This window comes from Parasteatoda tepidariorum, chromosome 2 (genome assembly GCF_982258835.1).
Source record: "Parasteatoda tepidariorum strain Cologne lab strain chromosome 2, Ptep-v5.0, whole genome shotgun sequence".
Taxonomy (NCBI): Eukaryota; Metazoa; Arthropoda; class Arachnida; order Araneae; family Theridiidae; genus Parasteatoda; species Parasteatoda tepidariorum.
The window spans coordinates 98,025,244-98,169,422 of record NC_141756.1 but is presented as its reverse complement, the minus strand read 5'-3'; the positions used below and the strand labels follow the sequence as shown (position 1 = coordinate 98,169,422).

Genomic DNA, 144,179 nt, shown 5'->3' with positions numbered 1-144,179 from the left:
TCCCGGAGATCCTGGGTTCGATTCCCTACGAGGGTCGACATTTAAATGCTCTTAATTTTTTTATATAATTTTTTAAATATATTTTTCGATATTTCAACGTGAATAAAGTGCTCTGTGTTTAAAAAAAATATTTTTTCTTTGGAAAACAGCGAATAGTAGCTAATAACGGATAAATTTAGGATAATTTTATTTAATGTTACTATTTCTACTTCTTTTTCAATATTTTAAATTGAATAAAATTTTCTATATATGAAAAGAATTATTTTTCTTTGCTGTAGAACGAATAATGGCTGAAAAAGGGACAAAAGTCATATCAGGAGGCACGCACAAATCACACCCCGCAACTCCCTTTAATATTAAACTATAAACTTCAAATTCAGCATAAACTTAGAGTTTAATGTAACAAACAATTGTACCAAAGAAATTTTTTTATAGACCAGTTAGTGGGCCCACAATGATCCAAAATATGTTTTATTGACTAACCGGGAGGAGGTGTTTTTAGCTAAATATTCGTGGGAACGGCATGTGGAGCGTGGCGAAGTTGGTAACGCTTTGGGCAAGTTAGATTTGCTGTCCCGGAGACCCTGGGTTCGATTCCCTGCAAGGGTCGACATTTAAATTCTCTTAATTTTTTTATATAATTTTTTAAATATATTTTTCGATATTTTAACGTGAATAAAGTGCTCTGTATATAAAAATAAGTATTTATTCTTTGGAAAACAGCGAATAGTAGCTAATAAACGGATAAATTTAGGATAATTTTATTTATTTATTTTACTTAATGTTATTATTTCTACTTCTTTTTCAATATTTTAAATTGAATAAAATGTTCTATATATGAAAAGAATTATTTTTCTTTGCTGAAGAACGAATAATGGCTGAAAAAGGGACAAAAGTCATATCAGGAGGCACGCACAAATCACACCCCGCAACTCCCTTTAATATTAACCTATAATCTTCAAACTCAGCATGAATTTAGAGTTTAATGTAACAAACAATTATGCTAAAGCGATTTTTTATAGACTAATTAGTGGGCCCACAATGAAACAAAATATGTTTTGTTGACGAACCGGGAGGAGGTGTTTTGAGCTAAACATTCGTGGTGATGGCATGTGAAGCGTGGCGATGTTGGTAACGCTATGGGCAAGTTAGATTTGCTGTCCCGGAGACCCTGGGTTCGAATCCCTGCGAGGGTCGACTTTTAAATGCTTTTAATTTTTTTTTATATAATTTTCTAAATATAATTTTCGATATTTTAACGTGAATAAAGTGTTCTGTATATAAAAATAACTATTTTTTCTTTGGAAAACAGCGAATGGTAGCTAATAAACGGATAAATTTGGGATAAATTTTATTTATTTATTTTATTTAATGTTAATATTTTAACTTCTTTTTCAATATTTTAAATTGAATAAAGTGTTCTATATAAAAAAAGAATTATTTTTCTCTGCTGAAGAGCGAATAATGGCTGAAAATGGGACAAAATTCATATCAGGAGGCACGCACACATCAAACCCCGTAACTCCCTATAACATTAACCTATAAACTTCAAACTCCGCATGAACTTAGAGTTTAATGTAACAAACAATTATTCTAAAGCAATTTTTTATAGACTAATTAATGGGCCCACAATGACCCAAAATATGTTTTGTTGACTAACCGGGAGGGGGTGTTTTAAGTTAAATATTCGTGGTGATGGCATGTGAAGCGTGGCGAAGTTGGTTACTCTTTGGGCAAGTTAGATTTGCTGTCTCGGAGACCCGGGTTCGAATCCCTGCGAGGGTCGACTTTTAAATGCTTTTAATTTTTTTTATATAATTTTTTAAATATATTTTTCGATATTTTAACGTGAATAAAGTGTTCTGTATATAAAAATAACTATTTTTTCTTTGGAAAACAGCGAATGGTAGCTAATAAACGGATAAATTTGGGATAATTTTTATTTATTTATTTTATTTAATGTTAATATTTTAACTTCTTTTTCAATATTTTAAATTGAATAAAGTGTTTTATATAAAAAAAGAATTATTTTTCTCTGCTGAAGAGCGAATAATGGCTGAAAATGGGACAAAATTCATATCAGGAGGCACGCACACATCAAACCCCGTAACTCCCTATAACATTAACCTATAAACTTCAAACTCCGCATGAACTTAGAGTTTAATGTAACAAACAATTATTCTAAAGCAATTTTCTATAGACTAATTAATGGGCCCACAATGACCCAAAATATGTTTCGTTGACTAACCGGGAGGAGGTGTTTTAAGTTAAATATTCGTGGTGATGGCATGTGAAGCGTGGCGAAGTTGGTTACTCTTTGGGCAAGTTAGATTTGCTGTCTCGGAGACCCTAGGTTCGAATCCCTGCGAGGGTCGACTTTTAAATGCTTTTAATTTTTTTCATATAATTTTTTAAATATATTTTTCGATATTTTAACGTGAATAAAGTGTTCTGTATGTAAAAATAACTATTTTTTCTTTGGAAAACAGCGAATGGTAGCTAATAAACGGATAAATTTGGGATAATTTTTATTTATTTATTTTATTTAATGTTAATATTTTAACTTCTTTTTCAATATTTTAAATTGAATAAAGTGTTTTATATAAAAAAAGAATTATTTTTCTCTGCTGAAGAGCGAATAATGGCTGAAAATGGGACAAAATTCATATCAGGAGGCACGCACACATCAAACCCCGTAACTCCCTATAACATTAACCTATAAACTTCAAACTCCGCATGAACTTAGAGTTTAATGTAACAAACAATTATTCTAAAGCAATTTTTTATAGACTAATTAATGGGCCCACAATGACCCAAAATATGTTTTGTTGACTATCCGGGAGGAGGTGTTTTAAGTTAAATATTCGAGGTGATGGCATGTGAAGCGTGGCGAAGTTGGTTACTCTTTGGGCAAGTTAGATTTGCTGTCTCGGAGACCCTGGGTTCGCATCCCTGCGAGGGTCGACTTTTAAATGCTTTTAATTTTTTTTATATAATTTTTTAAATATACTTTTCGATATTTTAACGTGAATAAAGTGTTCTGTATATAAAAATAACTATTTTTTCTTTGGAAAAATGCGAATCGTAGCTAATAAACGGGTAAATTTGGGATAATTTTTATTTATTTATTTTATTTAATGTTAATATTTTAACTTCTTTTTCAATATTTCAAATTGAATAAAGTGTTCAATATAAGAAAAGAATTATTTTTCTCTTTTGAAGAGCGAATAATGGCTGAAAAAGGGACAAAATTCATATCAGGAGGAACGCACACATCAAACCCCGTAACTCCCTATAACATTAACCTATAAGCTTCAAATTCAGCATGAACTTAGAGTATAATGTAACAAACAATTATGCTAAAGCAATTTTTTATAGACTAATTAGTGGGCCCTCAATGACCCAAAATATGTTTTGTTGACGAACCGGGAGGAGGTGTTTTAAGCTAAATATTCGTGGTGATGGCATGTGAAGCGTGGCGAAGTTGGTTACTCTTTGGGCAAGTTAGATTTGCTCTCCCGGAGATCCTGGGTTCGATTCCCTACGAGGGTCGACATTTAAATGCTCTTAATTTTTTTATATAATTTTTTAAATATATTTTTCGATATTTCAACGTGAATAAAGTGCTCTGTGTTTAAAAAAAAATATTTTTTCTTTGGAAAACAGCGAATAGTAGCTAATAACGGATAAATTTAGGATAATTTTATTTAATGTTACTATTTCTACTTCTTTTTCAATATTTTAAATTGAATAAAATTTTCTATATATGAAAAGAATTATTTTTCTTTGCTGTAGAACGAATAATGGCTGAAAAAGGGACAAAAGTCATATCAGGAGGCACGCACAAATCACACCCCGCAACTCCCTTTAATATTAAACTATAAACTTCAAATTCAGCATAAACTTAGAGTTTAATGTAACAAACAATTGTACCAAAGAAATTTTTTTATAGACCAGTTAGTGGGCCCACAATGATCCAAAATATGTTTTATTGACTAACCGGGAGGAGGTGTTTTTAGCTAAATATTCGTGGGAACGGCATGTGGAGCGTGGCGAAGTTGGTAACGCTTTGGGCAAGTTAGATTTGCTGTCCCGGAGACCCTGGGTTCGATTCCCTGCAAGGGTCGACATTTAAATTCTCTTAATTTTTTTATATAATTTTTTAAATATATTTTTCGATATTTTAACGTGAATAAAGTGCTCTGTATATAAAAATAAGTATTTATTCTTTGGAAAACAGCGAATAGTAGCTAATAAACGGATAAATTTAGGATAATTTTATTTATTTATTTTACTTAATGTTATTATTTCTACTTCTTTTTCAATATTTTAAATTGAATAAAATTTTCTATATATGAAAAGAATTATTTTTCTTTGCTGAAGAACGAATAATGGCTGAAAAAGGGACAAAAGTCATATCAGGAGGCACGCACAAATCACACCCCGCAACTCCCTTTAATATTAACCTATAATCTTCAAACTCAGCATGAATTTAGAGTTTAATGTAACAAACAATTATGCTAAAGCGATTTTTTATAGACTAATTAGTGGGCCCACAATGAAACAAAATATGTTTTGTTGACGAACCGGGAGGAGGTGTTTTGAGCTAAACATTCGTGGTGATGGCATGTGAAGCGTGGCGATGTTGGTAACGCTATGGGCAAGTTAGATTTGCTGTCCCGGAGACCCTGGGTTCGAATCCCTGCGAGGGTCGACTTTTAAATGCTTTTAATTTTTTTTTATATAATTTTCTAAATATAATTTTCGATATTTTAACGTGAATAAAGTGTTCTGTATATAAAAATAACTATTTTTTCTTTGGAAAACAGCGAATGGTAGCTAATAAACGGATAAATTTGGGATAAATTTTATTTATTTATTTTATTTAATGTTAATATTTTAACTTCTTTTTCAATATTTTAAATTGAATAAAGTGTTCTATATAAAAAAAGAATTATTTTTCTCTGCTGAAGAGCGAATAATGGCTGAAAATGGGACAAAATTCATATCAGGAGGCACGCACACATCAAACCCCGTAACTCCCTATAACATTAACCTATAAACTTCAAACTCCGCATGAACTTAGAGTTTAATGTAACAAACAATTATTCTAAAGCAATTTTTTATAGACTAATTAATGGGCCCACAATGACCCAAAATATGTTTTGTTGACTAACCGGGAGGGGGTGTTTTAAGTTAAATATTCGTGGTGATGGCATGTGAAGCGTGGCGAAGTTGGTTACTCTTTGGGCAAGTTAGATTTGCTGTCTCGGAGACCCGGGTTCGAATCCCTGCGAGGGTCCACTTTTAAATGCTTTTAATTTTTTTTATATAATTTTTTAAATATATTTTTCGATATTTTAACGTGAATAAAGTGTTCTGTATATAAAAATAACTATTTTTTCTTTGGAAAACAGCGAATGGTAGCTAATAAACGGATAAATTTGGGATAATTTTTATTTATTTATTTTATTTAATGTTAATATTTTAACTTCTTTTTCAATATTTTAAATTGAATAAAGTGTTTTATATAAAAAAAGAATTATTTTTCTCTGCTGAAGAGCGAATAATGGCTGAAAATGGGACAAAATTCATATCAGGAGGCACGCACACATCAAACCCCGTAACTCCCTATAACATTAACCTATAAACTTCAAACTCCGCATGAACTTAGAGTTTAATGTAACAAACAATTATTCTAAAGCAATTTTTTATAGACTAATTAATGGGCCCACAATGACCCAAAATATGTTTTGTTGACTATCCGGGAGGAGGTGTTTTAAGTTAAATATTCGTGGTGATGGCATGTGAAGCGTGGCGAAGTTGGTTACTCTTTGGGCAAGTTAGATTTGCTGTCTCGGAGACCCTGGGTTCGCATCCCTGCGAGGGTCGACTTTTAAATGCTTTTAATTTTTTTTATATAATTTTTTAAATATATTTTTCGATATTTTAACGTGAATAAAGTGTTCTGTATATAAAAATAACTATTTTTTCTTTGGAAAAATGCGAATCGTAGCTAATAAACGGGTAAATTTGGGATAATTTTTATTTATTTATTTTATTTAATGTTAATATTTTAACTTCTTTTTCAATATTTCAAATTGAATAAAGTGTTCAATATAAGAAAAGAATTATTTTTCTCTTTTGAAGAGCGAATAATGGCTGAAAAAGGGACAAAATTCATATCAGGAGGCACGCACACATCAAACCCCGTAACTCCCTATAACATTAACCTATAAACTTCAAACTCAGCATGAACTTAGAGTATAATGTAACAAACAATTATGCTAAAGCAATTTTTTATAGACTAATTAGTGGGCCCTCAATGACCCAAAATATGTTTTGTTGACGAACCGGGAGGAGGTGTTTTAAGCTAAATATTCGTGGTGATGGCATGTGAAGCATGGCGAAGTTGGTAACTCTTTGGGCAAGTAAGATTTGCTGTCCCGGAGACCCTGGGTTCAAATCAGTGCGAGGGTCGACTTTTAAATGCTTTAATTTTTTTTATATAATTTTTTAATATATTTTTCGATATTTTAACGTGAATAAAGTGTTCTGTATATAAAAATAACTATTTTTTCTTTTGAATACTGCGAATAGTAGCTAATAAACGGATAAATTTAGTACGGTTAATAGTAGCTAATAAACGGATCTGCTTGAATAAAACGTTTTGCCATATTAAGCAGTCAAATAAAATATTTTTATAATTCTTATTATCACTAAAGATGATCCTAATGTATTGATAAATAGATACTTGATAATTAAAGTCATAAAATTAATAATTAGATTAAGGTATCGAGCTGGCAAAGACCATGTAACTACATGACTAATATTACTAAACTAATTGTGTAAATTGATAGTTTTAGATATCAATAAGAAATGCGTATCCTGAGTACGGAGAAAAAAGCTGTGAGTGTACTTATATGCGCAATTTCGTCCCTGAGCGATTTAGGGGTTTTAGCCGTTGCTCTTCTGAAACTCTTAAGCATCGCTTTCAGAAAATAACAATTGAAAAAGAAATTAGACTAGCCCCATTGAGGAATATCTGCCTTTTCGAAAAGTTATTAAAAAAATAAGTAGCAAAAGATAAGCTCGAATAGATATAACAAATTAGCAGCGTGCTCTGAGCAAATTTATGTGGATGATAATTTCATATAATAAGGATACTTATGTTATGCATTAGAGTAAAACCTGTGTAAGTTGATTGCTTGTGGATCAACAACTTGGTGATTTTTTAGACAAGTGGTCAACTTATGAAAGAGAAATTTTTTTTTCTGCTTTGTAATTGATCATTAAGATGAGCTTAGACAGGTGATCAACTCAAGGTGTAGTCAACTTTACAGGTTTTGCTCTGTTTCATACTCTCTAACAATTAAGGTTTCAACATAATATTATTTCGTGTGGTAATTAGATAAACCAAAAGAAAAATTTAAACAAACCAAATTATTCTTGATTTCTTAACGGATCATTTGATCATCACCATTTGTTCACTTTACCTTTTATATATTCGTTTAAATTATTTATTTGCAGTGATGGACAAAAATCTTAATTTATTATCTTAATTATCTTAATTTAAAAATTTAAATTTATTAAAACCTCATATTAATATAACATTTGTTACCACTATAAAAAACGTTTCTGAATTCCGTAGTTATTCGAGGGTATGCTGTATTATGAAGACGAATTAAACTGCTTGAGTTGATTATTTAGTAAAAGTTGTATTGTAATTATTAGTCATTTTTCTTTCCTTTCTCGTGGCAGTTAACTCTTCAACAACTGGCTGGCTATGACTGCTGGTATGCAAGTTTCTACTGATCTTATTTGAAATGATATGTATGTTGAGGTAATTGAAAAAAGAAAACATTCAAATGTATTACGCTAACTATCCATGTGTTAAATCCTGGAATAATATATTCGAAATAAAACGTATTTTTTATGATTAAGTGATGACTTGTAAATAAGACACATGTTTTCTTACACTAAATATAAATAAAAGACACTTTAATCTTGCCGAATATTATATTTTCTGCGAAAGATAATTTACAGATATTACATAATCACAGCAATATAATTATTTAAAAGTCATTTTCAGTAAAAACAATTTACATGCTTCCAAGTATCACAATAATATGATTATATGAATGTCACATTTTGTTGGAAAAAGCATGTGCAAGTTTTTGAAGATGGTAAAGGATGTGACATCAGATTGATCTCTTTTATTGTTTTTTAAACAATCTGCTGAAAATTCTTGAGAAAAAATTGAAGCATCCTTTTTTCTTTATTTTCTTTTCAGCATGTTCGGTGATGTTAAGATCAATATCACTGATGTCATAATAATCCCTTATGTCTCTTATGAAGAAACCATCATGTTTTTCCAATCTAAAATTTAAAAAAAAATCTTTACTTTATAAAGAAGCTAGTCAAAAATTTTGTTGTTGAAATAAGTTTGCAGTTGAAATGCAATTAATTGTTGAAATACAATGAATTAATTCAGTTAAATATCTGAAACACGTAATTCTAAACGATTGTAAATGAAAATGTCAATTTCAATTACTAAAACTTAGGTGCATTAGAAATTTATATTTCAAAGTTTGATTTCTTTTTATAGTTGATTTATTTAAATGTCAAGTAATTGTTATATTCTTCTTTAATTTTCTAATGTTTTCAAAATTGATATATTGATTTCTATTTAAATTATGAGATATTTAAATTTTTCTTATAAGTAGAATTGTTAGTTGGTTTACGCACCAATACTTATTTGAAATGTTATTCTGTTAATTTTAAACTAATTTGTCCTTTTAATTTAGATTTATTTCATTTTTTAATTTGTCAGTTCTTTGAATTGCAACTGATCACTCCTTTGAAACGGAATTACGATAATTTTTTATATCTAGAGCATATTTAGGAAGAAGTATTCATTAAATATATCGAAAATTCAACCATCAGATAAATTTTCAATGTTAAATTTAAGGAGGCAGCTATTAAATGTTAAATATAATTTCTTTTACTAGGGAAATAGGACAGATTTATAATTTTTTGCAAAATATTGCAAAATACAAAACATGTTTTGCCTACTAATATGGATAGTAAAAATGAGCTTGAATTCTCAGTGAGGACATTTTTTGAGGAAAACAAATTTGATTTAATGGATTTTAAAATTGAATTGATTTCTCATGCAACTAACAAAAATATATTTCTCGCTGTTTGTCCATACCTATAACTGTTCTTTTATGTATATATACTTAATTCTATGTTAATTTTACGTTTCTAATTAAGACTGTCGAAAAGTTCTCTCAAATAGGTCCCAAAAAAAACTTCTCATCATAATTTAATAATACAGGGAATAACATGTTAAAATCACAAAGTTGGTCATTAAAACATTAAAATACGACAAAACACCCGTTTCTGTGTTTATTTGATTACAATTTTTAGTATAATTACAACAAAACATAAATTTAACATAAAATTTAGACAAAATTGCCCTTTCAAATGCATATTTGCAACCCATTCATAAAAAGAAGGCACCATTCGCTGTGGCATCTTTGAGTATGGGTCGCAATGCAATTCTCAATAATAATATGTTTTTTAAGTTTGTAAGTAATTTGATTCTGTTCTGAATCACACTGTATAATCAAAATTTTTGAATAAAAAAGAATACCTTTTATCCGGAATACCATATGCGATGGAATCCTTTTCATGCACTGTATCCAACTTGTACAATCTCGCTATCATTTCCTCAGTGAATAAATAAGTTGGATAAACACATGCATCACTAAAGGTAAAAAAGAAGGAAAAAAACAAATTATATTTACTAGTAAAATAAAATGTTTTCGTTAAATAAATTAGTAGCTTAAGTTAGTGTCCCCACTAAGGATAATCTGAAGATTCTCTAAAAATTCTGAAGGTTAAGAATGAAAAAATTCTGAAGAAAATATGAAGGAATTTTACTCACTCTTTAAACCCGCTTTTTCCTTGTTTGCTACTGTAAATCTTCTAAAAGAATTCTCTAAATATTTTAAAAAATTTTTTAACTGTTGTGTTTGTGATTCTTATGGTATTAACACTTATAATTTCCTTATTGAACAAAGTATAGTTATGTTAACATCCTGTTAATAATTTAATCATCCATTTTTTTCTGCCAAAGAAGGAACATATATCGCATACTTTATATACCGCATGCATTTATTCTCTGCATGTGTAATAAGATCATGTTTGTTAGTCTGCACCGTTGATTCAACATACATGAAATTATAAGCTACATTTTTGTATAAAGCATAATTATATTCATTTAAATATTTATACTAAACTTTAATTCTAAAGTAGCAACGAAAGTACTATTAGAGATACGTTGAAAAATAACTCAATCACTAAAGTTCATTTCTACAGATATTAAATTAACTTGAAAAAAATTATTTAATTAATATACCTTGTGAAGTCATCTTCAACTTTTTCATCAACTACTGTATCACTTACGACTTCACAATCAAACACTTCATCCACTTTATCTACAACTTCCTTCTCAACAAATTGAACCTCATCATCGTCAAATCCACCAACACCCACTTCATCATCACTTTCATCTTCCTCATCAAACATAGGCAATTCAGCCTTCAACTCCATCATACATTCGTCGTCACTAAAATAAGAAACGAAAAATATTCTCTCAAATTTTAACTGCACGTAAAAATTTCTCAGAATCGTTGAATTTTATTCAAACGTGTCAATGTGCGCTCAGTGTTACGTGTTGAAAGTGCATTATAGTGTGTTCATTGACAGCACGAAGAAACTTTCGAGGGAGTTGAGCAACATGGCACGTAATACTGGTTTTACACTCAGGTAGTGTCTTACATTTCTCCACCTTAAACACTGCCCTAAAACGTAAGATTATCTGTAGGGATAAGAATCCCTACAGCCAAAAATCACAAGGATTTAAGTCAAGTGAACGAGGAGGCCAGACAGATGAAAAAATTCTGTATATTAAACGATCCTCGCCAAAGTTAACACGAAACAGTTCATTGACTTGGCTGCCAATGTGGAGAGTAGCTCCATCTTGCATAAAGACAGTGGTTTGCTAACCGTTCCGTGCCGTTACCGCAAACATTTCCGTGAATGATCTGCCATCGAAAGAGCTCACAGTACCATGCACTTATAACAGAGCACGTTTTGTTTTAGGATCTTGAGAAGAGGGTTTTCAAAGATAAACGGTCCAAGTATAAGTAAGCCCACACCATGCAGTAAAGCAATCAGAATTCGTGTTCTGAATAGGGTGAATTTAATTTAAACCAAATTCTATGTAAAAAGTATATTTCTTATTACAGAAGTTAGTTTTTGAAACTAATAATCAGAGTTTCTTTTAGTTTACAGACAAAATAGAACGGAATACTTGAACAATGTTTGATCTTATGGCTAGATCTTCTCGTGTCATATATAGTTTTTAAGGTTTGCAGGGTTGGCATGAAATAGGCTGAGCATTTATTTTCGTAGACAATATTTTAAGCTATAAAATTAGACAGAAAAACGTACATTCTCTTAAAAGCATGTTTTTTTTCTCAAAGAATTCCTAACCCCCAGAGTATGAGGTGGTGAACAGCACACTCAAAAATAGGGTCTCAATAATTTTTCCAGAAGAGCGGCTGAAACTTTGGATCACTTGATGTCAATTTAATTTTTTGTTTTGCATATTTGTCTACCTTTCAAGTTATTTACGCGAATCGAAAAATTACACAGATTTGTAAAACTGATTTAATCAAAGCTATTTTCTGAAATTTAATTGCATTAATTATTGTTTTTTTAGTTCTATAAGAGTCCAAAAAAGTATTGAATATCAAGATGTGCAAATTTTTGCTGATGTTAAACAATAATGGCAAGATCTAAAATTGAAACAAAATCATGCAAATAATTTCTTTAAAAAAAGCTTAGGAACTGGCTAACTGGCTAACTTAGCTGAACTGGACTTTTCATAATTTCAAAATTCAAATTCAGGTGCATAGAAAATTATATTAAATATTTAAAATAACTATTATCAAAATATTTATTCACAAATCAAATGATTATACCTTTCTGACTCATCGTCATCATCATCATCATCAAACAAATCATTAGCTGCCACTGTCAGCTTATTCCCATCATACTCACTATCAAAGCTAAAGTTTGTAAAAGAAAAATGTTTACTTATATAAATTTTTGTAAGATCAGTTTATTCTAAAAGTTATACAGAAAAATTTCGAAAATTTTCTACTTAATTTAAGATATATTTTCTAAAACAAATACGAAATATTTACGAGTAGTACATTTTTCTTAAAATATCTATATATAAGTTCTAAAAATGCTTACTGAATTTTTTTTTTTTTGTTCTGATTTTAGGGGACACTTTCTATAAGGAAGTATTATAATTATAAAAGTTTCCTATATATTAAGTACCTGTATATTAAGAACCTTACCTGTACCTGTATATTAAGCTCCTGCATATTAGAATCTTTCCAATATATTAATAACTTTATGTATAAATTTACCATGTTTCATATAAGGTCCTAAATAATATTTAAAGTGCTTAAAAACATATCTAAAACTAGTTAATCAAAACATTTTTACGCGCTATGAAATATAAATTTCTTGGCTTCAACTAATCGGCATGGAGAACAATGAGGATAGTTAATATAAAGAACTTATAAAAAATGATGATATTTCTCTAAATGCAGTCGATAGTATGTAAGAAATGTACTCTTTTTAAAATTCATAATTGTATAATTTTAAAATTATTATAATTTTATTATATTTAGGGTGAATATTAAGGTTGAATTGAAGGCAAATTGTTCAGGACTTGAATTTTCTCTATATTAGTTACTCATACATATGGTAAGTCTACGATAAGAACTCCCCCCGCCACAAAGTCTGAGGTCGTCTGCTGCTATGAAAACAAGAATAGCTCATTTCAGGGAGGATAGCTTTTCTTCACTCTGGGTCTAACACAATAGACCGAAGAAATAAATTTCGTTTCAGTCGCCGACCAGAAACAAACCTTGTCAAAAATAGTAACCCCACACCCCTACTTGAAATAGTTATGCCTCGTTACCATAGTCACCATCACGGGTCCAGACGAATGGCTAGAGGAGTTTTCACTTTAGGCAAACTATACAGATTTCATTGTACGAGGGTTATCTGGAACAAGATTTCGAAAATAACTATACTTACACTTGGTCAATACTAGTCTCATCTAATTCAAAATCATCCTCACTGAATTCGAATTCATCCTCATCGAATTCATCATCGAATTCGCTCCCATCCTCATAAGCTAAAATATTAATCAATATAAAATGTATATATGTAGTTTAAATTAATGATGTATCAATTGATTCATAAAAGAAAATATTAGTATAATAATACCACACTTAGATATGCATTAGTTTTGCTTCTTATATTAAAAATGACTTAACATACAAGATCTGCTTTCAAATTAAAAAAAAAACAGAACAAACTCATCTCCGTAAACTTTGATTTCATTAAAGAAATAAAAACCTAGTTTCGAAAAACAAACAGGGTTATACCTATTTCTTATTTATTTCTGTAGTTTCCTTCATATGGTATATTTTATTTCTGTTTCAGAAGCCTCTATTTTTATTTCCAAAAACCATTGCATAACTCTCAAGAGAGTTTGTCTAATGAAATCTTGGATACACAGGTGATGGTCTCTTGGAAGACAACCTGATTATCATTTGACTGTTCTAAGTTATGTATTTGGTCAAATGAATAACAAGAATGGAATGCACAAGAAAAATAAAGGATGAAATATTCTGAACAAATTGCTTAACTGTCATGTCATATTATTCATTTTAAATGATATTTATCTGTTCCAGGTTGTTGTAAAACTTCTATTACTACAGTAACTAGATTACGTTTCCTGTATTAGTCTATTAAATAACTACTGCACCAGAAACACTTATAACTACAGTTAATTAAGTCTCTTTTATATCAATAACGGTTCGGCGATTTTTGCTGCTCCTGAAATAGATAAGTACCCGTTTAATTACTAAAAGTTGTATTTAATATTTTTGAGATATACCACGGTTTAGCTTTACTCAATTTCTTTCTATAAATTTTGATTTCCAGTTTATCCCGTGATTAGCATTATCTCTTAGCCAAAAGAGTAATGCAATTTCAGTGACAATGAAATCGCCAAAATAATAAGTGTTTTCATTCTGTGGTGTTTCATTTCCTGTTTATCCTGTGACTTACATTACCTCTTAGCCAAAGGAGCAATACAACTGAAGTGCCAATGGAATCGCCAAAACAATTAGTTGTTTCATTCTGTACTGTTTCATTTCCTGTTTATCCTGTGACTTACATTACCTCTTAGCCAAAAAAGTAATACAACTGAAGTGCCAATGGAATCGCCAAAACAATTAGTTGTTTCATTCTGTACTGTTTCATTTCCTGTTTATCCTGTGACTTACATTACCTCTTAGCCAAAAAAGTAATACAACTGAAGTGCCAATGGAATCGCCAAAACAATTAGTTGTTTCATTCTGTACTGTTTCATTTCCTGTTTATCCTGTGACTTACCTCTTAGCCAAAAAAGTAATACAACTGAAGTGCCAATGGAATCGCCAAAACAATTAGTTGTTTCATTCTGTACTGTTTCATTTCCTGTTTATCCTGTGACTTACATTACCTCTTAGCCAAAAAAGTAATACAACTGAAGTGCCAATGGAATCGACAAAACAATTAGTTGTTTCATTCTGTACTGTTTCATTTCCTGTTTATCCTGTGACTTACATTACCTCTTAGCCAAAAAAGTAATACAACTGAAGTGCCAATGGAATCGACAAAACAATTAGTTGTTTCATTCTGTACTGTTTCACCTCCTGTTTATCCTGTGACTTACATTACCTCTTAGCCAAAAAAGTAATACAACTGAAGTGCCAATGGAATCGCCAAAACAATTAGTTGTTTCATTCTGCACTGTTTCATTTCCTGTTTATCCTGTGACTTACATTACCTCTTAGCCAAAAAAGTAATATAACTGAAGTGCCAATGAAATCGCCAAAACAATTGTGGAGAAAAATTTTGTAACGAAATATTTTTTGTAATATATAAATTTTTTTTAGTTAATGTTAACGATTTCTCTATTTTTTTTTAAAATCTAAATTTAAGTTTCCATAAAATATGCTGATTACTGTACATAAGTTTTAGATTGCTTTTAGCAGTATTCTATTCAGATGTCTAACTATAGTTAAAATTACAAAAAGTACGCTTTATGCTTACGATTAGGTCTGGGATATTTTTCCCGTCCCTTCCGCCAGTTATTCAACACAGCAAAACGATATAAGTCGCTTCGATTCATAATTATCACTCAATAGGGTTTTTTTAAATAGCAAAACACAAACCACATTTGAGAAAGCTCAAACAAGAATGAGTTTTTAATGCATTGTAATCAGATACTTACATTTTTGCAACAATGTCTTAAAGAAAAGCATTGATTGTTAAAATAACGTCCAAGACATAATTTTTTTTATATTTCTGTAATAGTTTATTATTGTTGTAAACGTTTCATGTGAAGTATTGTTGTAAATACTTAAGAGTTTAAAGTATAGATTTATTTAAAATTTAAAATTAAAAAAATTGATTTCTTCTCCAGAATCTTATTTGATCTAAATTTACAATGCGCTGATAAAAAAAAACTTTTAATTTTGCTTTAGGAAAAACATTTAAAAATTGAGCTGAAGTTTGTTTTTTAAGAAGAAAAGAATTATTTAAATATATTAATTACATAAAATTATTTTTTTGATTTTAAGTGTCCTCAGGGTTCAACTATTTTATTTTATTACAGTCGTTAAACAGCTGACCCAACCCTGGGTTTACGACTACCAATGTTTAACTACGTAATCATGTAATTTTGGACCAAATTCGGAAGATAAGGGAATTGCTAAATTGTGTATTGGGATAAATTTGCCTTCGTGGAGGACTTTTTGAGAGAACTAACCCGCATTTGCTTGCGTTACATGGAGAGGAAAACCTCCCACGATGCGGTTAGCTTTATGACAAGAGAATTCTAACCCATGATCCGTCTAAAACTGAGGATATTTTTACATCAGCATAGGTGGTGCGAAGCGGGTGCGGTAATCGCATCAACCAGCCTTCTCTGGGATTCGAACCGGGTTCACCTCATTGGGAGATGAGCGCTCTATCCCCTGAGCCACCACGGTTCAGGGTTTATCTATTTTTTTATTTTTTATTTTATAACCGTCGTTGAACAGCCGACCCAATTTTTAGGGTTTACGACTACTAATGTTCAACTCAGTGGCCTTTGAACCCAATCCGGGAGACAAGGAAACTCTTATATCAGTATCCCCTGAGGTATGATTTGTTATGGGAACATGGAGAACTTTGTGACCCGACAGATTTAACTTGCATCAGTCACCATTTACTACACTGCGAGTCTTTGGAAGGAGGGGACCAAACCCATGACCTCTTGTACATAACCCAGAGAGCTACTAACCAGACTATTCCGGCAAGAGGTTTATTTATTAGGGTGTACACAAGAAGATTCACCAAATACACTTTTTTCCACATACTATAAAAAAAAATTCGTGCATCCTTACATCGAAAATGATACTAATTTGCAACTAATTTTCTCTAACCAAGGGTCCGTAAATTTGTTTGATCATCAACCTATAAGATTTTATATTTCACTTATTCAACTCTCTGTTAAAGAAATAATAAAAAATTCCGTGTTTGTTAAACGTTCCACATTCTATTTATTTCTCTGCTTTGTTAAAATAAAGTTAACATGTCTGAAGCCATATATGAGGAATGCAATTTTTAATATTGAGCTCTATGACAAAATCTTAAATATTTATATTCATTCAAAAATAATGAATGAAAGGTCAATTAATAATACACTTTGCAAATCACTGCCGAAAATTTGAGCAGGAAGTAGCACGATATTTCGATTCGGGGATATTTCTTCAAAGCATAATTAAAATTTAAATTCTTTGCGATTGGTATTCTTTCATTGACCCCCTAGATCAGATCGACGCCTAAAAATACAATATATCACCCTTTTATGGCCACCCTTGCACACCAAGAGCACTAAATAACCTAAATGTAGTAAAATACCAAGAAATAATTTTTGCACTACATGTAGGAGAGTAGGCGACACCATTTTCAGTATTCGTAACACTAAAATTTATAATTATAGCAAGATGCTGTACACAAAAGAATCGATACAGTTATTTTAATGATATAATATCAAAATCTTTCATTTATGCTGCACGCATGCACGAATTCCTGAATTATTAGTTTGTAAATCAAACATACACACAGCATAGAAAGGACATCGAGGTTTTTCGAGCTTGACTTCACAGAACAGATACGAATAGACAGATTACAGCTTGCAAATGAGACCCTGGTGCCAGAGGCGATCGAAAGCTTTGGCCACTTCCAGTATCAGGAGAGCAGTGGATTCTTTTTTGAAAAAACCCTGTGTAATGCTTTCAATAATTCTGACTAATTGCTTTGCGGTAGAAAGCCTTTCTCTGAAGCCAAACTACAAAGTCTTCCATATTCCCATAACAAATTATATACTGAATTGGAGGTGGATCGTTCTCTGGTTCAGGTCAAAATTACGATCTGTGACTGAATAGATGTATGAATGGTTCCGCACTATAAGCTGGTGCCTGATGGCGTATGGGCTTGGCAGAAGTCGAGAGCTTGTCCATAAAAATTCTCCACTGAAAAACAAGTACAATCGCACCCCTTGCCTTAATGGCCTACAACATCATTTGATTAACAAACAAATTTTATTTAAAAAAATATTGTATCTAAACATTCCAAATTTATAATTCTTGTTTTCCATGTAAAAGTATTTTTACTGATATCATATTTTACTCTTATAAATTTTAATGTTATCGAACACTGTGGCGGCTTCACTTCACGAGGAACTATCATTGGTCCTTGGCACCTCTTTCGTGTTAATTAGTTGCCACGATTTACAAGTGGGTACGAATTTTACATGATTTAGATTATAAAAATATCTGAGTTGGAAATACCGGGCAATGGCACTTAAGAAACAGTTTAAGAAGTTGCTGAAGACTCTTTCCTAATGACATGCTAACTTGTTGCAATACTTGCAGGCTCCCCTCTCGTTAAAATATTTGACTAGTGCAAAAATATGATTTTGGATAAAATTTTCAAAATTGATCTTATTATGAATTGGGAATTAAGATGTATTCCTAGCTTTCTAAAATACTTTACTTTTGTTTGTACTCCAATTATTTACAAAGTTATAGCAGTTTTTGTGCTAGACGATAACAATGAATAGACTAATGAGTTTAAGACTTTAAATGCGTTTATCTCAAAATCATATTTTTTCCCCGTTTCATACCATCTTTAACACGACATCTCATGCTGTTTTTCAAATAATTGTCTACAATTTTTCATGAGTGTTTATGATAATAGCAAACATGTTTTGAACTACAGACTAAGGAAAAAAAATAGAATTTCTTCCTTTTTGCATGTTTTTCCGTAAAGACAAATACGAAAATCTTAACAAATTTGCTTTTTCCTTTATCTACATTGATCCCTAACTCAGTACTATATGCACTTATTTTTAAGATAATAATTCAAAAAAAAATTAATAGTATTCTGAATAAAATCATCAAAGAAATTTTTGCTTCGAGCTATAGAATTTTTTTACAGTGTTTAACATATATGCAAAAAATTGGCCTTTATTTCACCTAAATATAGCCATTTAAAGGAATAAAATAAATCAATGAATTTTTTGCTAGTTTTTGCACTTAATTACAACAAATAAACTAGTTTTTCAAAATTTCACATTAATATTGTCGCTTGGGTGTAAGGTTTTAAATTGTCCCTTTAATGCTGTAATTTGGTCTTTCTTAAATAGGTTTTCGGTTAAAAAAGAGAGAGAGAGAGAGAAGGGATAACACAACTCTTTTTGGAGTCTTTTCTGGAGTACCGTGTTCTTAGGACAGCGTGTGCTTTTTTTTCCTTCCTCCGAATAAATCATTACCAAACTGGTTATTTTAATGTACTGTATTTAACATTTATTTGGTTTGAGGTTTTTTGCTTATTCTCAACGTTAAGCTCCTGGGATAGCTTTACCTGTAGTGCTTCTTCAAGTTCTATTTGACTTGTTTTATGCTACTATGCCGTGGTATCATAGGCACATAAAGCTGCATTATTTGGAACTGAAGTTACTGTTAAAGGACTTGTAGGGAATGCTTTTGAAGTTAGTGAGATATTTTTAACATGCTAATAGGCAATACATTAAAATTAGTTGTATAGTTCTATGTTTAAAAAAGTTGGGAAATTCTAAATTAACACAGTTTTTCTTAATTTTGTTAGTGGTATAAGACCTGCATTGTTTACATGGAACAAACTTGTGAAAGAAAGCTTTGAGAAAGAATTAAGCAATTTGCAAATTGAAAAAGTTGACTGATTAGATTTTGTTCAAAGAATATGAAATATATAATTTTCATTTCTTTTTCCGATTTTTTCAAGTCTACTTTAGTTTTCGAAGTAGTAAAAGCATTGTGATTTGTCTGAACTGATGTTTTTAAGAAAGTAGCGAAAAATTTTACAAATGAAGCAGTTTTCAGATTTTAAAAAATTCATAATTTCATATTATTAAAAAATTAATATTTAAGTGAAAAACGGGCGCAATTTGGACGAAAACAGTGGGTGGTGATTTGCAGAAAATGTTTTTAATGACATATTTAGTCGCGCCCTGAGACCTGTGGTGACTATTAATTTCACCCTATATTCAATGACGTTAAATAGTTATTACTTTTACTTTTTGCACTCTGTCAATAACATGAACTTTTAAATTTTTCGTTCAGTTAATATAATAAACTCTTAAACTCATCAAATCCAAAAATATTCTACATGATCTAAAAAAAAATACAATAAAAAATAAAAGAAATATAAATTAACCGTTTGCAGCTTTTCTATTTAGACAAACATGTTTATAGTCGCAATAAATTTTGAAATTAGATTTAAAGTTGGTCAACATATGGCTAGAAAAACTGTGTCATTACTGCATGTCAGAATATTTGCACCAGCATTCGCTAATTTGGTCCACAGTTTACACCTTATTGCTTATGTAAGTGATGGTTATTTTGAAAACACTGTTTTTGTAGTTTTTTTCTGGCAACCAACACTACCTGTTTTCGAACCTAAACAGCGCTACCTGTTTCCGAGTCTAAATAATAATAAAATATTTTGTTACCTAAGCAGAGCGCGGCAGCAAATCGCAAATTTCGAATTTTTTCCATTTTCCTACAATTGTTTTTTTAGGTCATTTTTGAAGCACTCTGCACAAACTATTATTTTACAAACTTATGTTTCATAAAATGAGAGTTCATAGTCGGAGAGAATGTGTCACAAAACTGTCTCCTTATTGGTAATTAAGTATTTAGACTCACTAAATAAAGATGAATCATTAAGTGAATTAAGTAACAAAAGCAAGTGACGATTGCGTCACTAGCAAAAAAGAAAAATCTAGTAAAACAGAATGATAACCAGATAAAAGTAAATAATGAATTTTGTATCTGTTAATAAAAACCGACGTGGCCAAAACTCTAATTTGTTAAATGTATAGATTTAAATACAGGAGTTTAATTTGAAGTATTCAAATATTATTCCAAAATTGAGCTCTTTCAGAATCGTTTGGTTAAGAAATATATTTCTTTCTTACTTTGTAATTACATCTATCAACTAAATATTTTTCTTATGTATAATAAACAAGGTATCCCGTAAATATTCTGATAAATTTCTAGGTAGGTAGATACTTTATTTACGCTACACTAGAGCTGCACAATGGGCTATTGGCGACGGCCTGGCAAGCATCTCAGAGGACGGTCGGAAGACATGCCATCGCTATTTTTATCCTCTGCAGAGTAGATTTCTCCCCTTCTTAGGTGGCTTGACTACTTGTGCTCGAAGCCGAGTATTTTACGGTAGAACAGTTTAAAGAGGTACCACGAACTCTCGGTCCCTACGTAGGCTACGGAGGTTCGCACCAGCTTACTGACCGCAGCCAGTAATGCTTGACTTCGGTGTTCGACTGGGAACCCTGTCTTCCTGCGGGGCGCAAATAGTTACAACCCAAAAATATATATCGTACTTGTTCTTTTATCTTGTACAAGACATAATAGCCCATTGTGCAGGTGTAGTGGAACGTAAATAAAGCACCTACCTCCGTTATACAAAACATTAATTAAATTTAATGTTCAAATACGAAATAACGTTTAGATTGGCTGACAACAGCACTTACAAATTGCTGTTTATTTTGATAAAATTATATGACGTCACTATAAAGAAGCAGAGCAACTCAACTCTGCGTTCGATAAATTCTTTAATATTTGTTGATACTTAAAGGCGAAAGTGCTCCAAAAATTTTGAATTTTTATTTAAAATATTCTTACCTTTTCTAATATATCATTATTAATTTAAATCGAGAATGAAGTGGATATCAAAGCTTATGTAAGTGTAAATATTTTGATTAAGAAATAAGTTATTGATTTATTACTTACTGTAAACAATTTTACTGGCTCTTTCATGATAAGTAACCAAATAAAGGCTTATTGACACAAAACAATACTGCCCGGTAGAATCTTTTATTGATGTTTTCTCATTAGGTTATTTTTTATTTATGTATCATTAGCAACCAATTTTACAACTTCGTGAAAGCATTTTCTAAATTAAGTGTAACTAATATCACCAAAATTCCTCAAATCTGATTGTTGCAGTATTCTTGGTTCTGGTAAAAATGTATTTGACACCAATCTTATAAACTGTTTTTCGAAATGACGTACAAACTTTAAAAACCTTTTATATACTAAAAAATTGGGTGATTTTTCTAAATAGAATTAATAATGCTTATTCTTGCAGAGCAGATAGGCAAGGATAGAGTTGATAGAATTTAGTTACAATTTTTGTTTAATATTCAACGTCGATTTTGGAGAAATAAATTCTATAGTATGTTAAAATTATAAGTCAAAACACAAAATTCATTAAAATTAAGACTTTAGGGAAAAAAATATAAGTAATCGGCGTCTTGGAACTTGTTATGCTGTTATGAAAATAGATTGTTGAACTGTTTTTTTTCTAAATAAAACTTTTCACGAATTCTTATCAGTTTCAAGGGTTGGTTAAAACCTATTACCTCAAAACCTATTCTGCCATGTAAAACAACCTAAATGCTTCCCGATAGATTTAGATGCTGTAGTTATAATTGATTTACATCGCAATAGAGCTGCACAATGGGCAATTGGCGACTGTCTGGGAAACATGTCTGAGACATGCCATGATACGAAGACACGTCAGCACAATATTGATCCTTTGTAGAGGGGATGGCAACCCCGCTTAGGTAGCCCGACTACCTGTGCGCGTAGTCTAGCACTTTACTTTAGAACGAGGACAACGATAGATTTAAAAAAGAAAGTTGTTTGACTATTATTTTCTTTCCATTTCTAATGCTAAAATAGAATAGCTAAAATAGAATAGAATAGAACATTAAAATAGAATTTCAAAAAAACTAATAAAACAAAATTTTCACTTTTGAAAAAAAATTTCTATTAATTGGCTAGTGATGCAAAAATGTCAATAACTTAATAATCTTGTCGATGATTTCTTTGATTTTTCTATTGCATGGCCGTATATAAGGTTCTTATTACCACTATGCCTGTAGTAGCTATTTCCACAATTAAACATCACTGGTGACAATATTAGACTTTTACAGCCCCCTTAAGCGGACGTCTTTTTATGAAATTCCTATCAATAAAATTAAATTAATTAATTTTTGTTCACTTTTATTCATAACAAAGGAATACCTCATTCCACGTTCAACTCTCGCCTTGGATGGATATTTGTTCTCTCTTTGTGCTATCTATTCGGCAATTAGAAAAACAGTTATAATCTGTCATAATAACAAAAATATAGCCTCTGTGTGCTTTTGAAGCCAAGTTAAGAAATGAGACTGATTTTTTTCTAAATGGAAATTTTTATGTGGTACTTACCTGTTTCGGGGTTTGTTTAAAACCTATTATTACAGAACCTAATATTATCAGTAGTATGCATTGTCACTATTAGTAGGCATCGTTGCTACAAATAATGAGTGAGTTTATAGCCCCTCGTAATGAATAAGTACTTTTCTATGAATGTTTCGTTAATAAACATTAAAAGCTTCTTTTGTCAGCACTATTATTTATTACAGGGCTTTTCTTAGCCAAATCCTACAGCTAAAAACTCTTGAGCGTAAAAGCAGCGAATTCGCATACCTGGATGTATATTTGTACTATTCATTTATATTCTGTGCTATTTGTTCTTTCATTTGCAAGTGTTTATAAGCCGTTCTTTGTCTAAAGCACATAAATCTGCTTGTGTTTGTGAATAAACAAATAACTATTCATGACGCAGTAGGTTTTTTTTCCATTTGTGTGTGTGTAAACAACAAAAAAAAAAAAAAAAAAAAAAAAAAAAACTGATGTAAATATATGTTTAAGCCTCGTTAATATATGTAATTTAATAACTGGGGAAATAAGTACGTAATAACTCTGTCTAGCAATGTATAATATTTAAAAATTCTTTAGATAGTTATAAACTTCTTCATTTGAGCTTATGTACTACATATAAAAAAATGCTCTTCTTATAAATTTCAAATCTGTTACACTATTAAAGAGTATATGCATAAGGTAGGTGGGTACTTTTTTTACGTCGCACTAGAACTGCACAATGGGCTATTATCGACGATCTGGGAAACATATCTGAGGATGATCTGAAGACATACCATCGCAATTTTTATCCTCTGCAGAATAGCTGGTTCTCCTGCTTTTGTAGTCCGACTACCTGCGAGCGAAGGTTAGCACTTTACGGTAGAACATGTTTAACGAGGACCGATACCGCGAACTCTCGATCCATACGCAAACTGATCAAAAGGGTCACCCACCCGCTTACTGATCGCAGTCAGTGATGCTTGACTTTGGTGTTCTACTGGGAACCGCATCTTTACGATTAGTCCACTGAGGGACGCAAAATATTATAACAAAAAAATATATCTTGTATACGTTCTTCTATCTTTAGCCCATTATGCAGGTGTAGTGGGACATAAATAAAATACTACCTACGTTATACAAAACATTAATTAAACTTACAGAATGCTCAAATAGAGTAACTTTTAGATTGGCTCACAACAGCACTTACAAATTGCTGTTTATGTTGGTAAAAACTATATGACGTCACTATAAAGAAGCAGTTAACAACTCAACTCTGCGTTCGATAAATTCTTATATATTTGTTGATACAAAAGTGATCCAAAGAGTTTGAATTTTTATTTAAAATATTTCTAACTTTTCAAATACATCATTATTAATTTAAAGCGAGAATGAAGTGGATATCAAAGCTTATGTAAGTGTACATTTTTTGCTAAAGAGATAGGTTCTTGATTTATTACTGTAAACAATTCTACTGAATCTTTCATGACATGTAATTAAATAAATCAAATCTTGACACAAAAAATAATGACTCATTTAAAATCTTTCATTGATGTTTTTTCACATTATGTCCTTTTTTATTTATTTATGTAAAATCAGCACGCATTTTTACGACCTTGTGTAAGCATTTCATAAATTAAATTGAACTTATAGCACCGAAGTACCACAGATCTGATTTTCTGTAGCAGTATTCCTGCTTCTGGTAAAATTGTATTTGCCAAAAATCCTAATATTATACTCTTTTTTGAAATGACAGACAAACTTTAAATACCGATTATATGCTAATAAAATGAGGATGGTTTTTCTAAATAGAATTAATCACAGTAAATAAAACTTCTTCTTACAGAACAGAAAATCATTTAGCAGGAGTATTTCTTTTTTAAGGCTTTTTTTTCTGGGGCAGAGATAGAGTTGGTAGAATTTAGTAAAAATTTTTCGTATATTTCACTGTATCATATATGTCTGATTCTAGCGAGCCCCATGATTACACTGATGTAATATAATCAACAGCGTAATCTCAATATCTTGCATTAATACTTATACGTACTCTCTCGTAGGCATGGGCATACTGTGAGAGTTGGGGCCTGGGGAAGCACTTTCTTCTCATAGGGAGGTTAAAGATTTACACAAATTAAAGTCGTTTACGTAGATTGCTAGTAAAAGCTAAAGAAAACTTCTGCTTATTAACACTTTAAACGAAGAACTAAACAATTTGCAAAATAAGCACTTCTTATATTTTTATTAAGCTGTATTAGTCCATTCGACAAAATGTGAAAACGCTACAGAATTAGACATAAGATGGACTTGAAAAGCTGTTAAGAGAGGATTTACGAATTAATTCGCCTTATCCATTAAAATCATTATTAATAATTCAAGAAAGAGTGAGGTCATCTATAATTTTCACTTTCTTAAAATAGGGATTACTTTCACGATTGAAATACTATTAAAATTATATATTTTTAAATATATTAATCCTTATAATTTTGTGACTCTCTTTATTTTACAAAGCGTAAAATATTTTCTTAAGTTTAAAAAGTTTACTTTCAACACTAATCCCGTGATTTTTAAAGAGGCACAAAAATTAGTAAAGTCATCAAGTTTATTAACATCTTTTTATATATTTTTATCTTTCATAAATATGAAAAGAAAATTGCTCTAAAATTAGGTGCTTTAAGTCTTGAACAATTTTAATTTTTTCATAGTATTGTTTCCTTTCCTTCTATTTAGCTTAAATATGTAGATATGCCCGAATCTTTTCTTTTCTTTAAAAAAAAAAGAAAGCAAACAAGTAGGAAAAAATTGCTTGGACTCAATTTTTTTTAATCATTGTAAATTAATTTTTTTTAGTATCATTGTAAAAGTAACTTGAAGTCTGTATGTATAATTTTTAATGAATTACAATTTAATACATGATACTTAGATTTCCAAATTTTGCTACATGAATGCTTGATTAAGCAGAATTTACAATAAAAATACTTTGCTGGGTTAAGGTCACCAACAAATTTGAATTTAAGAATGCTGATTTTTCTTCGGAATTATGATTTTTCTACGGTGTTCAAATGTGAACTTCAAATTAAAGAAAAAGTTCAACTACCTGATTTCAGTGATTGTAGCATTGTTTCTCTGAAATAATTAAATATTAGTTGAAAAAATGATTGGAATGCAATTCAAATGGTCTTTTCTTTCCTCACATTTTTTTTAATGTTAAGAATACTTATCAGCAGGTTAATTTCAAAATCCTTGTAAAGGAAAATTAAGTTTTCCTAAGGCCCTATATTCATCTTGATCAGTCTCCAGTCCCATAAATTAAAATAAAAGAAAAAGAAGTAGGTACGCGTGATTCAACTTTTCAGTCAACAAGTTCAAGTTTTTAGAAAACTCATGCGAAACATTGCTGTTGGATATTTCTGTTCGTTCAACGAATCTATTTCATTTTTAATAAATTTAAATGTATGGCATCTTTAGTCTGATTTAAATATCAGCTGGTCTTGATTCTGATTACCGAAGAAATATAATTGTTATCCTATACAAATGTCCCCGTTCATTTCAGCTTCATGACAATTCTCCTATCCTATGGAGGAAAAAAAAAAAACAGGACGTCTTGCTGTCCAGCTCTGACATAACAGCAGATTGTTATTATTTTCCCTCAGTCTTTCCTCTTTAATACCCTTCGGCGTGACGGGTCTTTAGGGAATTTAAAGATCATAATTTCAGAGAACAAATTAGAGCTTCGACGAACAGTGTGCCCAAAAGCAGAACAAAAGCCTACACTAACGAATTTTTCTCCACTGAAATGAAATAAAACAGAAAAAAAGTCAATGCAAGCGAATCTTATACCGGAAGTTAAAATCTCTGCAATACTGTCTCTTACCATACCATTGTAAACACAAAACACGGTCGAAAATGAAGTCAATAAAAGACTGATTTCCATTAAAGAGTTGTAAGTTGTGACTTCTTTTGTAAGATTAAAAGCAAAAAGTGTAGCATTACTTGTTACTTTCGAAATAAATTTCAAGAATGACGCATTATTGGTTGGACAAAAATATAATAAATTCCCATTTTTTAGTCTTTTTAAAAAATTTAGTTCATAAAATTTTATTTTAGTCTTTGCAGTTATTTGAAATTTTGGTGACATTTCATTTTCACATTTTGTTATGAAATGAATGGAAATAATAATAATGAATACTGCTGAAAAATTCCCTATTTTATTTTCAAACATACTAAACTCTTCTATCCAGTAACAATAAACAAAGTCATATAAATATGTTTAAATATTAAGCATTTTTAACTGGCTAGCAACAGCAATTAAAAACAAATGCCAATTTTATAAAAATATAACTATTAAGACGTCATTTCAAAGAAGCCACTAACAACTCAACTCTGTGTTCGATCAATTTTTTAATGCGTATTTTGATATTTGAGAAGGGAAAACTTTTTCAAAACGTTTTGAAACCTTTTTAAGTATCTAATCTTTGATTCAAATAAAATAAAATGCTGAAGTGGATCTCAAAGATTGTGTTAGTGTTAATCAAAACTTTATTTAAATTTTCTATATTTAAATGCATTTCTCCTATTGTGCTCGATAGTAAGAACTTTTGATGCACAAAAAATTTGAATATTGAGATTTTTTATGAAACAATTTAAAACATTGAATATAAAATTCAAAATATGAATTAATCATTGCTATTAAATAAGTTTTTTTGTGAGCAAATGTATTGCTTTTTTTAATGAGTTTTGCCATTTTTGATGGTACTTAATCATTTCACCGACGCAAGTAATTTCAGTTTTTTTAATAGACTTTACCAAAAAATAAAAAAATAAATTTATATTAATTCGGTGATTTTCATTGGCAGCTTTATCTCTATCACCGAAATCGTATTGTTAAATGGCAATCTTGATATGGTAACAGTAATCTTATCATTCAGGATAATAATAAAAATACATTCAACTCACGAAATATTCAGAGTTTATTAAATTTTTACTCATGATTTGATTATCATCCGATTTTTGAGGTTGACAAAATAAGGATGCAGGTACAATATCTCTAAAAACTTCACACTTGTAAAGAAATTGTGAAGATTTGCCATCCTGGAATAATGTGTAAAATCGGCAAAATCGGTAGATCTCCGACAACTTATATATTTTTTAGTTCATTTATATTTTAATAACGAAAAAATTAAGCAGAATAAAAAAAATAAATTAAATTTAAAAAATAACGAATAGTTGAATGAATTTCTTTGCATCCGGCTAACAGAAAATTTCTCTCCTCAACTAAATGTTTTCGAAATTATTCATTTTTTAAATTTTTTTTAAAGTTAATTAAATTCAAATCATTGATAATTCATGATTTTTCTTTATTTGTCTGAAGTATTGGGGCAAACCTTTTGAGATTATCAAGGTGATCATATGCACGCCCTCCCAACACTCTCTCCCAATTGTAGATGGATACCCATGATGACTGACATACTCTGTATCTAATAGGGATTAAATTTTCGAAAAGAGAATTTCTGAGGATGTAAATATATATTACGATTATATTATTCTAAGATATGATGGCTGGGTTATGATATAAAACACGGCCTGATCTTCCATTTTTTCAATTATTTTCTCAAAGGTATCGCATGATGGTGAATAACACTATATTACCATTAGCAGATTCGTCGATCCCATTACTTTCTGTATACTCTTTATTCTTTTTTTGCAGTGATATTTTAATGATGTATTTAAATGTTAAAATAAGTATAATATAGGAATGACTAATTGTTATTCCCATTAAGTTCTCATCGTTTTAGTTCTAGTTTAAAACGTTTTTAGGCCTCAGTTCTAAAAAGTATTTTTTTTCCTTCTCTTTTCAGTCGACGTGTGAAGGGATCTAGGGGTAAGAGAGTGGATTCAAAGGATACTATCAAAATTTGCCAGGTAACTGAGGACGTGGATCAGGAGCTGTTAACATGTCAGCTTCCTTATCAGGACTGCCACCTGGTTGATAAACCAGCCAAAGCGGAACCTCCAGTTCTGTGCGAAGCCTCAGATCCGTGGGAACCAGCTCTGTGTGAAGCTTCAGATCCGTGGAAACCAGTTCCGTGGGAACCAGTTCCATGCGGACCTCCAGTTCCGTGCGAAGCTTCAGATCCGTGGAATCCAGCTCCGTGCGAAGCTTCAGATCCGTGGAAACCAATTCCGTGGGAGCCTGTTCCGTGCAAACCTCCTGTTCCTTGTGAAGCTTCAAATCCGTGGAAGCCAGTTCCGTGGGAACCAGTCCCGTGCGAACCTCCAAATCCGTGCGAAGCCTCAGATCAGTGGAAACCTGTTCCGTGGGAAGCTTCAGTTCCGTGCAAAGCTTTAGATCCGTGGGAACCAGTTCGGTGCGAATCTCCAGTTCCTTGTGAAGCTTCAGATCCGTGGAAACCTGTTCCGTGCGAGCCTCCAGTTCCATGTGAACCTCCAGTTTTGTGCGAACCTGCAGTTTTGTGCGAACCTGCAGTTTTGTGCAATGTACAAGGTTTGCTGGTGTACAAGGAAATACTTTTGGAACGAACTCTGCTGATGGTCTGGAAAGAAGTCTTCCATCAGCTTTACGAGGTGAGTTAAAAAGATGTTTAAACTATCAGGTTATTTATGTCTTTCACTTATGACTTTCATCAATTATATGCATTTTTAATGGTAAAATAATGCATTTTCCTTATCTTGTTGCGATAAGCAAGATATAATGGCAAAAATTATTTTAGAATACTACTTTTTTATAGAAAAAATCAATTAACACTGACTTTTAGAATTTTAGAATTGTTTTTGCTTATCTTGACATTTCAAATTAAAAAACACCGTGTGATTAGTACTTATGAATTCTTATTTTAATGCAGCTCATCTTTTCGTCTATATATATATTGTAAAAAAAATTTTTTTTAGTTTTAACAGAAGACCTATCTGCCAGACCTATTTTTGTTTCAACCGAAAAGCTACATAATAAAAAATTTCTAACATTTTTTTAAATATTTAATATTAAATTACCTTCGGTATCGGAATGGAAATAAATAAAATGAAAAATAAATAAAATGACAAATAATTATCGACGACCTGTTCCATTTGATTCGAAATATATTGTTTAGTAGAGTTCGTGAAGATTAAATAAAAAAAGGATGAGTTGTGGTGATAATGTCTTTAATCAATTTTACTCCAATGTTTTTTTTTTTTTTTAAAAAAAAGTCATAAGCTGACGCAGCTTATAAGATTGTGTTACAAAATGCAAACAAATAATGTTACACAAATACCTATTATTATATTATTTAAATTTCTTAGCTTTCTTTAACATTGTACCGGCCGATAGCGTTTGAACAGCATACGCATGTCCGACCGGCATCAGGTCTTCCTTGCTTTGTTACGATTTAAGTGGTTGTGGAAATGCGTCAGCGCTTTTCATATGCTCACATAAATTGTCACTTTTTCTATTAATACAGGCTTTATTTTAAAAAAATAATTTAGTTTTCATTACATTAATGTTGAATCACAATTATCAGTCGATAAGCATCGGTGACAAAAAGCAGATGAATTGGTCACCAAAATGCTAAATTTGATAAGATTAATCAGTAAAAGATAAATATTTTATTCTCCCTTTTATTCTAATAATTATTCGAGACATTATTGCTTAATTTATTTTGATACCGGTGTTGAACAGCCAATCCATATCTGATAGGCATCACCGTTTATCTCCGTAGCCGTGTACTTTTGATTCCAACTAAGAAGATAAACTCTGAAGTCCAGTATTATATTTTATTGTATAACCGTCGTTGAACGAGCGACCCAATTTTTTTGGGATAACGACCAGTAATGTTCAACTCCGTAGCCTTGTAATTTTGAACCCATTCTAGAAGACAAAGGAACTCTTTTTGCAAGTATTGGGAGAAATTTGCATTCGTTTAAAACATTTTGATATAACTAACCCACAGTTGCTTTACATAGAGAGGGAAACCACGAAAACCCCCCTGGTAAGTCTGATGGCAAGTGAACTCTAATTTATGATCCGTAAACATAGAGGATATTTTACATCAGAACTGTGGTCTGTAAAGGCTAAATGTGGAATTCGCATCGACCAATCAATGCTGGGATTCGAACCCGGTGCACTAAATTGAAAAGCGAACGCTCTTAACCAATCACGACTTTTAAATCAACGATTGTGGTATTTATGGATGACTTTTTGGCGGAACATTAGCATAACGCAGAAAGGGAAAAAGTGAAGATCTTACAGCAAAGGGAGTCTAACCAAAGATCCAAAAGAGTGATAACTCAGGATATTCCAGCCAAGAGCAATGTACAAATCTACATGGGTAGCCTTTTTATATGTCTCTATCCCACCCTCAGACTTTTAATGTTTATTGAATGTTTACGAACTGTCTTAGGTGTGATTTACTTAACTCAAAATAGTTTTAATTTCTGTCTTTAGCACGATCTGGAGAGATCTCTGACCCACCCAATGGATCACAAGCTTGTTCCTTGCACTAGGATGGACAGGTTTAATCCGGGAGCTCCACCCCTTCGACGTCACTCTTTCGAGAACGTCAAGAAGGATCAGGTAATTGGGAATCCATTTGATTCATTACCTGCTAAATGTTAAGTATGAGAGAATTTTTGAGAGACTTATTCAATACATCCAATATTATCACGCAAAATGAATCTAAATCTACAGAATAAATTATCAACGCTAATTATATTGCAATTATAAGGAACAAATGTTTTAAAAATTATAAATTTTGTAACTATACATTCAGTAACTATAAATTCAGTAACTATAAGTTTAGTAACTATAAATTTGGTAACTATACATTCAGAAACTATACATTAATCATCAGTTCCTATATGTTCAGTACCTATATATTCAATAACTATTTCTTCAGTAACTAAATATTTAATTATAACTATTTATTATAATAAGGAGTAAATAATTCAGTAATATTCAAAAGACTTTACTGGAAATATATTTTTCCTGCGTTATGTCACTTTTATTTTAAAGGAGTGTATTACACGCAAGTTCCACCACGCATTGATTCCCACACGCATTGATTTGAATTTGAATGCTAATTAACTCTATGTTTCTGAAACGTGATCCAGTCAACCCCATTCTTTTGATTCTTTTTCGCTCACTTCTATATATCATTCGGAGTAGATACGACGCATCGTAAATTACAATCATACATCTTTTAATTTTTATTTAATAATCAATTGTTAAATCCAAGATAATTAATTAATACTAAGTTCAAAATAGGGGATATTTTTTTCCTTCGCAAGGGCGCCATGAATTGATCTCACCTGTAAAAATGACCCCACCAGTAAAAAAATAGTCTATGTTTTCTGTTTTATGTATCATGTGTATATTTTTATTCTTTTTACAGTAACTATTAAGAATTTATAGTACTTAATTGCATAACCTTTTTTATCAATCGTTTTTTTATTGACGTATAAATTTAAAAACTAAACTAAAATAATTATTCAGTGTGATAAAATAATGCGAACGCTAATGCAAATGTTTAAGGGGAGAATGGACGTTCAGAACTGAAAAGTAAAATTCTATTAGTTCATTTTTAATTATTATTGCTGTTTTTTTATAGTGTTATTTTTTTATATTTTTAAATGTGGACAGCTTTTTTACAAAACATAAACAGAAATTTGGGTACCAAATACACTTATTTAAGCTGTAAAAAATAACTTAAAAAATACCTGATATAACTAGATTTTTAAAATCATATAACATTAAGTCATAAAAACCGGATTTTTTAATTGCTTAATGTTAAACTTTTACTTGAGAAGAAAATTTAGTTTCTTCCTTAAATTTTTATTTAAATACTATATTTATGCGTATTTTCAATAGAAATGGACAACTTTCTGCTCTAGAAACTATTAGGAAGTGTGAAAAACTATCCAAAGAATCCAATAGGTTTAAAAATTTTGTCAACGACAACTACAATTGATAAATAAAAGTTTAAAATCTTATTACCCGTTGAAAGAAAAAAAAAATTAACACCAATTTGTCGTGAAACTGACTTAAAGGTCTCAGAAGCCAAAGCAAACTATAATTGTGGCATTTTCGAATTAACGTATTTATGTTTTAAACGTTGATGACTTGAAAAGCAACGTTTAAACGTTTTCAAAATATGAAAAACTAAAATTGAAGATCTCCATGATTTTTCTCATTCTTAATGAGCTATGTCCCCTTTATGTAAAATATTTTTAATCGCTCTACAAGATTTGGAATACGGCTCAACTTTAACTACATTTTGAACTTGTCTGAGCATTCCGGAATTCATTGAACCTCGATTACTTCAGATAATCGGAATTTTTGGGTACAATTCATTTTAGAAAGACGAGACTACCAATCAGCAACTATTCTATTTTAAAAGAAAGTAATCCATTCGTAGGGCAATTTTTTTTTTGAAATTCTATTTTGAGTATTTGAGCCGATACTGTCGTCGGATCATCGTCAAGAATAAATCTCAGACCATCGCCAATGCTCCATCAGTGTTGCTCTCAGACTTTAATTATCAAATGAACTTCACCTACCCATATCTTGATAAAAACAACACACCTAACACTCTTATAAATACTTTAAAGGTATCAGAAACTGAAACAAACAGTATTCGCATCCTTTCGAATCCACCTATTTGAGATTTTTCGCTTCAAACGTTATATAACATCATTACGCGAATTCAAGTTATACGCGTTATTAAGTAACTGTTCTCTTTTTAGGTTACATAAGGGACAAAAAACAGCTTTTCTATTCTCTCATGCGATGTTTTAATCTCATATGTTTATATCTTTATATCACAATTCGCATTCCAATATTAAAAATTTAAGAATATTGGTTCAAGTATTTGAAAAGTCGTCGTTTAATATGTTTACAAAAAATTGCATTGATAGTGTTTAATCCTTAAATTCCTGCCAGATTTTAAACTTCATAAATACTATTTGGCTCGTTATAAACAGTTAGTGCATAAAAAATACTTAAATTTAAAAAAAAAGATTCAAGTATGTTTCCATTCCCTTAAAAATTACTTCATTTTTGAAGTACAGTATTTGCAAAATATTAGCTCTATATAAAAAAGGTGAAAATTACCACTGTAACAATGCAAATGTAAATAAAAAAGCTCACAAGATATGCTTATTGAATAAGACTGTTTGATGGTTACTGCTTATTGGTTCAAAAGCAATTTCCGAAGTTACACATACCGGTTCAAATGTAATAAGCTGAAATTATACTTACCCGTTATAAACTATCCCGATTTCTAATTATATTTAAAAACGCACTAACTTCTTTAAGCATCAAAAATCCATGCGATAAAAATCGACAAACTTTAAAATAAATATAGATTGATTCATTTTTTTAAAAATAAAGCACAGCAAATAATGAAGAAAGGTCAAATTTTTAAAATTAAAATGCCCTCTAAATCCTTAAATATTGCGCTGTGTCACAGTTTTTTTTTCTTACCATAAGAATGTGATAGTATGTTTCGTCGTTTAATGAAAATGAGTTATCATTATATTGACATCATGAAAGCTAAGAAATTTTAAGATTAAATGAATCCATCGGGAAATTTTAAAGAAAAAAAGAAACTTGTAAACTAATGAATTAAAAATACCATAGATTATCATGTCCTGAAACTCAAGCAAGGTATTATTTCGTTAGAAAATTCATGTTTTTATTTAAAGATGGTGATTTTTTCCCCACTGGTTTACTTCATAAAATATATAGTACATGGTTATTTACGAAATAGCGTCATTGGTAAATGGCCTCTCTACAGTTTTGTTGGTACATATGAAATCTTTTGTCATTAACGGTTTTGCATATATAGCTGAATTTTGTTCATACAACATTCTCTTTCCTTCTGCAACATTTGAATGGTTATGGGCTTGTTAGCATAAGCTTTAAATTGAAAAAAAAAAAACACTTGTTGTACTAGATTCAATGTTCTGAGTGGCCTAATCAGATCACCAGCACACTTTCCATTTTTAAAAAGCCTTAGAAATCAGTTATTTTACTCTATCGTTTCCAACTTTTTATGGAATAACTGGGGCAAAATTCAAATTTTAAGTGGATTTCGGGATACCTTTAATCAGGATAGTTTTAGATAGTAATCTATTTACATCGCACTAGATCTGCACAACGGGCTATTGGCGACGGCCTGGGAAACTTCCTTGACGATGACCCGAAAACATGCCATTGCAATTTTCATTCTCTGTAGTGGGGATGGCACCCCTGCCTTGGTGGCCCGATGACCTGCGCTTAAAGTCGATCTCTTTATGACAGAACATTTTAACGAGGACCATTACCGAGCACTCTTGGGTCATACACAAGCTAATCAAAGTGGTCACCCATTCACTTACTGATCGCAGCCATTGATGCTTGTCTTCGGTGTTCTACTGGGAATAGAGTCTGTACAATCAGTACACTGCAGGATGATAGTTTTAGAAAATATCCAATTTAACCATCAAGCAAAACTGTTCAAGATTGGTTTTAGCATGATGGAGTCGAATGTTCAAGAATAATAGTTTGATTCGAAAGTAATTCAAACATGTCTGTTGAATCCCATCATTTTCTTCACAATATCGCAGTTATCAGATGACAAATGCTCAATAAAACCTCTAACGTACAAGTATAGTAAAACAAATGCCTATATAGAAAATAACAAATAAAAAAATGGAAATTAAAAATTTGTAGGTTATTGCTCGGGGTAAATTCAAAATCACAAACCATGAAACTTCACGATAGGCAAAAGCATCAGTTTAGAAAGTTTAGATGAAAGTAAATTATGAAAGTAAAGTATTAGTTTAGATGAAAGTAAAGTATCGCAGATATTTATTTAAATGCTGACTTTAATTTTTGGCAGACAAACTTTAAAATATTTTTTGTAGTGATGGCATCTTTATAGAAATGCAACATACGGAAGTTGTTTATGTATGCTTTTCTCAACAAAATCGGTTTATATTTTATACTTAATTCATATCTTTGAACAATGTCCCCCTCCTCACCAATTTGTTATTGTACTTTCTTTTTTTTTACACAATTAACTTACGCTTAATGATGGTAACTTCGATTTGTTACACAACTGAAATATATTTTTTTATGTTTGTCATTTCCCTTCACAGTTAATCTGAAGCAATTTTTTTCAATATTAGACGCAGTCCTTTGTATTGTGTTGGTTTTATTTAATTTTTGATAATCTCAATAAACTGTGTGTGTCTTCTTTATTATATAAGTTAAAATAACTTTTATGAGTCAATTTTTAAATCATGATGAAACTAGCACAGATCTGTATTCGTTTTGACTGGGTCACACATTAAAAGTAATTTAACAAATTATTTAAAGTATATTCACTCTTAATTTGGCCACATTACACTTAGTGGAAAGGTTATTTGATATATTATAACGCCAGTTTAAAAAGCGTTTATTATTTCCTGATGTAAAACCAGATTTTTTCTTCATATTTTCTATTAGAGGGTTTGTTAGGATATTAAAAAAGTATAGCTCGAAAATATGAGATAAAAATGAAAAGAAGCAGAACTTAAAAATGCTTTTTTCATTATTAGGCTGCAAAACATACTGAATTTCCATTGCATGGCTTGAGTTAAAAATATAATTTACGTAACTGAAATATAACAAAAATATAGGTTTGAGATTTTTAAATAAATCAAAAATTAATAAGCATGATTTAATAATTTAATGTTCAAATTATCCAGCATCTCATAATAGCCCAATTAATATCAAAGTCTCTCAAAAGGCTAGGCATCCATAAAGACATCCAAAATTAATCGACACAAAAGGCTTGGGATCCGTAAAGACACCCCTCATTAATCGACACAAAAGGCTTGGGATCCGTAAAGACACCCCACATTAATCGACACAAAAGGCTTGGGATCCGTAAAGACACCCCACATTAATCGACACCAAAGGCTTGGGATCCGTAAAGACACCCCTCATTAATCGACACAAGAGGCTTCGGATCCCTAAAGACACCCCACATTAATCGACACAAAAGGCTTGGGATCCGTAAAGACACCCCTCATTAATCGACACAAAAGGCTTGGGATCCGTAAAGACATCCCTCTTTAATCGACACCAAAGGCTTGGGATCCGTAAAGACACCCAACATTAATCGACACAAAAAGGCTTGGGATCCATAAAGACTCCCAACATAAATCATCATGGTAATCTGACGTTTTAATTTAACTTTTAAAGTTGAAATATTGAGGAATGAAGGATCAAAAAAGGAAGAAAAAAATACTACTGTATGATTCATCCACTTTTAACTAGATTGTGAAGAGGAGTGGATAAGTTTGTTCTCACGTGAGCATTTACCCTTTCGGAGTTCAGGTTCTTCCACTTGAAAGATATCACTTGGCTGCCATTTGGTTATTTCAAAATTCTTGTTACAATATTACTCATATATAGTTATTTCTATTATTATTTCTTCTTTATATTTATCGTAGTGTTTAAGCAAAATTTATATCCATTGTGCTTTGGCTTATTAGATATTAGGATTTTATGATTAATATTGACATACAATATCTAGGTTTTAATTTTTCGGCTTTGGATATCAAAATCTTTGTTTAAGGATTATTATGCATTGTGTATTGTTAAAATATCTTTCTTTACTTTGTGGAGAATTCTGAGATGCACTCTAAGAGGGGTAGATGTTTTCGTGGGATGTTTAGTCGCCACTCCTCGGGGGGTTGTCATGAAGTCAACACCTGGAACGAAAAAAGGAAATGTTTGACAATCCCTTTGGGGAACTATTTTGACTGCCAACACACTAAACATATACATAAAACACCTTTTAACGAGAATATTTAATAAAAATGTTTAAAAAAATGTTAAACCTTTCAGCTCCGGTAGACAACAGTCTGTTAATTTTGGTAGAAGTAATTTCAGGCGAGTCGTTTGTACTTCCTAAAGTTACAATTTCATTATTTGTTCAAGAAGTCCGTGAGATTTTCTTGATTATAGTCAATACAGATATTTTCTGTAAGCTCTGAAGGCGCTCAACATTTTTTTCCATTGGTACCTTAAAAGTGATCACAACTGAGGGGAATAATGGAAACATTCTATTCTGCACAGTATAGTGTTTTTATTATCATTTATTATTATCACAGTTGTTATATATTTGGTGTTTTAGCAGTCAAAGTAAAATAACCTCGCCTCCTCGTATGGCGTTCCCTGGGCAACACTGTGATCACAAACAGCTTTGGATCTCAGTGGCTGAGAGGTTATGGGTTAAAAAGTGGAGCAAACAAGTTATTTTTTAAGTTAGAGATGTATTTAAGCATCGGTAATACTACTTTTGAATTTTAAACTGTTTTGAATGTAAGGTATGAAAGTGGGTTACATTGTAACTGTCTGAATAATTGATATTGAGTTTGCTAAAACCATGACGTTTTGGGTATTAATTGATTCTCTATCTTATTACGAACCTTGTTTTTTTTAATCAATTTTCAAACCGTTGTAGATTCAAAGCAATGACGAAAAAAATTACCGTAACACAATTACATGTTCAGTTGTTGGTGACTGGTTTATATCCTGCTCATAATTAAAACTACTTATTTTAAGGGACTTTTTATAGATAAACTTACGAATCAATTTTAAAAACGTTCTTCTTTGTAAAATAAAAATATTTTTATGTATTTACGTTTACAAATATATTTCTTAATTTCATGCGTCACGTCCTCGGCTAAACGGTGAAAAAAGTATTCAATAAAAAGCAGCGGAAGGAAGTGTGTAGAGAAAGTGACGGCAGTTTAGAAACAAGAAAAGGACACCTCCGAGCTGATGCACGTTAAGCTTTTGGGGCAATCTGCTGGAAGAGTCAATCAAATTTAAAAAGAAAAAGATGTAAAAGATACATAATGAATGACTTAAAGAATAAAAATATAAGAATAGCAATGAATTTTTTTAAAAAATAATTATATTCCGTTAAAATTAAAAAAAGATAACAAAATACTTAAAAAAAAATATTAGCGAAAGAAAAATTAAACCCTAATGATGAATTATGCTGTATATCAAAGTAAAAAAAAATAAATCTAAAGAAATGAACCTAAATAAAATGAAGTGCTTGAAGATTAGTGCAAACTTAGTCGTGAAAGGCTGTGTGGATCAATATTGAATCGGTAAGCATGCACATTTGTTTGCTTTTTTTAAGTAGTTTGTGCGAAAGCAAATTAACAGAACAAAACTGTTGAAAAGAGTGAAGGAAAATATTCTACAACAGTGATTTCCAAACTGGATTCTACAGGGGACTCCTAGCCAGAGGTTTTACAAAATTATTTGATTTTTGAAAACTTCTAACTTAACTGTTCGATGCGAATTCTACCTCCGGCTCGTTCCGACCACAGTGCAGGAGTAAAATATCCTCAGTGATAGACGGATCATGGGTCTTCTTGCCGCCAGGCTAACCATGGGAGGTTTTCGTGGTATTCCTCTTTACGTAACGTAAAGGCTTATTAGTTCCATCAAAAAGTCTTATAAGAAGGCAAATTTCTCCCACTACTTGATCCAAGAGTTCCGTTGTCTTTTGGATTGGGTTGAAAATTACAAGGATACGGAGTTTTACATTAGTAGTTGTAAGCCCAAAATTCGGGCGACTGTTGAATGACTGTTATAGAGTAAAATAATTTTTTTGCTATGGTAACAAAACTAAACGCAATTAACAGTAAAAAATGCTTTTTGAGTCTTTTTCACTTTTGATAACTCAATTTGTTTCTCTTCCCATAAAGCCGTTTATAAGCAGTAAAATAAACTTTAATCCGTCTTTTAAAATACTCCAAAAGCTTTTTAAGTTTTTTACATCAAATAATTTTTTCAAATGTTCATTTTCTTAAAATTTTTATCGAAATCTTTAAAAATATATTATTTTCTAACTTACAGCAATTGATTTCTTATACAGAAAGTTAGAATTTTTAATTATGATGTTAATATGCAAGTCATGGGTCTTACACGTTTAGACGTCGAAGTTTTTTTTTTAACGGAACGTATGTTTTTATTTAAACAGAGTGTTCATTTAAAATTGCTGACTTTGGTGATGATGATTGTGAAGAAGATCAAACTTCAGATGTGTTTTGGATGTTTAGATATGAACCCTCAAAACTGCATGTCTGTTTGTTGAGAATGTCAGCATCCTTTAGTCAACCATCCACTGGTTCACACTGACGAAGTGATCTCACTGGTAAGTTTCCCTTTTTAAAATCAATCAAATCAAGTCTACTGTCAAACAACTTCACAAAAATATTTCCTAATCAACATTTATCTTATGAAGAAATCGTCACACTCACAGTTGTTTTCCAGTTAATTTCCATCTCTTGAATAAGTGTCAGGAGAATTACTACGCTGACACAGAACTATCCGTTTAATCAAAGGGGTGAAAATAAGTATGTCAATAAGTGTGGGTGAAAATAAGTATGATTGGAAGGAATTCAATTTCATACTGAGTATAGGATGCGACATTTCGCTAGAATGGGCTTATTCATTAATAAGCCTATTTATAATACAAACGCTATGAATAAGCAGTAGTATAAAATCTCTTCTCTCGATTCCAATTCACCGCTTGTACTGAATGACCAGGAATCTCATTTCCTGAGCATATAGTTTCTTCTCAGGACCTAGTGTTATTTTTAAGGTTTAAATTGAGTAATTTTTATACGTTTTTGATTTGTCTTGTTTTTTATTACAAGATCTATTCTTAATGCTGTGCTGTTCCACGGCGGGTAGCTTGATACAGTTCCGGTTTTACGGTGTGTAACAACATCGTTTATGTGTAAAACTTTGTCTAATTGAATATATTATGGAAAATGTAAATATTTTGAAGCAAGTAGTAATGAAGGAAATTTTATTACAATGTGAATATATATTCTCATGAAAAAGACTCCTTCCAAATTACTGAAAACATTTGTATTGATAAATGTTAATGAAAGATCCATTGTTCATAAATTATTACCAAAGTTTAAAGGGATGGTGAACAGAAAATCCGTCAAAAATTTAATTTTTTTAATTTTGACATCTTATAGCTGAAATGTTCCTGACTAAGAAAATGTTTCGGTTCACTAGTTTTAGATATTAAGTTATTTAGATATATAATGATGTTTAGAAATCAAGATGGTTTCTTAATGCAGTAAGAAGAATAAACAGTGATAAAAACTGAAATTAATTTCACAATTTTGCGATATAAATTTTTTTTGAAAGCAAGTCATAGTGTAATATTTTGTTAAATCATCTAATAATAACTGTATACTTAATTTTGGTCATTAGGAAACACTAAATATTCTATACCTTTCTTTAACTGTACATTTTTCTTCTCTCATTCTGTGATGGCTGTTTCTACTTCTGATCTCATTGTTCTCTTTGAACCTGGAATTCACCACATGAACAGGGAATCAACAGAATTTCTTGAATTTTAGAAGAATATTGAAAGGGTATATCAATTATTTATTTCTAAATCTATAAAAGGAGAACATTATGGTGAAATATTGGGGAATAATATTGTGAAAAATGCATATTCTAACTGTATCTCAATTATGTTTTCATTTTGTCTCATTATTTATTAATAAATGCAAAGTTAAGGCATTTTTTTGTAGAGCACCCTAAAATATACTGTAGGAATGCTTCCGCTCTCTACAGTTTTTCTTTCATAAAAAAATAAAGAATAATGTAACTTATGAATTATTCTAAACAATAGAATGAAATATTATAATTGAACAAAATTAATATAACATTATGCACAAAAACTTCTTTAAGGGCCCGTTTAAACATTCTGCAAAAATGCTCCTACTGATTGAATTTTAATTTTAAAAAAAAACAATTAATGCAAATAATAATGCAACTAATTGGTTAAATATAACATTCATTGCATTAATGAAGTTAATATGTTACTGCATAAAAACATCAATAGCACAGAAATTATTAAAAATGATTTACAGATTTGCACAGTATTTTTAGTACAGATTTAAGAACATATTTATGCAAAGTTTTTATAAATCTTAAAAATAAATTAAATATTAAAAGAAAAAAACGTTTTTCTGAAAATTGAAGTATTTATTAGATATTATGTTTGTAGGGAGTGGATGCATTTTGAAGAGTTTTGAGTCAAGTAAGAAAGATAGTATCTGAAATTAACAGCTGTATGCAGTTACCGTTCACTTGCGACCTACTTAAGAATGAGAGCTTATTGGGCAAGATTCCATCGTGTGCAGTAAGTTTCTCATTTGAAATATTTAATTTAATTAAATTTTCATGTTCAATCAAGCATTTCAAATGTTTTCTAACGTTTGAACGTTTGCTGTTGTTGAACATTTGCTCTAAAATTTATAAATATCAAAATTAATTTTAAAAGCTAAAAACTTGCTTTTACGTACACGACACAATACAAAAAGTTAATAGAAATTGAAGTAAATGTTACATGACACCTATTTATTTTGACAAACATTACTAGAACGGGTAATTTTTTTAAATGAATTATGTACTTTTTAAGTCTGAAAATATATGACATTCGTAAATGACTTTTTAAATAATAGCTTACAACAATGATTTTAAAGAAAACAATTACAGAGAATTTTTCAAAGTTAATGTTCAAGTTGATCTTGTCTTCAAAATTTAACATAATTACATAATCGAAAACCTTTCTTAAAAAAATTTAAAAGATAGGCCTATCTTGCATTCATGCACACATTAAAAATATTTCTAATTCTTATGAATATTTATGCCAGTTTCTATCATTGTATCACTAATGTCATTCCATCACACATGAGATTTTTTTTCCCAATAAGGTATTTAATGCTTTTGAGATATTTTTTTAAACATGCCATTTTATTTATTAAAAAAATGGAAGAAAGTTTCAAAGTTCATGAACACTCTTAAATTTTTTCAAAGAAATCAAGTGAAAATTTCAGAAGTTATTGATACTAATATTAAGTATTGATTATAGGGAAAGGTCTTCAGTTATTAAATGAGAGACATGCTTATTTCTGAAATAAATTTCGTTATTAACTGACCAATTAATTATGTAGAAAAACTACTTTTTTTCCTTTCTTTTTTGGGGATAGTGTTTTCTTCCTTAGCCAAAGCATGCAACAATCAGGGTTTAATATATGTATAAGCATAGGCCTTCTGATTACAGAGGAAACCTAATAAAAAATGATAACATTTAAAATTATTTATTTCATAATAAATATCTTTAATTATCTAATTTATTTCAATAATCAAGGTTGAAGTAAAATTAGGAAAATAATCAAGGATTGGGCAAATACAGCAATATGAACTATTAAGATTAAAAAAAAGCAAAATATACAATACTGAAACTGAATTAAATTAATTTAAGTCATAATTATCATACATTATTTTTAATAAAATTGATAAATAACAACAATATTAACAATAAGGTTGCTACCAAGGTGCCTAACTAATTGAAAAGTCTGCAAGTGAAGGACACAAATAAATAATTTTTACTTGAATATGAATTGAAATTTTTTCTTTTGCTTAAAAATAAAATAATATTTTTTATTTAGGAAAGTTTAAGAATATAAGAACTGGGTAATAAACAAAGATTTTACCTAAAAATTACAATGACATTAATGTATCTATAAAATTTTGAAAAAATATATTTTCTTAAACGAGAGATATAATTTATTTCTAAATAAGATTTATTTCAACAAATATTTTAGCTTGTGATGAGGAAAGTGAAGTGGATGAGAACGATGTCGATGTCGAGTAAGTAGTAATTCTCTAAAATATCAGATTTCAACTTTTATTATAGTCTTTTTTTCGTTATTTTGGAAAACTAATCTAAATTGCAAAATATCTGAATGTAAACGGAATGTAAAAACTTAAAAAAAATAATTTTTGAGTTTCAATTTACATTGCTTATGGTAAACTTAATCGAATTAAGAAACCTTATCCTGAGGGAAATATGCAAAAGAAATGGAATGAGCTTATTATAAAATAATAGTTTGTTTCAGTGTAATTACAAAAAGTCTTTTACATTAGCGTAATATTTAAAGAAAAATTCACCGTTTGAAAGAGAAACTAAGAAGATTGCAAAGCATGCATTTGGTTTCAGGGACCAAAGAGAGCATAAAATGAGCCACTTAGCAATATGAAGAAAAATATTAAGAATTTTTTGTTTTATCACATTCATTTTTATCTGAGTACAGGTGGTTGTACTTTGAAATTGAAGAGGGATAATCCATAATGACAAAATCAAATTTTAATTTAAATATTTTGGCAACCATTTTAGTTCTTAAATTTTACAATAAGCTCATTTAAATAAATACTGCGCCATTGTTATGAGAAAACAGCACATTTTCTATAAAAGTAATTCCATGGTCTTGTTACCTGTTTTATTGACACAACTTGAGGGAAGAATATCGCGATATCACGTGATATAGCAACGGAAAGTTGGAAATATAATTCAATGAAAAATGTTATCATTAATTTATTTTGTCTGTCCTTACTCTGGGAGCAACGTTGGCCCACCTAATATGTTGCCCCTGAAAGAGAGGCCAACAAATCTGCCCTGTAAATGTCTTAGGGGTTCGAATCCCAGAGTAGGCCAATTTACGGGTTTGTGGTTGTGTGACGTCAGCGACGCTGCTCCACCGCCGTGGCTCCGTCACAGGTGCCCACTGGGTAACGAGAAGACAGTAGCAGTTCTGGCATTTCTGTGACCAACGGGACAAACCCCAAGTGCCCGCCATTAAAAAAAATATATATATATATATTTTGTTCCCTTCGTACACACAAAAGAAAACATTTTTTTTATTTTAGCAACATGTCTGTATAAAAATTTGAGTCAAAAATATTAAAATATAATGCGACTTTTTAATAGACCCAGATGAATTTTTGGTTCATTTTCCAAAAAAATGAAAAATTTCAATTTTAGAAAAAAACAATAAATAAAGGATATTATTTTTTGATAGAAATTTTAGGACAACTATTTTATTGTTAAAAATATGCATAAATATTACTTTTAAATACCTTTTACATATATAATGCACAACATAAATATTGCTCTAAGTTTTACAGAAAGCTCTGCTACGTCAAGAATATGGAAATTACCGATGCCCGTGATTCGTTAAAAATGAAATCATTGTTTTAAACATAATTTGAAAACATCATAATTCTTAGCAAGCAAATGTTTTGCTGCTTAGAATGAAGTTATAAGCTGTTGTTACAAAGTCCATGTTTAAAAATGTTGAACTAAACTTATATACAACATAAATATAAGATTTAAAAAATTTGTTTTCTTAAAAATTTCTATTTTTAACTTTCGAATTAAACGAATTGTTTTCTTTTATATCTTTAGCATTGAAAGTGATGAGGATATGATTGAGATAGAGGCAGAGGTTATGTCTGAGGAAGATGAAGATGAGCTTGAGGAAAGGTATATTAAAAAGTTATTATTTTTAATAATGTTTCCAAATTATTTTAAGAAGTGAAATTAACAAAAAGTAAAACGCAATAAAAGTGTTGAAATTTCAGACAGCTCTCTTGACTAAGCTATGCAAAACCTTATTTTCAGTTACTTGTTCTTACTTTTTTGAAAGTCAAAAATCCAAATGCATTAAATGAAGCGAATGCTTATTTTATTAAGAGAGAAACCACGTTTTAGCGTCAGATTCCATAACTTAATTTATAGCTAGAGCTTAAAAAAACTCTATGAGAATTTTTTTTTTCAGAGAGAGAATGATATTGGAGTTTAAGAATGAGATGGATAATAAATTTGATGGAGATAATATGAATGACGAAGTTGAGGTGGCTGAAATGAAAAGGTAAATTAATTTGTATATCCTTCAATTACGTGGTAATGTTATTGGTAAAACTATTTGTATTGTTAACTTGATTGTAACACGTCTTGAATATTATTCGTATTACATAAAAAAAATTGTTTTAAAGATTAAAAATGGAAGAAATTTACTTTTCCGTTATATTTTTAGCTTGTATAAATTTTATTTTTATAAATGACTTAATGTTGAGAAAAACTCATGATAAATTTACCTAAAATGAAGCATAATAATTATTCGATGCGCATTATTATGGAACATGCAAGTGACTGGTGATTCGAAATTTTGAAATTATAAAACCATCTCTGTTTTATCTCAAAAAATAAAAATAATAACAAAACTGCAAAACTTAGGAACGACGCCCTTACATGGGATAGAACCAAAACATATTAAATCAGAAAGATCTAATTTGCCACTAAGCATGAATGAAGTCATGAAACAATTGATTGTGTTTCAAAAACTAAGAACAATTACAAAACACATAATTTTCAATAACAAGGCCATGTTACAAAAAAATATGCTAAATTTAATTATTCATTTTCTTTTTAGGGATAGTGATGAAAAAGTGTACTCCAGTTATTTTACTGAGGATTCTATCGAGTATTGCATTCCGGATAAAAGGTATTTAAACTGTTTCAAGATTTTATTTAAATGAGAGATTCAGTCATAAAACATATGTATTGCTTCAATTTTTTTCTGTGTGAAATTTCCATTTTCTTTTACATAGAGTAATATTTCATATTCGCATAATATCTGTTTTCATATCTTGATAAAGCTTAAAATTTTAACGACTATAAATGACTCGAAAAAGTATATGTTCTTGAGACATTAGTTTGTTTTATGCATGGGCAATAAACTTGATAATCAAGATAATTTTATTAATTTGTCAAGAGAAGTAAGAAATACAAAACAAAAAAATTGTGCATTGTATTTTTTATTACAAAAAAAACTTCAAAGCTAAGTAATAAAAATACTTTTTTCTGGAAAGGCGAGATGTTGTAGTTTTTTTCGTAATATTTATCTCTTGATAGTATCGTAAATTTTCCCGCCTTCCAACTAAAAAATATACATTTGCAATTAAATGAATCCTTAAGAGTAAGAACAGTATTTGAAAATTGATGCACTGATATACTGTGCACTGATATTTTTAAAGAAAAAACTTTTCGTCGTAAATTTCCTTTCAAACTCTAATTATGAGAATTATCGTAAACATCCTTAAAACAAGACATTAATCGCGCTTCGTAAAAATGGCATGAAACAAGACTTTCGAATTCGAAAACATTATAAAAATTTAAAGCCCTGTTTAAAAACACGATCTCAAAATTTTGCAAAATTCAAATTCGGGACGGCAGTATGATTTTGACGAAGAACAAAATGTCGACTCATAATCATATATTAAAAGAAATCAAAATTCAGATTAAAATTTTTAATGCATATAATTTCTAAAAATCAAACGTTTTTCTAATCAAATTTGAACTTAAAAAACAAGATGCAAAACTAGCACGTTATTTAACTAAATTTAAACTCAAATTACAAATTACAAAATTTAGTATTTTTAAAGCAAGATTATGTAACAAAAACACTGTTTTATTTTTAAAACACTTTATCTGAAATTTAAGACAATTTACTTTCCACCATTTTTTGTACTTTTACAACAAGCTCATGAAACAAAAGCATTGTCTTGTTGCGAAACATCTGAGAGAGCTGAATTTAAACAAAATTTACTTTCTATAAAAAAAAAGGAATTCGAATAACAAGCACATGTAAAAAATATATTGGGTTGTTAGAAAACCTGTGAGCTCGAAATAACACCCAAAATTCAACACAATTTATTATCTATAAAATTTTGCATATGAACAATAATTTTATTTAACAAGAAATACAGTCTTGAGCTTCATAGTAATGCGAGAATATTCTCTTTAAATTTTAGATATTGGAGATATGACTCTTGTGAGTCTTACTTAAGAGCTGGAAGTGATGAAGAGGAATACATGGCTATAGAAGACAGCGGAAGCGATGAAAAAGCTGGAAACAAAATAAAAAAGAAAGGCTGTTTCGCTTTCCTGTCAAGAGTGTTTAGCAGGTTGTTCAAAAAAAATTAAATTTTGAACAGACCATTTTCGAACATCTTTGAAAAAGTTTGCACCATATTTCTATCGAAATTTGCAAATTTTGATGGTGCATTGTTGCTTGTAAAAAAAAAAAAAGGCACTGTAAAAGATAACAATTTTGTAAAAGCATTATATCTGCCAATCTATGCAACTCAATTTAATAATATGTTCGGCTGAAAATATAAGAACTGTAATTTGATCTTCACAGAAACATAACAAAACGTCACAGAAGTTAAAGTGAAAGTTTTGTATCACAGAAAAATAATTAGACTTCAAAAACGCTGACATCATTGTGAAATGTTTCTATCTGCAAAAACAACTTTGACGTCATAAAAGATATAATTGCTGTGAAAGTCTTACAATTTTTCGAAATGTGCAATTCAATTTAGAACATTGTTATGATACAATAGTATTAAATATGTAAATTTAATATCACAGAAAATAAAAAAAAATAAAAAACAAAAAAAATAAAATAAGTGTCCTTTTATTTGCATATGGAATAAGTAAGTAAGCATATAATGAATTCCGGAAGTAAGCTTAAAAATAATGTACTAATTTATAATTTCTCTAAAATGTCAGGTTCAAAATATATAGAATAACAAAGAAGGCTTCAGTTATTGTTTCCAAATTTCCTTGTTCTACCTTATAGCTCAAATACAGCACTTATTTCAATGCTCGGTTATTTGGTAAAAAAAAAACATAAAACAATTTTGTTTTGTGTCCATCAATTTTTAGTTTTTCATAATTCAGCTTCAAATTAAAATAAAAAGGTATTACCACTTTTATATTCCATAGTGTAATAAATCTTCAAAGAGTTATATATAAATGAAGCTTCAAATTTAATGGATATTTTTAAGGGGCAACGAAGGAAATTTTTTTTCCTTTGTTTAGTTTTAAAATTCATTTCAAGGTTTACGTTAATTAATCTTCTCGATTAATAGTATATTCTTTTTTCTTTCTAACAAAAACTTGATCTTTCGAAAGGATTGTGCTACAGGATACACAGTTAAAGTCACTTAATGTTGTGAGAAATTTATTTTCTAAATTCCACATTGAGAAAGATTTTTGTTACCTTTTTAATCCCACATCTAAATCCAATATCAATTAATCCATCTTAGAGATTAAGTTTCGTGCTTAAGTTCATAAGAACTTGGAATTTTTAAACATATTTCTAGTATAGAGGAGCTTTTAAGTTTATTTGAATTTTTTTTTTTAAAGTTTGTAAGATTTTAATGAACTTTGAAATTTTGTATTGCATGTGTCCAAGTTATTTTTCGTCATCATAATTTATTTTTTCCTATATTTCGGCTAAAATATGCGACTGTACAAAACGTTTTTAGGCTTAAATATGCGACTTAAATGACGATCGTAATCACCGCCTGTTGTAAGTCCTTAGAGTTCATATCAAAAATAAAAAATAAAGAAGTTAAAATTAAATAAAATATTCCCGTTTTTTATTTACCCACATGACAAGTATTTGCATTATTCATCTCTAAAACATTGGTATATCACCCGACGAATCATTGAAGAAGAACGCAAGATCAGATCAAACTGATCACTTTTTGTGACTTAAGCGATGATCGTAAGCTCGATGATCGATCGATGATAAGCCCTTCGAATCCATATCAAAAATAAAAATAAAATAAAATACACCCGTTTCTGTTTTTTTTTCAAATCATTAATTATGTCTAAAATATTACTAAAAATTCTAAATGAATCATTGAAGAAGAACGCAAGATTAGTTCATTTAAACTGATTACTTTTTAGACTTCAATTTAGATAAGAACTTTAAAAATTATCTTATATGTAAAGTGGTGGGATAATTACTAAATAACTTGAGCATTTAGAAGGTGACAATCATGCGGGTAGGACAAACAAGCACAGGATTTTAAAAAGGGTCAATTAATTTTATTTACCCATCATAAATTGAGAAGGAATATCAAATACACAAAATTGAAGTGCTCCTCAATAAAATTTAGAGAAAATCTTGAAATCCATAAAAAGGTTTCGTTTCATGGAATAAGGGAAATCTTAATAATTATAATTGATCTAGTTAATTCGTCAAAGTCAAAAATAGATTAAACGACACAATGTGAATTTAAAAGTGTGAAAAGAGCGTTTTGTCAAGAATAATAAATTAGCGTATAAAGTTTTGTGAAGCTGATATCTTCTCACATGACAAAGTTTTGTTAGGCCGATTTATGCCCTTATTACAAGTTTTTGCCTGGCTGATTTCTTCCCACATGACAACGTTTCGTCTGGTTGATTTCTATCCCCGTGACAAAGCTTTGTCCGGCAGTTTTCTACCCACATAACAAGTCTTTGTCTGGCTGATTTCTGCCCACAAAATAAAGGTTTGTTCGGTTGATTTCTGAACACATGACAAATTTTTGTTCGGCTGATTTCTGTCCCTTTAACAAAGTTTTATAGGCCGATTTCTGCCCTCATGACAAAGTTTTTTTCCGGCTGATTTCTGCCTCCATTATAAAATTTTGCATGGTTGTTATCTTGACTAATGATGCCGAGACACGCATTTCTCATCCGACGTTTTATCTATGGATGAGCCGCTTTTCACTCGAGATGGTGTGCTCAGGCACCACAAAGCGCATTTATGGGCTAGCGAGAATCCTCAAGGAATAAAAACAAAATGATGCCTAACATCGCTTTTCAATGAATTTTTGGTCTGGTGAGGTCGGTGATTCTCCTTGCCGGGCTTTTTACAAGAGCTGCTACTAAGCTTATTTGATCCTTTGGCACAACATGTCAGACGTCATATGTGATTTCAATATGATGAGGAATTTCCCCAGTTTATTTTATAACCGTCACTGAACAGCAGACCCCATTTTTGGGTTTACGACTATTAATGTTAAACTCCATAGTCTTGTAATTTTGAACCCAATCCAGAAGACAAGGGAACTCCTGGATCAGTACTTCCAGAGGTATTGATTTCCTATGAGAACATGGAGGACTTTGCAACTCGACAGATTTAACTTGAATCAGTCACCAATTACTACACGAGGAGTCTTCAGCTGGCTGGGATCAAACACACGAACTCTTGGACGTGGGCCCAGTGCCCTACTAATCAGGCTATCCCTGCCAGGTATTGGGAAAAATTTACCTTCGTGGAGGATTTGCGTTACATGGTGAGGAAAACACGAAAACCTCCCATGGTAAGCCTGATGGCAAAGGCACTCTAACCCTGATCCGTCTCCCACTGAGCACAATTCATATAATAATAACAATATGCTACGGAGCAATATAAACATTTAAAAACTGTGTTTTTTAAATTACGAAAGCTAAAAAAATATTTTTTAATTCATCGAAAATCACATGTATGGTTCAGAAACCTATTTACTAAAAAAAATAAATCATTTTTTGTATTTTCTTTAGATTGCTGAAATAAGATGTACAGTTGCTTTCGCAAAATTTATGTGAATTTTAGAAACTAAAATGAAAATATTCGATAATGTTTACGGAGAAGTGGACTACTTTACGTTTCAAAAAACAAATAAAGATGCTCCTGGCTTACTTTAAACATTTGTGTACAATACAAATGTCATATATTTGAAACTTTCTTGAAACTATTTGAACAGTGTCAGTTAAACATTGCTGAAATTTAGCAATCAAAATGTATCCCCGAACTGGCTGCCCGAAATGTCCGATATTATCATTCCAGGTGTTACAATCGCCCGAGGAGTAGGGAGAATCAAGGACCCCGTGTATCCCACAATAACATATCCTTAGGGAGAATGTTTCACGTTCTTCTAGTTAAAAAGATATTTCACAAGAAATAATGCAAAGATATAATAAGAAACAATATAAAGATAATAAAATTAAAAGATTACTGAACACAAAATTTGGAAATCAAAAGTGCCAAATAAGAACTTAGATAGTTTATGTTCAACAACTGAAGATTTAAGGGCAAAAGAGAAGTTTAATAAATTGTACTTCCTCTATTTGCAGATTTAGTATAATCTGTAAATAGAGGAACAATGCTTAAAGCTACAAAGTAAAAATATCAAATGATTTTTAAAATAATTTAGTGTTGTTTGGTTGAATAACACAGAGGCCATAATGCCAGCAAATAAAGTATTTATTAAAACATAATATGAGGAAACAATATTTTGCACACACAGTGCTATACATCTGAATTAACCAAACAACAGTGGTAGCAGAGCGTGGTTCCGCTATCCAGGATCCAGCATTCGTCCACTTGTCCTTTCTGTTCATTTGAAACTAAGGCGAAATCATCTGGAATAGCACTTTCGGATACCAGTGTTTCTTGAAAATTTGGTTTTCGACGACCTTTTGCTCTACTGGTCGATGGTTTGTAGCCTCTATCTGTTCCCACTTCTAGATGCTTCGAATAACAATCCCTTGCTATATGTCCCGGTCGTCTACAGGCGTAGCAAATTTTCCTTGGTAAACCCTTCTTCTGAGTAGCATACGAAGATTCCAAATTTCTCTGTCCACGGGAATTCTGTATTAAATCTTTTTCTTCTTCCCTTAAGACTTCAAGTATTTCTCCAAGCGACTTTTCTCGTTGCGTTTTTAAAACTTGTTTTATGCGTTCGTATTTTCCAGCTAGACCTCTGACCATGTGGAACACCAATTCTCCGTCAGATATTTTCAGTCCCAAGGAAGCACACTTAGTCGATAATCCCTTAGCTCGAGCTATATAATCGTTTGCGGCTTCTGAATCCAGCATTTCTAAGCTCTTAAGTTCGGCACCCGCATCAATCTTTCTATCTTTCTCAAGCCCAGTGTAGGTAGTTTTAAGTCTTGTCCACAAAGCTTTTGCATTCTTTTCTTCTGCGTATTGCAAAGCCTGTTCGTCTGACAGCGACAACTTCAAGTATGATACGGCATCTTGGTTAGTAGTTTCCCAAACTTGCAATTTACCAGGGTCAGTTGGAGCTTTCTCTGTCAATGCCGACGTCAGTTTTTTCAGGTTCAAAACTGCTTCCATTTTCATGGCCCAAAGATGATAATTAGTTCCAGTCAACTTCGGAATTCCAAAAACTAATTCTTTTTCCATGATGAACGTAAACTACGCTCTGCTACCACTGTTGTTTGGTTGATTCAGATGTATAGCACTGTGTGTGCAAAATATTGTTTCCTCATATTATGTTTTAATAAATACTTTATTTGCCGGCATTGGCCTCTGTGTTATTCAACCAAACAACATTTAGAATATATAGGCCGCAATGATATCTTTATAATGGATGAACACTACAAACTCTATCGTGACATGATAATGTAAGACGAACGAAATCTTCGACTGTCATCTCTACTACTCCATATTTCTTTGGTAAAGTGGAAATCTTATTAACATTTCAAAAATACTGATAGATATATTAAATACAAAACAATCTTACGATTATTTTTTTAATATTTAATTCTAATAATGGCTTTTTTAACAAATTTGTTGGTATTTTTAATTTACATTATCATTATTAATTTTTTCATTTAATCTTACCATTGCTTACCTTTTATTTTTTTATTTCCAATGGCAGGCCAATTTAAAAGAACAAAAAGGATAAAATAACAAGAAAAACCAGGCAAAAAGAGATAAATAGAATAGAATGCATAGTGACATGCTTAGCCCATACGGGCCCTAGCCTCCCAGTAGCGTCCACACACAGTAGTGGAGATGAGCGCAGGACAGATGGAAATATGGGGTAGGTCCATGTCCTCCCCAAGGCGACAGAGCTTGCATTTAAGACAGTCAAAACATTTTATACTAAAAAGGTGTTTGGCTAGACAGTCATGGCCCATTACAAGTCTAAAGAGAGCAACTGCCTTAAGAGAGCAACTGCCTCTGAGAGCATGTTCCGTAATTGGTTTTGGACCAGCAATTTAGATGAGTACATAGAGATAGAGCAACGAGAATAGTACCTTATCATTATCAATCTAACCATTACAGATACGTCAAAGCTGTGTATGGCGTGACTATTGGTGAAACATGTTAGGAAGCGACAAAATAATAGACCCAGGGGTCCAGGGTTCGAACCCGGTTAAGAGTCAATATTTCTTAAATTACTATTCATAATTTTTTTTAAATTTAATTTTTTAAAAATTTATTTTACAATATTGTTACGCAAATAAGTATTAATTTTCCTTAAATTATTATTTTTCTATTTTAAAAAAGCGAATAATAGCTTAAAAATAAAGATATTGTTGCTCATATACTATGCTTATAAATGATTCCATATCTCCCCTTAATATAAATTTTTAATTTTCAAACTTTACCAGATATTATGTTATATTATATTATACAATTGTACCAAAGGAAATAATTATAGACAAATTAGAGGGCCCATTATGGGGCACAATAGGGTCCCATTGAAAAAGTGAGGCAAGTACTTAAAACTGAATTTAAAGGCCAACGCCGTGTGTGGTGTGGTCATTAGTGTTACGTGATAGGACGCAACAAGTTAGTAAACCTAAGGAACAGGGGTTCGAACCCGGTTAAGGTTCAATATTTTTAAAACTATTTTTCATAATATATTTTTTAAAATTTATTTTACAATATTGTAGCGTAAATAAGTATTTTTTTACCTTAAATTTTTATTTTTCTATTTTATAAGAGCGAATAATAGCTTAAAAAGGGAGAAGTCGCTATACTGTATATATAAATGATCTCGACCAGATATTATATTACAATGTACTATACAATTGCACCAAAGAATATAATCATATAAAAATTAGGAAGCCTAATATGGGACACAATATGGTTCGATTGAAAAGGAGCGGAAAAGTACTTATAACTGAATATGGTTTGCAAAACCGAGCGAGGCTTGGCCACAAGTGTTATGTTACAAGAGGCAAGAAATTCTTAGACCTAAGGGTCCGGAGTTTGAACCCTGTTAAAGGTCAACGTTTTCAAAAATATATTTCATTAAAACTTTTGCAAACTTATAACGTAAATAAATATTCCTTTTCCTTAATGTAATATTTTTCTATAAGAGCGAATAATAGCTTAAAAAGGGAGAAGTCGCTATACTGTATATATAAATGATCTCGATAAGATATTATATTACAATGTACTATACAATTGCACCAAAGAATATAATCATATAAAAATTAGGAAGCCTAATATGGGACACAATATGGTTCGATTGAAAAGGAGCGGAAAAGTACTTATAACAGAATATGATTTGCAAAACCGAGCGAGGCTTGGCCACAAGTGTTATGTTACAAGATGCAAGAAATTCTTAGACCTAAGGGTCCGGAGTTTGAACCCTGTTAAAGGTCAACGTTTTCAAAAATATATTTCATTAAAACTTTTGCAAACTTATAACGTAAATAAATATTCCTTTTCCTTAATGTAATATTTTTCTATAAGAGCGAATAATAGCTTAAAAATGGAGAACTTACTGCTCATATGCAATTCATATAAATGACCCCGTATCTCCCCTTAATATTAACCTGTAATTTTCAATCTCAACCAGATATTGTATTATGATACACAATATAATCGTACCAAAGAAAATAATTTTATAAAAATTAGGGAGGCACAAAATATTTGCATTGAAAAAGCGCGGGAAAGTACTTAAAGCTTCATATAAGTGGAAAAGCCGTGTGTCTCGTGGCCATTCGTGTGACGAGATAGGGAGCCACAAATTAGTTGACTCAAGGGTCCGGAGTTTGAAAGCGTTTAAGGGTCAATTTTCTTAAGATAATATTTCCTTGAAATAAATGGTTCTTTTAAAACTTATTTTACAATATTGTAATGTAAATAAATATTGCATTTCCTTAATTGTTTTCTTTTTCTTTTTTATAAGAGCGAATAATAGCTTAAAAATGGAGAACTTACTGCTCATATACTATGCCCATAAATTACCCTATATCTCCCCTTAATATTACTTCATAATTTTCAAACTCGACCAAACATTATATTATAATATATTATACAATCGTGTCACAGGAAATAATTATAGACAAATTTTGGGGACCACTGTGGGACACAATATATTTCCATTGTAAAAGTGCGGGAAAATACTTAATGCTTAATGTAAGTGGCAAAGCCGTGTGTGGCGTGTCCATAAGTGTTACGAGATAAGAAGCAACAAATAAGTAGACCCAAGGGTCCGGGGTTCGACATGTATAAGGGTCAATATTTTAAAAATTATATTTCTTAAAAATTTATGTTTTTTTTAATATTTATTTTACAATATTGTAACGTAAATAAACATTCCTTTTCCTTATATTGCTATTTTTCTTTTTTCCATGTAAGAAAAATAGTTAAATAGTAGGGGAAAAAATGGAGAAGTTTTTGCTCAGATACTATACACATAAATGGCCCCATATCTTCCTTTAATATTATTCTATACTTTTCAAACTCAATTAATATCATATTAAAATATTTTATGCTGCCATACCAAAGGAAATAGTTATAGAAAAATTTGAGGGTTCACGATAGAGCATTATATGATTCCATCGAGAATGAGCGGGTAAGTACTTAAAGCCTGTTATAATTCATCAGTTATGTGTGGTGTGGCCGTTAGTGTTAAGTGATAGTAACAGGGCCCAATTAACCTCTGAAAATAAGGGAAGCATAATAGGATTTTGGGGTCCCCCTAACTTGAGCAAAAGAAACTTTTGATATTTTTCGCCCATAAACAACACATTTTAAAGAGACAAGAACCATGTGAAAACTATTAGAACCTTAGAAAGGAATACAGAGATCTTATGCAATCATGTTGGACCCTTCTTTACGTGCTTTATAGTAGCAAAAACATGAGGGAGCAAAAACATGAGGAGAGGGAGGCTATTAACAAAATTTAAATATTTCACTATATTCAATTATAAAATCACTTGTTGTTATACAAAAGGTTCTTTGCAAGATTAGTCTCTTTTTTTACGCCAATTTGTTTGCTAGCGGCAAAACAACACAAAATTCTAATTCAGCGTAAATTATTGTTACTGCACCAGAAAAATCATACCAAATAATTTTCAAACATGAAACAAAAATATTTTTTGTACTAATAGATATTTAAAAGTCTTGTGTGCTTAGTTCAACAATAAAAAACAGAGTAAAATTAAATTGAGCACACACGATAGAGAAAAAAGATTTAAAAAAAGAAGAAAAAGAAAGAAAACTCATAGGTTACCATTACATAGGTTTTTTTCTCGCTTTCAAATTCGCAAAATCTTCAATAATATCTGCAAATTGTAGCCTATTTGTAAAATCACTCTCTATTGCTAAAAGGGCTAAACCACTTAATTTATTATTTGAAAGAGTTGATCTCAACCGATTTTTAATTCTTTTCCATGCAGAAAATGAACGTTCACTAGTGCAGTTAGTTATTGGAATTGAGAGCATTATTCTCAAAGCTGTCTCAACATTTGGAAAAGTATGTCCAATACCCAATGTTTTTATCACTTTTAAGTTTTCAACAAGTTTTAAATCATTCACAGCAAAATCATTAAATTGCAAAATTCGTCTGCGAATTCTTCTTCAATGTCATCATGATAAACACTCTGAGAAGCTTTTGCGCTTTTTTGAATGATGTTTTCAGACAAAGTTTTTGTAGACATGAATCCAAACCTGGATTCCTAAAGTAAGTACGCTGATTTTCTTTTTTCTAGTTCTGAAATGATTGAATCACAAATTACATAATGAACTTGAAAAATAAAACGTTCCCCTTCTGAAAATGTTGTTTCGGGAACTGAACTTTCATCAAGCATTTTGCTCTCAGTGGTTTTTTTTAATTCGTGAAACTGTATATTCTCTGGAGTCGACAAACATTTCTGCTTGCTTTTCAAACTCAGATAAATCATTTCTGACATGGTTTATAAAGCTAATTAAGGAGGAATACAATGGAGCAATTGCAGCAATTTCACAATTTACAGATTGAACTGAGTTGCTTACACCATTCATTCTTTGCAAAATAATGTCCCAAATTACTGTTATTAATGCCGATTCAAAAGAATTTAGTTTTAAAGATAATGAGTTTTCCTCATGTCTAGTGGAAGGAGCTACACCAGTATTGCTTGTAATATGGGATAAAATATTTAAAATGTTTCTGTAATTTTTCTTCGGTGCTTTAACTGCATCTGCGTTTGCTGACCATCTTATACCAAATAACGATTTTAAAGTTAAAGACTTTTACGCTATATTTGCAGTTAATAATTCCCACCTGTGAGTTGATGCCGGAAAAAAAGTGTATAAATGCACCCCAGAGCCCAAGGTCAAGAAAACTGAGATTGGTACAGTAGGCCTTGGCCCCCTATCCTATGGGCTGTCGCGCCACTGAGTTTAGTTTAGTTTTATTTCTTTTATTATTATTTTTTTTTTTTGCAAAAAATAAGAAATTAGGCCCTTAATTTCAGTCATTTGGGGGACCCCCTGAAATTTTACAGGGGAAGCACTTGCTTCCTGTGCCTTTTTGGTAATCAGGCCCTGGATATTAAAAAACTAATTGCAAGAACTCGGGGTTCGGGTTTTCAAATCCCGCTAAATGTCAATATTTTAAAATTATATTTCATAAAAATAAATGTTTTTTACAATAGAGTAACGTAAATAAAACGATCATTTTCTTTAAATTTTTATTATTACTTTTTCTAAGTGCGAAAGTTTGTTATAAGTCACAAAACCAGGTCTGGTGTGACCGTTAGTGTTAAGTGATAGGTAGGAAGCAAGTGCTAGATCCGAGGGTCATGGGGTCAAACGCCGTTAATGGTCAATATTTTAAAAGTGTGTTTCAAAATTAAATGCTTTTTTAATTATTATTATAATTATTTCCTTTGGTATGGTATGATGTAATACCAGACCGAGTTAGAATATAATAGGTTAATAAGTATTAAAGTATGATATTTAGCCATAAATATATACAATATATGAGCAATATTTCTACATTTTTAACGCTATTATACGTACTTAAAATGAAAAGAAAGGAAAAGTTTAAGCAAAGGAATATTTTTATTTCGTTACAATATTGCAAAATAATTTTAAAAAAAATTTCCTCTAAATTTAACTTTTAAATACTGAACATGTCTGAGGTTTGAATCTCTGATCCTTGCAACTAATGCTTACTGGCCTGTTTATTAATTCAAAACTATAGGAGAAATTGTAAGTAGGTATATTTCCCTAATTCGTTAACAGTTTTGTGGTGTGGTCTAAATTATAAGTACATAGTACATTCAACTATTGGTGGAATTTGGTTTTGTAACTATAGTTTAAAATAAAAGCAGAATTTAGGTATTTCTGTAAATAAAGAGAACACAAAAAAAGTTTGACATTGCAATTTTGTCCCCTTGAGTCCAAACTAAGCATTCTATAACTTTGCATTTAAGTATATTAAAATAATAAATGAACAAATGTTGAAAAGTATAGTTTTATATGAATGCAAAGTACAGGTCGTTATAATATAAGCAGAGCAAACACGAAATCTTCAGAAATTTTGATAAGTGAGTATTTTTAGAAAGTGGAATATTGCAGGCGATAATTTGAAATATTTTATTAAGATCATTAATTTTTCTAAAAATGTTTTTAATTCTGTAATAAAAAGAAGAAGAAAAGTTCGCCATTAATTAGCACTTTTATTTACATTCGCTTTCGTAGTCCGCCATTGTTTTCGAACTCACAGTTGTGGGATAAGCAGTTATCATATCGCACTGATTAAGGGGAATTGTATCTGCAGTGGGTTTACATTGGATGCACCCTATTATGTTCCGTTGTACAACATTTAGTTGGTCCGTAATTATGCGGCTTGATGTGGTAGTTTAGTATGTTATTGCATCGATATAAGACCAAGTTTCGAAATAATAGGCTTAAGAGACGGTTTCTCTTCAGAAAAATGATTCAGAAGCTGTATTACAAGATATTATTAATAAATATTATAATTAAATCCAAATTTAGGTGCATTAAAATTAAATTGGTTATTGGTCGAAAGAAATCACGTCATGGTATGAGAAGAAATATGTACTATCACTTTTTACTAGTAAGGAATTGTAAATTAGATGCATGTCTTACTCTATTTGTAAATAACAACACTTTGGACTTGCAAATATTATAATTTATTTGAAAATCAATCTACCGATGTTACAGAATTACAGTAGTTTATATATTTGCATTTTAAATTTTCTTGATTAACAGTTTTTAGACTTTGGAAAGGAACAGTAATATAATTTTTCAGGTGTTACAGTAAAGTCTTCATTTACTTTCAGCCAAAGCGTAATTTACTTTAGGACAAGTCATGATTTTCTTTACAACAATTCGTGATTTACTTTAAGTCACGTCTTGGTTAAATTTCAGACCAGTCGTGATTTACTTTCTCTTGAACAATCTCCTGAAGATTCGAGTGAAGCAATGAAAGCATCCTTTCTCTTCTTGTTCAGATTGTTCATTGATGGTAAGCTCAATATCACTTCGTTGCCAAAAATCTATTTCGTCCCTTAAGGGACCATCATGACTTTTCAATCTAAAATTTAAAAGTAACACTCACATTATTAAAAAGTTCAATACAGTTTTTTGTTTTGTTACAACAGCTTCATTTCGAGTTATAAGCTTTTTGTATAGAGTAAAGGGGCTTTAGGTTCAGATAAATTTTCTGAAGCACAAATTTCAAACAACTCGATTTTTACTCTACAATGATCAAAATCGTTATATGATTTACGATAATGAGAAACAATTTCGTGATGGATTTATGATTTTATTTTTCAGATTTATTGACAATATGTTTTTGGCAAATTTTTCCTGATTTAAAACTTTTACATGAATCAATTTATCCTAATTGCTTGAAAGTAGTTAAAAATATTCAAAATGATTTTTTGGTCAATTTTTTTAATCAATTTAGCTGAAGTAAAATACATCTATACAATAGTGTGAGGAGCACCAAAAAAAAAAGAAGAGAAAAAATCGTTCTAAAAATAATACTTCATAAAGCAAAAATTTCCCCCAAATTTAAGAAGAACGCAAAATAGAACAGAGATAGGAGCGTAAGGTGATAAATGAGAACAGTCGACGGTCATCTCCTTATGAACATCTTGCAAAAATGATTTAAGCATATTTTCCTAACAAATTTGCCAGATTACAAAATATGAAATTAAAGAGTAAATAAATGATAATCTGATATATTTTTAAGTTCTTACTGAAGTATAAAACCACATTTAATTTCTCGCTCTACATTGGAATGGACCGAATAGTAAACTTGAGTATGGTATTAATATATTATACTGGATATTTCAAAATTGTGAAGAAATAAAAGGTCGAAGTTCCAATAAAACATTTAAATTCGATGATTTTTTAGAGAAATTATTATCAATTGTTAAAAAATATCTATTGAATATTGGAGAAGATTAATTTTTAGTTATAAAATTTCTTAACCACAGATTTATCCGAAATGGATTTGCCCATGTTAGTTTTCTGTTTAATTTCGTTTTCATACTCTACTGTCCACTTATATATATGAAAATCATTACTTTACATATGTTCTAAGACAATGTCGATTTTTAAAATGTTTCGAAAAAGTTTAAATACCTGTCGTCCTCAATGCCGTACTCGATTGAGTCCTTATCATGCACTAAATCCATCTTATAGAGTTTAGCTATCTTTACATCGCTGAATAGGAACAATTCCTCACTAAAAGTAAAAAAAAGAAAAGAGAAAAAATATTTAACTTAAAATTCAATAAAGTTATTTTGCTCAATAAATTTTTCGTTGAAGATGAGATATATTTGTAAAGAGAGAGAATTTATTAACTTATCAACGATCACAGATGTTTTAAAAATGCTACGATGTGTAATTATTTATTTATTAAAAAAGAAAATGGCCATTATAGATTTTTGTAGGGGTGATAATTACAGTAGTATAAGTATAAGTAATAAGTATAAGTAAATTCCAAAATCATGACTTACTATTTAAAAAAAATTTTCAGTTAAAAAATTTATGTTTACTATTTAGCTATTTATCTCATTCATCTTTTATTCAAAACTGATAAAACAGAGATTTCGCTTTTTATTCAATTTATCTTGTTTTTTTTTCGGGAATCCATTAATAGACTTTGGAAAAATAACTCATGGTTATAAAGAAAATACCATAAAAAGTATAAAATAATGAAATAAAATCTACAAGACAATCAAGAAAGATTTTCTGTTGTAATTTATTTTATTATTTTAGTTTTTCAAAATAAATGTTTTTTTTTGTATAAAATTGTTTAGATCGTTTATACTTTACACTACTGAATAAAAATGTACTTATATGCGAATTATTAAATCCTTCTTAGAAAATTAGTTCATTCGAGTAATATTCCCTTTCTTCAGCATTTGCATGTTTAATTATTCTATTTTATGAAGTAAATTCTTGTAAAGTTACTGCCCTTTGAAAAAAAAAATTTTTTTTTTTTGTGAATGCAAAGATTTCAATCTTTTAAACAATTGCTCGCATTAATTCTGTTCATGCTCAATGAATTCATTTTAAATCATCTGTACCATTGATTCATAGGGATTAATAAAACTTAAAGAGCGATATGTAGTCACTTGCAATTTTATGGTAATATTTTTTTAAAAATAGTTACGAAAGTGTCACCTGAAAAGGGATGAAAAATAACTCAAACACTGAAGATCATTTTAACTAAAATATTAAACTGCCATTGGAAAACATTCTAATTAACATACCTATTCAGCTGTTCAACTTTATCCCCCTCATCATCATCATTAAACTCATCCTTAACCTCATCACCAACTTCATCACCCTCATCACCATCATCCTCAACCTCATCATCATTAACTTCATCATCAACCTCATCATCATCAGATGATGGCACTTCAGCTCTTAACTCCATCATATATTCCTCATCACTAAAATTATGAAAGAAATTTATTTTTTCAAATCTGTCTAAAGGTAATAGATTTTTATTAAAAAAAAAATGCGTGATTTCTAATGGTTTGTTTGCTCTTTGAAGGTGACTTTCAGAGTTTCTTTAGGTTTATAGTGTGGAAAATTAAACGGTGTATCTTAAGAAATTTTGATCTAAATATGTTTTCGATTGTTATTTTATTATTGGGTGAGCATTATTGAAATAGACTGTTTATTATTTTTATGTTTATATCATATCTTAGTCGATTTTTACCAGCAGTAGTGGTCTGTGACCAAAATATGTAAACAGTAAGACCACTGTTTTAACTCTTTGCGGTCGTATGTCTTCTCTCAGCCCCCAACGCTTTTTTACCATTTCACTCATCTGTCTGAGCTCTACTACCACAGCAAAGATGCTAGCCAATCGTAAAGGCAAACTACATTTATTGTGGCACTTTGAAGATGTAAAGAGTAAATATTGTTATGTATGTTCAAGCAGAAAAATTAATGACGGAAGACGCCAAACTAATCATTTTTGCGACACATGTTCTCGAAAACCTGGGCTTCATATTGGAGATTGCTTTGAAAGATACCACACGAGAACTATACAATATAATTTTTACAAAAAGTAAAACATATTATTGCGTTACATATATCTAAAGTTTAAAAAAGAGTTAATAAATTTTATTTTTCCTTCATAAGTTTGCATATTATGCATTACTGTTCGTTCAACGAAAATTAATACCGACCAGCATGTCACCCATGTATAAACTTAATTCGACCATAAAGGGTTAAATGTTTCGTTGTTTCTAATTGCGTTCTTGCTTTCTGTGTAAATTTTTCATGTACTCAAAAGGGTACCTTTTTATGGAAAAAAAAGAAAGAAAATTATGACAAAAGACATAAAATTTTTGGGATATAACTACTTACAAATCAATCGCATCCATATCAATATCATCCCCTTCGAATTCATCTTCGAATTCACTACCATCCTCATATGCTGAAATATTTATTAAAATTAAATTTGAAAATTTGAATAAAAACTAGTTTTAAAATAATCTCTGAAGTGTTTATTCTGTTCAAGAAGTGTTTATTCTGTTTTTATAAAAGAAATTTATAAAAAGGGTAGAAAATCTTCTTTGAAAAAGGTATGTATTTTTGGAAAAGGTATGTAGTTTACATTTAACTACTTGTATCAAGGTGTGTGCAAATACTCCATTCGGCATTAATTTGAAATAACATACAATATTTCATAGTTTTTGAACACATTCGGATAGGTATTTACACCAGTTTTTATTTATTGTGAATTAATAGCGCTCAAATGAGTAAATAACATTCTACCGTAATATTTTGACTTTTTTAAATGTTTGAATCAGATATAGAAAAACATAAAATCTATAACATATTTATATTTCTCAGTAAAAATGTACAATTGGTTGCCACTTTTCAAGTCTTCATTTGGATTTTTTTTTTTCTTTTTTATGTTCGTATACAAAAAACAGGGAAAACTGTTTTCAAATTGAGATTTTCTTTTGTTTCCGAGAAATTGAGCAAAGTAGGAGATAAGAAATCTGGATAGAAATAACTGGAAAGATTTAACATTCAGTATAGGCTTCAGATTGGAGTGCCCAATCCACAAGCGATACCCAATTCTATACTCTAACCTATTTTTCCTCCAAATTTCTATTTGAACATTTCTTTATTTGTTATTTAATACTGTTGTGCACCAAAAGTTAAATTGGATTACCCATTTTAAAAAGAGAAGTTTTATTAAATTATCCATAAAGTTGCTTTTTTTCTATTCAAGACAAAAGTATCATTTATTAAATATGCCCAAAAATTTTTTGTAAATTTTTTTTAATGTTTACGAAATTTCTCAATCTTCATTAAATGTAGGTTTCTGGGAAAAATTTTGATTACTGTAAGGAAGTTTCATATCTTTTTAACAATATTCTAGGTCCATATCAATAAATAATAAAAATTTTAAAAAGTATGTTTTTATGCTTACGATTAGGTCGGGGATACTTTTCCCTTTCCTTTCTCCAATGATTTAAAAGAGCAAAACGATATAAATCGCTTTTATCCATAATTCTCACTTTTTAATCTCACAAAAAGACAACCAGCATTTGAGAAATCTCAAACAAGAATGAGTAAAATAAAACTTTTTTAATCAGATGCTTCGTTTGCAACAATGTGAACAATTGTTTAAATAATATCTTGCATAAAATTTTTATACAACTCTCTGTTAGTTTATTGTTGTCAAAGTTTCATTGTTAAGTATTGTTGAAAATGTTTTTAAAAGTTGGTTACTCCTAATGTAAGAAAAAATAATATTGATGATCGATTTAAGAATTAAGTTTAAAGAAACTGATTTTTTTCATACATTTTTATTTTTTCAAAGGATACAATTGACATAGAAGAAATTATTTTAACTTTGCTTTAAGTAAAACACATAAAAACAGGGAGGAGATTATTATTTACTATATAAAAAAATTCCTTTTTTTAGGAAATCGACTCTTTAAATTTAAGCCATCTCAAGGAATTAATCTATACTTAATGCAAATATGGGTTCCACTTCCCCACTACACTATACTGATCTTAAATAATTTTACTCATTAATTTATTTTATTAGTTTATATCTATCATTAATTTTATTCAGTGTTGTGAAACGAACTAACTCACTTATTCATGTACTTACTTAGTGGTTTTGAGAAAAAAATTTAAATATTAACTTTTGTAAAAATTCTGAAAATCGATAGTAGAGTGGTTAAAGCTCTAAGTTGTCATGATGAAAGTCTGGGTTCAATCTCCGGCAGCGTTTTAAAAGTCTACCCATCTTCCAAACGATGGGTGCAAGTTTGGCTGTGAAGTGAAGGCGGTCGATGCGCATTGCTGGAAGGATTGCTACCATTTTGGTGTTTGTTTCCAAATTGTGAAGTTTCAACCTTTTTGACACTCTATAACCCATAACGGGATGTTTCTGGAATGTTTAATGTTTTTGGTAAAAATTTAAAACCCATTGTCTCTATAACATCGAAAAACATTAAATGAATACTAGTTAAAGTAGTACATCAAATATTTTTAAAATTACATAAGTGTAACATAAAAGGTACAATTGAAGCTTAAGATAAAAGTTAAATAACACATATTTTCTCTCATTGCGTGTGTTGAATGTTTTTACTTTTTGCAAATCCATAGCATTAGATATCAAACATCGGTAACAATATAGCTGAATTTGAGCATCGAAATGATCAATAATGTTTAAACGCAAGGACAAAACCAAATACGAAGAGAAAGAAGAAATTTGAAAAAATTAAAATTGCATTTAATATTAGTTATTAATTCATTATATCATTAAAAAATACATTACTTAGCATACTGTGTTTTTTAGTACAAAAAGTAATGGAAAGATTTTTATGCCGTAAACTGTTCCTTAATTAGCTGAAATTTAAATTCAGTTTAAAATTTAAAGCAAATGTTTAATTACATTGAGATCTAAAACTTATAAAAAAATCTTAAAGAACAAAAAAAATTCATCAGCTGGGAAATGATAGAGTCATGACTGATTTCACCCAAGATAACTAAACATTCGCCGAACAGAATACTAAACGAGACTGGCTCAGACTCTTTTACTGAAAAGGTATCGGGCTGAGATAGGCTCTGACTCCAGATAAAATCTTCACTAATGTTTTTACTACTTTTAAATAAACGTTGTGTTCAGTTATTAAGAGTACAAATTTAATTACGATTCAAGTTTTTAAATGAATAATTTCTTTGTTCAGACAAAAGCCTTTATCCGACGTATATCTCAGGCTCTAATGGTCTCCGGTTCCATCCTGTGTATCTCGAGCTCTGGTAAAAATTCTTCGGGCTCTGACCTACAAAAGTGAGCCCTTACTCATGTTACAGACTACTGCCAGTTTTGCGAATTACAGAAACTCTCACTACCTCACTTACAGCACCATCATAACTTGTAAAATGAGTTATGAGAGGTGGTAGCGCTGTTATACACTCGCTATTTTTAGAGATTTGTTTTAATCGTCATCGAATGTTCAGTTATAACCTGTAGAAATTTTTTTATAACCATCGTTGAACAGCCGACCCAATTTATGGGTTTACGACTTCTAATATTCTCGCCAAGTTCATATCCATAGCCTTGTAATTCGCGTTATATGGAGAGGAAGACCAAGAGAACCTCCCACGGCTACTCTGAAGACAAGGGGACTAACCCATGATCCGTCTACCACTGAGGATATTTCGCGTCAGCACTGTGGTCAGTGCGAGCCGGACACGGAATTCGTATCGCGGCATTCTTACATTGCCAGTACCATAGACAAACGGATTCTTATATTGTTTAATTTATTTATTTTATTTTATAACCGTCGTTGAACAGCCGACCCAATTTCATGGGTTTACGACTACTTACGTTCAACTCCGTAGCCTTGTAATTTTGAACCAATCCAGAAGACAAGGAAACTCCTGGATCAGTACCCCCAGAGGTATTGATTTGTTGTGGGAACATGGAGGACTTTGAGACTCGACAGATTTAACGTGCATCAGTCACCATTTACTAAACGGGGAGTCTTCGGCCGGCGAGGATCGAACCCACGACCTCTTGGATATGGGCCCAGCGTCCTACCGACCAACGAAGAGCTAAAATGAAAGTATTAAAAGTCAAAAATACTTTTATTGTTTTATATTCCGTCGTTGAACAGCCGGCCCAATTTTGGTTGCTTAATTTTGGGTTGAGACAAGGACAATCCTGAATCAAATATTGGGAGAAATTTCGCCATCGCGGAGGACTTTTTTGAAGAAACTAACCCGCACTTGCGTTACATTTACGGAAAACCTCGAAGACCTCCCATGGTTAGACTGACAGCAAGGGGACTAACCCATGATCCGTCTACCACTGAGAATATTTTACGTCAGCATTCTGGTCGGTGCGAGCCGGGTGCGGATGTCGTATCGACAAGCCATCGCTGGGATTCAAAAGGAAGGAAAACGTTTTATCCCCTGAGCCATCACGGCTCATATGTAGAAAGTGGAGTCAATGCCGTTATCTGCATTTTAAGTTTTGTCTACTTTTTATTATGCTAAATATTTTTTTATTCTGTCCATGATAGAAACGCAGAGTGTCAACATACGCCTGTTCGTGGAGAGCACTCGATAATTTTTCACATATTTTTATTTTTTTTATTGAAATATTCTACTGTTTTAAGTTTTGATAATTTCTTTGAATTCAAGGGGAAAATGTGTTTTTTTTTCCTCCGTATTAATCGAATAATAGATTAACACTGGTTTAAGTGCAGTTATCTAGGGTTAAGATCCCTGCAATTGTTCATTTCTAAAGATTTTGCAGATATTTGGTACGCAAGAACTTCTCAACAGACTCCGAAGGATTCTGTTCGGCTATGCTATTGGCATGACAAACTTCAGTAATGAGGATGAGAAGAAGAAAAAAAAGAATCAGAGTTCAGTTTAAAGACTGGTTAGTTGAAAATTTAAGAAATAAGAACATGTAATGATCACCCATTAAGAACAGATAATTTTGTGAACTTTCCGACATTCTAACTAAATCTAATTTCAGATCCCAAATGCTAAGTTTCCTGTATGTCCTCAGCTTTAACTCTTTCATTAATATGGAGTGGATGTATAGTTTACAAAGCTGCGCTATATTAAAATTTTACTCAAGGTAAAACCGAAAGAGTTAAGAAGTTAATTTAAATTAAAAAGAGGTCAGGAAGTCCTCTAGAGTTCTGGAACTTATCTTGCTTGTTTTTGAGTATGCATTTTTCAGTGTTGTTATTTAAAATCAGAGCAAATTGATACACAATAAAATCTGATGAGAATAAATAATGAGAACAAATTTATTTATCAAATAAATACACACAAAAATGTCTTGATCATTTTAAATACATGTATATGTACAGTATATGTATATGTACATACATGCATATGTACATAAAAAAAAATTATGTTTTACTAAAAACTAAAAGAAGATTCTCTTCAGGAAAAAGGGAATATATTGATAAGAATCATTTTTATCAAATCTTAAAGTAGAAAAATGTTTCTAAGAAAAAATATCTTCTAATACTTTTTGTCCACAAATATACAAATGAATGATTTTATTATAATTTTAAATACATAAACATATATGTATATATTTATACAATCTCTCTTTTTTGTTGACAAGAAACAAAAATGAAGCACATTTTCTTAATAAAGCTGTTTTTTCTTTAGCCAGCAGGAACTTTAACTACTTCTTGTAAATTTTCCAGGAAGGTTCGCCCATTCACGAGCTTTGTTGTTGCAATGATATATTCTATTGGAGCTGGAATAAAAACAACGAAAAGTCTTACTCAATGAATAGTGTATGAGATATTAATCATTTAAAGCTTGGTACGATGTCATATACAGGGTATCTGCTACATTTTAGATATTCAAATCCATGACTTTTCATGACTAATTCCAAGAATTCTTCATGACTTAACGAAGTTACTCTTTTCTCCGACAAAAACACAATAAATTTAAAAAATAATTATAACAACATTAATTGAAATGATAGGTATAACCAAAACAGCCAGACGCTACGTCTTCATATTGTTAAAGATTTTAAATTTAAAAAACAGAGTAAAGAAAGAGTTGAAGCTATAAAATAGCTGAAAAAAATACAAAAGCAAATAATTCCTTTTTCTTTTTTTCTGTAGAATTATTTCTAAAGATACTTTTTTTGTTCATTGGAAAGGAAAGAAATACTCTTGATTTTTCTGCACTTATTTCGGAATAAAAAAATTTCGCCAATGACTGGCTTGCTTCAACTAGAATTTTAAATTGATAAAATAAAAAACATAAATAATAATAAAAATTCTGAAATCACAGAAGTTTAAAAGATAATCTGCTTTAGAAATTATGGCTTCCATAATTTTTAAAGAACGTGATAAAAACATTTTACATTTTAATAAATTTTTATAAAATAATTTTGTACATAATATAATACATTTAAATAATTTTGTTAGAAATTCAGATTAGTAGGAACACTATTTGGGGAGGGAGGAATTCCATTTCAAAAATTAGATTTTTTGGCGACTTAAATCCATGACATTCCATGATTTTCTTTTGAAAAAAATAGTTAAAATCATGACACTTCATGACAAATTTTGTTCAATATCGAAATTCATGAATTTCCAGGTGCACGGATACCCTGTATATATTGGGATTGCCACACTAATTTGGAAAGAAAAAATTTCCTGTACATATTATACACAACATATTAAGAGAAAACACACAATCACTGTGCTCTTGTGTGAGCTATATTGGGCTATCTATACTAGTTTTAATTGCTGGAAAAACTTAAATATGAAACAGCTTAACATACATAAAACGAATAATGCTGGTAAATGAAATAGTTTAATACAGTACAGAACCCGTTATCCGGAAATCAGAAAACCGGAAAACCAAAAAACCGGAATGAAATTCGATAAATTTTCCCGCCATTTTCAAAAAAAAAATTTTTTTTTCCTCATAAGATTTTAGGATTTTTTTTTCTATTTTGAAAGATGTTTACCTTACCATCATTTTGGAAATAATCATTAGTGTATTACTTCATCGTTTTTTCTTCTTTTTAAGATTATTTCCAAATTATTATTTTTCTTAGTTGAGTTTAACAATAAAAAAATACGGCTTTTTGTAGCGATTCAGAAAACCGGAAAAATCAGTTATCCGGAATAGCGATGGTCCCGATCGTTCCGGATAATCGGTTCCCTACTGTATAACTGAAATATCATCCTTAAATATCCCACAGATTGCACTTTGAGTGGTCACCATTTTTTAAAATATGAAAATAACAAACTAAATTCACTTTATTTTCCCACTTTATAATGAAAAACAAAAAATTCCCTGCATTTTTCCTCTTATTTTAGGTGATTTTTAAATTCCCTGTATTTTCCTGATTTTTTTTTAGGGTGCATAGCCAAGATTTGTCAACAAAAAAAATATTTTTAATCACTTTCCAAAAAAAATAAATTATAATTAGTGCAGTAATAAAAATTATTTTCCCCCTATCATTTAAAGTTTGTAATTTATAAACATAAAAATCAATAAAATTGAGAAACATTTTCAGAAAATTTACATAATCATGATAAAATAACTAAGTTTCTGATAAGCATTGTAGAGAAAATTGTAAAAATCATGCATTTTCGTAATTTAGAGTGATAATCGATACAGCAAAGAAAAAAATTTGTTTAAAATTAAGCTAGTTTTACAAACTCCGAATAAAAAAAGCACCTCTAAAGGCTTTTTAACGATGTAAATAAAAAAAAGCACTTTTAAAAAACGCCACACACCCTGTTTTCTCTGTTCTCCTTGTGGAGTGGCAAGCCCTGTATAAAATGGATGTACTAAAATGGATGAAATATAACATACGGTAAGAAGAGAATGATGAACAAACATAATAAATGCTTACAATCATCTTGTTGTGATAAGAATCTCAGGGCAGAAATTTCAGCAACAGTACAACCTCCTAAGAAAAACACCAAAGTCACTTTTTGTTCTTCGGTACTTGACTGAATCGATGAACCTGATCCTCCTACAATATAAACAATAAAATGCAGCAAATCAAAATAAACATTATACTTTCTTTAAATAAAACTCTGGATTTGATTTAAACTATTAGTTTCAAAGTAATAATGAAGAAATGCTTTCAAGATTTAAGGGAAAATTTGTATCAAAAAATCTGTTAAGGGAAAGTTTTATTTTTTTATCAAACAGCTTTTAAGTGTTGTATTGCTGATTTTTTTAGTTATTGAAAAGCAAGTTGCTTGCAAAGGGAAACAGGAAACTTGCCTTTCAATAAGTAAAGAGGGAAAATTGTAAAGCAAACATAGCAAATTGTAAATAGATACAAAATTAAGCTCAACAATTGCTGCTACTAAATTAGAGATGCAAGATACAAATATTTGAAATTTAGCCTATACTGCTCAAAGCAGAATATTCATTTCGGAGGAACAATGGAAACAAAATCATTCACATTTTTAATGATTTCAATTGACATATTTTAAATAACACAACTTAGTTATGTATCACTTTTAATGCGTTACGAATAAAGTAAACTTAAACTATTCTTAAATTTATAATATTTTATTTAAAAAATGCCAGAAATTAATTTTTACTTTACATAATATTCTATTAATTAATTTCATGAATAAAATAAATTGATCAATTATTTATTTACAAAAAAAAATCATTTAATATCAATAAGAATGTGCACACAATGTTTGTAAATATAGAAATATTTTCTTAGAATACTACATTTGGAATTTAAATTTTTTTTTCTCCCCGGGAAGGGTCTATTCGATTAACAAAACAATAATGAAGATAAACAAATTTGTGAAGGGTCCGATTAAAAGATAAATTATTTTGTCAAGGGTCCGTTTTTATGAAAAGATATTTTGTGAAGGGTCCGTTAACGGACCCAGATTTCTTTTAAACAGACCCCTGCTTTAGGACAGTAGCTTTTTAATAATTTTACTAATGATTGTACACAGATCCAATGCAACAATAATACATAACAGCTAACAATAGTACACAAATCTCCTGTGCCAGAATTTTTTTGAGCTATCTGCAACTAAACTCTCTAGCACTAATATCATTCTGCAAGATACTTTTAATACTAACAAACACATATGTTGCTAATTTAAAAAAACAAATACGCTGTGTTTACAAAAAAAAAATAATAATAATAATTTTCTTTATTGAACATGTAATAATTTTTATTCTAATATTATGGGTGATATTCTCCCATTTTGTTGGGGAGAAAACGCACAGATTATTTACTTCTTCGCATTTTGTAAATTATCATCACAATAAAAACAAATACTAAATATCATGAAATCCGTCATGGTAATTTCCCACAAAAATAAGAAGATCTATGACGAAATCACGTAAATCAGACTTCTCAAAAGCGTGTTTCGTTTCAACATTAGGTTGCTGTAATAAATAATATTGTATAAAAAAAATATCAGATTTAAAAACTATGGAGAAATCAATAGCAATAACTTCCAAAAATTCGATAGAATTTAATGCCTTAAAAAATAAATACTCAAATGCACGATTCGAATTTTCCATATTGTTTGAAATATATCGGGATGCTTAAAAACCACGAGAAAATCAATATCAATAACAGCCGAAAATATAATCGAAACATTACATCGATTCACTATACTATCCGCGCAAATTGAGCATGTCAGAGAGTGATTATCTGAATGCATGATTCAAATATTGCGTGTAAATTTCTGTAAAAAAGAAAAGTAAAATTTTTTACTTTTCAGAAGAAAAATCTTTTTGTAAGAACTCTGTAAAGTTCTGCGACAATGTCCCCGTGTCGCTGCGATTCTACCACATGGCACAGATCCAATAATAAGATCAGGGTCCTGATTGGAATGTATTTTATAAATTTGATATAGCATGCATTTAAAATGTCTTACGTCTCTTTCTTAATCCAAGTGGAATTTTCTGAACTCCTTCAATAGTAGGACCAGGTAAAATATTTAATACATCTGGAATGGCTCTCCAACCAGGCTGAGTCAGAAATTGAGCTAGTCTAACGCTCAGAGGTGCATAACCACTGTGGACATAGGATATGTCAGATGGAGACTGAAAATGAATAAAACAATGCATTTTATACACAATTATAGCATGCAAATAAGAAGGTATTGGCCCTCATTGGGCTGTCTGGCCATCTGCGATGATCCTGATAGTATGTAAATACAGAACTTAGTTTCATGTTTGAAAGTATCATCGATTTTAATGTAATTTTAAAAGAACTTTTTGCTGGTGAATGAGGTGATTTTTGCAATTTCAATGAAATGCAAAAATGTTACAAGTATACCAAGAAGTTATTTTTTTTTAAAAAAAAAGAAAGAAAAGAAACATGTATGTTCTGAAAATTTTTATTTAATAAATTTTTTTTTCAGTTCAGCAGGTTTCAAATAAAGTATTGTTTGCAATTTTTAAAAAGTATTAAGTTTCATAATTAAACATTATGAAATAATATAAAAAATATGAGCATTTCACAATGCCTAAGTTTTGAAATATATCAAAGGTATACAATAAAAAATTAGTGAATAACACCCGATTTTAATGATTATTTAACAGGGTGCGTAGCCAAATCTTTAAACAAAAAATAAGCAAATTTCAAGTACTTTTTAAACACTAAAAATATTTTTAAGCACTCTATGCATTAACAAAATGCAAAATAATTTTCAAAGACTTTACATGATCATTATAAAATAACTAGTTTCAGACAAAGAAGTCTTTTATTGATTATACCTTCTTCTTCAGGAGCGCAACAGCCCTTTGCAGGCCTTGGCTGCCTCAACAGCACGCCTTCTCCAGCTCCCTCTGTCCATGGCAACTCCCCTCCAGTTCTTAAGTTTCAGGACTTTGAGGTCGTTTTCAGTGTCTTTGAGCCATCGAGTAGGTGGTCTACCTCTAGAGCGGGACCCCTGAGGGTTCTTGAAGGTGGCAATTTTTACAGGGCTATCTTCAGAGCCTCTCCATATATGTCCGAGCCATCTTAGTCGGTTGCTTCGGATTATCTGCATAATTTGAGGATGTTTATAGAGCCCATAAAGTTCAAAGTTGTACCGTGTTCGCCAACATCCCCCCTCTGGTATGGCACCAAAGATAGTTCTAATTGATTATACCAGCCACCATAAAAAAAGATCAAGAGATTTTCGGTCTAATTTCAGATGGTGGAAAATGAAGTCTGACATTGAGAACATCTTGCAAAATGCACCCAGAGTTGCACATGAGAGAGCAAGAATTTCACCGAACCCAGCTCAGTATGTGCACATGAAGACCCGCAAGCATTTCATCAAACATGTAAAATGATTGGCGCTTTCATACGCTACAGACCGACGGTACGCTGAAATGCAATGTGCTTGAATGAATTGTAAAAACGGTAATAGATCAATGTGAAAACTTCGCGAAAATCAACGTGGTAGAGAAAAAAAATTTCGTTTTCGAAAAGGGAAAATTAAGCACTTTTTAAAAACGCCCAATAAAAACAGCACCTTCAAGGGCTTTTAAAAATAAAAATCGAAATTAAACACCTTTACGTACTTTTTAAAAATGCTACGCACCATGTTTAAAATAAAATAATAATAATTGTCAGAAGGATTGACTGCAATTTGTTAAGTTTTATAATTAAACATTATGAAATTATATTAAAAAAAATATGAGCATTCCAACAATGACTAAGTTATGAAATATATCAAAAGTATACAATAAAAAAATTAGTGAATGACCCCCGATTTTAATGATTATTTAATATAAAATAATAATAATTCTTAGAAGGATTGACTGCAATTTGAAAATAAAGAGCAATACAGCTCTATTACTTTGTAATTCTAGATTATAAGAACTTTTAGAGAAAGCTTGGAATTTGTATTTTAAACAAAATTGGGAAAAAGCAAAATTAAAGCCACTATGGGAAAAAATTGTCGTCACTCTGAAGGAAGAGTATTACCCCTATCTCTACTCTTAGAGAGAGAAAAAAAAGATTGTCCATTACAATAACAGGAAAAATACCAGTAAAGGAAACCAAAATAACGTACAATGTTGAACCTCTTAACTTTAATCACGGATATCTTTAGTACAAAATTAAAGTTATTTATAACAGTTAATAAACTTACAATACAATAAAAAAATTAACAAATAACATAACAAGATCCTCATAGCAATATTAAACTTTTATATTGGGCACATTTTGGAGTGCAGAAAATGCGTAAGTAGACTCTTTTGTTAAAAAAATAATGAAATTGAAATGTGGAAGAAAGGTTTTATTTCTTTAAGAAATGCCTCTGCAATAGTATCCTATGTGCGAGACACCTGCATGACCTTGAAGTCAAGTGCCTGCTACTCACTTGTAAAGATATGTAAAATGACAAATTTAGTGAACGATTCTGTAAAAAGAGAATTTTTGTTCAAATACTGATTAAGCATTAATTCGTTCTTCTGAGGATAAAGAAGCGGTTCTTTACTTCTCTAGAACTCATTCATTTGAAAGATGATCTGGACATTCCTAAGTCTACTTTTTCTTAATTTTTAGTGAATAAAATTTTAAATTCAAATGATTTTTTTTAAATCCTGTGTTCCTCAAAATGGTATGTTTTTAAAAAAAAGAAAGAAAAAGGAATTTCAGAACAAAATGCTAAAAATCAGGACAAATAAGGACAGAATATTTTTTATCAGGAAAATCAGGACAGCTATGAACCTATTATATGCTAAATCAAAAGTATATTTAAAATCTTCACTTTAATAATTCTTCATGTTTGTTGATATATTAGAATGCTTAATAATTTAAAATACTTTATAACTGATATTGTAAAACTTTATTAATATTTACTCATACAACATTTGCCTATTAATGTTTTAGTAATACACTATTTGGACATGTAGAAAGAATATTGAAAATATTCAATTTGTTTATCTACTATATTTTCCATAATTTTTTCAACAAAAGGAAATTTTTTTTTTTTAAAGTTTGCGACAACTAAATATTATTAAAAAGCATTAATCATTTAATAACATATTCCCAGTGTAGAAAGAACATTTATATAAGGTTTTAATAAAAGCAAATTTCTTAAAGTCTTGGAATGAAATTTCAGAATTTGACAGAAGTGTATAAAATCTATAAGCAAAACAATGGTATTTAATATTATACTAAATATTCATACTTGTTCATTCACATCATCCACAATCAAACGAAGTGTTTTACGAATAACAGAATAAGTCCTGTTTCCTTGGACTTTCAACATCTCTGCTTTCTCCAAATTGTTTAATGTTAAGCAATGCTGATATCCATATGTCTAAGAAGATAATAAAAATAAATATTAAAACCACACTAATTTAAAACATCTACTCTCTTAAAAAAAATTAATGCATAATAACTAAGAGTTGATTAAGGTTTTTTGCTGTAGCTCACAATTACACTCTAATGTTTCATTTGATGAAGAGCATTTGACTACATTCGCCAAATTGCAAGAGCTAGAAAAGACAATTTTTGGTTCCAGAAAATCAGGCATCTGCATTAATGAAGGATTGAATTCGCCCAATTATAGTGAGAATAATGTACCTTTATTAATTAAGGAATATGTAATCTATCTTATACACTTTAAAAGTCTTTAAAATTCAATTTAACCCTAAATAAAACTTATATCATCTTTATTTAACTACACAAATTTACTTTTACAACTCATTTATTAACGTCAAATAAACTAGCACAGTTTAATTTTAAATTTTTATTAAAAAATAGGGAATTGCTAAAATTTAATGCTTACAATGTTTATTTAAGCAAGGTTAATAAAAAAATACCTAAATTATGCATTTTTTAAAGCTAATACTATTTTTGCAAAGATGTAATATGTGTTCAGTGAAATAGTTTTAATCAAAACTTCCTTCAAAAATAAACAGAAATATTAATCCATAAATCTCTTAATTACAAAGAAAAAATAATTTCACTGTTAAACAAGATGAAGAAAAAGTAAATATTGAATTGTTTTTACTAATATTCATATACAGAGCTGCTGTAAAATTGCTATTAATTTCTATACATACAGTTTTATTTTTTGTCAGTTTTTATTTACAGAGCTGTTTGACTGACACTTGCTCCTGAATGAGCAGCATTTATGTTCAGCAACAGTAAATAAGCACAGTAAAAGATAATTTCAACATAGTCATAGCACAGTAAAAAATATAACATACAGCACAATAAACGAAATCTAATTAAGATAACTAAAAAATGTAATAAAAACTAAAACAACATGTTATCTTAGCTGAGCAATGTAAAAAAATAAAGCATACCTGAATTATCTCACGTTTATAATAATCCAGTTGTTTAGGTTTCAGACCATTGTTCGTGAGAGACTGTAAACATATCAATCTAAGCACCTAAAATAATAATAGTAAAATGCATAAAACTTTTGCTTGTACAAAAGGGAGTTTCAATGTCTACAATAAAAATAACTTCAGTGTATTCATAAGTTGCATTATAAAACATTCCACAACTGCATTTGGATAAATTTGTAATTTTTTTATAAAGAAAAAATTCCGAATATTCTTAATGTATTCTGTAAGACTTCAGCTACAAAATTATGAAATTTCTTTTTAATTGAGCAAGCATTTTTTTTAAAAAAAAAACTTTTTTGTATGGAGCAACACAAAAAATATTTGAATCTTTTGTTGAAATTTTTAAGTAGTTTTCGTAATCAAATTTATGGGTTTTCAACAAAAGTATACATTTTATTATAACACTTTAAAACCATGTTTTTTTTTTTTTCAAATTGAATCATGCAATAATGAGATATAATTTCTTTTTTGTAACGTAGGAAATATTAGAGCCCAGTTTTTAAATTTCTGAATTTTCAGATAGTGAAAATATAAATAAAACGCATTTTCAACATATTTAAAGTGAGGCAGCTATTTTAAGAATATTTTTAACTGAGATGGCAATATTTTTTATTACTCTTTTTTGTAGATGATAATTAAGTTCTTTGTTTGCTAGAAAAAAATCTAAATATATTGGAATGGTCAGTAATAATTAAAACAAACATACACAATAACAATTCAGCAAATTTTGCAATTGCAGGTTTAGGCTTTTACATTTTCTTAAAGATATTCAGTTCATTTATATTGAACTAATATAATTTAAACTGCAGATTGTGCTAAAAAATTTCAATGTTTGATTTTTAAGTGCTATATTTATGAACAAATTTTAATAAACCATATTAACACTAAACATACCATAACTGGCCAAATGACCGTTTAAGAACTTTTTGCACTGAAAATGCCCTTATCATCTTATCATTTTTGCACATTTGACTTCATGACTTTTTCTAACAATTACATAAAGTTAATAATCTATTATTATTTTTTTCTTGTATTTTGTTTGCTTCGAATAATACTTGTCGTGTACCTATTTCTACCACAACCGGTCATTTGACCGCGAGAATAATTTATTGCTTTATAAGGTTATCGGATCAAAAATTATGATGTAATGTGTGTTCAACGTAATGCATTCGATTAGTTGAACATTTCTGCAAAGACTGTTGCGTAGTGAGTTCAATCAGAATAACTGTGAATTCAAATTTCAAGAAAATACCTAAAATTTTAGATTGGTATTTTTGTGTAAGAAGAAGTGACAGAAAGTAAATGTTTTGGTAAGTAGCTTATATTTTATTTTGATAGCTTTACTTCATTTCTAAGTAACTGTTAGTTTTTATCCAGAAAAATGTCGAAACCATCAAGACAGCACAAGTTCTTAGAAGAAATAATATTAATTATAAGAATTATAATTCTTATATAATCTTATAATTATAAGAATTACAGAAATAATAATAATTAGAAGAAATATGCTTGCATAAAATGTACAACGGAAACACCCTGTATACATAAAAAAAAATGCATTGGGCAATGAATTAAAAATTCTTATTCTTTGTGCTTGTAAATGCATAAAAATTGGCAATATACAATTATAATAAAGTTTTTTTATTTTATTTCCTTCCTAACATCCATATTTCATACATTCAATCAAGAAACATGAAGTCCGGTCATTTGACCGGCTATGGTAAAAATAGGTATAGATTAAGTGTTGGTATGTTTAGTGTTAATAAAACACTTGATTTATGACCAGAATTTCCAGCAATATTCTCACTTTGATAAATGGCTCTTCTCTTGCAATGCAGTCCTCTATGTGAGCATTGGTTTTGTCGGTGTCGAGGCCATTCATGAATTCTACAAACAACACACTTTTAAAATTTATTTAAAAAAATAAAGCATTAAACCACAATATATGTTTTCATGCAAAAATAAGTAATGCTACCTTGTTCTGTTTGCAAAGAATTCAAAAACATTTCTGAATCAATGATTTCTTTGATGAGCTCGGCCATTGATGTATCTACATTAATGAAGATAAATTCCTTTTTAATAACCATTTTGACATTTACAGTAAAACCTCGCAACAACAATATTTTGGGGACCAAATAAATACATTGTTATAGAGGGATATATTGTTATATCGAGGACCTACATACTTTGGGGACACGATAAGATTTTTTAAAAATTTTAATGTTATATATGTATTAACTATAAAAGTATTTATATATTACGCAAAAAATTTATTTACAGAGTGATAATTGCGGTTAAATATTAAAAACAGTTGAAATAGTTTCAGAAAATAAGACCTTAAACATACCTGAAAACCGTTTTTATTGAAAATAATCTGATATTTTTGTTTGTTTATTCATTTTTTTTAACTGGCAAGTCAACCAACAAAGTATGCATTGAGCCCAAAGCACGAAAACGATTTTCGTTTACGAATGGTGCTCTACCCACCCTCTACAGAAAGAATGCTTTTTCAGGTGTTAATGTGATGTTTGTGGTCATTTGTGACTCATGATCAGTTTTTAACATGAAGGAAATGAAATCAAACAGGAATGTTACATCTGTGACTTCTTAAGAGATAAGGGTGGCAGTTCTAAGAATGGAAGTTCTTGGGTGATCAGCATCGAGTCTTCTCTTGTCAGAAAAAAGAGGGAAAACGGCAAAAGATGATAAAATAAGATTTTTTACATTATTTGAAAACCAATAATAAATGGCGAAATTAAGGTTGAAATTTTTAAAAAAATCGTTTTACAGGGGATTATTGCTTCAGAGAATATCGTAATATTGAGAGGAGCATGACATTAATTCATATACAAGTTTGTCGAGACCACGAAACATTATCCTAATAAAGGGGGTCATTGTTGTGTTGGATATCGCAGTAGCGAGAGTTCACTGTATTAGAAAATGACAAAAGAGCAATTTCATAAAGCAATAATAATATAAATACTGTGTCAGCCACCTATTAAAATTAAAACCGTTCTGAGAACAATTTAATTTTATTAGACAGCTGATTTTATAAGCCGGAATGTTAAACTTTACAAATACACTAAAAGCTAAATTGATTATTACATTTATATTTTGATTCATTGAATCTACATTTGATATTTTAATTAAACATGAACTGCATTTTTTTTTTAATTTACAGAAGGATTTTAAGATATTATCACATTTATTTGATTAGAAAAAATTAAAATTAAAGATCCAACATGGCTTGAAAGTTTCTGTAACTTTCAATTAAGCTTTATAACTTTCGTTGATATGAAATTCATTTTAAAGTATCAAGAGCTACTTTGACATCTATTAAAGATAGGTTCAGTCTGTTGAATGAGTGTATTTTTTGTCATTGAATAATAAAAAGGTATTCTTTAATTATTTATCAGTTTTCATTTGGATTCCTTGTTTTATAATTTTCTAGCACTCACACTTTTATTTCCCTAAACTAACTAAGCAATTTAACTTTGTTCTTTTTGTTTGTTGAGGAGAAATTTGTTTTTTATATGCCTTCAACATTTGAGAAAATAATATAATTCCCACTTTTGATCTACATGTTTCTCAGCAAAACAAAGTGGTATCTCTTATACATCTTTTAGATATAACTTTGACATAAGCTTAGTTTTCAAAACAAAACAAAAAATGACGAACTTTTAAGCCATATGATACCATTGTCCAAACAACAAAAAAGATTTTCTTGTCCAAATAAATTAAAGTAACGAAAAAATTGGAGTATGACCTCAATTTAAAACATTTTGGGTTTGTGCACTGAACTTCAATTGAGTCACTGATTAAAAGGACTGAAATTGTACAATCATGTCAAATTTATAAATCTTTAAAAATCTAGTAAAATGTATGCAAAATAATATTTTTTAAGTTATTAAAAAATATTATAAAGCTGTATACATTATCAATTGTCACTTTTAATGTGTTACATAATGTGTAATATATAATTTTATGTCAAATATAAACAAAAAGTCTTTAAATGAATTACAATGCAATAACATCAAAACTTAGTAACATCTTTTTACTTGAAATAAAAACAAAACCACACCTTGATTTTTTTTTATATATATAAATTTGTCTGATTACTGAGAATTGCTTTAATAAAAAAATATATAAGTGTCGGTAATTCAAGGGGTAAGTATATCTACACGTATATTAGAATTCACTTTAAATAGTGGAGGTAATTTAGTTCTATATAAATATAATTAGTTAAGAAAGTTAATAGAGATGTTTATTAAAACTTATTTTTAATTAAGATCTCTATTAACTCAATATTAAAACCTTTTTTTATTAAAACTTGATTATTTTGTTAAAAACTTTTTTTTTCATTAAATTCTTCAACTTTAAAATTAAATGTGATTATAAGTACAAGATCACATTTATGGTACTCTTAATATAAGTAATAGAAGAAAGGTTTTGCAAATTATATGCACAAAAGATATAGATTTTATACATTTTACATAATACATATAGATTACATATACATTTTATAGATTTTACAAAATAGAAAAAAAAAGAGAGAAATTTCCTTACGAGTTGCAAGAGATTTTTTAGCAGCTTGCATGTGAGGCAATTTATCAACAAATTGTTTAATGGCATCAATAGTTTTGGCACCATGTCTTTCCTAAAAAATAAAAAATAATTTTAATTGGAAAATCTTAAGAATCCTTTCGAAATTTTCATTTATTTATTTTTCTGCAGTAAAAGAAAGATGGAAACAAAATTAACAACTAATTAATTTACTAGAGATTCAACAGTAACTCACACACAAACTATATTATGATCATTCATACTTAACTAAAAGTAACATTTGAAATAAATATGTAGTAAAATCTTTAAAAGACAAATTAGTTAGCTTTATATATTCCTACATAGTAGTTTGTTTTATAAAATCCTGAATATTTTAGAATAAATTACTTTATTTTTTTGTAGAATTTCGAAACATACACATTTGGCTTTTTTTTCAGTACTACAAATCATAATAACGTAATTATAGTACAGCTGAACAAAACGCAGACAATACAGTATAAAATGTTTCAAATCTGAATTTTTTTTTGCACCATGACATCAGGTTTTTAAGATATTGACAAAAATTAACTGTCTTGGAACACCGTTTGGTTTTCGTGGAATACAGCTTAAATTTTAGTAAATTTAATGGAATATGGTTAAAATTTCATTAATCTTAAATAAATACTGTTTAAATTTTATCAATTCTAATGAAATATTATTTAAATTTTAGTAATTTTAATGAAATTTGCTTGTATATGGTTCAATAACTACACATTTTTGTCACAGATACTTAGATATAAAAAAGTTACATATAAAAGTTAAATATAGAAAAATTAAGTTACAATATGTTACTCAATGCAGAGAAAGTTAGAGTTTGTGACTTTCTCGGCAATGAGTAACACTTTAAACTAGAACCACAAGAAAAAGTTCAGGAAGAAAGAAAAAAACACTAAATAAAAGCAAGGGATAAGTGCTTTGGAAAAGAGTATCAAAGAAAAGACTTACGTCGACAATTACATGAATTTAAGGACCTCTTTGATTTAAGATGTTCAACATGAATTCAATATATATTCAAATGAAAATTATATCTTTTAAAAACTGATTAATATGAAAAGTTTAATTTGAAACATGCAGAAACAAACTTTTGAAACATATACTGATTTTTCTTAATTGAACGAATAAGAAAAATTAGTAAGAATAGGTAAGAATTGCTAAGAATGCAGAGGAAGAAAAGTAACAAACAAAACAAAAGAGATCTAGATAACACACCAATAAAAGTTAAATCCAGAAATAACATTTAAACTCTGTTGAAAAACAATCAACTTACGTCAAACTGTGCAGATAATACTTTTGCTTTCTTGCTCAATGTTGGCCCAACAGCGTTAAAGTTTTTATCTCGTAATTCTGCAAATAACTCTTCACCAGAATTCAAGAGTAAACGCTTAGGCTCTGTTGGGATTTCTTGAAGCCCCCCTTCTCCAGGTTTGCAAAATTTTTCAGGTGGTAGTTCAATAGTATCTGCACAATAGAAGAAACATTAATAGCATAACACAAGAATTTAAATTTTAAAAAACTAATATAAACATTGAAGACATAAACAAATAAAGCTATAGCTATTAAAAACATAAATAAATTTCCAATTGGTTTTTGAAAGATAGTGGGGAATGAACTTTCGACTATGCCAATCATCATATTTTGCCATATTTACGAAAGACTCGGAGAGCTGTGTTTTTACCGAATTTTGAGCGTGTGGTGAGAGCTGTATTAAGTACACAGAGTTTTGAGCATTTGTTGTGAGAGCTGTATTAAGTTCATGGTTGTGTGTGTGGTCTCTCCTGTGTTGGTATTAGCAGTCGAGTGTGTGCAGGATCCTGTTAAAATGAATGAGACTGAGAAGCAAAAGCACAAGGAGAACAATGACGACGTCGCAAATAACAAATCAACTGTTCAGTGTGGATCATCCATCAAAGTGGGCGTTATTTTCGATGCAGGCGTGCTTAAATCACAACCGCAGGCCAACAATGTGGGGGAAGGAGCTTCAACAATGACAATCTTCATCTATCAACAGGTACCTCGAGATTTAATCAAGTTAGCATGTCTTATATACTAGTGAATTGATGTTTAATAATCATAGTGGTAGTTACAAAACAAGGCATCTAACTTTTAAAAAAATTTATTTTGACAGGTAGATATTTTAAGACAAGGAAAACATAATAATATTAATAATAAATAGAATCAACATGAAGTGAAACATTACTAGAAGTTAATATGGCATAATATAAAATTTAAAATTTTTCCTATGCTAAATATAGAAGAAAATATGAGGAATAATTTTTAATAATAGCTGTCCATAACTCCTTAGTATTTGCCAAAAATAAAATGCCAATAAGAAGTAGTATGGTAAAATACACGAATTAAAATTTTGAAAATTCATAAATGTTCACATTACAAGGAAAACCATTAAAAATAAAATAATGCACGAAATTATATATTTAGAAATAGTACATTCTACATTATATATTTAATTAGACATGACAATCATTCAATAGAAAATAATATTTTAAAGTTCACAGATATAAAATAATATGTTTTCAAAATAATTTAAAAAAAAATTTTTTTTTTTAACTATACTATTTGAACCTTTTGATACATTATCAAAAAAAAAAAAAAAAAAAATCATATTTCATACAAATGTTTTAATCTGACGGGGGGAAATGTTAACTTTAATAAATTATTTCATTTTAATTCAATTAAAATTTTGCAAAGGAAATTTAAATTAAAAAGAAAGTGTAATTAAAATAGAGACATAGGATATATTGTTTATGTTGTCTAAACATTAATGACTTATAAAGCATACTGGATGTTATGTTTTAAACAAAAATATAAAACACTTTCATACTATTATTGATGCCAAAATTTTCATCCAATAGGCCTTCATAAGTCAGTTGGGTAGCTAAGACAGAAACTAAGTCAACTGATCTATCTAACAGTAACAGGCAGTCTATTTGAGGTGTTATTTGAGGATCGTTTCCAGAAAGCTCTCTCCTCATTCTCGTCATAAGATCAAAGACGTGCTGCAAAACATAATAAACATCACTTAAAAGATTTAGAAATGAAATTCAAGGATTGCCACTGAAATCCGGGGAAAAAAATTCCCTGTTCATATTATACAGAATATATTCATATTTTATAACCATTGTTGAATAGCCGACTAAATTTTTTGGGTTTACGACTACTAATGCCCAACTCCGTAACCTTGAACCCTATCCAGAAGAAAAGGGAACTCCTGGATCAAGTATCGGGAGAAATTTACCTTTGTGGTGAACTTTTTGATCCGCATCTGCGTTACATGGAGAGGAAAACCTCTCACGGTTAGCCTGATGGCAAGGCGACTCTAACCCATGATCCATCTACCACTGAGGATATTTTTTGTCAGCACTGCGTTCGGTGCAAGGCAGATGCGGAATTCGTATCGACCAGCCATCGCCAGGATTCGAACCCGGTTCACATCATTGGAAGATGAACGCTCTATCCCCTGAGCCATTGATGCTCACACAATATATTAAGAAGAAAAACACAATCACTGTGGTTTTTTATGAGCTGTATTGGGTTAACTAACTAACAAAAGAATGAACGGCTGAACATACTTAAACAAATAATGCTATAGTAAATGAACTATTTTAATATAGATTAAATATCATCCTTAAATATCCCATAGATTGCACTTTGAGTGGTTACCATTTTCTAAAAGATGAAAATAAAACAAAATTTTCTGTATTTTCCCAGTTTCTAAAGAAAAACTCAAAATTTTGCTGCATTTTCCCTGTTATTTAAGGTGATTTTTAAATTCCCTGTATTTTCCAGGTTTTCCTTGTTCTCCCTGCGAAGAAACAACCCTGAATGGTCACTATTTTTTAAAAGACGAAAATAAGAAACACAATTCCCTGTACTTTGCCAGTTTCTTGAGAAAAATTCAAAATTTCCTGTATTTTCCAAGTTTCTAAAGAAACACTCAAAATTCCCTGCATTTCCCCTATTATTTTAGGTAATTTTTAAATTCCCTGTATTTTCCAGGTTTTTGCTTTGGAGTGTCAACCCTGAAGTAGCTTCAAAAATTAAAGTGTGAAAAAAGTTGACATGTTTTGAGTGCTTGAAACAGAATTGAACATAAACAAATTGGAGTTGAAAAGAGAATGAAATGCAAATCCTTTTTTGCAAATTTGTTTTGTAAGTCCAGAGAATTTTGACTTTTTTTACACTTTACTTTAATTTTTGAAGCTAGTAAAGTTTTTCCATTCAAAAGCATATCTTTCCATTTCAGATTCTTGAGATCATTTTTTCACAGATACATTATATGTTCGCAATTGTTAAGTGCCATACTTAAAAGGCTTCCTAGATTTTTTTTCTCCAGTTTTTTTTACTTTTATGCGAAGAGTATATTTTATAAATATAAATAATTGAGTAGATCAAAAAAACAACAACCTACTTTAGCACACTTTCCTTTGCCATAGATATTTGGAATGATTCCATAGATGGATTGTATGGTCATTAAAGATTTTGCAACATAATACATGCTCGTCATATCATTATCGATGTAACATTCCTAAAAACAAGAGACTGTAAGATACTTCATGAAATTCAAAAACAATCGTGAAACCAATCAATATACAGAAGTGAAAAAACATAATAGTTTCTCTCTAATGCCAAGTAACTATAAAGTTATAGCTTCTATGGGAGTTATGGTTGGTTGTAACAAGAAAGGGACATTTACTTAAGAGAATGACGAGTCTGATTATTGTTGTGTCAATATTAATGAACTCTTATTTTTTATTTAAAATGCCCACCCGACTTAACATTTCGTCAATTCAGGCATTTACAGGGCAGATTTTTTTAACCACTCTTTCAGTGGCAACCACTTATTTGTTGACCACTTTGCCAGTTTCCTGACCCCTACACAGTCTGGTCACACAGGACATTAACAATACATAAATGAACATTAGTTATGCTATTTACGAATTATTGCGAAATGCATGAAATATATTTCTTAAAATAAAACATTTCAATATTAATGTATGTACGTCTTTTTTAAATAAGCTTCATAATCAATAAGTTGAATAAAATCTTCAAAATTACTTTTAAAAAATTTAAAAAAATCCTTTAATTACCAGCATTTCACAAAACAATTTTTTTTTTTTTTTTTTTTTTTTTACTATGGTTTGATAAGGCTTAGGCCTCTGAGACCTGCCACATATCCTGGAAGATTTTCACACTAACACAGCTTTTCGGTTAATGAAGAGAAAAAGTTATTGACAGGATTTTAAATTCAAGAACAAATAGAAAAGTAACGGTGTGATAAAATATCATAAAAAACCCTTTTCCTTGAGTAATAAACAAAATCTTGAACATAAAAATACAATTAACTTTTGACAAAAAAAAAAAATAATAATAATAATAATTCTAATGTCATTATATAGCAAAATCTATAACAAAATTCACGCCAATACAACAAATTCAACACAAAACTATCTGGATATTCAGAGGAAAAGTTATTAGTAGGATTTTAAATTCAAGAATAAATTAGAAAGCAATGTGTGACAATTTTACTTTATTACAATAATTTTTTTATTGAATCAAAAAAAATTCTACTCCATACATAATAAATAACAAACTTAACAGGAGAAGAAAAAAAATTTCTTTACTTTAAAAGAAGTTTCCCATTCCATAGACAAAACATCACTATCAACTGGAAAAAGTTCAGCAGTGTACTCAATAATATTTGCACAAACACCTCGCTCCTACAAAGCAAAATCATTGTAATTAGAGATTATAAGATAAGGAAAATATTAATTTGCACTTGTTTATAATAACTAAAACTAAAATAACTAAAAACGAATTTCAGAATAAAATGTTTGTCTCTTTTAAGAACCTCTGGTTTTATTTGCTAAATATGGGTCCTGTCATGTCTTCAAATTTTAATTTGAGTTACTGAAAAATTAAACAAGCTATCTATTATTATTGTAGTTTGCTTCGCACATAGGTTTATTTATTTTTTTAATTTTTTGAACAAATTGGCTAATTTTTAACTAATTGAAAAATGCTTATGCATTTATCATTCAATCAAAAACATATAAATACAATAAAATAAACGCATTGGTAATATACATTGTTCAATTTTAAACCAAATCAAAAGAATGTTATTTTGTCAAGTTGTGTAATTTTAAACAACTTTATTTAAATTTGTAAAATTTTATTCAATGTAATTTCAATTAGTACTTCAGCTTTTATTAAAAAATAGTCCCAGAAATCTCCCATTAAATCTGTAAACCTTATCTAGGTCCTGTAATTTCTAGCCTCTAATTGAGTTCAGTTATAATTATAACTCCCACATGAAAAGTATGTTAAAGAATAGTATAAATTAATTTAAATTAATAATACTATTCAAATCTTAAAATATAAGGAGCTTTTCTCTTGGAAAAAAATTTGATTTACATAAATAAATTTGATTTATACAGATAAATTTGATAATTGGTACGAAGTCACAATATAAAAAAATCTATAATTCTCGATAATCGAGCATCTCTTCTAACCAATAAATCGATTTAATGAAATTAATATCACGATATTAAGTGTAAAGGTTACCAAGTTTTGAGTGTTTTATTAAGCTAAAGTTAAAAGGTTTAACAAATTAAATAATGAATAACACAAGTCACATTTCAAACAATAAAATTTAAGTGCAATACCAATAAAAAATGGAGTGCTTTTTTAAGCTCAGGCATAAAAATAAATTGTAAAATAACCGAGAAGTTTTATTAAGAATGTCACGAACACCATCCAAACTCATATTGTTAATGTATTTAGAACTAGAAAAATTTAAATATAAAAAATATAATACTTAATGATCAAATAATAGAAAAAAATCTATTTTATAAGTGAAAAAATGATTAAGAAACATACAGATAATTTCTCCTGGCAAAGTTCACTTTTCCTTGGAACAAAAAAAATATGAAATTCCTTTTTTGGTCCTCTCATGCCTTCAACTCTGAAAAAAAGTGCATTGTAATTAGAAATAGAGGTATAGAAGAGCACACAGACACATTTATTAAGATTTTAAGTTTCTGGAAACTTTTGTATTCTTATCATGGCTTAATTATTAAAAAATATCAATACATATGATTAAAAAGCTTTTCAGGCAATTATTAATCAGGGTAGAAACTAATAAAACTTAGTCTCTGGTCCAGTAATTAAAAGATGATCCTAGTTAGTAAACATTTTCACTGGTTTGTTTACAAACCTCCGTTAGATTTTCAAAAAAAGTTAATTAAGAGAATTTAAATAAAAAATAACAAAACAGAGAGTCTTCTATGTCATGATGAAATTACAATCATGATAAAATAAGTCATTTTGTGACAAAATACAGACCATAACATGAAACCTAAATTCAAAAAACCAAAACAGCATACACTGAATACAGAGGACCACCAATTATTATTTTATGGTGGTACGAGTCAAAGTTTAGAGGTCAAGGACCAATAGATCACTGCTAATTATAGATTATTTTATCTAAAAAAGACATAACTTCATAGCACAATTTGTAAAAATTTTAAAAATATAAAACTTTTAAAAAAATATTTCAGTGGACAAAAATAAAAAAAGCTGAACTTTTACAATGCAGGTCACTGGGAGGTGGGGGGGGAGAGCTCTATAAGATACTGAGATTTATAAAAGCAACTTTTAACTATGCTGGGAGATTTTTATTCAATATTTAAAGTGGCAGAAGCATTTAGACAGTTAACTTTAAACTTTTCTTAAATATAATTTTAAAATTTTGACCACTAATATATTTAAAAAAATTAAGCAATTATAGGAAGGCGCGACTATTAAATTACTTACTAATGAAAAATATATCACATCTTTACAGTAACTAATTCAAGAGAAAACTTACTTCTACTTTTTTCAAGAATCGCGAGATAGGGTTTTAAAATCACATGAATATGAATCGCGATTTTGGATTTTGAAATCGCATGAATCGAGCTGTTGGATTTTAAAAACACAAAAACACAAATTGCGATAATGAATTTTTAAATCGTGTAAATAAGAATCACGATGCATAATTTTTAGATCACGTGAATACAAATCGCAGTGAGTAATTTTTAAATAGCGGACAAACATGAAAAACGATATCTGATATTACAACTGCGTGATAACGAATAGCAAAATTGGATTTAAAAATGCGTGAATACGAATCGCAATATTGGATTTTAAACTCACGAGAATAAAAATCGCAATATTGGTTTTAAAAACGCTTAAATACAAATTGCGATATTGGAATTTTAAATTGAGTGAATAGAAATCACTCATACGATTTTTAAATCGCGTAAAAAAATTGCAACACGTAAGTTTTAAATCAGTTAAATATGAAAATCGATGATTGATATTAAAATTGTCTTATTAAAAATCGCGATTTTAGCAGATTCCGGTGCAGTTCCTAATATTTAAAATTCCGAAAATCAGCCAAACAAAAAAAAAAAAAATCAAATATCGGAGGTCGAAACGAAGCACTTAGACTCCTTTTCACTCTATAGCGGAAGTCGCAGTAATCCGACTATCGTTCGGACGGTTTGGGTTTCTCCAATAGGACTTCCAAAAAATTTTAGTTTTTGGAACATGATCGGAAATTTTCAAAACTGGGGGAAAAAAAGCGGATTTCCGCTTTTTCGCGGAAGTCTTTCATCCCTGCATTCATAATTACCTAACTACAATAAAATATGTAATAGGTGGAAATGTCAAGAAGTGAAATTATAATTCTCAAAAAGGAAAATTTTCAAAAATGAATAAATTTGTACGTGAAATACCTAAAAGTCTGGTATTTCTTACCCCCCAAAAAAAAATATGCCTTGAAACAATTTTTAAAAAAAATTTGATAATTTTCACCCCAATAGCATGTATTGCAATGTATTTCATGTTTAAGAATAAGGCATAACTTAAAAATTAATAAAATTTATGCCACAGGTTTTATAAATCAGGTAAATTTAATAAAATAAATCTGAAAAAAGCAGGAAATTTTATTATTATTTTCTACTTATTTATTTATATTTATTTTAGTTTTTGAAGCCACCCTGTAATATAAAAAAAAATTAAGAATAGAAATAAAAAGGAAAAAGAAACATTAAAATATTAGATTAGATAGAAATATTAGTTTCGATGGACCAGTGGTTAAGGCAGTGAACTGTGGTGAAGAACTGGGGTTCGATCCACAGAGGTTGCATGTCGCTCACTCAGCTTCAGATTGATAGGTACCAGCCTGGTTGGAAAATAAAGGTGGCCTGTGCACAGAGCTGACCCCATTGCCACAATTACAATGTAGGTCAAGAAATGGTGGAGCCTCAACCTCCCTGGCTCACCACAAGTTGTAGCAAGTGTACTTTTTATAAGTCAAAATTAAAATTTATTAAAAACTTTTAAAAGCATCAATATTTAAGGGAAGTCATAAACTAATAAATGCATAAATTAATTTACTTTCAATGACAACTTCCTATTATAGCAAATTTTTCTTCCTAGAAGAAAGGTTAATAATAACAGGTTAATGAAAAATTAGATAGTAATAAAACAAGCTTACTTTAAAATATAGTCAGCAATTATGTCCATCAACATCAGTTTTGGACGGACAATGAATATGATATTCTGAGCATCAACAGGTGGAAACCTGTTGGGTTGTAATTGAAACATTTTGGTGACTTCATGTTCCTAAGGAGATATTTGAATCAAATCGATGTTACATACTCATCATATCATGCTTGAGATTACAAATGGTTATAAAATATAATTTTTGTTTTTACAGAAGAAAAAAAAATACTTCAAGATCTTTAACAGTTTTTTTTCTTCTTTTTTTTTTGTAGACTAGAGGGAGGTGAGTAAAAAATTATAAATTAACATTAAGAAATTGAAAGTCAAGTTTAAAATGCACCCTGTTTGCCCTTTTCATAAAAATAAGCAGATATCTCTCAAAAACACTGTCCTTTTACTCATATTCCAATAAAAAAGTAATAAAAAAAATGAAAAAACTCACTGTTTAAATGATAATTATACACACTGGTAAAATTATTTATGTTCATAGGTTTAATTCGAATTATTATTACAAGTATTTACTTTGTTAGGATTATTTTAAATTGGCAAATTTTTTTAAGTTTCTCTTTTTTTTCATGTGAGGGGGGTGGGGGCATATATTAATGAACTTAAGTGATTTTAAATTTTAAAATTATCTATTAAATAAAGACCTTTTTTTATAACTATAGTAAAAAATTTTGCAATTTTTTATTCATTTAAATTTACTTTTTTTTTGAAAAAAAAATTTATTCTCAGAGATTGTCTATTAGCACCTTTAATTATTTTTTATAAACTACGAATTTTTCCCTTGTTTCAATAATGCGTGCTAATTAATTTTTGAAATACAATTGATTTGAATTGCGCATTTGTCGAATTTCTTTTTAATGAATTCGATTTGTGATGATTTTATTGCTTTGTTGATTACATTTTTAACAGTCTAGAATTTCCACATAGGTTTTAAAATTTTGATTTCATTTTTAATATAGTATTATTATGATCTGTTAATTTCAAATCGCGCTTTTGACTAATCACTTAATGAGCAGCTTTATTCGTGCCAATTTCATCTCAAATCTGCAATTTTTTTCTAAATGTGAAATTTTTGCTCACTCTGAAATTGAGTGAGCAAAATTATTACTTTGAAATTGAGTGAGCATTGAACTCTGAAATTCTTTTTAATGAACTCGATTTGTGATGATTTTATTGCTTTGTTGATCACATTTTTGACAGTCTAGAATTTCCACATAGGCTTTAAAATTTTGATTTCATTTTTAATATAGTATTATTATGATCTGTTAATTTCAAATCGTGCTTTTGACTAATCACTTAATGAGCAGTTTTATTCATGCCAATTTCATCTCAAATCTGCAATTTTTTTCTAAATGTGAAATTTTCGCTCACTCTGAAATTGAGTGAGCAAAATTATTACTCTGAAATTGAGTGAGCATTGAACTCTGAATTTCTTTTTAATGAACTCGATTTGTGATGATTTTATTGCTTTGTTGATCACATTTTTGACAGTCTAGAATTTCCACATAGGTTTTAAAATTTTGATTTCATTTAAATATAGTATTATTATGATCTGTTAATTTCAAATCGCGCTTTTGACTAATCACTTAATGAGCAGCTTTATTCATGCCAATTTCTTCTCAAATCTACAATTTTTTTCTAAATGTGAAATTTTTGCTCACTCTGAAATTGAGTGAGCAAAATTATTACTCTGAAATTGAGTGAGCATTGAACTCTGAATTTCTTTTTAATGAACTCGATTTGTGATGATTTTATTGCTTTGTTGATCACATTTTTGACAGTCTAGAATTTCCACATAGGTTTTAAAATTTTGATTTCATTTTTAATATAGTATTATTATGATCTGTTAATTTCAAATCGTGCTTTTGACTAATCACTTAATGAGCAGCTTTATTCACGCCAATTTCATCTCAAATCTGCAATTTTTTTCTAAATGTGAAATTTTTGCTCACTCTGAAATTGAGTGAGCAAAATTATTACTCTGAAATTGAGTGAGCATTGAACTCTGAATTTCTTTTTAATGAACTCGATTTGTGATGATTTTATTGCTTTGTTGATCACATTTTTGACAGTCTAGAATTTCCACATAGGTTTTAAAATTTTGATTTCATTTTTAATATAGTATTATTATGATCTGTTAATTTCAAATCGCGCTTTTGACTAATCACTTAATGAGCTGCTTTATTCATGCCAATTTCATCTCAAATCTGCAATTTTTTTCTAAATGTGAAATTTTTGCTCACTACTCTGAAATTGAGAATGTGATCCTTGGCGATAATAATAGCTTTATGCAAGAATGGAATTATTGTGATACCGGATTTTTTCAAGCTTCAGTGAAATGTCAGATTTTGTTTTCGTGATATCCAATTTTTTTCTTCATATTATAGCGAAAATCTGATTAAAATTAAACAAAAATCAGAAGTTGGGTAAATATCATAAACAAGTGGAAATTAGCAGAAAAGCAGATACTTTTTTTAATAAACTGCAAATGTAAAAAATAAATTAAAAAAAATTTTTTTTGAAAAGGGGAAAGAGTTTTGTTTATTTTAAAAAATGTTCAGCCTTCCAATAAAAGGACGTCAGGTATATGGGACTTTGTATCAGCATTTTAGTTTTACTATAATACAAAAATATATACAGGAATAAAAAGGAAAAAAATGAACAAATTACTTGTAGTAAAACATATTCTGCAATCAAACCAAATGGTCCACTTAATTTTTCATCCCAAAATAAAGCCTAAAAAGAAAGAAAATTCATTAGGATAGAAAACGAATTTATAAGGAATTCAATAAAGTATCTAATTAATTGTGAAATCTGATGGCATAGCAACCGTGAGCAGGTGAATTTTGCAATTAAACGCAAAAAAGCAAAATAAATTGTTTTAAAACATTTTAATTAATATTTTTTAATGTAACAATTAAATATTTATAAACAGTCACCTAATTTCTCGGTACCTAAAAGTTAGCTGGCTATCTAATTAATTTTAATTTAACAAAAAAAATTTAACTGTTTTTCATGGATATGAAAAAGAGGATAAAAAATGGAAATTTAAAATTAGTTAGAAAGTATTGCAACATTTCATTGTAGGAACACAACTAATTGATGAAAAGAAAGTTGTAAAAAAGGATTTCAAGCATGGCAATGCAAGAGCAGAAAAATTCGTTAAATGAAAGATTTTTCATAGACTTAAAAATTGTAAGAAACTAAGACATAAAAATCTAAGAATCTATATATACAAATAGAAAAATATGAAACCAGTTTAAGGTTCGAATTAGCAGTGTTTGACGGTATTTTAAATTGTTCAAGATTTAATGCTAAGTGTTAACTTTTAAACTATTGCCGATTCATCAATTTTGTTATCACTGTTAAATTTTTCAGATAGGCGATTCTGCCTACTGTGCAGAATTGTGTGCTAAATAGTTTGGGAACTATATATTAGCTTTAACTATACATAAAACCATACATTGTTCTATTATTTGAATTTCAATTAATTATTAGAAAATCTGGGGAGATTTCCATATCGTGATCTGTAGCAGAATAACAGCCAAGTCTTGGAAACTTCCGGGCAGTGGCCCACGAGAAACTTGAAAAAAACATCACAAAAAGGGACCAACTCTAAAGGTATAAATCCCGATAAGGAAATATCCCCGAAAATCTCCCTAGTAAGTCAGTTTTCCTATCATTTGTAAATGCATTAAAAATTGCTAAAATCGAGGGGCAATCCAATATAAATTTGCTCCGCAGTTGACTAATCGTGAAGACACAGTTCCCAGTAGAACACCGAAGTCAAGCATCAGTGGCTGAGGTCAGTAAGCGGGTGGGTGACCACTTTGATCAGCCTGCGTAGGGACCGGGGGTACGCAATATCGGTCCTCGTTAAACTGTTACATTAAAGTGCTTGACTTCGCGCGCAGGTCGTCAAGCTACCAAAGCAGGAGAGCCATCCCCTCTGCAGAGGATCAAAATTGCGACGGCATGTCTTTGGATCATCCTCAGGGATGTTTCTCAGATCGTCGCCAACAGCCCATTGTGCAGTTCTGTTGCAACGTAAATAAAGTACCTACCAATATAAAATATTTACCAATTTCTAAGAACCACGAGAACCCGGTATGATGAGAAAATTAAGAACATTAACAAGTCAAATTTACAAATTAATATACATCAACAATGCACTTTTAACTCTTTGCTTAAATAAAATTTTAAAAAAAAGTAGAAAACAGTAGGTGTGAACATATTTTAAACACACCTTACTACCGGGACATTTATCAAGACAATCAAGCAATAACCGTCGAGCGTCATCTCTTAATAATGAAATATTCACTCTTCCATTCGAGAGGTGAGCCATTTTACTATACAAATCCAAATTAATTATTTATCATTTCACTCATACATTCAGGTTTTCAAATCAGATCGGCCCAATGTAAACATCGGCTGCTAACACGCTCTGATGCCAGATTCTTTTAGTTCGTAGTCAAATATTTATTCTGCTGAAAAAAATTTCAATTAAAACACTTTAAAAACTAAAATTTTGAAAAAACCTCACATTTTTTTTATTTGAAAATTATTTAGGGCCAGTCATCATCAATGCTTTATAATTTTTTTTGTGATAGAATTTTATGAATGAGCAGACGAAAGGTTAATTACTTCCGTTATCCTGATGCTCCGTTACAGTTGATTTTGAGCTTGTTTTGGGTTTTTGGATTTTTAGACCGGCTTACTCTTTTCATATTATCATATGGTGGCTTTTAAATAATATTACAATGAGTGAACAAACGAATTCCGGTATAAGCATTGAAGAATACTTTGTCTACTATACATTTAAGTTAGATTTATTGGTTTAATTTGATATTTATATTCTGTTTCAGAGAAAGAATATCGAGAGAAACTTCTGAGGATGGTAAAGAAAGAGGTATCAAAGTTATTTTAATTTCATCTCAGATCTATAATCAAATTTTGTAAAATGAAATTATTAACCTAAAATAATTTTTTCCTATGAGTGTAATTCATATTGTGCCATTTAAATAATTGAAATTGCTACAAATGATTGCAAGTCTCACTTTTGCCTAACAACTGAGGACCACTAGAATTTCTGACTATATACGATAATTTTTAAGTATAGGAATCGCACATTTCGGTATTTGATTAGTCTTTTATTATTGAAAAAATATTAGTGACATTTTTTATGAACATATATTTAAATAGTCTTTTTTTCATGAAAAAGTATTAGTAAACTTAAACTATTATGATAAATTTGTTTTGAAATTATCAACAGTAAGTTATAAATTCAAAGAAAATCTTATCCTAATTTTTGGCACTACATTAATTTTGCTGTTATGAATCAAAAATGCTGATTTAGCAAAATTGATTTTGTCATTTCATCTTTTAAAATTGATATTGGGCTCTGATTATTTATTTTCTTCTGCAAGAAATAATTATCAGGCATATTTTGGAGAAATAATAGAGATTTGCTTTTTATTTTGTTTTTCATCTATACATATTTTATATTCTGATTCAAAATTTAAAGCATTAATAATAACCTTTACTTTCAAAATTTATATTCAACTATAATGTATTTTTCGATTACTATATGTTAGTCAAACATGAAGAATTACTGAAAATAAATTCATAGTTTGCTTGTACTTTCACCAACTTCACAATAATTATTATTTTATCACTGAATTTGCAATTACATAAGAATATTACCTTTCCAGGGGTCTGTCCAGAGTAAATTTAATACCGTTTAGTGGTACCTTCAGTAATGTAACTTTAGGAAAAACGGTAGTTTCGAAAAATATTTTTAAAAAAGCAAGTTTTCCTTGCAATCTATGGTAATGAGGAGTTGTGCTAACTGTCACTTTACAGGAAATCGAAATTCGAACATTATTCTAAACATTCGAACATTTTCTTAAACACTATTCTAAATTTATTCTAACAGACCTTTATTTTTTTATGAAAAATTTTTTTGATATTTAATTATAGATATTTAGATATTAGATTAATAGATATTTTTGATCAAAACATTCATTGTTAAATTCATTTTGCTACTGGCAAAATTAATATAAAATAGTAAAAGCAATGTTCAAAATTTTTAGAATAATTATCTTAAGTTGAAAATTAGCTGACTGTTACATTTTTAAAAAAATCTACATTGGTGCTAATTAGATAATTATTTATATATTAAGATAATATAATGGATTGAAATTTGATTGATTGATGATAGATAAGATAGTTTTGATAATTATGCACCTATGTACACATAAAACTGTTATACTTTATTAGAATAGAACGTAATAGTATTTTGTACCTGTATTTGGAAAAAGTCATTGACGTAATAATAGAAAAATATGAGTTTTAAAAGTAAATAACACATTAATGAATTAATTAAGGCTGGAAATAGAATCAAGATTAATTCAATGAAAGGGAATGTCATCATTAAGGAGAAGTGGTAGTACAATGCTATCCTAGGATAACAATAACCCAATAGGTTCAAAGGGTCACAAAGTGTGAGGTTTGAATAAATTGGTATCACCAAATTTTTAATAAGGTAAAAAATAAAACGAATAAAAAAAAATCAACGTAAAAGACAATGTCATGCTATATCCAAATATAAATATATCATTTAACGCAATTTAGAGATGTTTCCAAAGAGAAATAAAACATATACTGAAAACAATAGTAAGCATACTAACCTCATACCGGAGACTGAAGAAAAGGAAAGACACCAAAATAAATTTTAAAAAAAACGTTTGATTCAGCACTAATTTTCTTTAATTCTTGAATTATATTACACGCAGCCATAAATTTTACTACAAATATTTTCGTTAGGATTAAAATATTCAAACAAGAAATCAAATGTGAAATTGAGCATTTTTAAAATTCCCTGAAATGCTTCTAGAAATGGGTGACGGGAGTGAGAAATTTGCTAGAAAGCCTAGTGCCTAAAAAGTAAGATTAAAGCGAAAAAATTAATTTAAATGGTGATAATAAGATGATTACAGAAAGAATGCTTACATTTGAAAGGGTCTTTAAATGTTAAAAGCATAAAAAGTAGATATTCAATTTACAGAAATTAATTACGGTTTGAGGATTTCATTAAAATCAAAGGGGAAAAAAAAAAGAATAAATTCCCTTAACACGGACAGAAAAATGGAGGACCGGAGAAAAATAGAGGACACACCGCTTAGTGTAACCAGCAAGAAAATCTGAAAGAAAGTGTTAAATCTTAAAAAATAATTCTTCAACTGGTATAGACCAGGAAAAGCAATCGTAAATTAAATTTAAGGAGCAGAGAGTTTGAAAATTGGGTGAATCAGATTAAGTAAGCCCCCCTTAAAAAATAAATGAAGAAAATGGAACGACGGGAATAGAGGGCTATCTGTCCCCACAATGACCTCATTGACCTGCGAAGAAGGGGGAGCAGAAAGTTAATATTCATTATGAAAAGAAGGGTGAAATTTTGCCAGACAAGATATTTTTAATAAAATAATGTATGTTAAAAGTGAGAAAACAAAACACTAATTTAAGAAAATCACCTGGGAAATTTCTCATAAAATAAATTTAAATCATTATAAAAAAAAAAGGAAATTATGGTTTAAAAAAATAAAAGATAAGATTTAAATAAAAGAGTAAATTGGTACATTACACAAAGTGTAAATGTGACATTAACTATAATAAAAAGTAATAATTTGAGAAATAATTTTAAAAAAACCTTTTAATACTTGTTTTACATATGATTAAAATTCATAAATTCATATGCATTTGTTTTGGATGCCATGTCAATTTTATTAAAAATTTTCAAATAGTTTCCCATTAAATAATTTTGACATTAAATAAAATAATTGGAACAAATGACTTGGACGTAAAATGTATTTATAGATTTGTATAGAATCTATAAATAGATTTGTATTAATCTGTATGTTTTCAAAAATAATTTATTGTGTTTTTGCCTATTCAACATTTGATGTTACATTCCTATAATTTTACAAATCATATGTAATGCTTAAAAAATTTGAATTATTTCACTAATAATTATGTTTTATCATTTGCTTTTAAGACTATCAAGCATAAAAAAAAAAATTGTTTTTCAATGTAATATTTCGGGACACTTTGATAATGGTGTCAAAGACTTGTCTGATAAACAGTTCTCAAATATTGATGTAATAAATGATTTTATTATCATTTTTTGAATTAATTTTTTGTTCTAAAATCTTGAAAAAACATTAAATTTTACTTGTAGCAGAAATTTTTTAATGATTTACCATGGTATAAAAAAGTATATCAATCTCCTATATGCATAGAAAGATTTTGAAGGGTCATTGTTAAATAATGTTAATTCTAATTTAATTACAGAGTTCTTCCTAGAACTAAAAAAGGGCAGGGTGCCCTTTCACAGAAAGCATCACTGAAAAGGGCACTTTGAGTTTTGGAAGGACACTCATTTACCACCGTTAAAGTTTATCAAAATGTGTAACATTACGTAATAACTGAATTTGAACCTCAACAATTTTTAAATTGCCCTCGTATTCTATTTTATTTTTGTATTAATAATTCTCACTCTTTATCGAAATAAAAGAAAAATTTATAGTTTATAAGAAATAACTGAAAGCATTCTAAAAGACAATCACTGTGTACAAGTTTTTTTCATAAAAGTAAACAAAAAAAAGTAATAATAATAATAAATTATTAATTGATAAACAATTTTAAAATTTTTTTCTATAATTTAAACTGAAAATTCTGAGAAAATAAAGAATTAAAGTACATTTTAAAAAAAATGGTACTTATTTAAAAAAAATTAATTTAAAATTAAAAATCAGTTAAAAATGCTTTAATATACTCCCCTTTCCCCCAAAAAAAGTTAACCAGTTTAGAATAATCATAACAACAGAATTAAACCTATAAACACAGATAATTTTATTTGTGTGTAATTATTAAAACTGTGAATTAATTTTTTTTAAAAATGGAATATGAATATAAAGGCTGTGTTTTTAAGGGATGGCTGCTTATTTTTACGAGAAAGGCACAATTAAGGGCACGCTGGGCCTTTCTAAAAGCACTTATTGAGAACAGTGATAATTAACATGAATTCTTTTTCATGTACTTAAATTATTTTTACATGATTAGGTCACACAATGCTGCAACTATTATGCAGTATTTTATTTAACTTGTATTTATTGTTTTCAAATGTATTCAAAATCTGATTTTAAAAAAAATTTGTAAATTCCTAAAAAAATATGCATTTATTTTACAAGAGACTCTATACATAGCTTTACTTGCATTAAGTTATGTCAGTTAGACAATTGAGATTTAAATTTGCAAACAATATTTCTTTCAAGTCAAAATTACCATTCTTTTATATATTCTTTTATATTTTTTTATATATTCTTTTAATTAATAATGTATTCAATCAAATTATTTTATTAAATTTCTAGGTGAAGCAAATAATGGAAGAAGCAGTTACTCGGAAATTCGTTCATGAAGACAGTAGTAGTATAACTTCCTTGTGTGGTAAGCATGGATTTTGTACATCCCTCATGGATGTGCTTTATTTTTGAACTTTGAGCAATTTATAGAATTAGTATACCTAATATTATTCTAAGTTTTGGAGATTTTGGAAGTATTAAATAAATATCTAGTTCTGTTAATTACAAATAAAATGTGATTTAAATTATTAATATTTCTTTCAAAATTTTTGGTTGTTATGGGATTCAAATTTTAATTGTGTATTGTGTGTCATTGTTACGGGTGCCAGCAGGGGAGTGCAAGGAGGTGCACTTGCACCTCCCTGTTTTTTTTTTTTTTTAAACAATTAAAGAGATACAGAAAAAAAATTTGCTATAAAAATTTTTTATTAAAAATATTTTTATTCAAAAACAAATAAATTAAGTAATTATTGATACATGACATTTAAAAAATTGTTTAATCAAGCAAGAATTGTAATCCTCTTGTTTGCTGTCCAAATCTGTTTATAACTTTTTCAATGATTTCTGAGTCATTTTTAATTCTTTTCTTATGCACACTGAACATGCACAAACTACTTAATCTCTCGTGAGACATTGTAGACCGATTCCATGTTTTGATGTGTCGCATTGTACTAAAAGTGTGTTCAATAGTGCATGCAGTAGCTGGAAGAGTTAGGCCAATTTTGATTGCCTCCGCTACTGCTGGATAAAACAGTGTGGCCTCAATAACTAAATCAATGTATTCAAGGGATTCATAAGAATTTTCTCTATTCCTCCATATTTTGTTAGAGGGTTGCACCACCTTTCATGTTATTCTGCTGGTGCCCTTGGTCATTGTTTATAGTAAGCAATGCAATAAAGGGCCATGTGTATGTGTGACACTTTGAAATTTTTTTTCCTCTATGATGTTCAATAGTTGTTTCACCATGAAACTCTTTTGTATGTAATCATGTTCCATTTTCAAAGATGAACTTATGATTTTTTTTAATCGTAAAAATATGATAGTAGATTTTAATGAGTGAAATTTCAATCTATTACTTGTACTTATCGGCTATAGTGACCATGTGTTGGTGATTGTTTTGCGAGTAGACGCCAACGCGAATAGTAGCTCCGTATGTTTGAATTTCGGTATCGGTTCGGTTGTATTGACCCAAAATATTGTTATTCAATGATTTGCAATATTTTACCAATTGAACTAATTTATATTATTTTTACATTGATCAATATTTCTGTTACTGGAAGAGAATTTAATACTCAAAACAATATTGAACTCAATAATTATTGTTGTAAAATATTAGTCACAATTTGTTTTTTTGCTATGTTATAAATACTAATCACAATATTATTGTATAAAATAATGACAGTAATTAATAATGGATCAGATATTCTCATGTTCAAAATGCTTCGTTATTATTAATGGTAAGTATGTGATATGCTGTATTTGACTCATCACTCATGTAAACCAGAATCTAGGGTTTGTTGACTTATTTGGCTTCATGGACCTTATAACTTTATATATTACATTGTTTCCAATTTAAAGAATAATAAGTATAGCTCGTTCACCAGGAGTTGGCACTTGGCTCCGTCTTCATCACGTGGTATGCGGCTCTACTATTTCTCTATTTTTGGGAGAAGGTTGTGAGCAATCTTGAGCAAGGTTGCCATTTGGCGATCATATGACAGAAATATTTATTTCACAATCTTTATGTGCATTTTTTTAACATTAAATATTTCATAAATTTGATGATATTTCACATAATTTTTTATGATATTTTTTTGAGTGAATAGTTTGTCCTTTTTGAGACATTTTTACTGGGAAAACAGCAGTTTTTAAATTTAAAATATATTTAATTAGATAGAGTAACGAAAGGTGTAATAGCAGATGATAAAGTGAAGTAAGTGACTGAAAATAATTAACCGTTGGTGTTTGGCGTGCATTAAGGGTTGTTTCAGTTTCAAGCGCGGAGATGTTTCTCTTCTTACTGCCTTGCTGAAATTTACTATTCGTCCAAGGAGGTGGAGCCAAGTGCCAACTTCTGGTGAACGTACTATACCTTATTATTCCTCAAATTTGAAACAATGTAAGCATTTGAAATCGTATCTTTAAATATCAGGGAAGTGTTTTGGAAGATTTCTTCTTCCAATTGTTTTTTATTGTAAAGAAAACAATAAATTTCAGTTATTTATAACATTATTAAGACTGAGACTGTAAAAAATAAATTAATACCTTATTATTTTTTGATTTTAGCTGCTGTAGATGCTTGTTTGTCGCATGGCTTAAAACGCAGAGCATTGGGTTTGTTTAAAACAAACTCAACCACAGCTCTGCTTCAGAAGCTTTCTAAAAATTATGAGGAAGCCGCTGAAATTGCTCGAATGGTTGCAGAGGTTGAAAATATTGATCCCAATAAGTAAGGAATACTTTTATTATATATATAAAGGGTTTGGCATTTTGTCCAAAAGCGTACCTGCCAAGTCTCCTGTATTTTACTACTATCTCCTGTTTAACCGTATATTCTCAAATTTCTCTGTATTTGTTGAAGAAATTTAAAAAATAAACTTTTGGCGATAAAATATCCGCTAATTGCAAAAATACTTCTCTTATTCCTAAATTTATGGTGCTATTGCCAGTACTGCAGTAGGTTGAGTGTTTTTTTATTTTTATATAACTGTCGCTTAACAGCCGACAAAATTTTGGGTTTACAACTACTGAAGTTCAACTCCGTAGCCTTGTAATTTTGAACCAATCCAGAGGACAAGGAAACTCCTGAATCAGTACCTCCAGATGTATCATTTGTTATGAGAGCATGGAGGACTTTGTGACTCGAAAGATTTACGGTGCATCAGTCACCATTTACTACACGTGGAGTCTTCGGCCGGCAGGGATTGAACCCACGACCTCCTAGACATGGGTCCAGTGCCCTACCAACCGGGCTATCCCAGCCCTAGGTTGAGTGATTCTAGTTTAAGTATAGTGAGGTTGAGTGTTTATTGTTTAAGTGAGCTTAGGGATAGAGCGTTCCCCTTCCAATGAGGTGGACCGGATTCGAATCCTGGTGATAGCTGGTCCATACGAATTCTGCATCCCGCTTGCACCAACCACAGTGCTGACGGGAAATATCCTCAGTTTTTGGCAGATCATGGTTTAGAGTCCCCTTGCCATCAGACTAACCGTGGGAAGTTCTTGTGGTCTTTCTCTCCATCTAACGCAAATGCGGGTTAATTCCATCAAAAAGTCTTCCACGAAGGCAAATTTCTCCCAATACTTGATCCAGGAGTTTCCTAGTTTTCTGGTTTGGGTAAAAATCACAAGACTGCAGCGTTGAGCATTAGTAGTCAGAAACCCAAAAATTAGGATGGTTGTTCAATGCCGATTATAAAATAAAATAGTCTAAGTAATTCCAGCTAATAATTTTAAAAACCTTCTTTAGATTAAGATTTATATGCATACTTTTTAATTTGCTAAATGTAAGTATATTATTTCTAATTTTAAATTTCTCTTTCTTGATTACGCATGATTTATCAAAACGTTACTCGAGTGAAATCTCTGTTATTTTATTTCTCCATTATTAGCAGGTATGCAAAAGAGATCTTGATGGAAGAAATTGGACAAAATAAGGGAATTAAATTTAAAGAAATTTAGTTTAATACAGTACCAGAAAATTAAAAGTTTTTAAGATTTCTCCTAAAAAGGAAATAAAAAACTATTTTCATATTATTTATTTTAGTTTCATACAGAATTTTAAAACCTGTATATCATATTACAGGGTTGCCACTCCACAGGGAAAACCTGGAAAATACAGGGTATTTAAATATCACCTAAAATAATAGGGAAAATGCAGGGAGTTTTGAGTTTTTCTTTTGAAACTGGGGAAATACGGAGAATTTTGTTTGTTATTTTCATATTTTAAAAAATGGTGACCACTCAAAGTGCAATCTATGGGATATTTAAGGATGATATTTCATCTATATTAAACTAGTTCATTTACTATAGCATTATTTGTTTTAAGTATGTTCAACAGTTCATTTTTTCTTCAAGTTTTTCAGCAATTATAACTAATATAGTTAGCCTAATACAGCTCATACAAGAGCATAGTGGTTGTGTTTTTCCTCTTAATATCTTGTATATAATATGTACGGGGAAAACACATGGAATTTTTTTTCCAGATTTGAGTGGCAACCCTGTATTATTTAAGAATCAGTTTGAGTACTCATACTTAACAGTAACATGCATACTTAACAGTACTCATACTTAACAGTTGATTATAAGCATTAGTATGCTCAGAGTATCCGCGCACCTGGAAAGTCATGAAAAATCATGGAAAGTCATAAATTTCGGTATTGAACAAAATTTGTCATGCAATGTCATGATTCTAACTATTTTTTTGGATGATAGATTTAGGTTGCCAAAGTCATGGATTTTGGTTGCCAAAAAATCTAATTTTTAAAATGAAATTTACCCCCTACCCCCAATTTTATAGTGTTCGGAATATCTGAATTTATAACAAAATCCCCACTCGCAGCTATATTTGATTAAAATATAAAATGTTTTTATCGTGTTCTTTAAAAATTATGGTGTTCTCTCAAAAAATGAAAGAAAAAACATCATTTCTAGAGCGAATTATCTTTTAAACTTCTGTGATTTCAGAATTTTTTTTATTATTTTTATTTTTTATTTTATCAATTTAGAAATTTAGCTGAAGCAAGCCAGTCATTGGCGAATTTCTTTATTCCAAAATGAGAACAGAAATATCAGGAGTATTTCTTTCCTTTCCGATGAACAAGGAACGTATCTTTGGAATGTAATTCTGCAGAGAGAGAAAATTATTTGCTTTTGTATTTTTTTCAGCTATTTTATTGCTCCAACTCTTTCTTTACTCTGTTTTTTAAATTTAAAATCTATAAGTATGAAGATGCAGTGTATAACAGTTATGGTTATACTTATCATTTCAATGAATGTTATTATAATGCTTTTTTAAATTTATTGTTATGATTTTGTCGGAGAAAATAGTAACTTTGTTAAGTCATAAAAAATTCTTGGAATTAGTCATCGAAAGTCATGAATTTGAAAATCTAAAATGCAGCATATACCCTGTGTGCTAATTGTTACTGTGAATTCAAAATGAGATTCGCAGTTGTGTATTTTTGTAATATATATGGATTCAGTAATTTAGACGTACATGAAATTTGATTATGATATTTTAATAGTTCCTTACATAAGTATAAAATTAGATTTTATCGCACTCATTCATGTAAATATTACAGTTAAAGAATTACAGTTATTTTAGTTTTATATGAAATTCATTAAATTTTTTCTTACAATTGTTACTTTTTACTTATTTAAAAGTGACATGCGGTCGAATCCCGTTTTAACGAATTCCTGGGGACCGAAGCAATCGCTGTGCAATAACGAAAATACGTTATACTGATATTACGAATTTCAACATTAACCAAAATTACTTTGTTACATTGGAATTTTTCGCATGAAAAAAAATATTTAATTTAATTACAGTTTTGATTTATTTGTACTCTACATGTAAAAAATATCAAATCAATATTTTAAAAACTCACAAAAACAATTTAATTAAAAGGAACAATGGATTTATTATCACTTACCTATCAAAAATTATGTAATCTGTAATTTTTTCTGTACAAATGATTTAGAACCACTAAAAATTACAAACTACTCCAAATTATGCACATTTTGAAACAACTGAGCTTGAAATCACTTTTTGGAAAACTACAGTTAATTTTACTTCAAACATGAATGGGTTGAGGTTTAGTTTTTTTAGGGGGATCCCTTTCAAGTGATTCTTTTTTTTTTTTTACATGTCCCTTTCATATCTGAAACTTTTTACTTTGAAGATGCAAAAATATTTGAATTCTGAGATCATTGTGTACTTTTGAAGAATGGAAAAGTGTTTTGATCATGGGAGGAAATGAGAATTGTTGTTTATTTTCACCTTCGTTAAATTAAGTTACAAATATCGGAATATCGGTTTATTTTATTTCATTTTTTCTATGGAGATTCATTTGGGGATTGAGAAAATATTCGTCACATTAAAATTTTCGCTATGTCGGATTTCGCTTAAACAGCATTTGACTGTATTAAATAGCTGGAAAATTAGTACTATTTTTTGACCTGTTTTCGAATTGTTAACTGCTTAAATATATATATATATATATATATATATATATATATATATATATATATATATATATATATATATATATATATATATATATATATTTCTTTTTGAAAAGAGTTTCTACCATTTCTTCCACTTTATTCTGAAGAAGCCTATTTCTGTTTGGGGTTTTTTTCTGAAGTTTTTTTTTTTTCACTATAGAAGAAATTTTCCATCTCTCTTTATAAAACTCGTAACTATTATTGTTTAAGTTAAAAATAAAAGTTTTCTAAAATATATTTTAAAGTTCTTTAAACACGGTCTTTTGTTTGGTTTATTAGGAGATCAGCATCTAGCAGTGACAGTACCAACAAAATTCGCTTGAAGCCCGAAAAAAGACAAGCGTCTAGTCCATCTTTAAATCCAACACAGCCTAACCCCCGCTATCTGTGGATAAGATTGGCATTGTTTGAGAAAAAATTGGCCAAGATAGTTGATCACCTTGTTCAGAATAGCAAGTAAGAAGATCAAGCAATTTTCTAACATAGTTACCACTTTTCTCTCCCCGGCCCATCAAATGATATCATTTTCTGAACCCTCTTCCCATCTGCTAGTAATATTGTAATAATATCATTACCAGTATCAATGTATGGTCATTAAATGCACTTTTACTTAATCTCTTTTTTTCTCTCGATATTTTTGTTTCATTAAATTTTGCTTGGAATTATTATGCAAAATGCAAATGATTTTTCTAAAAGTCATCCATTAGCCCATTTCATTTAATTATAAATTAAATTAAATGCATAGAAATAAAAGCAAAACTAAAGCTATACAGATTATCATCTGAATTAAAACTCTGGTTCTACTATAGCTAAAAGTAAAGTTTATATAGATCCTTAAAATTAACTATATAATAAAAATGAAAAAAAGAAATGCTATAGGTCAGATACTTAAAAAATAAAACTACTGAAAAAATTTTCACCACATTTGCTCATATATTTTTATTTGTTTTAATACTATATATGTATATTTATTAATGTGCAAACTGATACCTGTGTAAGTTGGGCAAAACTTCTTCATTGTTGTATAACTTAGATTAAAAGAGTTTCTCAAAATTTGAAAGTTGTGTTCTGAAAATAATTTTTTCATATTCTCAGACATGATAACTGTAATATTCAGTTAATTTGATTTTAAAAAATTTAGTTTAATTTAATCTTAAAAATAAATATAATTTTTATTATTCACAAGTTTAATATTGTGCTTCAATTTCACGGTGATTGTGTTTTAGTCTTCCACTGAGTGAAAGATAGGTACTGACTTTTAAAACTTTGAAGTAATGCCACCATTTTATTAAATTTCTTTTTAAAAAAAATATCCCAAATTCAAATTAAAACTGCATAAAGTACATTTATCCTGAAATTATAATTTTAAAAAAATCTGTCGAATGATGCTATTTGCAAAGACGCTTTCAAAAAGATGTTCTGTAGCATCAACTATATGTGCTTCATGTTTTACAGAATTTATTTTATTAATTAATTTAAATTAATTTTGTTAAAATAAACATGAATGTTTTTATTATTTTGCAATCAACAAAATTTTTTCGCAAAAAAAAAAACATCAGCAACACTATAGTATCTGATATTTCTGAATACCTAAAATTGAATAATTACTTTTAAAAAACATTTTTCTGTCACATTTTTGAATGCTTCTTAAATATTGTTACTTTCCCTTTTAAAACTTCACTGTAACTTAAAATTATACTGCAGTCCTCTTGCTCTAAGGGACTTTTTCTAGCTTCGATAATCAAACTGAACCAATTTGATGTGTAGTATAGTAATTTTCTTTTTAACTGAGAGTTTTTTTTATTTTATTTTTAACATGACTTTTTTTTTTGCAAGGACAAAAAATTAATGAAAAAATAATGAGTTAAAAATCTCATATGATCGAAAACCTGCCTTTGTCCAAATAACAAGAATATATTTTTGTCCAGTGTCCATAGTTGAAATACCAAACTTTTCTGATAGCAAAATTATCTTAAACTCCACACCTTTACTTTCATACATTCCATTAAGGATAATGTTCTATATTGCATTTCTTTTTTTAAACTGTAAATAATATGTTTCATTTTTTTAGTAGAACATTTTCTGTTTTAAAATGGTGTATTTTATAAGGGTAATATTATTTTTCTAGTAAATATTTTGAAAAGGAAGCTTTGGTTGCTGACCCAGTTTGTGGACAAATTTTAGCATCTCTTTTAGGTGAGTTTGTGATAAAATCATATTATTGAGATAATTAATGGTAAATTCGGGCATTTATCCACAAATAAAAAGATTATTAGATTTAGTTGTTTAGATATTCTTTTTTATATGCCATCAGAAGCAAGCACCACAGATTATTTCAATTCCGGGCAATTCTAAGCCAAATTGTGTTACTATGTGAAAATTATTTTCATAATTTTTCATTTGTCAAAATATTTAGTATTTTGATTAAAATTTTGACGTAGATTTTCCATGTTTTCTCTATGTTTTTATCTATCTACCTATCTATATATATATATGTATGTTGCATCAAATCAAAAAACTAATTCTCCATCCATTAATTAATTCTGCTTTTAATAGTTGGTCCATGCGCTCTTGATTATTCCAAAGTGAAAACACAAGATCACTTCTGGACAGATCCTCCTGCTGATGAATTAGTCCAGCGTCATAGACTCTCTACCGGAGTACCAGTTCTCAATGGCTCTTCCACACCACCATCTGTTAAAAGACCTGGTCTTCAAGTAATAATTAGTCTCGAATTTTAATTCTTTCTTTTCTCTAAACAAAACAAAATTAGCTCAACACACAAGATTCACATTCATGGAGATAGTGTAATGTACTCATTTTTATAGATGTTTAAAGCAAGGATGGCTTTCGCTTATACATGTTGCGTAGAGTTTTTAAAAAGTGCTTATTTTCAATTTTCGTTATTTAAAAGCCTTTAAAGGTGCTTTTTTCATTGAGTGTTTTTAAAAAGTTCTTCCCTTTTCAAAAATGAGATTTTTTTTCGTTACCATGTCGATTTTCGCCACGTATTATGCAATAGCGTGCTTTTCACATTGTTCTATTCAACGTTTCCACAGTTCATTTCGGCGTACCGTTGGTCCATAGCGTATGAAAGTGCCCATCATTTTACTTGTTTGATAAAATACTTGCGAGTCCGTATGTGTGTCCTCTGAGCTGGGCTCGGTGAAATTATTGCTTTCTCATGTGCAACTCTGCTGCATTTTGCAAGATATTCTCAATTTCAGACTTCATTTTCCACCCTCTGATATTGTACCGAAAAATCTCTCGATCATTTTATAACAGCTAATCTAATCAAGAAAAAGAGTTCTTTGCCAGAAACTAGTTATTTTAGCATGATCATCTGGAGTCTTTGAAAATTATTTTGCATTTTGTTAATGTATATAGTGCTTAAAAAGTACTTAAAAGGTGCTTATTTTTGTTGAAAGATTTGACTACGCACCCTCTTGTAGTTTTGCTAGCACTCTAATATAATAAAAAGCAATTCTTCAAACCACAATTTTCCGTAAAATGCATTAACTTTGCAGCTGTGAACAATAAAAATCAGACTAAAGAGATTTCGGAAGTGCGTAAAAACCATTAACTGTTTACAAAAAAAATTTTTTTTGCTGAGAGATTTGACTCTTAAAGCAAATCAAAATTGATTTTTAAAAAAATGTTTGTTCTTATTCTAATGCCCTAGATAATTAGATTTTTTTCTGTAAATAAGAAATACTGAATGGCATTTGTTTTTGCATGTGACAGTAATTTGCATCTCTAAATTATTTCAATCTGTTCTAAATATGTATTGCAGTGCTTAATAGGTAAACTTAACCTACTGACGGTTTTGCAAGTAAAAATGACCTGCTGTCTCCTCCGCAGAGCAAAACCGGTTATTCCATGTTATTAGATAGCAAAATAGTGTATTGGAGATAAATATTCTTCTAATTTTGCCCATTTGCTAAACCACCAGTAGGTTAATTATATAAGAAATGATGTAGATAACATAAAATTCTATGTAACACTAAATGCTCACTTTTCAAGGTTTGCATTTTGAGGATAGTCTATTCTAATAAAACAAATTGTATATTAGAGCTGTAATTTTTTCAATTATTTTTCAAGTAAACCAAGGTCAAGCTTAGGTAATCCATGCCTGTATACTCAGGAGTGTATAGTTTATCTATGGTGAGAACTCCCTCCGCCACAAAGTCTGAGGCCGTCTGCTGTTAGGGAAACAAGAGTAGCCCTTTTCAGGGAGGGTAGCTCCTCTTCATTCTGGGGCAAACACAATAGACCGAAGAAAATTCCCTTTCTCTGGCCGAAACCTGTCCTAAACAGTGACCCCACACCCCTACTTGAAATAGATACCTTGTTACTTACATAGATACCTTGTTTCTGTTATAGACAAACTATACTAAGTTTTTTCCCCACATCTTATTGATTGGTTTTAACATAATTTTGTTTAAGAAGTCTAATTCTCCTGCTCAGAATAGAGGAAAATCATAAACATATTGAGATTTTAAAATTTTTTGAGCTGGTTTTTATGTAGTTATATTTTTAGGTGTAATAGATGAACATCCCTGTCTTATTCTCTTGTCTCTTATAACCTTCCATATATCTATATGTAATAAATTTTTTTTTTCTAGAGAGAGAAAATAAGTAATAATTACTTATTTTCTCTGACACTTAATAATTTATTTTATTTTTTTTCCCTTCAGTACAAGAGAGATACAAGAATATCTGCTAGTACTGAAGAAGGTTGTCGAGTTATTCCTCGGGATTATGTTGAATCCCTACATCAAAACTCTAAGTCTACTTTATTGTATGGAAAAAATAATGTTTTAGTACAACCTGTAAGTAAATTGGTGAGTATTTTGATCCACAAAACAATCAATTCTATTTTTTTCCAAAAATAATGCAATGTTCAATAAAGTGTGTAAGTATCCACACTTCATTATGTTTAAAAAAGCAGACTAAGTTTGTAAATGTATGTCATAACCCTAGCAACAATTTTATCTCGGCTCCAGTTGGGCTAAAATTGGCTGAATATGCATTCTATATGAACATGCACCAAGAAATTTATTGTCTAGATTTTTTAATATTGTTCCTATATAGGGCCAATATTGGCCTATATCCAGCTAATATACGGCCTATATTGACTGAATAATGAATATAAAATATCTGGTGAATCGGACAATTCTATAGCCTGGTTGGTTGGGCACTGGGTCCATGTCCAAGAGGACGTAGGTTTGATCCCCGCCGTCCGAAGACTCCCCGTGTAGTAAATGGTGACTAATGCACGTGAAATCTGTCGAGTCTCAAAGTCCACCATGTTGCCATAACAAATCAGTACCTCTGGGGGTACTGATCCGGGAGTTTCCTTGTCTTCTGGATTGGTTCAAAATTACAAGGCTACGGAGTTGAGCATAAGTAGTCGTAAACCCAAAAATTGGGTCGGCTGTTCAACGACGGTTATAAAATATAATATAAAATAGGTCAAATATCGGGAAATAACGGCTATTGAGTTCTTATTGAGCCAAGATTCGTGAATATTGCTCCAATGAGGGCACAAGTTATTTTGCTGCTAGAAAAACTTGTCAATTTCGGTAAATATTTGAAGAAAAAAGATTAAGCACTAATTGTAAACAAACCAACATAAATGTTAAAAAAAAACTAGTTTCACTTTATGTAGCCAAAATGTACCTAAAAATGCCTTGTTTTGGTATTATTTCATGATTAAAATTTTTCTTTCTTCACCAAAATTTTCTGTAAAATTGTAATTATGAACTATTCATTGTAATTATGTTTCATCCAATTTCTTGGTTTTATTTAAATTCTAAACTTAATATATTAATAAAATGTGCAATATGATTTTGATTAACATCATTTTTGTTACTAAAAATATTTATGCATTATATCTTGCTCTTCCAAGAATAGATACAACATGGTATTCTGAATACTAAATAATTTTTATTATAAACTTACTTCCTTATCAAATTTACATTATTTATTTTCAAACCTACACATTCTTGGCACGATTTAATTCTCTTAGCTTTTGGCGACAATTAACTTGTCATTTACCCTAGTTCTTTTCCTGCTTCTAAATAAACCTATTTCTTCTCGAATTTTTTGATGGAATTGTTGAACGAAACTTTTTATGTAAATTTCCCCAAATCTTTAATGGATCCAAAGCTGATTATAGTATTAGAAAATGGGGCACTTGCCTGGAGCTTAATATTTTAGAATTCTTCTAAACATGATCACTGAAAATTAATATTACGAGTTTTTATTTTAATTTAACTGTAGTGCGTCTAAAGGTTCAAAACTACAATTCCACTGTAGTGTATCGATCACTACAAAAATACAATTCCAATTTACAAGTTTATAAGACTTGTTAACTAGATTTTATGTTGGAGTACCTTTTCATAGATGAATGTTGAGATTGTCGATAATTACTATCCCCACATAGCTACCAATCGATACATGTAAGCATAGTTTTAAATTGATAAAGGCTCACTCAACATAACCAGACCATGTAGTGGTTGAATAAAGTATACTTTCATAATACTGCCACAAAATCAATTCATATTTATTTATTTACCCTGCAATAAATACAGCAAAAGTTCTCGCTGCCACAGGAATTTATATTTCATCTAATAAAATAAGATTCAATATTAAGCTAGCGAGAATTCACTGCATGTAGAAAAAACCCTTACAATATCATTTTAAAATTTCTTTTATATACCGAAAAAAATTTAAATGGAATTGAAGCGTTCTATTTAATGCCATTTTTTTTAAAGACTCTGTCTGCATAGGAAACTATTCTTTTTTGATAATATTCAATTTTCAAAATTGCTACAAATTTTCAACAGTTATTGATAGCTGTTAAAAGTTTAGCTTATTTTTAGCCAGTTCTCTCTATACTAACTCTGAAATATGGCAATATATCAATAGGAAAAAAAGTCACAGTTTTGAGAAAGGAAAAGCGCTTTTTTATGGTCTAATTTTATTATATTTGAAAAGCTACAACGTTGTCTTGCCTTATAAAAATTTGTAAAAAAACGAGAAATATTCACTGATTTTGAATTATTTCCATCTAAATGTAAAAAATATTGCTAAATCGGTGATTTTTTAAAAAAAAGTTTAAAAACTTAATATATTTAAGTTATTTGTCATTTCTAATGCTCAGATAATTCTCCATGTCAAGCTGGTACATCTAGCTTAAAATTGTATATTTTCCTCTAGTGTAAGGTGCTTAAACTATAGCTTTTTTATTTTATTTGGTGAGAAAAGCAATGTGAAGATATTTTGTTGCATAAAAAACAGCTTTATCCAACTTGTTTTTTAATGTTTAATTTATGAATGTGGAAACGAAGACTACCATTCAGCTTATTAGTTCCAATAAAAAAAATTTTAGTTCAGAACCGTGATGGCACAGGGAATGGAGCGCGTGAACCTGTTTTGAATCCCAGCGATAACTGGAAGATACAAATTCCTCATCTGGCTTGCACCGACAACAGTGCTGACGTAAAATGTCCTCAGTGGTAGACGGATCATGGGTTAGAGTCTCCATGCTGTCTGGCTAACCGTGGGAGGTTTTTGTGGTTTTTCTCTTCATGTAATGCAAATTATGGTTAGTTCCATCAAAAAAGTCCTCCACAAAGACAAATTTCTCTGAATACTTAATCTAGGAGTTCCCTTGTCTTCTGGTTTGGGTACAAAATCACAAGGTGACAGAGTTGAACATTAGTAGTCGTAAACTCAAAAATTGGGTCGACTGTTCAGTGACGGTTATGAAATAAAATGACATTTTTTATATGTTTTTTACAGAAGGAGCACTTAGAAGCAATGCCTGGCTACTTATCATTGCATCAAAACCCAGAAGGTCTTATCATTAAGTGGACACCCAATCAGCTTATGAATGGATGCTACAGTACTAATGACAGTGCAACAGATTCCAGTCAAGATAAAAGGTTGTTTCTTTTACTCACTCATAAATATATTTTCAAAAGTTTCAAATATTTTAAAATGTATTCAATTTTTTTGCTTCTCTTACATAGTTAAAAGCTGAGAAACAATAGTAATTATCACTCTAATAAGAAAACAGCTAATAATAATTGTAATTTTGCTAATTTTCTTATAACTGTATGATGTAACAAGACTGTGCTAAATTTCAGTAAATTGCCAAATTCAAGTTTGCAATTTCGAATGCCAATAATGAAATAACTCCATGCTATTTTTTGGCCCATTTCAAAAGATGTTTTAATAGCTGTTTCCATTTATCATTCTAAAAAAACATGGACTGTTTCACTAAACATTAATCGAGATTTATTACTAAAATATATAAGAAATAACATGTTCACTTGAAAAAGAATTTCTCAAACATAAAGCCCATTATAAGATTAATTAGAGTTTTAATTGTAGTTACGCAATAAAAAAATCTAAATACTGAAATTAGACTTTTTGAATTTAATAATTTTTTTATATATAGTCATATTTTTTAAAAAAAGATAATGTCAATAAATTATGAGCGAATATATTTTAAATTAAAAAAATAATTGGCAATAATTTTTTATGAAAACATTTTAAAGTTATGCAAAAAAATGTGACTATTATCAGATTTTATGATATTTTCCAAAAACAAGTATTGGGTATATTGTATCATGATAAATATCTGTTAACTGCTTGCATTGGTGATACGATAAAAGATGCTTTTGTCTAAATATCACCAACAACTTGCTGTTCATTGCATTGGGCAATCATCACAAAAATAAAAATGACGTTCTTGGTTCCAATCACAGGAATAGAAAAGTTTTTTCCAATTTCTGTAAGGGAGGGCCCACAGGCACAGAAATATTATACTGTTTAAATTGCACTAAGAAATTATATGTACATAAAATAAAGCATTTTTGAGACATGCAATAATTTTAACAAATTTAAGTTTAAATTATTGGTGTGTTATGAAAATCAATCACTATTTGTAGAACGAAAGACAAAATGCAAACTTTATATATTAGAATAAATTTTTTTTTTAAATATATAAGGCAGAGAGTGCCCATGAGCTTGAGTGCCCATGCTGCTTGAGAGTGCCCATGCGTAAAAACGGTGCTTCTATAAGACATCAATCACTTAATGAGTTAGTTGTGATGGAATATAAGTGCATCTGTGAATTTTGTACCTGTGCGAGTGATTGATTAATAAAATTTTGTATTAATTTAAAGTATATGTTGGCAAAAAAAAATTTCTATGTTTTATACCGTTTTACAAAAATAGAGAATGTGAAAAATCTTTAAAGTACATGAAGGGAAAATTATTTACTTAAGACTCACCAAATTTTAACTATAAAACATATAAGTTTTATATTTTAATATCCCATGCCATTAATTAGGAAGTTTTATATTTGATTACAATAAATTTTAGAAATTACAAATGTTTATAGTAATTGCTTATTCATTATATATTGGTGTATTATTGATTTAAATTTAAAATCAATTTAAAATGTACTTTTATACAAATCAAAATATACTTTTATACAAATTACAATGTACTTATATGCAAATTTTACTTTCAATTTAAAATGTACTTTTATACAAATTTTACCTTCAATTTAAAATGTACTTTTACATAAATTGCATATAGAAATATTGTTTTATTGAAATTCTTTAAATGCTTTTTTTATAGCATATATTGGGAGTATGCTATGAGTGTATCAGTTGATGAAGTTGTGTACATGCATTGCCATCAAAATGGTAGGTACATCCTATAATTAGTCTAAGCTAATTGTATTTGTTATATATTTGTGAAAGTACTTATAAATGGGAAACCTAGTCGATTGTCTGTATTATTTTCTTTCCTTTTGAAACTCTAGACTGACTATTTATCTTATAAATGTATTCAAGTTAAACATTTCCAAGGATATCATTTTTTATTTTAATTTAGGGGTGCCCAACCTGTGGCCCCCTAAAGCACAATGAATTTTTTTTAAAGAAGAAAGTGTTGCAAATTTTGAGTCTCGTATTTGAGTCATCACTTTTTGATTCGATCCATTTGCACAGATTCCATTGTAAATTTAGGTTGTTTTGCAATCGCTTTTTCAATGGTTATTGCTATGAAAGTCCACATGGTTTTTTTAATCCCGATACATTTATTATGATATTACTACTCTCGAGTTCATCCCACACTCCATTGATCACTTTTTGACGTGCTTTATTAGTGCCGATTTTATTGTAAATCAAAACTATTATTATTTTTTCTTTTTTAAAGGCATTTATTGCTAGCTTTTCTACGTGATTTTGAAAATACCAACACACAAGTTTCCAATAGCACATTTAAATAATATTTTGATATTAATATATTTGTGCTTTTTTCTATAAATAGATCAAAATGTAAGTGTAATGATATGAATGTGTTTTTAGCTGACACTGGTGGCACTATAGTGCTGGTGGGTCAAGACGGAGTACAACAACCACCCATTCACTTTCCTAAAGGAGGTCATCTTTTATCTTTCCTATCATGTTTAGAGAATGGTCTCTTACCTCATGGTCAAATGGATCCTCCCCTTTGGTCACAACACGGAAGAGGTAATGCCCCTACAAGCCATTTTAGTTATGCTTATTAATGTCATGAAGAGATATTTTTCTAATTCTCTATATATTACCTAGATATAAATTGCTTTAATTATCAGAAGATGTCAAGATCAGTTGTGTTTGAAATAAATACAGCGGTAAGTCCCATATCCAGATTCGTCCAGACTTCAACAAGTCCAGAAAATAGATTTTTCCGAATAATAGGCCTTTAAGATCGACAAAAATCAAAACATCCTTATTCAATAAAAAAATAACAAAAAGACGATAATTAACTTCAATTGCAATTAACAATGAATTAATTCACCTGGTTGCGCTATTTTTGCAACAGATTTCCACATAGTTTTTAGAATCGCAATATTTTAATGTGCCATTATAACATATCGTATAATTCCGAATCACGCATTTCTATTAGTAATCATTTCTGGATTAGCAATGATTCCAAAGTGAATCCGCATGGTTTGGAAGATCGTATTTCGATAGACTTTAAAGCGGATTTTCATTTGGTTTTTAAAATTTCAATGATTTAATGCGATATTATTGGCAAACTTCAAATCGCGCATTTAGCACTCAATCATTGATGATTTACCTTCAATACCTCGTGCATTTACAATCGTATTTCTATGAATTATTTCTACAGATTTTCATAGTTTTTTAAGGATACATTATCATAAATGGGACGTTTTGAATCGCGCAATTGTAGAACTACTTTTTGATGCGCTAAATTTTTGATGATTTTATTGTCCACCTGGTTTTGTCTATCACATTTTCCACAGTTTGGAAAATGCAGTTGACAAAATATAGTTTTCCATAGTTTTTTAAATTTTGATTTCATTTTTTAATAAAATATTATTACAATCCGCAAATTCCGAATCACGCCTTTGAATAATTCGATAACCCGCTTTAGTTTTGACTATTTCATCTCGAATTCACAATTTTTTCAAAATTTGAAGCTTTTGAGCTCTCAGAAATAGACTGCATGATTCGTGGTGGTAATAATTCTTTTCTGCAGGATGTGAGAAAAAAGTACGAAATTTTTTTTTTTTGCTCTGTAGTGAAATGAAGAATTTTGATGACATATGCAGTTTTTTTTTCTGATTATAATGGAAATCTGATTAAAAGCAAACAAAAATCATAAAAAAGCGGAAAATGAAAGATTCTCATCCCTGCATACTATTTTTTAACTGATCGATAAAGTAAAAGAAAGTATATATCTTTTTTAAAGGAAAAACAATTTGTTTGTTTATTTTGATTGCTAAAAGTGTCCACAGAAAAGACTTCCGATCAACAGATGTCCGAATATGGGGCTTTCTACTGTATTATAGAAGATTTGTTTAAGAAAATTGTCTTCCCTGTAAACTTTAAAAGAATATTAGAAAAGTGCAGCTTAAATTATTACCATAAAATCTGTAATAATTTTCACAGTGTGTTGGTTAAACTCTGCAATGCATCAAAATTTGCTTACTTCATGTTTTTCAATGGACATAAAGTAGGTAGCAAGAAAATTTTTATACAATTTTGTCAAGGGGCCAAATACTTGGAGGGTTAAAAAACCCATGCATACCTGCCAAGTCTCTTGTTTTTTAACGAAAACTCCCGTATTTTATGACTATCTCCTATTTACCTGTATTTTCTCAAATTTCTCCATATTTTTTAACGAAATTTTAACAAAACTTTTTTTAGTGATAAGTATCTGCTAATGGCAAAAATACCTCTCTTATTCCTCAACAGATAGCGTTATTGCCAGCACTGCAGTTCATGTGCTGCAGCGCCAACCAAACCGTATATAGCCATTTTTAGCGATCGTCGTTAAGACATAAATATATTTCTGTTTTCAGAATCATTTACTATCAATTGAGCAACTAGAAAGTGACCTGCATAAAACTGTGAAGTTCAAAAATATATCCTGTGCATTCCGCATAGTGGAAGAGAATTTTCTCTAAAGTTAAAAACGAATTTCGCTCATTACTTTCTAATGAAGAATAATTTCGCTGGTAACTGTTATGAAGGGAACTGTTATAAAAAAAATATTTCCAATCCAAATCAGCTACTTATATTTGATATATGAATATATCTGAGAAATAAAAGTAATTACTCAGAATTATGAAATTTATTTTGACTATTGAGTGCTTATAGTATAAGTAATTATGAATAATGGTTTAAAAAAATCTTTTCTAGATTAAGATTTATTTACATATTTTTTACTTTGCTAAATGTAAGGGCTTATATTACTTCCATTCTTTTTTTACTTGCATGATGTATCAAAACTGAACATGTACCCCCAAAGTATGTGGCTAGTAAAATCTCCATTATTTTGTTTCTCAATGTTGGCAGGTATGCCATTATCAGTTCTTTCTCATTGGATAATATTATAAATTTTAAACTAAAAATATTTTTGATTACATTACCACAGTTTTTTTTTCCATCAGGTAAAGTCTTTCCTAAATTGAAAAGGAGGGGTCGAGGATCCATAAGAAGACACTCTAAAGGTGGTGGTGAAAGTATAAATGAAGAGGATGTTGAAGCCACTGATTATGTGTTTAGGATAATAACATCTCTAAAACCAGACTCCATTTGTAAGCACCTAATTTTCAAATACAGTATACTTTTGATATCTCGAAAACTTCGTTACGTCAAAAAAATATTTTTTCCCTTGGCATTACGCATCCTCCTAATGTTAATTTAAATTCCTATGTCAAAGAGTTTCCTCTCAAAACCTTCTTAAATCGAAATCGGCTTGTTTGACTCATTTAAAGATGCATCATTTATTTTTTAATACTTGGAATGTAAATCACCAAGTAAATATTGTATTTGTACCTATTAAAAAAATACCCCTGATTAAGAAATTGGTAATTCTATATCACGTGGGCATCATTGACTGGAAGAGGAACGGTGGGTATTTGTCCCCTACCCTCACATAATAATTAGGAATTCCTTAAAGTCTCCCTCAATATTTCAGACAAATTTAAAAAAATCATGAATTATCATCTCATTTAACGAATAATGAAAAAAGATGAGGTAAAATGAAGAAAGAAATTAATCTTTTTGAAGATGCTTAGCAAATTGAAGAATCATTATTTTAGATGTGAAATCTAGAGAACTAGTGTGACTATGTACTTTAATTTATTCCTCCTCAAACAGATACCAACGACGTCCATACTTTACGATAATAGTTAATTGTTAGCTTGTTTTCTTCCAAAATTATCGAATAAAATTAATTTAGAGACAGGAAATAAAAATCTACGTTTTCAATATTTTATACATTTTCTCTTTCTTAATGCCGAGCAGCAGGTGATATTATTTCTCATTAAGAACTGTGATGCTGTGTCAAAGGGATACGTTAGTTCCCTAAAAAAAATTTAAGAAAATTCTTTTAAAAATAAGTATTGAAGCGATTACAGAAAATGATATATTTGAAAACACTCTTTCAATAGTTGTATCTTACTTTTTATTTGATGAGTGCCTCTCTCTCTCACTCTCTTACACGTGATAGCTCAAGAGATGTTAGATCCTAAGACTACTCGAGGCTCTTCACCTTGGCAGCCGAAAGAGGCGACAACAACCCCGAAAAATAATGGCACCCCCACTCTTAAGCACTACTCTTCCTCCTCATCCACATCCAGCTCTAAGTCACTGGTTGAAGACATCAGTATTGATCTGGGAAAGATTGACAACAAGGATGATGGTCAGCCCACTGGGTAATTCTCATTCTGGACAATAATAAATGTATACATACATGGCATAAAAAACTTCAACTAATCTTTTTATGTTATTCCTTTTCGGTAAATCTTTTTTGTAATTTATTATTCTAAACGAGTTAAATTTATTATTCTTTCTCACCCTTAAATATTTCCCATCCTGTCTTTTAATCTATTTTTAGTTCAAGCATGCATTAACTAGCATTTTAACATTTTTCCTTGTAATTAAACATGAGATGGCTAAGTTTCCCGCAGCCTATTTAACAGACCAAATTTTTTTTTTATAACCGTCTTTGAACAACCAATCCAAATTTGAGTTTACGACTACTAATGTTCAACTCTGTAGCCTTGTAATTTTGAACCCAATGCAGAAGACAAGGGAACTCCTGGATCAAGTATTGGGAGAAATTTGCCTTCGTGGAGGACTTTTTGATGGAACCAACCTGCATTTGCTTTACATGGAGAGGAAGATCACGAGAACCTCCCTCAGTTAGCCTTACGGCAATGGGACTCTAACCCATGATCCGTCAACCACTGAGGATATTTCACATAAGCACTGTGGTCTGTGCAAGCTAGATGCGGAATTTATGTCGACCAGCCATCTCTGGGATTCAATGATATTTCACATAAGCACTGTGGATAAGCACTGTTCTGAGGATATTTCACATAAACACTGTGGTCTGTGCAAGCTGGATGCGGAATTTATGTCGACCAGCCATCTCTGGGATTCAAAACCGGTTCACCTCATTGGAAGACGAACGCTCTATCCCCTGAGTCATAGCGGCTCTTAACAGACCAATTGTTATGATTAAGATTTCCCTTATTCCCTAAAATGAAACATTTTATGGATTTATATTGCAAAATTTTCCCTAACTTTTATTGAGTAGCACTCAGATTTTGTGTCACTTTGATATTCATTTTCTAATTATGATGAGTAAATAAAATTAATTTGTTCTTTTTAAAATCCTGTGCTTGTTTGTATTGCTCATACGACTGCCACTATTATATATACAAATATTTTTTTCATTTTGGTCACAGTTTTTATGTTAAGGGTGTTTTTTGTACTATTTATATCATCAAATCTATTCGAGAAGTACCAATGTGGTAGCAATATGCATATAAGTTCACATAAAATTTTACTATTTGTGATTTTTAAAGCTTTCTTTTAATCAAATTGTATGATACAAATGTACTATTTTATTCATTGTTGTGTTGGGCTGATTTTTGCTTAATACTACACTTTAACATTTTTTTTCCTGCAGTAAATTAAAAAGCCTTAACAAAATAAATTTTAGACCTTAAATTTAGTAGTATCAAGAACACAAATAGAGTTTAAAAATTAGAATTAATGAAATTTTAAAGAGAAAAATGAAAAGAAGGATGAAATGCATAAAAATATTTATTACTGTTTTTCAATATCTAACAACTATTCTTTATTTATTGTAATTAGCTGTTCATTGAATATAACTTTTAAGAAGAGAAATAATACCTTCAAAAATATGTTTTTTATCTCAGATATTGTGTCATGAATATATTTGCCCCAATTAAAGTGCAATTATCTTCTTTTCATTGACAGGCAATCAATACAAATTCTTTGTGATAGTATGAAAAAGCAAATTATTTCTCGAGCTTTCTATGGCTGTAAGTATAAGTGATTTTCTACTTTAAATAAATATTGCTGATGGCCATAAATAACATAATGTAAATTTAATTATGTTTCTAACCAAAGATTCTTAAAAGCTGCTGAAATTTGAAATACTTATATAGTTTAGTAGGTTAATTTGCTTTGTGACATTTAAAAAAAGCAATCAGATTTTTGAATTTATTTATCAGATTTTTTAATTATTTTTGAAATAAAATATTGTTTCGTTCTGTCAAATCATTATATATGGTGTTTGTAATTGGAAAAATACATTTTATAATTTTTTTTGATGTTTCTATATGTGTCAAAGAGGATTTTCTAAAATTCACTAAGTAACTAACATATTTTTCCTCTAAGTTCTCCATCAATATTTTGAAGTTGTATAATGCTTGATGATATGTAAATATTTTTACTTGGCAACAAGAAGAGTTATTATGTCACATGAACTCAATTGGGGAAATAATAGATGCAATGCTGAAATATAAAAAAATATTTTGCATGAAATTAAAAAACAAAAAATGTGGACGTTGACTGACTTGCCACAAAATAAGTTATAGAAATAATTTTATGTAATTTGAAATACTTATTACTTATTTACAAGCTTTTCTGTCCATTCAATAATCTTCTGATTCTTACACTTATTCATTCGTTATATTAAATTATTACTATTATCATAATGAAAGATCATCATGGACACAAATAACAATAGCATCATACTATGAAAAATGTTTCTCATTCAAGTTGCTGTCTTAATAATTTTACAGAAATGTAGTTTAATTTATTTATAGTTTATTAGATTTGTTTTTCATTTGTTATACTATTTATTGCAGTTTAAATACTCAGTGTTCTTACACATTTCTAGTTTGTTTCATCACCTTTTGAATTTGTTTTCATGATGCGTTCAAAGACCCTTTTAAGGATCAATACCTTTTATTACATGTTAATTTCTGTGAGTCATAACTATACTAAAATTCAGTGTTTCCTCAGTGTTGTGTGTTTAGTGGAAAATGTATTTTTGTGGATTGTGTTTGGCTTTCAATTTAGCTGAAGTAATATATTTCTTTTCTTGTAACAAAATGGCACACCAAATACTACTACTTTGTTATTGAATTTCAGGGGTCTGTCCAGGGTAAATTTACTACCTTTTAGCGGTACCTATACAAATTTAACTTTAGGAAAAACGGTAGTTTCACAAAATATTTTTAAAAAAGCAAGCTCTCATGCAAACCCCATTCTCGTTGCAATCTATGGAAAAGAGGAGCTTTTCTGCTAGCTTTCTTACAGAAAGGTAACACATGTTTGGTCAGATAGTGCAATGTGGTAAGCCGAAGCGGTCGCTTACATCATATCAAAGCAAGCTTCTTTTTTTTTTGCTGAGTTTTTTTTAATGAAAAAACAAGGCTCTCCCTCAATGAACTTTACGGGAAGTCAAAATTCGAACCTTATTCTAAACATTCGAACATTATCTTAAACACTATTGTAAATTTATTCAAACAGGCCTTTATTTTTTATGAAACATTATTTTCTCTGAGAGACTTTCTTCTGTATGACCTATAGGTGAAAATGTTCTCATAATGAAAATAACTTTTAGTGCTAGTACTGTTAAATTCATGGTTTTATTAAATTTAAGTTGAATTTTAACTATCGACTATGATTTTTATAGATTTTTGAATTTGGATACAATTTTAAGCCCAAACTTTTAAAATATCAAAATTGTTTTTGAATATATGAGGAAAAATATAAAGAAATTTACCAGTCATAAATGATTTTTATTTGTAGTGACAATTTTTGAAAATTCTCTCTTACCCTACCATATTTTTGTGTTTATTTTTTAATAAAATTTTTTATTTACACAAATTGTGCCTAAATTTTCACGAAATAGGTACCTCTCATTAAAACCTAGACAGACCTCTGAATTTAATTATGTAATAGGTGGAGCTTTGTGTAATAAGAATTTTATAATTCCTGTTAGTGCATTTACATTATTCTTCTTTCTTTCTTTCTAAAACTTCTTATAATGTATGTACTCTACTCACATAATCTTTCTTTTTGACAGGGCTAGCTCACTGCCGACATTTAAGAACAGTGAGAACACACTTAGCTGGTCTGGTCAATTCCAATATCATCTCTGAAATGGACCCCACTGATGCATCCTGTGGGCTAACCGCAGAGATATGGATCCGTATGCACGAGGAAACAAGAATCTGTGATAAGAACGAAGTGTACAGGCTTACGTATTTTGGCGGTGTTGATCCTACAATCAGAAGAGAGGTGAATCACCATTTTTTTAAATAGTTAATGAAAATCTTCCATAAGATATTTTTGTTTTTTATTTTCCAAATATGTATAGATCCTTTATAGTCTGAAAGATTGTAACTTATTGAAATGCGGGTGTGATGCTGATTTCATCATTACTATTAAGAGAACAATGAACATTTGGTTAAGCTAAACAATGTACAGAGCACAAAATAATTTAAATATCACCCTGAATAACTTTCATTCTCCTGATCATATTTTTATGTAATAAGTGTCAATCTTAATGGTTTCTGGATGTGACTTAAAATATGCTAATTTATTACTGCTGACTAGTAATTAAGTTACAAAATTAGACACAAAAACATAATTTCTCTGAATAAACATATATTTTCATAAAATGTTTGACCTTACAAATTTATTTTTTTATAATATAATGCATTGTTCATAGAAATTTTTAGATGGCTAAAAAAAAACCAGTTAATTTTAAATGTGGAAATAATATTTAGGAATTTGAAACAAGGTTGGCAAGTTTCTGCCGAGGTGGTTAAAACCACTGGTAGAAACCGGTTAAAACTGGCATGGCAGAAATTCAGAAAATGGCATAAAAGTAAGTACTGAGATCGACATACAATGTATAATTCATAGAAAAAGCAATGAAATGTTAAGCAAAGTGCAATTTATTTACAAAATTATCACCATTTAAAATCAAATATTACATGGTTTGCACTCTGCAGTAATGTATAAAAGACAAGTTTTGATGCAGTTTCTAAACCTAAACAATTTCTCAATTTGCTATGCACAAACGTGAAATTTGAAAGGATTCTCTCAAGTTCAGCAAAACTAGCAGGCATTGCCATCAGTGAACAAGCAAGATTTGTGAAACTTTCATCTATTGCATATTTTTTAAAACTGGAACACCATGTAGCAGTCTAACCAATTATATTGCCTCTTACATACAGCAAAGATTAAAACTGTTACTGTTATAATAATTGGATTGTTGTCATGTAAATTATGTCTTGAAAAGAAAAAAAACTGTTTGAAAATAGCTCTATTCAGTTATGTTAAGATTTAAATGATAATAATTACTGAATTTCAGAGTTTAATGTAATAAACTAAAATCTAGTATTTGTATTTATTATTACATTACTTTATTCTTTATTTCATATAAATATTTGATATACTGCATTCTTTATATTTAATATAAACAAAATAATATATATTTACAAACAATGAATTAAAAAATTTGTTACAGTTACATGGAGTTACATTTTTCAGTTTACTTAAACAAAATGTCTAAGCAATTAGCAATTCAAAATTAGCTAAGCATAAGCAATTAGCAATTCAAAATTAGCTAAGCATAAGCAATTACTAGATCTAGTATAGACGTCTTTTTAGTTTCTGCCAGTTTTTACCGGTTACAACCAGTTTCTGCCACTGTCATGGCAAAAACCAGTTTCTGCCAGCAAAAAGCCAACTCTGATTTAAAATAAGATTTTCTTTTGCTTTCCAAAAAAACAAGATATTGAATTTTATATGTTTTAGAACAAATTTTAAAACTTTTATAAATGTACAGTTATAAAAAATTTTAATACATGAACAATGTATGGGCATACATATATTGTAAACACATATATATAAATGAACACATCTATTTAAATGTACACATCTATTTAAATCTACACATGTATTTATACATTGCATGTAATAACATACATGTATATGTTGGGTGTACCTGCGTACATTGTCTGTACATATAACCACTATTTGTCCATCCCAATGTTATATGTGCATATGTATTACCAAAGTATACAGATATATACGTACATACATATGTACATAGGTTACGTGTACAAACCATATGTCTATGTACATGTAAAGGTACAGGCATGCATTATATTTATGCAGCTATATCTACACATAGTGTAACTATAAACAACATTCTTACATATTGTATATAATACATACAATGTGTATACCTACGTACATAAAGGCATGTATGCATATATACATTATCAAATATGTTCATACATTTATTCTCTGTGTATACAAACATTCAAAACATTACATTTACATACAAACTAACAGACATGCGTACGTGTATCATGTATGCATAATTATGTGTGCTGAGCATATGCATACTACTATCTGTTGGCTGTTCCGGGAACATTTTGGGAAATAATGTGATTGTAATTATTTATAGTTTTCTTATCCAGGTATGGCCCTATCTGTTAGGCCACTATGATTTTGGCAGTACTGAGAGTGAGCGAGAACAGCACAATGTCACCCTGCAAACTACATATGAGACAACCATGTCTGAATGGTTAGCAGTGGAAGCGATTGTCCGGCAAAGAGATAAAGAGCAAATGGCTGCCAATCTTGCCAAACTCTCATCTGAAAGTACCAATAGTGAAATACCTTTAGTTGGTGAGTGTGTGGAACCAATTAATTATTTTACTATCACCAATTTAAAATTTCATGGAAAGATACTCATCATATTCAGGGTTTAATTTGCATAGAAACTCAGCTCTGTACTTATTTTGTTTTTCGGTGAATTGTTGCATGTTTCACAGAACCTCTAATATTTTATTCTATATCTGTCGTTGAAAAGCCGACCTAATTTTGGGTTTACGACTACTAATGTTCAACTCCATAACTTTGTTATTTTGAACCAATCCAGAAGACAAGGAAACTCTTGGATCAGTACCCCCAGAGGTATGATTTGTTTTGGGAACATGGAGGACTTTACCACTCGACAGATTTAATGTGCATCAGTCGCCATTTATTACAAGAAGAGTCTTCGGTCGACGGGAATCATACCCACAACCTCTTGGACATGGGCCCAGTGCCCTACCAACCGGGCTATCCCGACCCAGAACCTCTAATGTGTAAAAATTTATAGAAAAAGCACATTATTTTTTTGTATGTAATTTAATTTTTCACTGAATTCTGTTTAATTTATGTAAATTATCTCCTGTCATATATATTGTTTAAATTGCTTTATGTTGATTTCAGATTATTTATGTATGATATGAAGAATATTAACATTTTTGAAAACGTTTACACACTAGGTTTGAAATTTACCTTTTTTTGCTAAATTTATATCAAGCTTCAGTTTGTTTAAGAAAGATATCTCTCTCAGTCGCGTAACAGTGCATGAAAGTCCAACGGCCCATGCAGTTTCTTGTCCTTGGGCTCTGGGGTGCAAGAAGCAGATGTTCTGGTTGGGGGATTAGCCAATGCAGAACCCCTAATGTTTAGTCCCCAAGCATGCTTGGTACTTATTTTATCTTATCAACTCACTGAAAGACTGAATTAACCTTCCCTAGTCCGAGGACAGAACCCGGGACCTGTGGCATGGAATCGCACAACGCTAACACTCAGCCACAGAGCCTCAAGTAAGGCATAGGCTATTAATTATCTTGTGTTTTTCATTGATGTTAATGTTGCACATCTAGCAGTAGGTCTGTTTGTTTTGTATCATTATTATGTAATTAATGACACTATGGTTATTATGTAGCATAAATAGCATGTTATATGGATTAAACCCTAGGGGTTCCACGTTCGGTTGACCACCCAACCGGAACATCTGCTTCTGCACTCCAGAGCCCAAAGACTAGAAAACTGAGATGGGCACAGTAGGCCTTGGCCCTCAATGGGCTGTTGCATCACTGAGCTTAGTTTTTAAAAGCATATAAGATAGAATAATAAAAGCAAGACATACTTTCAGCCTTGGTATGCAAAAAATTTTGTTTTTAACTAATTAAAAATAATGACACATTAAAATTTCTGGTGTGCGAAAATGTTGTTTTTATCTCATTAAAAAAATAATAATGCATAAAAATTATAACAGTTTGTTTTGCAGCGAGACACATACTTTCAGCCCTGTTCTTATTTTAGCTCCACATTTTCTTTCAGGTCCAAAAGATTCAAATTTAAGTAATGATGTGTTTGAAGACTTCAGTAGTAGTGCTGAATACTATGATAATCCTGAAGATGATATACCAGAAGTGCCTGAAGAAGATAGTGATGAAAATCAAACTAAAGATAAAGTTAGTAAAAATTACCTACTGTTATAAGCAATTATTTAAAATCAATTTTCTAGTGTTATTCCAGTTGAATAAATACAACATCAGATTTAAAATCTGAATTTTTCTTTTATCATTCTTCTATATATAATATTCTCTGTAAATAAACATACATAATATACTTCATATATAACTTTATTTTTAGCACTACATATAATAACATCTTCTACATGGTGCGAGCCTTATTTAAAGGTGCTTAATTTCTATATTAGTTTTTTTAAAAGCCCTACAAGGTGCTTTTTCATAGGGTGTTTTTAAAAAGTGCATAATTTTTCCTTTTCGAAAATGAGATTTTTTTTTCTTTGTGATTTAGATTTTAGCCACGTATTATGCAAAAGCGTGCTTTTCTCAATGTTTTCACTATTCATTCAACAGTCTATTTCAGCGTACCGTCGGTCCATAATGATGAAAGCGCCAATCATTTTACATGTTTGATGAAATACTTGCGCGTCCACTGGGCTGGGTTCGGTGAGATTATTGCACTCTCATGTGCAACTCTGTTGCATTTTGCGAGATATTCTCAATTTCAGGCTTCATTTTCCACTCTCTGATATCGAACCGAAAAATCTCTTGATTATTTTATAATGGCTAATATAATCAAGAAAATAGTTCTTTGTCAAAAACTAGTTATTTTATCATCATAAGTCTTTGAAAATTATTTTACATTTTATTAATGTAATAAGTGCTTAAAAATATTTTTGAGTGCTTAGAAAGTACTTAAAAGGTGCTTATTGTTTGTTGAAAGATTTGGCTATGCACCCTATTCTAGATACCATTCTTCACTCTAAGTTTACACCTAATATCACCACTCAAACATCTCAGTATATTTTGCATCTACATGTTCTATGAAAAAATGAAAAGTTATTCCAAATGTCTTGATCCTAATAACTCTTACTCAATAATCAAATAGTTTAAAATTTTTATTTCTAATCTATCTTAGGCAATACTATCTTTACGCATGGGCACTCCTGGGCAGTGCCCGGCAGCCCGGCACTCAGGGGGCCCTTGAGAGTTTTAATTTTCATAAATTGTGTTAAAAAAAATTAAGGATAAACAACATCGCCTTATATATTTGATAAAAAAAACATATATTCTGTTGTATAAAGTGAGCTTTTTATTTTTACCAATAGTGATTGATTATCATAACACATGCCAATAATTTAAATAGTTTATCACCAGGAAAATTTCAGCAGGAATCTATTTTTCTACATTGCAATGAAGTTTTAAGGTACTCAACTCTCACTTCCTGCTAATGTTGACACATCATTGTGTTCCTGAAAAAATATCTGTGTAAAATAAATTAATGTGAGTAAGTTTTATGTTAAGTCATAATGTCTTTAAAAATGCTTGACCACTACCAACCCGGTTTAGTATTTACACTTAGTTAAATAAAGTAATAATCGAAAGAGTTAAGAATTACACATCACTATGGGACAACAACTTTTAAACTGGTTATGTCTGATGTGTACTGAAGGATGTTTTAATAACTGCTACGTTTGACGAAATAATTCATACCTTTTGATTTTTTTATAATTTGTTATACCTTTATACTTTTTATTTTAATTAGCTTCCATGGTTTTCAAAGTTATTTTAGTATTCGAAGATTGCAACGGATTACTATCTTAATTTGTTTATGCATAGTTTAAAAATGCTTATTTTATATACATTGATTTTTTGGTGTAATCAAAACATGTTTAAATTTGTTAAAATTATTGCGTAACTTAAAAATGCTTTATTTTGTGTATTTATGTTTTTTTTTAGTTCGATTTTAAACAGTATGACATGTTATAACATTTATGTGCCTGGGGGCCCTGATCTTAGAAAATGACTCATATAAGTGCACATTTTCACAACTATTTATTAATATTTCAGAAAAAAGATGTGGCAACAGAAGATGCTGAAGTGGCAGCAACGGAAGAAGAGGTTCTGCAGAGTGCAAATGTTTCTGAACTCACAAATGAAGAGAAACAAAACTCAAGACGCACTCTTTTGCGTCACATGCAAGGTATATTTCTATTTATATTAGTAACTTTTATGTGGCGGCTTACAAAAAATGCATCTTAATCAATTTTTTATTTTTTTATATCATCTCTTGCACTACAAATTTGCCGATATAAATAATTGAACCAAAATAAGTTCTGAAATGCAATTTACTCTTACGATATACTAGCTGAATGGGGGGGGGGAATAATCAATAAATCAGTACTAAACAACACTGCAAATTGTGCACGAAACGGTAAAACAAATACCGAAAAAAAACAATGAAGCTAAAATAATTCCAATGTGTTTTTTTTATTTTTTATTATTTTTTACCTTTCTCAGTGGCTTTACATTATTAGATTAGGCAAAATACTTACTTAGTCACCCATCTCATCAAAATAAAGATTGTCTATATTTGGTATTGTCTGGCATAATAACTGTTGCTCTAAGCGAGTCATGATATTTCAAATTTGCCACAATCAAGCTACTTACTCCTATATTTATGTCTTTGATAGGCCTAAAAACCTATTATCTATCATAAATATGTAATGATGCTACTGTAAAAAGCACCAAATTTACTCATAAAATACTTTGTACCTATACAAGAGTATATTTGGTATATATTAAAACTGCATTAATTTTCATAATGCCAATGGTGTTTACTACCAAAATTAAACAAAATAAAATTAAACTGCCAAAATTAAACACCATTGGTGTCAATAATAGTATGGCGAACATTTTCTCTATTAATTTTGCTTTCTAATCCATAGCTTTTTTTTAGTTAGTACCTATTACCAAAATTGATTAAACATCATTGATGTCAATAAAAGTCTACACACGCTCTTAAACAAATGAGTGCCATTTTTCTATTAATTTTTCCTATTAGTTCGTATCTTATTATTTAACTTCAATTAGTAACTATTACCGAAATTAATCATCATTGTCATCAATATAAATATTGGCTCTTCTTTACGTTTATGCTTAATGAATTAATACCATTTCTTCATTAATTTTAAATTTCAGCTTATTTTTCAGAACTCAACTTATTTTTTTAATATAGTTACTGTTAATTTTAAATTATTTAGTTTTATAGTAACATATTTTAAAAGTATAAACTATAAACAAAATAAATGTGTAGTTTTAGGTAATCTTAGAAATGCTAATTTTGTCACATAGTCCACCTATGCTACACCAATCACTTTGATCAGTCAGATAACCTAGTGGAACTAACCCGCATTTGCGTTTTCATGGAGAGGAAAACCTCCCATGGTTAACCTGATGGCAAAGGGACTCTAACCTGTGATCCGTCTGCCACTGAGGAAATTTTACGTCACTGTGATCAGTGCAAGCCGGGTGAAAAATTCTTATCGACCTGCCATCACTGGAATTCAAACTCTGTTCATTTCATTGGAAGGCAAACGCTCGATCCCTTGATCCACTACGGCTTATAGCAATATTGCAATAAGCTTTAGTGTGCTATCTATTTTTTCCCAATTTAGCTGCAAAAAGCCAAAGCATTATCATTTAAATCCACCTGCTGATGCAATAAGTCTTATTGTGCTATCTATTTTTTTCCCTTAATTTAGCTGTAGAAAGCCAAAGCATTATCATTACAAATCCATCTGTTGAATTGGGTCAATCTCCAGTCTCACCTTGTCAGCAACCTTCTTGTGAACCCTCAGTCAGTGAAGTCAAGGAAGTTGTTCCAGAAGAAGCTATGACCCTGGGGACCATTGACATAAATCAGAATGTGCCAGACCTCCCAAGTAAGTCCTCTGAAGAAGTCAATCCTAGTCAAAGCGACATCCCCCAAGAAACAGAGGCAGCAGTTCAATTGCAAGCAGATCCTCACTCAAGTTGCATCTCACCAGCTTCTTCTGGCGGGGGAGTTTATTCAGTAGGTTTCTCTCTCTCCTGTGTTTTTCAATCGGTTTATCATATTGAATGTGAATTATTTCAAATGTTTTCAATGCTTTATCATTTTTTAATAGTAACAATAAAGCATTGAAATCATTTGAAATTCTAATTTTAATAGGTAATTTTAAATTTACAATGTCAAATTTATAGTAAATGTAATTTTAATAGGTTTGGGAGATATTTGTATTACTTCTTTTTTGTAACAGACTTCACAGCTTTTTTCTTTAAATTGTTCAAAAATGCATACTTGGTATCCTAAAATTATCAACAGTTTGAGAATTCGTTTAAATGCAAACAGAGGTTTAAGTGCAAACAGAAGATGATAGAAACCGTGTGGTTTTCTGGATTCCGTTTAGGAAATGGATTAGGTTATTTGTTCATTCTCTTAAACTTAATAATTTTTAAATTTTATTATAATAATTTTTATTAATCTTTAAAAATAACTGTAATAGGTTTGAGAGATATTTGTATTACACTACTTTTTCTAACAGACCTCACAGATCTCTTTTTCTTTAATTGTTCTAAAATGCATACTTGTTATCCTAAAATTACTAACAACTATAGAATTTGTTTAAATACAAACCGAAGGTGATAGAAACGGTGTGGTTTTCTAGATTCCGTTTAGGAAATTTATTCTGTTACATATTCATTCTCACTAACTTATTATTTTTTAAATTTTCTATTATAATAATTTTTATTGATTTTTAAAAGTAATTTTATAGGTTTGGGAGTTATTTGTATTACTTCATTTTTTAATAGCTCTTTTCTCACAGCTCTTTTTCTTTAAATTGTTAAAAAATGCATACTTGAGATCCTAAAATTACCAACAGTTTGAGAATTCGTTTAAATACAAACCGAAGGTGATAGAAACCATGTGGTTTTCTATATTCCGTTTAGGAAATGGATTCTGTTAGGTATTCATTCTCACTGACTTATTAATTTTTAAATTTTATTATAATAATTTTTATAAATTTTTAAAAGTAATTTTAATAGGTTTGGGAGATATTTGCATTACTTTTTTTTTTTAACCGACCTCACAGATCTCTTTTTGAACAGATTTTTTTTTTAAATAATACAAAATACTAGAAGATAGAGTATTGTTCTTTGTTTTATTGTTTTTGTACTTTTGTACCATTTGTTTTTAAACTATTATTTTTTTGTTTCTTAAATATTATTTGATTTAAAAAGAATTCTATGTTGAAGGATATAATTTCTGGAATTATTAGTGTATGCTTTGTATGTATAATATTTCAATCTTCATTTACATTAACCCTTTCGAGCCGACTGTCACATATATGTGACAGCAAGAAACGCGCTCACTTCCCGGCCGACACACCCGCGTGTCAGAGAGTTTTCTCGTTCACCCCCGACCGTCACTTATTTGTGCCAGCGTTTCGGAACGTTTTAAAAAATGAAATTTCTTCCAAAAGATGGCATTGTATGTCCATATGGTTTCAGATACATGTAGATTTGACCTTCTACTCAAGATGAAAGTACATTCACGTGATTTTTAGGGGAAGGAGTGGAGGGGGGGAATGTTTTATGAGGGCTCTTTAAATTAGCACGTGATATTTATTTACTGTAAGTAAGGGAGTTTTTTTTATCTCTCGCTACTTTCGATTTTCGGATTAGTTTTTAGTGGATAATTAGATCTTGTAGGCTTGAATTTTTTTTCTTTTTACCGTTAGAATGTCGAAGCGGCGAAAAGTTTCAACTGAGCTGGAAATAGAGGAAATTATGCAAAATATTTAAACTTATTAATATTTATATTACATTTAAACAAGAAATAACTTATGTAAATAAAGTATCCATAGAAATATATATAAAGCATAGGTCACTTAAATACTTTACAGAACAATATTAAACAACACGCTGATATTTCGGTAATTTCATGGAATTAGGCTTAACATCGAAAATCCCTCCGGCCCTGGGGAGACACACGCTAGAGAGACTGCCGGCCTCAGCGGTAAGCGCGCTTTCGCGCTTTGCGTCGCGAAAGGGTTAAAGACCTTTTTTCTGAAAGAAATGCACTTCTTAAACTTTTCATTTTTGGATACAGATTTTTTCACTGTATTGTTTCTGCAATGGTGAGAAATATTCATTTGTAATAATTGAGGCTTCAGAAGAGGATATCTTTTAAATATCCTATATAGCAAATAATAATTTGCGATGCCCTGAAAAGTTATGAACCTTTTTGTTTTTTATTTTTTCAGAATGACCTTCTTGATTTGTTCTCTCTCAATTTGCATCGTATTGACAAAGATGTTCAAAGGTGTGATCGTAACTACTGGTATTTTACACCTGAAAATCTGGAGAAACTCAGAAATGTCATGTGCACGTAAGGGTCTTTTTTTCTCACTTCGCAATTTTTCAAAAGTAACTTCATATTCAGTTTTAAATACCTTTAAATTAGGTTTTGATTAAGCTATTATTTTATATTATTTACATTTGATATTTTTCATCTAAGGAAGCACCATTTGTTAAAATAAAATCTACACAATAGTCATGGTGCATAGCGGTTTTAAAGAGTGCTTAAAGGTGCTTTTTTATATGGTGTTTTTAAAAAGTGCTTAATTTTACCTTTTTAAAAAAGAGATTTTTTTTCTTTACTATGTCGATTTTTACCACGTATTATGTAAAAGTGTGCTTTTCATATTTGTTCTATTCAACGTTTCCTCAATTCATTCAACCACAATCCATTTTGGTGCAACGTCGGTCCCTAGCGTATGTAAGCACCAAGCATTTTACATGTTTGATTAAATACTTGCAAATCCACATGAGCATCTACTGAGCTGGGTCCGGTGAGCTTATTGCACTCATGTGTAACTGTGCTGCATTTTCCAAGATATTCTCTATTTCAGGCCTCATTTTTCACCCTTTGATATCGAAATGAAAAATCTTTCGATCATTTTATAGTGACTAATGTAATCAAGAAAAGAGTTCCTTGTCAGAAATGAGTTATTTTATCATGATCAGGTAAAGTCTTCAAAAATTATTTTACATTTTGTTAATGTATATAGTGCTTAAAAAAATTTTAAGTGCCTAAAAAGTACTTAAAATGTGCTTATTTTTTGTTGAAAGATTCGGCTACACATCTTGAAAATCTTTTTAATTCATTTTTTACTATATTTTGCTTGTTTTGAGAAACGCATCATCTTTTCTGATTTTGATACAAAATTGCTAAATCTTATGGTTTTACTGTCTTTTCTTTATCATACATCCAGTTTGAACAAATTGTTTTTCATTTTTCTTTTAGCAGAATCAGGTCTTCCAAAAAAAGTGAAAAACAATTAAAATCAACTCATTTCAAAATGTTTTAATAAAGCTTTAAAAATATGGAGCATGTTTATAGCATTATCTTTAATTTTGTCTGATGCTACCTTTGGTTTTTAATTACTTTTATTTTTTAGATATGTTTGGGAACATCTTGAGATGGGTTATGTCCAAGGCATGTGTGACCTTGTGGCTCCTCTTTTGGTCATTTTTGATGATGGTAAGCTGAAATTCTAATAAGTTAGATGAATTCTTTATACTTTTTGATGGAATGTGTATTAAATTCAATTTCCTTAAATTTCCACAATGTTACTTAAAGTAATGTTTAAGTTAGAATTTAATGATAGAATTGAATTAGAATTTAATGTATTTTAATAAAGTAAAATTCATTACAAATCTTCAATTCGCAAATTTGATATATAGTCCAATCCAATTTAAGGGAAACTCGAAATAGCGAAAATTTTCAACGTAACAAATATTATCCGAATCTCCAATGGATTAAAAATACCGATATTATGATATTGGTCATTCGATTTAACGAAGGTGAAACTAAGCAACAATTCTCATTTTCTATCATAATCAAAACACTTTTCCATTTTATCAAAAGTGCATAATGATCTCAAAATTCAAATATTTTTACCTCTTCAAAATGAAACGTTTCAGATATGAAAGGAGCGTGTCAAAAAAGACGAATCACATGGCTGGGACCACACTGAAAAGTGTGGTCACTTCCCTATTGAGACCCCAACCCCATGTCCTCATCGAACACCATGAAACCCCATGTCCTTCTAATGAAACCCCAACCCATTCATGTTTGAATAAGTAAAAATAAATGTGGCTTTCCGAAAGACTGATTCCCATTTCAGTTGTTTGAAAATGTGCTTAATATGGAGAAGTTTATAATTTCTACTGGTTAATCATTTCTACAGAAAAAAAATTTCAAACTACATAATTTCTAATAAGTAATTGATAATAAATCCATTGTTCTTTTTAATTTAATTGTTTTTTTGAGCTTTTAAAATATTGATTTGATATTTTCTTCGTGCAGATTATAAATAGATAAAAACTGTAATTAAGTGCAATAATTTTTTTTTTATGCGAAAAATTCCAATGTGACAAAATAATTTTGGTTAATGTTGAAATTCGTAATATCGGTATAAGGTTTTTTCGTTATTGCTTCGGTCCCTAGGAATTCGCTAAAACGGGATTGCTTCGGTCCCTAGGAATTCGCTAAACCGGGATTGCTTCGGTCCCTAGGAATTCGCTAAAACGGGATTGCTTCGGTCCCTAGGAATTCGCTAAAACGGGATTGCTTCGGTCCCTAGGAATTCGCTAAACCGGGATTGCTTCGGTCCCTAGGAATTCGCTAAAACGGGATTGCTTCGGTCCCTAGGAATTCGCTAAACCGGGATTGCTTCGGTCCCTAGGAATTCGCTAAAACGGGATTGCTTCGGTCCCTAGGAATTCGCTAAAACGGGATTGCTTCGGTCCCTAGGAATTCGCTAAACCGGGATTGCTTCGGTCCCTAGGAATTCGCTAAAACGGGATTGCTTCGGTCCCTAGGAATTCGCTAAAACGGGATTCGACTGTATACATACAGTGTGCATAAAGAAACAACTCCCTGAATAGTTTTTGATCCAACAATCGAATCTTCAAATATTAGGATTCAATCTTAATGGTTCAAGGAGATGATATGAAATATGTCAATTAATACAGACAATATTTTTAGTTACAAAATCATACGCAAAAATGTACTTTCTTCGAATAAACATGTGTTTTTTTAGATGGATTCAGAATTCTGACCCCCAAAATATAGGGAGTAGCCACAATCTTGGAAATATGGTCGTAATGGCATGGTCAGGAAAGTGGTCCAAAGTTTAGGTCCCTCAATGTTTACTTTTAACAATATTTTGCCATATCTTAAGAGCTTTTTCAATGAATTTTTTAAAAAAAATTGCACACAATAATAAAATTCATTTATCCAATGATAATTCCATGCAAAAAATAACTTTTAGCAAATATTTATTATTTTATCTAATAACTGTTGAAAAAATTTTAAATTGTAAGGTATAAAATTTTTTACATTATTTATTATTTAAATGACGAAATGCAAAATTTTAGAAAAATCGATCGAATTGTTCCTAGGAGATCGAATTTTAAAAACATCACTTTTTAATAATAATGAATATCATTATGAATAAGTAATAAAATACATCAAATATGATAATGATATTGCACCTGTTGAATTCACTGTTTCAACAGTTCAATGATGGAGCATGTTCAACACATTTTGATTTTTATCATATAAATAAAACAGCTTTAGAAAGATTTTGATAATACATTGTCACTTGCAACAGAATGTCTGATGTAACTTTTCCATTTTTGTTTGGTATTTTGGCTTTGGGATATTACAATGTTGCATAATGTATCCAATTATTACTCATTATTGAATATTTTCATTTTAGAAGTGTTGTCCTACAGTTGTTTTTGTGAGATCATGAAAAGAATGGTTGCTAACTTTCCCTACGGAGGTGCTATGGATGCTCATTTTGCAAACATGCGCTCCCTTATCCAAGTAAGTTTTTTTTTCTCTTTTTTTAAGCTATGTTTTGAAAAAACATAACTGTTGAATTTGTAAAATTTATCATTTGTTTTTTTTTTTTAATATTGAACACCTTTGCTACATTTATCGTCTTCAATTGAAAGAAAAGGTTTTTAACTTTCAAAAAAAAAAATTTTTACTTATTAATTTTAAGCCATCCTTTTAAAATTTAATTAATTTTTTTGGTGATGCATTTTAAATAACAGTACTTATCAGCTTTGTGAAATTCATGATAACTAGCCAATTATCATGAATTTATCGAAATTGATACAAATTTGCTTACGTTATATTTTTCTTAAATAAAGATTAACAAATTAATACACAACTAGTAATTAATAGAGAAACCGGGTCTAAATATATTTGTTTATTAACTCAATGATACCAAGCCCTCAATTTTTTTAAAGGCATTTAATTAAAAAAAATAGTTTTAAAATCCAAAATCACAAAAAAAAAATTTATAATATATAAAAAAAGATAAAATACTTATAAAAATTTAACCAGTTGAGAATAATCCTAACAAAGTAAATGTTTGTTGTAATAATTAGAATTAAACCTATAAACACAGATAATTTTACTAGTGTGTAATTATTATTTAAAACAATGAATAGTTTGTTTGTTTTTTTTCATATTGGAATCTGAATAAAAAGCCTGTGTTTTTGAGGGATAGCTGCTTACTTTTACAAAAATGGCAAAGAGGGTGCATTTGATCAAAGGGCAATCAGATCAGGCCCCCCTTCAAAAACTGCTTAGGGAGAACACTGTAATTGATAAATGTGTAATAATATAAAATATCTGAAAAAGGCTAACTATTCTAATAGAATCTTCATTACTTGTCTATTACTGTTATTTTTTAAAATTTTATAATAATTATTACACTTTATATGCATAATACTCATGATCCATGGGAAACATTGTTTTCTCTTTCTCAGAAATGAGTATATTTTATGCATTTGTTTTTGTATTTATGGAGTGTATGTTCTTCTCACAGATACTGGATGCAGAGATGTTTGATTTGATGCATCAAAACGGAGATTACACCCATTTCTACTTCTGTTATAGATGGTTTCTATTAGACTTCAAACGAGGTAAAGATCATTTTAATGATAACATTCTGTAATGTGGTACTTGCTTTTATATATATATATATATATATATATATATATATATATATATATATATATATATATACTCAAAAAGGATTTAAGAAATGAAATATAATTCAAAAGCTCTCTGCCAGAGTATATATATATATATATATATATATGAAAGCTTGCAAAAATTCCATTCACTTTGAAGGGATTAAAAAAATGCTACTTTCGTTCAAAATGTTCTAGAATTATAAGTAGATAAGCAATAAAAAGTAAGAGTCTAGCAGTGAATCATACAATCAGTTTATTCATAGTCTTATAGCTAAGCAATAGATAAATAAAACAGTTATAGCAATCATAATGTCTAACAATTAATTAATGGTTTACTCATTTTTTATTTCAAAATCCAGAACCCAAAATTTTTAAAAGCAAAAATTCATATTTTAAAATGCCTCTTCATTTGAATTTTTTTAATATTTGATTTTTTTTTCCCTTTTCTATTCATTTAAAATGCTTATCAAAGGAACATATTGTGATATATGTGTTTTGTATATGTATGTTTTAAATGTGAACCTTGTAGTCCTAGTATAGTACTGTGTGAACTGTTCCAAACTAATTTCTCTAGTAATATCAAATGAAATATTAGTTTATTAAATTGTGTTTTTTTTTCCTTCTAATAACTGTCATTTATTTTTTTAGAGCTTTTGTATGATGATGTTTTCAGCGTGTGGGAAACCATATGGGCTGCAAAGTATGTTGCCTCTAAGCACTTGGTGTTGTTCATTGCACTTGCCTTGGTTGAATATTACAGAGACATCATCTTGGAGAACAACATGGATTTTACAGACATCATCAAATTCTTTAATGGTATTGCAGAATAAGAACTAGAATCATAATCTGTATTATATATGACTTATCTGTAAATCGTTCATAATACGTTGCAATTTCGAAAGTTTATTCTTTCTCTTTTATTATCAAAATCTTTTTTCCTATTAAAAAATAGTTTATTTTAATCATATTGTTCTTTTTTATATCAGAAAATTCTTCTCTGTCTCAAGTTTTCATCCATTTGAAATTTGGCTGTCCATTGTCCAAAATGAACTTGAGTAGTGTGGACTCTTTTGAATTTTTAAATTTATTAAGTGTTTTTACTAAAATTTTCTGTTGTTTTTATTTCGATGTATTTCTACATATTATTTTTACCAAATAAAATTTGTCTATTAAATAAATTAATGATGAATGGATGATGAATATTTTGAAAGCATTTTACTATGGTTCGTGAATTAAAGGTAATATTCTAAAACTCGTGAATTAATAATCTGATTAAAATCTAAAAATTTCTTAGAGATAATGTGGAATATTATTAATTTGTTTCCTTGATGAACAGCATACTCTTTCATATGATAGTTTTTGTTTATAAAAATTTTTTCAAAAAAAAATTTTCTCCATCTAAATACAATAATGTGTTAAATGTGTTGCTTGTTCAGGGCCAGGACTGTTTTCCTGTTATGATGATGACTAACCACTATCATTATTAAACATCAATTCACTAGTATATAAGACATGCTAACTCAATTCAATCTTGAGTCACCTCTTGATAGATAACACTTGACATTATCGGTAGCCTTGCCTCGCATTGCTGACCTACGGACGTGATATGAACTCCATGAATGGTCCATATCGAACAGTTGACTTGCTACTAGTGATTGTGTCACCTTCCTCCTCGCACTGTTGCTTCTCAGTCTTGTTTACAAACAGCAAGGTCCTGCACACACTCTATTGCTAATAGCAACACAGGAGAGACCACACACTCAACTGTGAACTTAATACAGCTCTCACCACAAGTACTCAAAATCCGGTGAACTTAATACAACTCTCTTGGTTTTTCTCAAATATAGCAACTAGTGGCATCCGTTCATCGAATTCTATCTCTGATAAAATTCTGGTGGGGAAATATTGTGGCATAACTACAACTTTGATTATTAAACATCAATTCACTAGTATAAAAGACATGCTAACTCAATTCAATGTTGAGGTATGTTCAATGTTGATAGATGACGTTGGACATTAGCCTAGCCCCGCAATATAAATTGCGTGACAGATTTATTTAATATTTTTAAAGCAAAAAAAAAAACTTCTGTTAAATTTATAGTGTTTATGCACCTTTTGAAGACTTTTGGATTATTTTAAAATTGATAAAGACTTTATTTGCAACTTCAATGAAAGTATGCCTCAATAAATTTATTTTATTTTTAGAAATGGCTGAAAGACATGATGCTAAAGCAGTTTTGAAAATTGCCAGGGACTTGGTACAACAAATTCAGACATTAATCGACAACAAATGAAGGAAAAATGTACGACTGTATCGTGTGGTATGACTGTTGCACTAAGTTCTGCATGCATATCTATTATTAGTTTGTTTTGTCTTTCCCTTCTTTAAGATACTGTGTACCCAAATGAATTTGGTTACTGTATTAAATCCACTGTGCATTGCCACAGGCATAAATGAGAAGACCGTCTTGTGTATACAAATGTATATGTTTAAGCAGTAGATAGGTAATATGTATACATTATTTTTTAAAGATATCAACATTCACTTTCTATTTTTCATATAGTATTTTTGTGTATTACTTGAGTGAATGAATGTTACGCGATTGAAATACAGAAAATATCTAATATAATGTTGATGTACAAAATATGCCATAGTTCCATACATACTTTCCATTTTATTTTCATGAAAACGGGAGAATGTTGGGTTTTTTTCCTTTCTGCTGTTGAATTTTATGTTTCCACTATGTTTGTTTCTTTTGTCAAAACACAAGTTATTTTGAAAAATAATTGCCTGTAATATTTTTAAGTCTTTATGATGCTAAGTTTATTCTACACACCATTTTATTTGAGTCCAGTTTTGCATTTATTTTTTCAAGTAACTATAAGTATCAGTTAGGTTTTAAGTAAAACAAAGATTTAATGCAAACCTTCCAAAGTTTCAAAGTGATTGTTTGGTGCTGTTATGTTATGTGAGGGTTTAAGTAGGGTCTTGATGGTACAGTCACTGAGCTGTTCAATCTTCGGTCGATTGAAACTCACTGAATTTCAGATCAATAGATACCAGCTAGTCGAAGAACTCAGTGCGGCCTGTGTTTAAATCTGAGCTCGTTGCTGCCATTATGCCTATGTCCTTGAAATTCTGAAGTATTTACATTTATAAACACCCAGGTGCAGGAATGCTCCCCGTGGCAGAATGGTAGCGACCCGGCGACATTGTCGCAGAACATTACAGAGATCTTGCAAAAAGATTTTTTGTTTGAGAAGTAAAAATTTTTTATTTATTTTTTTTTTTTTAATCTGCAGAAGTTTTGGAAATTTTTTTTTTTTCAGCAGAACTTTTTTTTTATTTTCAAGAAATGTCATTCTCACACATCAGAGATGGAAGAAACGCTCATGATTTTTTTTTTTTTTTAACTTTCTTTTGAGAATTAAAAAAAATTCCCTAGTGACTGATTGATATTATAAAAAGTAATATCCAAATCGATAAAATTTTTAAAAAAAGTTAACTACACAAATATTTTTTAGAACAGAAGAATATTGCCAATAAAATCGGAATATGCATTCTTTTA

General features: G+C 29.8%; 2 protein-coding genes across 2 annotated transcripts; one reads left to right on the top strand and one right to left on the bottom strand.

The window, feature by feature from the left end:
- Positions 1–68,583: 68,583 nt before the first annotated feature.
- LOC107448071 (vacuolar protein sorting-associated protein 33A) lies at positions 68,584–96,416 on the bottom strand. Its single transcript, XM_087157824.1, has 16 exons — positions 96,055–96,416; positions 94,479–94,544; positions 91,795–91,922; positions 89,133–89,217; positions 87,878–87,973; positions 86,665–86,781; positions 85,078–85,252; positions 83,506–83,696; positions 82,203–82,293; positions 79,612–79,686; positions 79,444–79,523; positions 77,595–77,681; positions 76,469–76,600; positions 73,214–73,382; positions 71,194–71,316; positions 68,584–69,063 (listed from the first exon to the last, which is right to left on the bottom strand). The coding sequence occupies exons 1-16, from the start codon at positions 96,151–96,153 to the stop codon at positions 68,969–68,971; spliced, it is 1,809 nt and encodes a 602-aa protein (XP_087013950.1). The 5' UTR covers positions 96,154–96,416; the 3' UTR covers positions 68,584–68,968.
- LOC107446173 (small G protein signaling modulator 1) lies at positions 96,372–143,880 on the top strand. Its single transcript, XM_071177837.2, has 25 exons — positions 96,372–96,590; positions 96,674–96,717; positions 101,237–101,312; positions 103,515–103,677; positions 107,736–107,912; positions 109,585–109,652; positions 110,013–110,173; positions 112,154–112,300; positions 115,266–115,408; positions 117,117–117,184; positions 117,851–118,015; positions 120,448–120,594; positions 121,512–121,716; positions 123,293–123,357; positions 125,415–125,629; positions 127,828–128,038; positions 129,530–129,663; positions 131,572–131,704; positions 133,266–133,576; positions 135,810–135,934; positions 137,007–137,089; positions 139,335–139,444; positions 140,460–140,556; positions 141,259–141,426; positions 142,816–143,880. The coding sequence occupies exons 1-25, from the start codon at positions 96,569–96,571 to the stop codon at positions 142,902–142,904; spliced, it is 3,327 nt and encodes a 1,108-aa protein (XP_071033938.2). The 5' UTR covers positions 96,372–96,568; the 3' UTR covers positions 142,905–143,880.
- The last annotated feature ends 299 nt before the right edge of the window (positions 143,881–144,179 follow it).

Excerpts from the sequence above, each read along its gene's own strand:
- LOC107446173 (XM_071177837.2), top strand. The coding sequence starts at position 96,569 with ATGAGTGAACAAACGAATTCCG. Across the intron at positions 96,591-96,673 it reads GAGTGAACAAACGAATTCCG|AGAAAGAATATCGAGAGAAA; the intron begins GTATAAGCATTG and ends ATTCTGTTTCAG. Across the intron at positions 117,185-117,850 it reads CATGCATTGCCATCAAAATG|CTGACACTGGTGGCACTATA; the intron begins GTAGGTACATCC and ends ATGTGTTTTTAG.
- LOC107448071 (XM_087157824.1), bottom strand. The coding sequence starts at position 96,153 with ATGGCTCACCTCTCGAATGGAAGAGTGAATATTTCATTATTAAGAGAT. Across the intron at positions 91,923-94,478 it reads CAGAATATGTTTTACTACAA|GAACATGAAGTCACCAAAAT; the intron begins GTAATTTGTTCA and ends ATATCTCCTTAG. Across the intron at positions 77,682-79,443 it reads GAGAAGAGCCATTTATCAAA|GTGCTTAGATTGATATGTTT; the intron begins GTGAGAATATTG and ends TTATTATTTTAG.